General features: G+C 48.9%; 1 protein-coding gene across 1 annotated transcript; it reads right to left on the bottom strand.

The window, feature by feature from the left end:
- Positions 1-75,096: 75,096 nt before the first annotated feature.
- On the bottom strand, positions 75,097-143,107 carry LOC146772125 (uncharacterized). The gene is made up of 4 exons (XM_085638280.1): positions 142,325-143,107; positions 116,784-117,642; positions 97,414-97,627; positions 75,097-76,038 (listed from the first exon to the last, which is right to left on the bottom strand). Exons 2-4 carry the CDS (start codon positions 117,619-117,621, stop codon positions 75,819-75,821), a joined length of 1,272 nt encoding a protein of 423 aa, XP_085494406.1. The 5' UTR covers positions 117,622-117,642; positions 142,325-143,107; the 3' UTR covers positions 75,097-75,818.
- Positions 143,108-144,179: the final 1,072 nt, after the last annotated feature.

The following is a 144,179-nucleotide window of genomic DNA, read 5'->3' as shown; positions in this document are numbered from 1 at the left end:
TACGGGAGACTGGAGGGAGAGGGGGACATGGGAGACTCTGAAGGGAGACGGGACAAAGGAGACTCTGGAGGGAGAGAGTACAAGAGACTGGCTGGAGAGGGGACACAGGAGACTGGAGGGAGAGGGAGACACAGGAGACTCTGGAGGGAGAGAGGCGACAGGAGGGAGCGAGGGGGACACAGGAGACAGGAGGGGGAGTGGCCACAGGATACTGGAGGGAGAGGGAACACGTAAGACTCTGGAGGGAGAGGGGACACAGGAGACTCTGCAGGGAGAGGGGACACAGGAGACTGGAGGGAGAAGGGACACAGGAGACTGGAGGGAGAGGGGAACATGGGAGACTGGAGGGAGAGGGGGACACTGGAGACTGAAGGGAGAAGGGGACACAGTAGACTATGGAGGGAGAAGGGACATGGGAGACTCTGGAGGGAGAGGGAATACGGGATACTGGAGTGAGAAGGGTCACGGGAGACTCTGGAGGTAGAGGGGACACGGGAGACTGGAGAGAGAGGGGGACATGGGAGACTCTTTAGGGAGAGGGTACAAGGGAGACTGGAGGTAGAGGGACACAGGAGACTCTGGAGGGAGGAGAGGGGACACAGGAGACTTTGTAGGGAGAGGGACACAGGAGACTGGAGGGAGAGGGTGACAAAGGAGACTTTGAAGAGCGAGGAGACACCAGACTGGAGGGAGAGGGACACAGGAGACTGGAGGGAGAGGGGGACACAGGAAACTCTGGAGGGAGAGAGGAGACTGGAGGGAGCAAGGGGGACACAGGAGACAGGAGGGAGAGTGGCCACAGGAGACTGGAGGGAGAAGGGACACCAAAGACTCTGGATGGAGAGGGACACAGGAGACTCTGGAGGGAGAGGGGACACAGGAGACTGGAGGGAGAAGGGACACAGGAGACTCTGGAGGGAGAGGGGACATGGGAGACTCTGGAGGGAGAGGGAATACGGGAGACTGGAGAGAGAGGGGACACAGAAGACTGCAGGGAGAGGGGACACGAGAGACTGGAGGGAGAGGGGACACGGTAGACTCTGGAGGGAGAGGGGAGACTGGAGGGAGAGGGGGACATGGGAGACTTTGAAGGGAGACGGGACACAGGAGACTGGAGGGAGAGGGGACAAGGAGACTGGCTGGAGAGGGGAAACATGAGACTGGACGGAGAGGGGACACGGAAGACTCTGGAGGGAGAGGGGACACGGGAGACTGGAGGGAGAGGGGATAGGGAGACTCTGGAAGGAGAGCGGGATACGGGAGACCGGAGGGAGAGGGGACACAGGAGACTGAAGGTAGAGGGACCACAGGAGACTGGACACAGGATACTCTGGAGGGATAGTGGACATGGGAGACTGGAGGGAGAGGAGGGACACAGGAGACTGGAGGGAGAGGGGGACACAGGAGACTCAGGAGGGAGAGGAGATGAGAGACTGGAGGGAGAGAGGACACAGGAGACTGAAGGGAGAGGGGACATAGGAGACTGGAGGGAGAGGGGGACACAGGAGACTGGAGGGAGAGGGGTCACAAGAGACTGGAGGGAGAGGGGACGCAGGAGACTCTTGAGAGGGAGAGGGGACACGTGAGACTCTGGAGAGAGAGTGGGACACAGGAGACTCTGGAGGGAGAAGGGGCACGGGAGACTCTGGAGGGAGAGGGGACACAGGGGTCTCTGCAAGGAGAGGGACACAGGAGCCTCAGCAGGGAGAGGGGACACAGGAGACTGGAAAGAGAGGGGACACAGGAGACTCTGGAGGTAGAGGGGACACGGGAGACTGGAGAGAGAGGGGGACATGGGAGACTGTATGGAGAGGGGACAAGGGAGACTGGAAGGAGAGGGACACAGGAGACTCTGGAGGGAGAGGGGGACACAGGAGACTTTGGAGAGGGAGGGACACAGGAGACTGGAGGGGGCCACAGGAGATTTTGGAGAGGGCGGGGACACACAAGACTTTGGAGAGGGAGGTGACACTCGGGACTGGAGGGAGGGGGACACAGGAGACTGGAGGGAGAGGGGCACAGGAGACTTGAGGGAGAGGGACACAGGAGACTGGAGGGAGAGGGGACACAGGAGACTCTTGAGAGGCAGAGGGGACACGTAAGACTCTGGAGAGAGAGGGGGGACACAGGAGACTCTGGAGGGAGAAGGGGCACGGGAGACTCTGGGGGGAGAGGGGACACAGGAGTCTCTGCAGGGAGAGGGACACAGGAGCCTCTGCAGGGAGAGGGGACACAGGAGACAGGAAAGAGAGGGGACACAGGAGACTCTGGAGGTAGAGGGGACACAGGAGACTGGAGAGAGAGGGAGGCATGAGAGACTGTAGGGAGAGGGGACAAGGGAGACTGGAGGGAGAGGGACACAGGAGACTCTGGAGGGAGAGGGGGACACAGGATACTTTGGAGAGGGAGGGGACACGCAAGACTTTGGAGAGGGAGGTGACACTCGAGACTGGAAGGAGAGGGACACAGGAGACTGGAGGGAGAGGGGGACACAGGAGACTCTGGAGAGAGAGAGGAGACTGGAGGGAGCAAGGGGGACACAGGAGATAGGAGGGAGAGTGGCCACAGGAGACTGGAGGGAGAGGGGACATGGAAAACACTGGATGGAGAGGGGACACAGGAGACTGGAGGGAAAGGGGACACAGGAGACTGGAGGGAGAAGGGACACAGGAGACCCTGGAGGGAGAGGGGAACATGGGAGACTGGAGGGAGAGGGGGACACGGGAGACTGGAGGGAGAAGGGGACATAGGAGCCTCTGGAGGGAGAGGGGACATGGGAGAATCTGGGGGAGAGGGAATACGGGACACTGGAGAGAGAGGGGACTCTGAAGACTGCCGGAAGAGGGGACACGAGAGACTGGAGGGAGAGGGGACACAGAAGACCCTCGAGGGAGAGGGGAGACTCTGGAGGGAGAGGGGAGACACGGGAGACTGGAGGGAGAGGGGAGATACGGGAGACTGGAGGGAGAGGGGGACATGGGAGACTCTGAAGGGAGACGGGACAAAGGAGACTCTGGAGGGAGAGAGTACAAGAGACTGGCTGGAGAGGGGACACAGGAGACTGGAGGGAGAGGGAGACACAGGAGACTCTGGAGGGAGAGAGGCGACAGGAGGGAGCGAGGGGGACACAGGAGACAGGAGGGGGAGTGGCCACAGGATACTGGAGGGAGAGGGAACACGTAAGACTCTGGAGGGAGAGGGGACACAGGAGACTCTGCAGGGAGAGGGGAGACTGGAGGGAGAAGGGACACAGGAGACTGGAGGGAGAGGGGAACATGGGAGACTGGAGGGAGAGGGGGACACTGGAGACTGAAGGGAGAGGGGGACACAGTAGACTATGGAGGGAGAAGGGACATGGGAGACTCTGGAGGGAGAGGGAATACGGGATACTGGAGTGAGAAGGGTCACGGGAGACTCTGGAGGTAGAGGGGACACGGGAGACTGGAGAGAGAGGGGGACATGGGAGACTCTTTAGGGAGAGGGTACAAGGGAGACTGGAGGTAGAGGGACACAGGAGACTCTGGAGGGAGGAGAGGGGACACAGGAGACTTTGTAGGGAGAGGGACACAGGAGACTGGAGGGAGAGGGTGACAAAGGAGACTTTGAAGAGCGAGGAGACACCAGACTGGAGGGAGAGGGACACAGGAGACTGGAGGGAGAGGGGGACACAGGAAACTCTGGAGGGAGAGAGGAGACTGGAGGGAGCAAGGGGGACACAGGAGACAGGAGGGAGAGTGGCCACAGGAGACTGGAGGGAGAAGGGACACCAAAGACTCTGGATGGAGAGGGACACAGGAGACTCTGGAGGGAGAGGGGACACAGGAGACTGGAGGGAGAAGGGACACAGGAGACTCTGGAGGGAGAGGGGACATGGGAGACTCTGGAGGGAGAGGGAATACGGGAGACTGGAGAGAGAGGGGACACAGAAGACTGCAGGGAGAGGGGACACGAGAGACTGGAGGGAGAGGGGACACGGTAGACTCTGGAGGGAGAGGGGAGACTGGAGGGAGAGGGGGACATGGGAGACTTTGAAGGGAGACGGGACACAGGAGACTGGAGGGAGAGGGGACAAGGAGACTGGCTGGAGAGGGGAAACATGAGACTGGACGGAGAGGGGACACGGAAGACTCTGGAGGGAGAGGGGACACGGGAGACTGGAGGGAGAGGGGAAACAGAAGACTGGATGGAGAGGGAATACGGAAGAGTCTGGAGGGAGAGGGGGACAAGGGAGACTCTGGAGGGAGAGGGGACACGGGAGACTGGAGAGAGAGGGGGCACGGAAGACATTGGAGAGAGAGGGGGCATGGGAGTCCTGAGGGAGAGAGGGACTTGGAAGACTGGAGAGAGAGGGGTCACAGGAGACTCTGTAGGGAGAGGTGACACAGAAGGCTCTGGAGGGGAAGACGGAGACTGGAGGGAGAGGGGGACAAGGGAGACTCAAGAGGAAGAGGGAACACAGGAGACTCTGGAGAGAGAGGGGACACATAGTGCTTAGAAGGGAGAGGGGACCCGGGAGACTCTGAAGGGAGAGACAGGGGGACACAGAAGACTCTGGAGGGATAGGGGACCCAGAAGACTCTGGAGGGAGAGGGGGACAAGGGAGACTGGAGAGACAGGGGACACGGGAGACTGGAGGGAGAGGGGACACAGAAGACTGGTGGGAGAGGGGACACAGAATACTGGAGTGAGAGGGGGACACGGGAGATTGGAGGGAGAGGGGACAAGGAAGAGTGGAGGGAGAGGGGAACACAAGAGACTGGAGGGAGAGGAGACACGGAAGACTCTGGAGGGAGAGGGGACACAGGAGACTCTGCAGGGAGAGGGGACACAGGAGACTGGAGGGGGAAGGGACACAGGAGTCTGGAGGGAGAAGGGGACATGGGAGACTGGAGGGAGAGGGGGCCACTGGAGAGTGGAGGGAGAGGGGGACACAGGAGACTATGGAGGTAGAGGGGACATGGGAGACTCTGGAGGGAGAGGGAATACGGGAGACTGGAGAGAGAGGGGACACAAGAGACTGGAGAGACAGGGGAACATGGGAAACTCTTTAGGGAGAGGGTACAAGGGAGACTGGAGGGAGAGGGACACAGGAGACTCTGGAGGGAGGAGAGGGGACACAGGAGACTTTGGAGGGAGAGGGACACAGGAGACTGGAGGGAGAGGGTGACAAAGGAGACTTTGGAGACGGAGGGGACACACAAGACTGGAGGGAGAGGGACACAGGAGACTGGAGGGCGAGGGGGACACAGGAGACTCTGGAGGGAGAGAGGAGACTGGAGGGGGCGAGTGGGACACAGGAGACAGGAGGGAGAGTGGCCACAGGAGACTGGAGGGAGAGGGGACACCGAAGACTCTGGATGGAGAGGGGACACAGGAGACTCTGGTGGGAAAGGGGACACAGGAGACTGGAGGGAGAAGGGACACAGGAGACTCTGGAGGGAGAGGGGAACAAGGGAAACTGGAGGGAGAGGGGGACACAGGAGACTGGAGGGAGAGGGGGACACAGGAGACTCTGGAGGGAGAGGGGACATGGGAGACTCTGGAGGGAGAGGGAATACGGGAGAGTGTAGAGAGAGGGGGCATGGAAGACTGCAGGGAGAGGGGACACAAGAGACTGGAGGGAGAGGGGACACAGAAGACCCTGGAGGGAGAGGGGAGACTCTGGAGGGAGAGGGGAGACACGGGAGACTGGAGGGAGAGGGGACACAGAAGACCCTGGAGGGAGAGGGGAGACTCTGGAGGGAGAGGGGAGACACAGGAGACTGGAGGGAGAGGGGGACATGAGAGATTTTGAAGGGAGACGGGACACAGGAGACTCTGGAGGGAGAGGGGACAAGAGACTGGCTGGAGAGGGGACACGAGAGACTGGAGGGAGAGGGGGTTACAGGAGACTGGAGGGAGAGGGAGACACATGAGACTGGACGGAGAGGGGACATGGAAGACTCTGGAGGGAGAGGGGACACGGGAGACTGGAGGTAGAGGGGGAACAGAAGACTGGAGGGAGAGGGAATACGGAAGACTTTGGAGGGAGAGGGGGACAAGGGAGACTCTGGAGGGAGAGTGGACACAGGAGACTGGAGAGAGAGGGGGCACGGAAGACACTGGAGAGAGAGGGGGCACGGGAGTCCTGAGGGAGAGAAGGACTTGGAAGACTGGAGAGAGAGGGGACACAGGAGACTCTGTAGGGAGAGGGGACACAGTAGGAAGGGAGAGGGGACACGGGAGACTCTGAAGGGAAAGAGAGGGGGACACAGAAGACTCTGGAGGGAGAGGGAACCCAGTAGACTCTATAGGGAGAGGGTGACAAGGGAGACTGTAAGGAGAGAGGGACACGGGAGACTGGAGAGACAGGGGACACGGGAGACTGGAGGGAGAGGGGACACAGAAGACTGGTGGGAGAGGGGGACACGGGAGACTGGAGGGTGAGGGGACACAGGAGACTGGAGGGAGGGGGGACACGGGAGACTGAATGGAGAGGAGACATGGGAGACTGGAGGGAGAGGGGATAGGGAGACTCAGGAAGGAGAGCGGGATGTGGGAGACCGAAGGGAAAGGGGACACAGGAGACTGAAGGTAGAGGGACCACAGGAGACTGGAGGAAGAGGTGGACACAGAAGACTGAAGGGAGAGGCGACACAGGAGACACTGGAGGGAGAGAGGACTTGGGAGACTGGAGGGAGAGGGCAGACTGGAGGGAGAGGGGACACGGGAGACTCTGGAGGGAGAGGGGACACAGGAGACTGGAGGGAGAAGGGACACAGGAGACTGGAGGGAGGGGGGACACGGGAGACTGAATGGAGAGGAGACATGGGAGACTGGAGGCAGAGGGGATAGGGAGACTCTGGAAGGAGAGCGGGATAAGGGAGACCGGAGGGAGAGGGGACACAGGAGACTGAAGGTAGAGGGACCACAGGAGACTGGACACAGGATACTCTGGAGGGATAGTGGACATGGGAGACTGGAGGGAGAGGAGGGACACAGGAGACTGGAGGGAGAGGGGGACACAGGAGACTCAGGAGGGAGAGGAGATGAGAGACTGGAGGGAGAGAGGACACAGGAGACTGGAGGGAGAGGGGACATAGGAGACTGGAGGGAGAGGGGGACACAGGAGACTGGAGGGAGAGGGGTCACGAGAGACTGGAGGGAGAGGGGACGCAGGAGACTCTAGAGAGGGAGAGGGGACACGTGAGACTCTGGAGAGAGAGTGGGACACAGGAGACTCTGGAGGGAGAAGGGGCACGGGAGACTCTGGAGGGAGAGGGGACACAGGAGTCCCTGCAAGGAGAGGGACACAGGAGCCTCAGCAGGGAGAGGGGACACAGGAGACTGGAAAGAGAGGGGACACAGGAGACTCTGGAGGTAGAGGGGACACGGGAGACTGGAGAGAGAGGGGGACATGGGAGACTGTATGGAGAGGGGACAAGGGAGACTGGAGGGAGAGGGACACAGGAGACTCTGGAGGGAGAGGGGGACACAGGAGACTTTGGAGAGGGAGGGACACAGGAGACTGGAGGGGGCCACAGGAGACTTTGGAGAGGGCGGGGACACGCAAGACTTTGGAGAGGGAGGTGACACTCGGGACTGGAGGGAGAGGGACACAGGAGACTGGAGGGAGAGGGACACAGGAGACTTGAGGGAGAGGGACACAGGAGACTGGAGGGAGAGGGGACACAGGAGACTCTTGAGAGGCAGAGGGGACACGTAAGACTCTGGAGAGAGAGGGGGGACACAGGAGTCTCTGCAGGGAGAGGGACACAGGAGCCTCTGCAGGGAGAGGGGACACAGGAGACAGGAAAGAGAGGGGACACAGGAGACTCTGGAGGTAGAGGGGAGACTGGAGAGAGAGGGGGGCATGAGAGACTGTAGGGAGAGGGGACAAGGGAGACTGGAGGGAGAGGGACACAGGAGACTCTGGAGGGAGAGGGGGACACAGGATACTTTGGAGAGGTAGGGACATAAGAGACTGGAGGGGGACAAAGGAGACCTTGAAGAGGGAGGGGACACGCAAGACTTTGGAGAGGGAGGTGACACTCAAGACTGGAAGGAGAGGGACACAGGAGACTGGAGGGAGAGGGGACACAGGAGACTGGAGGGAGAGGGGACATGGAAAACACTGGATGGAGAGGGGACACAGGAGACTGGAGGGAAAGGGGACACAGGAGACTGGAGGGAGAAGGGACACAGGAGACTCTGGAGGGAGAGGGGAAGATGGGAGACTGGAGGGAGAGGGGGACACGGGAGACTGGAGGGAGAAGGGGACATAGGAGCCTCTGGAGGGAGAGGGGACATGGGAGAATGTGGGGGGAGAGGGAATACGGGAGACTGGAGAGAGAGGGGACTCTGAAGACTGCCAGAAGAGGGGACACGAGAGACTGGAGGGAGAGGGGACACAGAAGACCCTCGAGGGAGAGGGGAGACTCTGGAGGGAGAGGGGAGACACGGGAGACTGGAGGGAGAGGGGAGATACGGGAGACTGGAGGGAGAGGGGGACATGGGAGACTCTGAAGGGAGACAGGACAAAGGAGACTCTGGAGGGAGAGAGTACAAGAGACTGGCTGGAGAGGGGACACAGGAGACTGGAGGGAGAGGGAGACACAGGAGACTCTGGAGGGAGAGAGGCGACAGGAGGGAGCGAGGGGGACACAGGAGACAGGAGGGGGAGTGGCCACAGGATACTGGAGGGAGAGGGAACACGTAAGACTCTGGAGGGAGAGGGGACACAGGAGACTCTGCAGGGAGAGGGGACACAGGAGACTGGAGGGAGAAGGGACACAGGAGACTCTGGAGGGAGAGGGGAACATGGGAGACTGGAGTTAGAGGGGGACACGGGAGAGGGGGACACAGTAGACTATGGAGGGAGAAGGGACATGGGAGACTCTGGAGGGAGAGGGAATACGGGATACTGGAGTGAGAAGGGACACGGGAGACTCTGGAGGTAGAGGGGACACGGGAGACTGGAGAGAGAGGGGGACATGGGAGACTTTAGGGAGAGGGTACAAGAGAGACTGGAGGTAGAGGGACACAGGAGACTCTGGAGGGAGGAGAGGGGACACAGGAGACTCTGCAGGGAGAGGGGACACAGGAGACTGGAGGGAGAAGGGACACAGGAGACTCTGGAGGGAGAGGGGAACATGGGAGACTGGAGGGAGAGGGGGACACAGTAGACTATGGAGGGAGAAGGGACATGGGAGACTGGAGGGAGAGGGAATATGGGATACTGGAGTGAGAAGGGACACGGGAGATTCTGGAGGTAGAGGGGACACGGGAGACTGGAGAGAGAGGGGGACATGGGAGACTCTTTAGGGAGAGGGTACAAGGGAGACTGGAGGTAGAGGGACACAGGAGACTCTGGAGGGAGGAGAGGGGACACAGGAGACTTTGTAGGGAGAGGGACACAGGAGACTGGAGGGAGAGGGTGACAAAGGAGACTTTGGAGAGGGAGGAGACACCAGACTGGAGGGAGAGGGACACAGGGGACTGGAGGGAGAGGGGGACACAGGAAACTCTGGAGGGAGAGAGGAGACTGGAGGGAGCGAGGGGGACACAGGAGACAGGAGGGAGAGTGGCCACAGGAGACTGGAGGGAGAAGGGACACCAAAGACTCTGGATGGAGAGGGACACAGGAGACTCTGGAGGGAGAGGGGACACAGGAGACTGGAGGGAGAAGGGACACAGGAGACTCTGGAGGGAGAGGGGACATGGGAGACTCTGGAGGGAGAGGGAATACGGGAGACTGGAGAGAGAGGGGACACAGAAGACTGCAGGGAGAGGGGACACAAGAGACTGGAGGGAGAGGGGACACGGTGGACCCTGGAGGGAGAGGGGAGACTGGAGGGAGAGGGGGACATGGGAGACTTTGAAGGGAGACGGGACACAGGAGACTGGAGGGAGAGGGGACAAGGAGACTGGCTGGAGAGGGGACACGAGAGACGAGGGAGAGGGGGTTACAGGAGACTGGAGGGAGAGGGAGACACATGAGACTGGACGGAGAGGGGACACGGAAGACTCTGGAGGGAGAGGGGACACGGGAGACTGGAGGGAGAGGGGAAACAGAAGACTGGATGGAGAGGGAATACGGAAGAGTCTGGAGGGAGAGGGGGACAAGGGAGACTCTGGAGGGAGAGGGGACACGGGAGACTGGAGAGAGAGGGGGCACCGAAGACATTGGAGAGAGAGGGGGCACGGGAGTCCTGAGGGAGAGAGGGCCTTGGAAGACTGGAGAGAGAGGGGTCACAGGAGACTCTGTAGGGAGAGGTGACACAGAAGGCTCTGGAGGGGAAGACCGAGACTGGAGGGAGAGGGGGACAAGGGAGACTCAAGAGGGAGAGGGAACACAGGAGACTCTGGAGAGAGAGGGGACACATAGTGCTTAGAAGGGAGAGGGGACACGGGAGACTCTGAAGGGAGAGAGAGGGGGACCCAGAAGACTCTGGAGGGAGAGGGGGACAAGGGAGACTGGAGCGACAGGGGACACGGGAGACTGGAGGGAGAGGGGACACAGAAGACTGGTGGGAGAGGGGACACTGAATACTGGAGTGAGAGGGGGACACGGGAGACTGGAGGGAGAGGGGACAAGGAAGAGTGGAGGGAGAGGGAAACACAAGAGACTGGAGGGAGAGGAGACACGGAAGACTCTGGAGGGAGAGGGGACACAGGAGACTCTGCAGGGAGAGGGGACACAGGAGACTGGAGGGTGAAGGGACACAGGAGTCTGGAGGGAGAAGGGGACATGGGAGACTGGAGGGAGAGGGGGCCACTGGAGAGTGGAGGGAGAGGGGGACACAGGAGACTATGGAGGTAGAGGGGACATGGGAGACTCTGGAGGGAGAGGGAATACGGGAGACTGGAGAGAGAGGGGACACGGGAGACTCTGGAGGTAGAGGGGACACAGTAGACTGGAGAGACAGGGGGACATGGGAAACTCTTTAGGGAGAGGGTACAAGGGAGACTGGAGGGAGTGGGACACAGGAGACTCTGGAGGGAGGAGAGGGGACACAGGAGACTTTGGAGGGAGAGGGACACAGAAGACTGGAGGGAGAGGGTGACAAAGGAGACTTTGGAGAAGCAGGGGACACACAAGACTGGAGGGAGAGGGACACAGGAGACTGGAGGGCGAGGGGGACATAGGAGACTCTGGAGGGAGAGAGGAGACTGGAGGGGGCGAGTTGGACACAGGAGACAGGAGGGAGAGTGGCCACAGGAGACTGGAGGGAGAGGGGACACCGAAGACTCTGGATGGAGAGGGGACACAGGAGACTCTGGAGGGAAAGGGGACACAGGAGACTGGAGGGAGAAGGGACACAGGAGACTCTGGAGGGAGAGCGGAACAAGGGAGACTGGAGGGAGAGGGGGACACAGGAGACTGGAGGGAGAGGGGGACACAGGAGACTCTGGAGGGAGAGGTGACATGGGAGACTCTGGAGGAAGAGGGAATACGGGAGAGTGTAGAGAGAGGGGGCACGGAAGACTGCAGAGAGAGGGGACACGAGAGACTGGAGGGAGAGGGGACACAGAAGACCCTGGAGGGAGAGGGGAGACACGGGAGACTGGAGGGAGAGGGGACACAGAAGACCCTGGAGGGAGAGGGGAGACTCTGGAGGGAGAGGGGAGACACAGGAGACTGGAGGGAGAGGGGGACATGAGAGATTTTGAAGGGAGACGGGACACAGGAGACTCTGGAGGGAGAGGGGACAAGAGACTGGCTGGAGAGGGGACATGAGAGACTGGAGGGAGAGGGGGTTACAGGAGACTGGAGGGAGAGGGAGACACATGAGACTGGACGGAGAGGGGACATGGAAGACTCTGGAGGGAGAGGGGACACGGGAGACTGGAGGTAGAGGGGGAACAGAAGACTGGAGGGAGAGGGAATACGGAAGACTCTGGAGGGAGAGGGGGACAAGGGAGACTCTGGAGGGAGAGTGGACACAGGAGACTGGAGAGAGAGGGGGCACGGAAGACACTGGAGAGAGAGGGGGCACGGGAGTCCTGAGGGAGAGAAGGACTTGGAAGACTGGAGAGAGAGGAGACTCAGGAGACTCTGTAGGGAGAGGGGACACAGTAGGAAGGAAGAGGGGACACGGGAGACTCTGAAGGGAGAGAGAGGGGGACACAGAAGACTCTGGAGGGAGAGGGAACCCAGTAGACTCTGGAGGGAGAGGGGGACAAGGGAGACTGTAAGGAGAGAGGGACACGGGAGACTGGAGAGACAGGGGACACGGGAGACTGGAGGGAGAGGGGACACAGAAGACTGGTGGGAGAGGGGGACACGGGAGACTGGAGGGTGAGGGGACAAGGAAGAGTGGAGGGAGAGGGCGACACAAGAGACTGGAGGGAGAGGGGACACAGGAGACTGCAGGGAGAGAAGACACAGGAGACTGGAGGGAGAAGGGACACAGGAGACTCTGGAGGGAGAGGGGGACACTGGAGACTGGAGGGAGAGGGGGACACTGAAGACTGGAGGGAGAGGGGGACACAGGAGACAATGGAGGGAGAGGGGACATGGGAGACTCTGAAGGGAGAGGGAATACGGGAGACTGGAGAGAGAGGGGACACGGGAGACTCTGGAGTTAGAGAGGACACGGGAGACTGGAGAGACAGGGGGACGTGGGAGACTTTAGGGAGAGGGTACAAGGGAGACTGGAGGGAGAGGGACACAGGAGACTGGAGGGAGGAGAGGGGACACAGAAGACTTTGGAGGGAGAGGGACACAGGAGACTGGAGGGAGAGGGTGACAAAGGAGACTTTGGAGAGGGAGGGGACACACAAGACTGGAGGGAGAGGGACACAGGAGACTGGAGGGAGAGGGGGACACAGGAGACTCTGGAGGGAGAGAGGAGACTGGAGGGAGCTAGGGGGACATAGTAGACAGGAGGGAGAGTGGCCACAGGAGACTGGAGGGAGAGGGGACACCGAAGACTCTGGATGGAGAGGGGACACAGGAGACTCTGGAGGGAGAGGGGACACAGGAGACTGGAGGGAGAAGGGACACAGGAGAATCTGGAGGGAGAGGCGAACACAGGAGATTGGAGGGAGAGGGGGACACAGGAGACTGGAGGGAGAGGGGGACACAGGAGACTCTGGAGGGAGAGGGGACATAGGAAACTCTGGAGGGAGAAGGGACACAGAAGGCTCTGGAGGGGAAGACGGAGACTGGAGGGAGAGGGGGACAAGGGAGACTCGAGGGAGAGGGAACACAGGAGACTCTGGAGAGAGAGTGGACACAGAGTGCTTAGAAGGGAGAGGGGACACGGGAGACTCTGAAGGGAGAGAGAGGGGGACACAGAAGACTCTGGAGGGAGAGGGGACCCAGTAGACTCTGGAGGGAGAGGGGACCCAGTAGACTGGAGGGAGAGGGGGACAAGGGAGACTGTAAGGAGAGAGGGACACGGGAGACTGGAGAGACAGGGGACACGGGAGACTGGAGGGAGAGGGGACACAGAAGACTGGTGGGAGAGGGGACACGGGAGACTGGAGTGAGAGGGGGACACGGGAGACTGGAGGGAGAGGGTATACGGGAGACTCTGGAGAGAGAGGGGACACGGAAGACCCTGGAGGGAGAGGGGAGACACAGGAGACTCTGGAGAGAGAGAGGACGAGAGACTGGAGGGAGAGGGGACACGAGAGACTGGAGGGAAAGGGAACATGGAAGACTCTGGAGGAATAGGGGGACACAGGAGACTGGAGGGAGAGGGAGACACATGAGACTGGAGGGAGAGGGGACACGGAAGACTCTGGAAGGAGAGGGGGACACAGGAGACTCTGGAGGGAGAGGGGAAACGGATGACTGGAGGGAGAGGGGACACGGAAGACTCTGGAGGGAGAGGGGGACAAGGGAGACTATGGAGAGAGAGGGACTTGGAAGACTGGAGAGAGTGGGGACACAGGAGTCTCTGTAGGTAGAGGGGACACAGAAGACTCTGGAGGGAAAGATGAAGGCTGGAGGGGCACAAGGGAGACTTAAGAGGGAAAGGGGACTCAGGAGACTCTAGAGAGAGAGAGGGGGACACGGGGTGCTTAGAAGGGAGATGGGACACGGGAGATTCTGAAGGGAGAGAGAGGGGGACACAACAGACTCTGGAGGGAGATGGGACCCAGGAGACTCTGGAGGGAGAGGGGGGACACTGGAGACTGGAATGAGAGGGGACACAGAACACTGGAGGTTAGAGGGGACACAGAAGACTCTGGAGGGAGACGGGACACAGAAGATTGGAGTGAGGGGTACACGGAAGACTGGAGGGAGAGGGGACACGAGAGACTGGAGGGAAAGGGAACACGGAAGACTCTGGAGGAATGGGGGACACAGGAGACTGGAGGGAGAGGGAGACACATGAGACTGGAGGGAGAGGGGACACGGAAGACTCTGGAAGGAGAGGGGGACACGGGAGACTGGAGGGAGAGGGGAAATGGAAGACTGGAGGGAGAGGGGACACCGAAGACTCTGGAGGGAGGGGGACAAGGGAGACTGGAGGGAGAGGGGACACGCGAGACTGGAGAGAGGGGGCACGGAAGACTCTGGAGAGAGAGGGGGCATGGGAGACCTGAGGGAGAGTGGGACTTGGAAGACTGGAGAGAGAGGGGACACAGGAGTCTCTGTAGGTAGAGGGGACACAGAAGACTGGAGGGAAAGACAGAGACTGGAGGGGGACAAGGGAGACTTAAGAGGGAAAGTGGACTCAGGCGACTCTAGAGAGAGAGGGGGGGACACAAGGTGCTTAGAAGGGAGAGGGGACACAGGAGATTTTGAAGGGAGAGAGGGGGGGACACAGGAGACTCTGGAGGGAGATGGGACCCAGGAGACTCTGGAGGGAGAGGGGGGACACTGGAGATTGGAGGGAGAGGGGACACAGTGGAGGGAGAGGGGACACGGAAGACTAGAGTGAGAGGGGTACACGGAAGACTGGAGGGAGAGGAGGACACGGAAGACTGGAGGGAGGGGGGGACATGGGAGACTCTGGAGGGAGAGGGGACGCAGAAGACTCTGGAGGAAGAGTGGACACGGGAGAGAGAGGGGATACGGGATACTGCAGGGAGAGGGGACACAGGAGACTGGAGGGAGAGGGGACACGGGAGACTGGAGGGAGAGGGGACACTGGAGACTGGAGGGAGATGAGACACAGCAGACTGGAGGAACAGGGGACACTGGAGACTCTGGAGGGAGAGGGGACACAGGACACTGAAGGGAGAGGGGACAGAGGAGACGGGAGGGAGAGGGAACACAGGAGACTCTTGAGGGAGAAGGGACACTGAAGACTCTGGAGGGAGAGGGGACACAGGAGACTGGAGGTAGAGGAGGACACAGGAGACTCTGGAGGGGAGACTGGAGACTCTGGAGGGAGAGGGGATACGGGAGACTCTGGAATGAAGAAGAGGGGACATGGGAGACTGGAGGGAGAGGGGACACAAAAGACTGGAGGGAGAGGAGACACGGAAGACTCTGGAGGGAGAGGGGACACGGGAGACTGGAGGGAGTGGGCACACGGAAGACTCTGGAGGAAGAGGGGACACGGGAGACTGGAGGAAGAGGGGACACAAAAGACTCTGGAGGGAGAGGGGACACGGAAGACTGGAGGGAGAGGGGACACAGGAGACTGGAGGGAGTGGGCACATGGGAGACTGGAGGGAGAGGGGACATGGAAGACTGGAGGGAGAGAGGACATGGGATACTCTGGCGGGAGAGGGGGCACCGGATACTCTGGAGGGAGAGGGGACACGGGAGACTCTGGAGGAAGAGGACACGGGAGACCGGAGGGAGAGGGGACTCAGAAGACTCTGGAGGGAGAGGGGACACGGGAGACTAGAGGGAGAGGGGACTCGGAAGACTGGATTGAGAAGGGACATGGAAGACAGACTGGAGAGGGGACACAGGAGACTCTGGAGGGAGAGGGAACACTGGAGACTGGAGGAAGAGAGGACACAGAAGACTGGAGTGAGAGGGGGAGACAGGGTACTAGAGGAAGAGGGGGACAAGGGAGACTGGAGGGAGAGGGGACATGGAAGACTGGAGTCAGAGGGGACACAGGAGACTCTGGAGTGAGAGTGAACACAGAAGACTGGTGTGAAAGGGGACACAGAAGACTGGAGGGAGAGGGGAACACGGAGAACTCTGCAGGCAGAGGGGACACAGGAGACTCCGGAGAGAGAGGGGGACACAGAAGACTTTAGGTAGAGGGGACACATGAGACTCTGGACGGAGAGGGGACACAGGAGACTGCAGGTACAGGGGACACAGCAGACTCTGGAGAGAGACGGGGACACGGAAGAATTTAGGGTGAGGGGACACAGGAGACTCTGGAGGGAGAGGGAACAGGGAAGACTCTGGAGGGAGAGGCGGACATGGGAGACTCTGGAGGGAGTATGATTTGGTCAGGGGCCACAAGATCCTCTGTCACCATAGTGACAGTTGCACCTGTGTCCCTGTATGCCATGGCCTCCTTAGAGGACACGGGTGTTGGGAGAGGGGACACAGAAGACTGGAGGTAGAGGGGACACAGAAGACTCTGAAGAGAGAGGGGCACAGGAGACTCTGTAGGGCGAGGGGGCATGGAAGACTCGAGGGAGAGGGGACTAGAGAGACAGGATGGAGCGGGGACACGAGCGACTGGAGGAAGAGGGGGACACGGAAGACTGAAGGGCGAGGGGACACAGGAGTCTCTGGAGGGAGAGGGGACATGGGAGACTGGAGGGAGAGGGGACACGGGAGACTGGAGGGAGAGGGGAAACGGGAAACTGGGGGGAGAGGGGACACTGAAGACTCTGGAGGAAGAAGGAACAGGGAAGACTCTGGAGGAGTATGATTTGGTCAGGGACCACAAGATCCTCTGTCACCATAGTGACACTTGCACCTGTGTCCCTGTATGCCATGGGCTCCTTACCATTTATCAAAGGCTGCTGCAGGAGTTCTGACTAGGCCAGAACCAATCTCAGAGCCCAAGGTTAACCCTACTAATTCCTTGTTTCCTGTACCACCACTTGTACTTGTGCTAGGCGGCGCAGTTGCCTTAGGGGCAGTGGTGGTAGGAGGATTTTCCTTGGCTTTTTGACAATCAGCATCTTTTGTCCAATGGGTCCTTACCTCACAAAAGTAACACCAAGGTTTCTTTGTGCCCTTATCTTTATTGGATTTTGACTACCCCCCACATACAGGGTTTGGGGGCCCTGATGAAGACTGTTTTTGATCTTTACCCTTGTGCCCACCCTTATCTGGAGTTTTAGAATCTTGCTTCTTCTGGTCACTACCAGAGTTCTGGGTTTTCTGCTTCACCCTGGTTCTGACCCACTTCTCTGTCTTCACAACATATGTGTCAAGGGCCGTGCACAACATGTGTGTCAAGGGCAAATGCACAACGTGTGTCTAGGGCCGATCACAACATGTGTGTCAAGAGCAAGCGCACAACATGTGTGTCAAGGGCCCGTGTACAACATGCGTGTCAAGAGTAAGTGCACAACATGCGTGTCAGGGGCCAGTGCACAACATGTATGTCAAGGGCTGTCCAAAACGTGTGTCAAGGACAAGGGCAAAACATCGGTGTCAAGGCCCGTGCACAACATGTGTGTGAAGGGCCGTGTACAAAATGTATGTCAAGGGTAGGTGCACAACATGTTTCTTTTGGGCCAGTGCACAACATGTCTGTCAAGGGCCAGTGCACAACATGTATGTCAAGGGCAGGTGCACAACATCTGTGTCAAATGCCAGTGCACAACGTGTGTTAGTGGCCAGCGATTAAGTGCAAAGTCCTAAGGCAACTCAAATAACACTCGAAAGAACATCAATATTCAATTAACTTGAAGGAACCCATTTTTACCAAAGTACAAAATATACTTATTATTTTGAACAAATACAAAAAAGATGACAAATAAATTACTCCACATGCTTAGTCCAATCATGTCCACATGCACCCAAACATCCAGAAATATAAACCCTCAATTAGAAAAAAGCACACAAAAATGTATTCAATGCATTTGATAAACTCTGCAATAGCTAGTCAGTCTCCTTCATACAAATATAGGTGGTTAAAAAGATAAATTTAGCTCTCTAACAATGGATAAGACATGATTGATACCCAAATGGAGTCTGGTTAAGACTACAACTGTAAAAACGTGGCTCAAAACCAGGTGGCATCTACCCGTGTTTCGGCACCCAAAGTGCCTTCATCAGGAGAAGTCAAAAGCTTAAAGTCTTGATATCCTGAATAATGCAGGAATCTACGAAATGGGATTCAGGAATTGTTCCTTGCCAATGGAGTTTTAAATTAAAAGACAGAAGGTATCTGAGGGAATGGCCGAGAGTGCAGCATATAAGTCACTCGCCGACTGCTAATCCCAGCTTGATTGATTGACACTAGCGCTTTGTGTCAAGCTATTATCTATAAGGGGGGACACACAGGAAGATTTTGACATCTAAGTCATTTTCAGACTGTTGAGTCCCAAAAAAGGGGGGGGTGGACGCCACAATAGATATGGAATTCTAGGAGGTGAGGCGTGTTGGTGGACCCATATGAACCTTCGCGTTTGTTGCTGTAATTATAATTTCTGTGGATCGATATTTACTTTACAGGATAGATTGATGTGCAATTTCTTCTGCTGCCGAACGCCATCCTCGTGTACGACATTGGTGTCAAGGCCAGTGCACATGTGTGCCATGGGTCCGTGCACAACATGTGTGCCAAGGGTCCGTGCACAACATGTGTGTTAAGGGCCTTGCTGAACATGTGTCACAGGCTAGAGCACAACATGTGTGTCACGGGCCAGTGCGCAACATTTATGTCAAGGGTAGGTGCACAACATTTGTGTCAAGGGCCAGTGCTCAACACGTGTCAAGGGCCACTGCACAACATGTGTTTCAAACTCTCCCGGCCTGTCATACCACTTTCCCAGCGCTCCCTGACAGGTAAGGAAAGAACGTATGTTTGAATTTCTGATATTTGACCTTGCAGCAGCGCACGTGCAAGTCCCATACGTACCAGTGTACCTGATTCAGGCCTCAACAGGAGCCAATGGAAGAAACACATTCTCCTGATTATTTTAGTTTTTACAATCGACCATTTTCTTCTTCTATAAAGTTGGCATGTATGCAAGTGAAGTGTGGAAGCAGAAGGGGGTCGCTGACGGTGTGGGAGCAGAGGGGGTCACTGAGGATGTGGGAGCACAGGGTTCACAGACAGGTGTGGGAGCAGAGTGGGTCACTGAGGGTGTGGAAGCAGACATGGTCACTGAAAGGTATGGGAGCTGAAGTGGGTCACTGACAGGTGTGGGAGCAGTGGGGGGCACTGACAGGTATGGGAGCAGAGGGGTTCACTGACAGATTTGAGAGCAGAGGGGTTCACTGATGGTGTAGGAGCAGAGGGGGTCACTGACAGGTATGGGAGCAGAGGGGGCACTGACAGGTTTGGGAGCAGAAAGAGTCACTGACAGGTGTGTGAGCAGAGGGGGGTCATTGAGGGTGTGGGAGCAAAGGGGGTTTACTGAAATTTGTGGGAGCAGAGGGGGTCTCGGAGTGTGTGGCAGCAGAAGGGACCATTGACAAGTGTGGGAGTTAAGGGGGGTCACTGACCGGTTTGGGAGCAGAGGGAGTCACTGGCAGGTGTGGGAGCAGAGGGGGTCACTGACAGGTGTGGGCGCAGAGGGGTTTCACTGATAGGTTTGGGAGCTGAGGGGGTCACTGACAGGTGTGGGAGCTGAGGGGGTCACTGACAGGTGTGGGAGCTGAGAGGGTCACTGATGGTCTGGGAGAAGAGGGGTCACTGACAGGTTTGGGAGCAGAGGGAGTCACTGACAGGTGTTTGAGCAGAGGGGGGTCATTGAGGGTGTGGGAGCAATGGGGTCACTGATGCATGTGGGAGCAGAGGAGGTCACTGACTGCTGTGGGAGTTAAGGGGTCACTGACAGGTGTGGGAGCAGAGGGGTTCACTGAAATGTGTGCAGGCAGAGGAGGTCACTAACAGCTCTGGGAGCAGAGGGGGTCACTGACAGGTGTGGGAACTGAGGGGGTCACTGGCAGGTGTGGGATCAGAGGGGGTCACTGACATATTTGGGAGCAGAGGAAGTCACTGACAGGTGTGGGAGCAGAGGGGTTCACTGAAATGTGTGCAGGCAGAGGAGGTCACTAACAGCTGTGGGAGCAGGGGGGGGTCACTGGCAGGTGTGGGAACTGAGGGTGTGGGAGCAGAGGGGATCACTTGCTGGTGTGGGAGCAGAGGAGGTCACTGAGGGTGTGGGAACAGAAGATGTCACTGACAGGTGTGGGAGCATTGGGGGTCACTGACAGGTGTGGGAGCAGAGGGGGTTCACTGACAGGTATGGGAGCAGAGGGGTTCACTGAAATGTGTGCAGGCAGAGGAGGTCACTAACAGCTCTGGGAGCAGAGGGGGCACTGACAGGTGTGGGAGTGGAGGGAGTCACTGACAGATTTGAGAGCAGAGGGGGTCATTGAGGGTGTGGGAGCAGAGGGGCTCACTGAAAAGTGTAGGAGCAGAGGGGGTCACTGACAGGGAGCAGAGGGGGCTCACTGAGGGAGTGATAGCTTAGGGAGTCACTGAGGGTGTAGGAGCAAAGGGGACCATTGACGATGTGGAGCAGAGGTAGTCACTGAACTAGGGGAGTAGAGGCGGTCACTGACAGGTGTGGGAGCAGAAGCGGGTCACTGACGTGGGAGCAGAGGGGCCATTGGCAGGTGTGAGAGCAGAGGCAGGCGGGTCACTAACGGTGTGGGAGCAAAGAGGGGTCACTGACAGCTATGAGAGCAGAGGAGGTCACTGACAGGTGTGGGAGCAGAGGCGGTCACTGACAGCTATGGGAGCAGAGGGGGCACTGACAGGTGTGGGAGCAGAAGGGATCACTGACAGGTGTGGGAGCAGAAGGAGGTCACTCACAGGTGTGGGAGCAGAGGGGGTCACTGACAGGTGTGGAAGCAGAGGGGGTTCACTGACAGGTATGGGAGCAGAGGGGGGTCACTGACAGGTGTATGAGCAGAGGGAGTAACTGTGGTTTGGGAATAGAGGGGTTAACTGACAAATTTGAGAGCAGAGGGGTTCACTGATGGTGCAAGAGCAGAGGGGGTCACTGACAGGTGTGGGAGCAGAGGGGGCACTGACAGGTGTGGGAGTGGAGGGAGTCACTGACAGATGTGTGAGCAGAGGGGGGTCATTGAGGGTGTGGGAGCAAAGGGGGTTTACTGAAATGTGTGGGAGCAGAGGGGGTCAATGACTGGTGTGTGAGCAGAGGGGTCACTGACAGGTGGAGCAGACGGGTTTACTGACATTTGTGCGAGCAGAGGAGGTCTCTTAGGGTGTGGCAGCAGAAGGGATCATTGACAGATGTGGGAGTTAAGGGGATCACTGACCGGTTTGGTAGCAGAGGGAGTCACTGCCAGGTGTGTGAGCATAGGGGGGTCACTGACAGGTGTGGGAGCAGAGGGGGGTCACTGACTGGGGTGGGAGCAAAGTGAGGTCACTGAGAGGGAACAGAGAGGGGGCACTGTGGGTGTGGGAGCAGGGGGAGTCACTGACAGGTGTGAAAGCAGAGGGAGGTCACTGACAGGTCTGGGAGCAGAGGGAGGTCACTGACAGGTGTGAATACAGAGGGAGGTCACTGACAGGTGTGGGAGCAGAGGGGATCACGACGATGTGGGATCAGAGGGGGTCACTGACAGGGAGCAGAGGGGGTCAATGAGAGTGTGAGAGCAGAGGTTATCACTGACAGCTGTGGCAGCAGAGGAGGTCACTCAGCCGCCGTGGCTGCAGGTAAGAGCAGTGGGGACAGGTGAGGGGAGATTTCGAGAGACGACCACAAGGGAAAATGGAAGAAATCATTAATGTCTCCTCATGGTTGTCTCTCGAAATCCCCCCTAATCTTACCCTACCGCCCCACCGCTCTTACCTGCAGCAGCCACGGCTGAGGTCACAGACAGATGTGGGAGCAGAAGGAAGGGTGCCACTGACAGTGTGGGAGCAGAGGGGGATTACTGACAGTGTGGGAGCAGAGGTTGTGGCTGACTGGTGCAGGAGCAGTGGGGATCACTCCAAGGTGTGGGAGCAGAGGGAGTCACTGACAGGTTTGGGAGCAGAGGGGTCACTGACAGGTGTGGGAGCAGATTTGGTCACTGACAAGTGTGGGAGCAGAGAAGGTCACTGATGTGAGAGCAGAAGGAGTCACTGAAAGGTGTGGGAGCTCAGGGGGTCACTGGTAGGTGTGGGAGCTCAGGGGGTCACTGATAGGTGTGGGAGCAGAGGGGTTCACTGATGTGAGAGCAGAGGTGGGTCACTGTTATGTGTGGGAGCAGAGGTGGGTCAGTTATGTGTGGGAGCAGAGGGGATCACTGAGAGGTGTGAGAGCAGAGAGGGTCACTGACAGGGAGCAGAGAGGGTCACTGACGGTGTGGGAGCAGAGGGGGTCACTGAGGGTGTGGGAGCAGAGGGAGTCACTGACAGGTGTGGGAGCAGAGGGGGTCACTGACAGCTGTGAAAGTAGAGGGTGGCCACTGACTGGTGTGGGAGATGAGAGGGTCACTGATGGTGTGGAAGCAGAGGAGGTCACTGAAAGGTGTGGGAGTAGAGGGTCACTGACAGATGTGGGAGCAGAGGGGGTCAATGACAGGTGTGGCAGCAGAGGGGGTCACTAACGTGTGGGAGCAGAGGGGTTCACTGATGGTGGGGGAGCAGAAGGGTATCACTGACAGATGTAGGAGCAGAAGGAGGTCACTTATTGTATGGCAACAGATGGGGTCACTGGCAGGTGTGAGAGTAGAGGGAGTCACGTGTGAGAGCAGAGGGGTTAACTGACAGGTGTGAGAGCAGAGGGGTTCACTGACGGTGTGGGAGCAGAGGGGGTCACTGAGGGTGTGGAGGCAGAGGGGATCATTGACAAATGTGGAGCAGAGGGAGTCACTGACAGGTGTGGGAGATGAGAGGGTCACTGACGGTTTGGGAGCAGAGGGGTTCACTGAAATGTATGCAGGCAAAAGAGGTCACTGACAGCTGTGGGAGCAGAGAGGGGTCACTGACAGGTGTGGGAACTGAGGGGGTCACTGAGGGTGTGGGAGCTGAGGGGGTCACTGATAGGTGTGGGAGCATGGTGGGTTACTAACAGGTGTGGAGCAGAGGTGGTCACTGACAGACGTGGGAGCTGAGAGGATCACTGACGGTATGGGATCAGAGGGGGAAATAAAAAAAACATACCTGATCGTCACCACTGTCACCAGCCGCCGCAAGAACAGGAAGCACCCAGGCTTCCAGACGGCCCCAGCCAATCACGACACTGCTGATAGCAGTGTCATGATTGGTCTGAGCTCTGATAAAATAAAGTACTGGACAATAAACCATAATGAATTATTGTTCCAACTCCAAAACAAACTGAACTAAAAACAAAATGCTGGATAATAAACTCGCAAAAAATTACTATTCCTAACTCCAAAACAAAACAAACATTGGCATAGCCAATAGGTCTCGCCTTTGGGACCTTATAAGTGTTTAGTTATCCAGCACAATATTCTTGGTGCAGCAACATCAAGTGCTGCATGGCTAAACACTTATAAGGTCCCAAAGGCGAGACCTACTGGCTACGCCAATGCTTGTTTTTCCAGCTTTCAGCTGTTAAGGCAAACATCCATTGGGAAGATGCGGTCGAATTTCCCAAGATGAATAAAAAATATTAACATAATTTAGCACCCGTGATGAGGAAGGCGTTGTAGTTCCTCAGGCTTGGGCTGCTCAATTGCGGCCATTGCCAGCCACATACGCGTCGTCCTGACGTAGGGGGAGGGGCTTTAGTTGCTCCCAAGCAAGGAGGACAGCATTTAGTAACCAGCGGGCAGGAGTTACAATCCTACTGGAGAAAACAATCCCTTGCCTAGTCTTAGAAATAGCCTGATGGCTGCAAGCCAGCATGCTTTCTAAAAAGTAAACTGGACCAGATTGTGAAACAGGAGAAGAAATCACAGAAATTTAAAGATGATGGTCTCCATAGATTTTCCAGAGAACCCCAAACTAATCAATCGCTTAAAGACCCTTCTTTAATGTACAGAGTTTTGTGAGAAAAAAAGGAAGCTTAACATATCCTTTGGTCCCTTCAATTGAAATCTGTTTGTTTCGTCTGTTGCCAATAGGTGTGCTTAATCAGAGTGAATGCTCTTTGCAATTTTTATTCTCTGATGCTAGTTTGTTTGCTTAGGCCCAGTTTGCGTTGTCAGTGTGCTGCTGCAGCTGCCTTTTTCGTACTGTACATGCATAAACTGGTTTGCATGATGCTCAGTTCCTAATCATTTGTGCCTCTGGTGATAACCTGTTTAGAGATAGCCTATAAGCAAAAAGGACGTTTAACATATAGTGCAGTAACTGTGTATTTGCAGCGATTGTTACATGCGCTCTCTGCCCCCACACAGTTGGGGCTTCGTCACTTCTATGTGCCATTGACATTTATTGCATTTTTATGCTGGAAAAAAATCTAAACTCTTCTTGTCAGTTGCTCGAAGGGCACTTGAAGTCTTCAGAGAAAAGTCACTGGTGCTGATGTGTTGGGCTGTATCGCGTAACTGAGCAATGATCGTGATCATTTAAGGCGTAGTTTTGGGCTCATAGGCGTCCTAAGTAGTTAAAGAGCTGGAGCAGTGATATAACAAACACAATAACATAAATAAAAACAAAATAACATCAATAAAAACAAAATACCACATCCTAACAGGACACAATGCAAAAAACAATCACAAAATAACGCATACTTTCAAGTACAGTACAACATAGCAATAATACAGCACAAATAAACTAAATTAAAACTACAGAACACATCAAAACCAAAAGAACAAATAAGCAGAGGTAGTCTTGCCACATATTACCACCTACACAAACCTGCTTTCATGATGTGGTGGTAAAAGACACTTGCACCTAGCAGCAGGGTCTTACCAACAAGGCCATGAAATAGCGTGAGTCGAAATGTTTGGTGATGCGGTTGGTTGTCGGAGAAAAGCAAGCCGTGAAGCCAGCAGCAGCAAGTGACTGAAACGAAACACTATCTTAATGTACACATTTTGCATCCCAAAAGAACCGTGGACTTTCTGCTGCGCCTGAACAGTCAGATCAGCGGGAGCCAGACACAGGCGGGCCTCTGATCAGCAATATTAACCTTATTCAGAAAGTACCGGCGTTTTTCCCGAGTTTTCAGTGTGCTGCAAAAGGCATTCTGTATAATGAGGAACGGATTGCTTAATGACTTGGTACATCCCACAACACGTACACGTGGAAAGGCAGACATTTGTTTGACTTTTGGGCCAGGGCTAAGCACAGCGATTGCCTCTAATTGACAAGCATTGAGCAATGATGGCTTAATGAGATAAGAAAGGCAGATGGCGCGCGTGCACGCAAGCTTTAGGCCAGGAAAAGCTTGTGGGTAGTACTTTTAAAACCCCCTTACTAAAGTCGAGCAAGCAGCAGCGCATGCGCTGCTCTAGGCTCGACCTAAAAAGTAAAGGAAAATACAACATTTTGTAAAAATGACAAATATGTAAAAATGACAAATATTTCAAAACTATAAACAAAAAAAATTACTTTTTTAAATAAAAATTAATAATTTAACTCAATTTTTCTTACATTTGCTCAAAACAATGTTAATAAAAAATTGAAAAAAGAATTATTAAAAAATACAATTAATAAATAATGTATTATTTAAAAAATTGAGACACTCCTCAAAAAATTTTTACATTTAAAAGCTAAAATTATCCAAATTTTAATGAAATTAAAAAATCTAAAAAACTAAAACGATAAAATAATATGTCAACATTTTTCAAATGATAAACCAATCATATATATATATATTCACTGAAAAAACCATAGGTTTCAGGGGCGTTATGGTTAGCTGGACATTTCACTCGTACAAAACCATAGAAATTCCCCCGTTGTAGTTAGTTCAGCTAACTATAACTCACGCGCCCGCAATGCACTGCACTGCTGATGACGTCACATATTACATCACTCATGACATGGTCAGTGACATAACTCATGACATCACTGATGACATCTCAAATGACATCACTCATGACATCACTGATGACATCATCCAGTGAATGTGTGTTTTTTTTTAATTAAATATGTTTTATATATGTATATCTCAAGGTTGATGGAAGAATATATGGGTATACAAGTGTCTAAATGGATGATTTTGTTTTTGTAAAATTGATTGTATAACTGACTGATTAAGTGTATCTTAGTGAATACATGGGTTAGTGAGTAATGTTTAAATATGTAAATATCTGTATCAATCTCACTTTGTGAATAAGTGACTGCATGGGTTGGTAAGTAGCTACATGAGTGTCTAGTTGGTTTTTTGAGTATCAGTATGAGTGTCTGTATGGTTCAGTGGGGGGTATTACTTAGTGCATAGATGCATGAATGAGTGACTCACTGTTTGTATGTGTCGAACATATTATGTGTGCAGGACTGTATAGGTGGATGAGTGTGTGTTAGTGAGTGAATGACTGTCTCAATAGTGTCTTTATAAGTAACTACATATATTTTAAACTAGTATATGTGAGTATTGGTGTATATAAGTGAGTATATGAGAGATTGGAAGAGTTATCCAGTATTGGGGTATCTTTCATAGATTCACATGCCTGAATCATTCCCTGTCGCCGAGGCGGGAGTCCCACGGTAAATACAAAAGTAGTGCCAAATGTAAATAATAGTAGTAGGCCCAAAGAAAAAGGCCTGAGGCCTAAATCTTAGCAGCCTATCTACCTCATTATGGTAAAAGAACCAAAAGTTAGCTGCAACCAATCAGCTATCAGCACCCTCTAGAATACTCTTTGCAGAGCCATTTCTCCTCAGATTTTCACCGCACGTCATATGGAAGGGAGTCTCCCTGAGTGCCACTCAGTTTTCTTCATTTCAATCCATGATGTCTGACAAGAAAGCTTTATTCAAGCCCTGCAGAACCTGCGAGAAGAAGAGAGTCCATGTTGATGATCAACATAAGGACTGCATCTACTGCCTCTACCATAATCATGAGGCAAAAGATTGCAAAATCTGCCGTACCTTCCCTACTTCGACTCTTAGGGATAGGGAGGCAAGAGTGCTGTTGTGGCTCAAATCCTCTTCGGCTGAGGAGGATGACAGAGCCTCAACTTCTAGCAAGAGAGCTAGATCCCAGGACAGCTCTTCGAGTGAGGGACGTAAACACCATAAATCTTCTCCCTCTACTTCTGACCCTTCACAGAGGTCTCCTTTCATCTCCTCTGGGTCAGCGCTGTATCCTCCGTCCTCTGCTCTCAAAGAGTCTAAGAAGGCATCTACAAAAACTGTGAGTAAAAGCCTTTCAAAATCTCTGGTTTTGGCTCCTTCGTCGATGATTTCTGTTACTTCTTCTGCTCCATCGTTGACGGAGACTGTCTCGACGACGGCTATAACCTCTCCTTTACTGTCGACGAGGATTACTATCCTGTCTAAGAAGACCGTCGTCAAAGAATCGTCTACGAAGACCTCATCGATGAAGTCAGCATCGAAGTCCACGTCGACGACAGTACCGTCGACGAAGGCTCCACCGTCGACGAGGGTATTATCGTCGACGAACCCTCAGTTGTCAACTGCCCCGTCGACGACACCATCGACGACCGTTCCGTCGACGACCGACCCATTGACGTTGACGATACCGTTGACGACATTGACGAAAAGCCAGTTGACGAAAAGTCCATTGACGGAGGGCCTGACGACGACGACTCTGTCGATGGTGAACTTACCTGTTCAGTCTACGGCACTAGCTTTGATTGTCGCTCAGTCAATGCCTGTCTCATCTAGGTGTTTTCAGCTCAAAACGTTTCAAAGACAAGAGTATAGCAATATTTCACCGCTTACTCCTTCACATCTCCTTGAAACATATGGGCAGGAAGAGGATGATGATTATGAGGACGAAGAGGATGAAGGACCGTTTGGGATAGCTCACCATCCTTCTGAGCTCCACATCAAATGTCAAGATCATGATGATGAGGAGGAAGATTACCATGAGCAATATTATCAAGAGGACATTGTCGTTCCACACCATAGAGTTTATCATAGACAGTCTCGCCAGAGTGAGATGAGCCATCTGCCTCCTACTCTTATACAGGATCTGCAAGCCATGCTAGCAGATTACTGACAGCGGTTTCCCCCACAGCAGGTTATTCCACAAATTCCACCTGTGGCGGTTCAGGATCCTTTGCCTCAACCTGACGCTCCTGCTTCAACGCCTCGGCTTCCAGACCCTCCTCAAGAACAACAGCGTCCAGACCCTCATCAAAGGCAAGACACTACATCCTCTGAGGAGGAAGTTGAAGAGGACGAGCTACCAGATGCCCATAATGCAGATCCTTGGGATTCATAAATTATTCCAATGCCTTCACCACCGTTTCCTCTACCATCTAATTCACCCCCAGAGGATATAGGGGGATTTCACAATCTAATGCAGCGAGCGGCTGCTAGATTTCAATTGCCTGTCACGGTTGAACAGACACAATGCTTCTTACATGACTTTAAGGAGGAATCCAGAAAGATTACAAGATCTGTCCCGATAATTGATTACATCTGGAACGAAGGGATCAAAATAATGAAGACTCCTGCATCTGTTCCAGCAGTGCTTGCACGTATAGAAAAGAAATATCGTGCTCCTGCTAATAGTCTATCCTGTCTCATTGGCCACCCCCGGCCTGATTCGGTCATTTCTCAGGCTGCCCAACAAAGATCAAAAAACACGGCAACACCCATTACTACACCGCCTGACAAAGAAGGGCGTCGTCTTGATCTTATAGGCAAAAACTTCTCGACAATGGTGTAGGAGAGTAGGGTCTGCTTTCTATGTTCACCCCCACTTTTTGCTTTTTGCTTTACTGGTTTTCGACTTAGATGTGGCTGTGGGCCTGCTAATCAGACCCACAGCCCTGCTGTTCTCTCTCTAAATTCATACTATGTACTTTAGGTGCATAACCCATTTGGATAGGATCACCTTATTGGCCCCTGTACAGTGTACCTTAGGTACCCAGGACATAGGTGTACCCTAGGCCTACCAGGGGCTGCAGCATGTATTATGCCACCCCTGGCCTGGCCTTCCATTATGACACAACTGGCTGATCACTCAGCTGGGGCAAGGTCGTGTAATCACCCCTTGCTTAGGTGTAGTATTCCTATACCTACCTTATATATAGACACATGTGTACCTATCAGCCACTCCTATGGCAGGACTTAACAATCCTGGAGGCAGAGTGCTTGGTAACATGTGAGATGGTGCTCTAGCATGAGCTGAGCCTGTCTGCAGCTTTCGGAACCATGCACCCTATGCAAGTCCTTCCGTTTCTTGGAGAGCTACTGGACACGGTCCAGTGCAAGGCATTCTTATCTCACGAGAGGCAAGTACGTCTTCAATACTAGCAACTCTAATTTCAAGAAAAGGGTCAGTTTCTGTCCGCATGTTTGCTTCCTTCCTGGGGATGTGCTCTTCGGCAATAAATCTCATCCCTTCAGCAAGACTCAGAATGAGACCTCTACAAGAGGAGCTGCACCTTCAATGGCAACAGGCAGGGGTTTCCTTCGACGACACCCTCAGAGTCACACCACGCATAAAAAGCACTCTCCATTGGTGGTCACAGTTGACAAACCTGGCAGAAGGACTCGCGTTCATTCAGGATGTCCCAGATTTTGTCTTAATGCCAGATGCCTCCATGGAGGAATGGGGAGGTCATCTCCCAGATTTGCAAATACAAGGAAAATGGTCTCAAGCATACAAAAAGCAGCATATCAACAGGCTGGAGTTACGAGCAATTTTTCTATCCCTACAAGCTTTCCTTCCAAGGGTTGTAGGTTCATCAGTTCTGGTTCGCACCGACAATACCACCAGCATGTTTTACGTAAACAAGCAAGGAGGGACGAGATCAGCAACTTTGTCATGAGAAGCTCAAGAATTGTGGGAATGGGTCACACTCCACAACATAAACCTGAGAGCCGAGCATGTCAGGGGCCTCCACAATACCCTGGTGGACACGCTCAGCAGGTCCCAATCGAACTGCCACGAGTGGGAGCTAGAGCAAGACCAAGTGAACAGAGTATTCCGAACCTGGGGCAAACCAGCACTGGATTTATTTGCAACGAGGGAGAACATAAAATGCCGATATTACGCCAGCAGATACCCTCAACAGGGATCAAGGGGGAATGCCCTGTCCATGCGATGGTCAGGGATTTGTGCTAACACTTTTCCCCCAATACTGCTAATCCCGAAAGTGATATTCAAAATGAAGCTGGAGGGTTGCCGTCTCATCCCGATTGCACCCGGGTGGCCACGGCAGTACTGGTTCCAAGAACTTCTGTTGTTATCTCAGGAAGAGCCGATTCGCCTTCTTCCAATGCCCACGATGCTTTTGAGGGACAACGGTCAGGTGGGTCACCTGGACCCTCAGTCTACATTTACACGCATGGCTCCTGACTTCTTAGAATTCAAGGATCTTAACATTATACAGGACTGTCGTGAGATCCTGACACAGTCTCGAGCTCAGAGCACGATCAAGACTTATCGTCTAAAATGGAAGCGTTTTTGCTGTAGCTGCGAGGCTAATAATATTCACCCGGTTCAAGCTCCTGCGGAACAGATCCTCCCTTATTTGCTTCATCTAGCGAGGTCTGGTCTGACCTTTTCATCGGTCAAGGTCCATCTAGCTGCGCTCTCCAGATTCAGAAAAGGTGCTAAGCTTCCGTCTCTCTGTTCATCCTCTTTGATCAAACAATTCATGATGGGGCTCTTCCGAGCATTCCCTCCAGTACGGCCTCCTCCGCCGGAGTGGGAACTCAACACTGTCCTAATGCAGCTAATGAAACACCCATTTTAACCGATGCACAAGGCTGAACTAAAATTTCTCACGTGGAAAGTCTCCTTGCTTCTGGCTCTAACATCCGCTAGAAGGGTGAGTGAAATTCAAGCCTTCACTATAAAGGAACCATTTCTACATTTCACTCAGGATTACGTAACCCTACGGACTACTCCTAGATTCATCCCCAAAGTACCGTCACAGTTTCATCTAAATGAGCCAGTAAGATTAAGAACTTTCTTTCTGAATCCATCTACGCCAGCGGAAAGAGCTTTACATTGTCTCGATGTTAAACGCTGTTTAAAATTCTACCTACAAAAAACTAAAGACATCAGAAAATCTGACCAATTGTTTGTGGCTTACGGGCAAGCTACACAAGGAACTGCAGTCACAAAGGCCACAATTGCCAGATGGCTGGCTTCTACAATTCATTTCTGCCATGACAAGGCCAACAAGCCGTTGCTGAGAAAAGTCAAGGCCCACTCTACAAGAACTGTGGCAGCGTCTACAGCTTTGTTTGCTGGAGTGACTCTAGAAAATATCTGTCGTGCTGCGACATGGAAGAATGTCCGACCGTTTATGAGGCATTACTGTCTTCAGTCTGCACATCAGGATGATGCAGCAGTTGGACAGGCTGTCCTACGCCATCTTTTTCTTTCAGGTCAGCTTCAGGTACCAATTTGTCTTTCAAATACTATGTTATGAATGTCATATCTAATGTTACAGTCAATTTATGCGTTTACAGAGATGTTTCTAATATATTTATTTACATAGTTTTAAATAGATATCCATATATTGATATAAATAGATGAATATATGCCTGTATCATTTCATAATTTATCTGACATTTTTTTAAATTCTTACAACTTTTTTTTTTTTAAACATTCTTAACAGTTATGGATGCAGTGTGGGAGTTTACGAACACTTGTCTCTCACCATCCGCCACCGACTGTATACTAGTATACTGCTAGCTATTCTGATTCAGGCATGTGAATCTATGAAAGATATCCCAATACTGGATAAGAAAACAAGTTACTTACCTGTAACTACAGTTATCCAGTATTGGTATCTTTCATAGATTCACATGCACCCACCCTCCTCCCCGGAGAGTCAGTTCTTTATTATTTGGGACACTTGCTTCCCACTTGTGCTAAGGAGAACTGGCTCTGCAGAGAGTGCTTGGTTCTTTTACCATAATGAGGTGGATAGGCTGCTAAGATTTAGGCCTCAGGCCTTTTTCTTTGAGCCTACTACTATTATTTACCTTTGGCACTACTTTTGCATTTACCATGGGACTCCCGCCTCGGCGACGGGGAATGATTCAGGCATGTGAATCTATGAAAGATACCAATACTGGATAACTGTAGTTACAGGTAAGTAACTTGTTTTCTTCCTGTACAAATAAATAGGTGTTTCTATAAGTGATTGTTTAAGAGAGTAAGTTTGTGTAAGTGTCTGTAGATGTAAGTGTGGTAGTGTGTGTATAACTGTATATGCAAGTAAATGGATGTTTGATACTTTGTTTGCATGTGTGACTATATGAGTAACTCTATGGATGAGTGGTGGTGTGTAACAGGATGTATAGGTGTATGAGTATATATGATGAGTGAGTACATGTATGAGTGACTGTATAGGACTGTTGGTGAATGAGTGGATGTGTGTAGATCTTAGAATTGCTGAATAGGTGTGTTGTAACTGGTATTGGTATGTCCATTGTTTTGAAAATGTTAGTTTGTATTTTTGAGTGTGTGTATCAAAGGTTATATTAGGGTGAGAGGAGGTCTGCCACTCTATCACAAGGATGATGTCATCAGTGATGTCATTTGAGATGTCATCAGTAATGTCATGAGTGATGTCACTGACCATGTCATGAGTGATGTAATATGTGACGTCATCAGCAGTGCATTGCGGGCGCGCGAGTTATAGTTAGCTGAACTAACTATAATGGGGGAATTTCTATGGTTTTGTACGAGTGAAATGTCCAGCTAACTATAACGCCCCTGAAACCTATGTTTTTTTCAGTGAATTTCAAAGGTTTTTTGAATGCTAATTCCTAACTATAACGCCCCTGAAACCTATGTTTTTTTTCAGTGAATTTCAAAGGAGTTTTAAATGCTAATTTGTAACTATAATGTCTCTGAAAGCTATGTTTTTTTAGTGAATTTCAAAAGTTTTTAAATGATAATTTTTAAGTGTAATAATAGTTATATCTATTTTTTGGTACTGATTTTCTTCAGCTTTTTAAATATTTATTTTTAACTATTTTATTCAATAAATAACATTATATATTATTTATGAAAATTGCAAAAAAAATGTTTTAAAAAAATTCAAACAGAATTTTTTTATTTAATATATTTTAATTGTTTTCTTTTTTTTCACGTTTTTTTGGGAGTCGCGCACCCAAAGTGTATCCATCGCGATGGGTGCGTGGATTCTAGCCGCCATTTTAGAAAAGTCATGAAGGATCCGCGTACGTTAAGCGACGGCTTCGTGTTTTTTTCAGTTACGTTATTTACATTTAACATTGCGTGATGTGCGCGATTGTAATGCGACCGATCCGTGACTCCTAGTCCCGCGCATTCACGACACATGCGCATTATGGTACGCCACGCTTGCGCAATGGCGGGTCCCGCGTGACGTCTTATACGTGCTGGTGCACGCTGGGTACGCGACTCCCGCAAAATTGTTTTATGTCTAAAATGATATATATGTATCTCTAATATACATATTATAGCAAGACATTATCTAAGATACTTATAAAAATAATATATTTGTACTTAAAATAAACATATTACTTTTAAATGTACTTTCGCGAAGTCGCGTTGGGTGTGTGCTTCGTAAGCGCAGGGTGCGCGGATCCCATGTGACCTGAAAAAAAAAGATTTGATTGGTTAAAACATTTCCCATTGAAACTATTGAAGGACCCCACCCTTTCAATCATTCTTGTAGGAGCATCTTTAGAGAGATATCTCTTGTCCCACAAGAACCCTTTTTTGTCCATTTTTTTGGGTGTTTATAAAAAAAAAACATGGCTTCTGGACAGCAGCAGCAAGAGGAAGAAGGATCTTCAGAAGAAGAATTTTTGCAGGAGGCACCAAGTCCTCACAGGCCTGAATCCATCGTGTGGAAATTCTTCACCTTTCCACCCGGGCAGAAGAAGGTGAAGACTACAAAGCTGACCTGTCGGATTTGTCAAAGAGTGCTCTCAAGAGGTAGTGAGAAGAAATATTCTTGTGGCACTGTCTCGATGTACAAACATCTAAAAACTATACATCCTGTTAATCTGGCTCGGGGGGGAATGTAGGAGAGCTGCAATGAGCCCTTCAACTGCAGTGCGAAGCACATCCGGAACATCATCAGGCACACCAGCACTGGACATTAGGCCAGAGTTTGCCTTCTTAGAACAGCACTGTGTGAAGTGCAAAAAACAGATATGTTTTGGAGAGCAGTCAGTGGAAGCAGTTTGTGCTGCGCAACGGAACCATCGTTGCTAATTTTTTGTTTGCTTTGTTTTATGGAATGGTAAATAATTCCAGAAGTTTCCTGGTTTTTTTCCTTCTTTTTTTGTTTTTAAAAAACACCAAAAAAATACTAAATTGTTCAGAAAAATAAAAAAAAATATATAAAAGCAAAAAAGAAGAAAAAAAGTTCTTATCAGAACTACCTTATCTGGTTAAAGAAAGAACTATAATTGCATGGTAATGTGTGAAAGTTTGTTTGAATATATGTGTAGAGCATGAATGAGCGAAAGAATGTATTAGTAGTGTATGGTGAATTTATAGGTGAAGATTTATGAGGAAGTACTGCAGCCTTACAGTGCAAGCTCTTTAGCTGCATTGCGCTGTGGCACTTACGAAACACAGAGATGTGACATTTGTACATAAATATGTTGCAACTCTATGCTTCCCTCTTGACTACTGCACAAAGTGCAGCCATGTGGTGACACAAGCATCCTTGCACCATGGTGCAAGGATGTCTGTGTTGTGGGGAGATTGTTTTTTGTGCAGGAAGGGACACTCTCCTGCACAAAAACCATCAGCAAAGGCATTTTCCTCCAATGTATGCTGTGTAATGTATCATGCATTGAAAGAGAAAAAAATGAGGAGAAATGAAAACAATTCTCCTCGTTGTGCCTTGCTACACTAACTCTAGCATGCCACAGCATTCACACACATCTCCAGATGAATGATTTCTCATAAATCTGGAGATGTGTCTTCTTCTATGAGTGTTGTGTGGAAACACCCACAACAACACTTATGGAACGCCCCTTCAACGCAAAGTGCTGTGTATGAAGGAGTTGTATTTACAAGGAGAAGAAAAGTTATGCAAGGTGGCTTTTCCTCTCCTTGTAAATATGTAGGAGTGTCTGGCGCCATTTCTTAAGTATATGACTTGTAACTGGAGTAATTTCAGTGCTGCAAAGAGAGTGTATGCTGAAATGATAAGTGCTTAGGTTTTGGTGAAGTGATAGAATATGTAGATAGTGCTAGATGGGTGATTGAAGAAGTGCATAATATAGACAGGAGGATTCCTAGATTGCATAGGTACTACTTTACTTAGTAGTTGGTTAGAAATTTATGTATATAGTGCACAGCTGAATGTAGTAGTGCATTGATAGTGTTTGCATTACTTAATCTTACATTGACAGTAGTACATATCAAAAAATGCTTAACACATTTTTTGTTGTTTTTTACAATTTCAATTTCTTAACATTTCGTAGTTTAGAATTAGGATCTGTGAAAGAGAAGAAAAAATACAGTTATAATATATAATATTATATTTTTTACAACACAACATAGTTTTAACATTATATGAATTATTTTGTTTGCCTTTTTTGCTGTTCTCAGAATATATTGAATTTCACTACAAACAGTGATTTCAATTTTACTCATCACATAACAGCGGGCAAAAAAAACCAATCAATAAGATTGTTTCAAAAAACCCAAATCTGTGTGAAAAATATTTTCAATATAGTCAACTATCTTTCAACGTTCCAAAAATAACATCCTCAATAGCATACCATATAATACAAATCACACATATATACAATGTTTCTTTCTAAGAGAATCTTCTTACTTCAATATGAAAGAACTGACATAATAATTCAATGAACAATTCTTTATAATTTCCATATACATATAAAATATATGCTGTGAGAATGTCCAAGAAATTGAAATTAATACCTTTCCTATAGGCCAAATGGTATACCTGAAATCCTTTATACTGAAATTGTCCAATAGTAATCGTATTAATACATTTTAACATATTCCTAATAGGCCAAATTATGTTCTTAAATCTTTGGCTTTATATATATTAGGTAGGAATTTGGTAATTCATAAGGCAAACGATGTTTATGTGCATCATTACAATATGTCCATTCTTTATTGCATTTTAAATAGACAGTGTAATGTCCAGATGTTGCAGAAGGACCACCGTGAAAAATAATTGCTACTGCTACAAAAGTTCTTCCTGATATTGATAGTTGACTTGCTACAAAATGTTTAATTATAGTTTCCAATTTTCTTCCATCAGCTGTACAACATTGTATCATAAAAATTATATATTGTCCAAATATGTATAAATAATGTTGATAACATTTCTGATTTGCATTGGATACACTCCATGTTTTGATTTGCTGCTTTAACTAGTTTGTTGAAAGTTACTGTTTTACAGTCTAGTAATGTCAAATATATAAATCTTTCAGTGTCTATGTTAGTGCTAGATGTAAACATACAATTTTCACATTCATGTTCCCATTTATAACGAAGGCCAAAAAGATTTTCAATTTCTGTTCCTTCATTTTCCAATACTGCAAGCATATACATTAGAATTTCCTGAGCATCTTGTTGAATATTCTGCGTAAATTGTGTAGAACCAGAACATATATCCAAAAGATTACGAATATCAGAAACACTTTGTATTTTCCTTTTATCAGTTCTCAATCTTTCATAAATACAATGCAACAAGGAGCAAAATCTTTTTTCACGATTCTCCATAATTTGCTGTTGCAAACTTTCTAGAAAAATAACAACATTGACCACTACATTAGCATAGCAGTTGATACCTGAACTATTTTGTAACTGATACCCGATAATCTCTTCAATAGTGTCCTTTTTCTTTTTGCTTGCAATCTCAACATTATCTTGATTATTTTCCTTCTCTATAGCTTCACTACAGATATTCTCATATATTCTTTTTCGACCTACTACACGCTTTTCATATACAGGATATTCACCTAAATTGGGAGCATACACTCTTCTTAACCGATTATACTCTTTTACACAGTTTGCATCTGCACTAATCTTTCCCTCATCAAAATCAATCAAATACAATCCACATAATGTTCTGACTCGGGACAAAGCAACATATGCCATACCCTCTTTAAAAACGGTATTTCCAATATTTACCAAAGCATTATCTACACTTAAACCGTGAGATTTATGAATAGTCACTGCATATGCCAGAGAAAGAGGAAACTGTTTTCTACGAACATATAAATCTTTAACGAGCATAAAACAAACTGAACAATGACCAATTTGTTTTACTTCTTCAATCTGATCAAATTTGATTTTCAAAAATTCAATTCCATCTCTATTTTGATAATTAACAAAATCATCAACTTTGCCCATTGCTCCATTTACTAAACCTTTTTCCACATCTAAATTACGCCGTAAAATTACTCGACAGTTTACACATACATATACATTCTTTTCTAAACCTGCAGTTTTAGATATAGATTTTTCTAAAGAATCCAATTTTGTTTTCAATTTTTCCGTCAAAATAATAGTGATTCCTTCATGCTCTATTTTATCCATGGCTTCAATTTTGTTTAATTGTTGATTTCATTTTCTAGCTCCAAAAGTTCTTCATTGAATATAGAACTCTCGTGCAGTGTTGGCATTAAGCAGATTATAGATTTATTTTCTGCAATTTTTTTATATATTTTTTCAGGAACTAAATTTTCATTTGGAAACACGTTTGTAAGTAGTCGACTTTGTAAAGCTTGTTTGCCATGTTCTGTTAGTACTACAATTCATATATCTTGAAGAACAGTTCCGTAATCAACATCATTTGCCTGTCGCATATTTTTAATGATTTCTTTGTATTCAAAATATGACCAAATGTTAACGTTTCCAACACTTCCCAAAGACTTTTTAGTGTCTTCATGTGCAAGTGGTTTAAATACTGGTTGTCCTTTTACGGGAGTAAGTTGCAGTAGATCTCCAAAAACTATCACGTTTTCTTCCAAATAAGACATCGTACTCGGTTTTAAGAATTTGCTGCATTCCCAAATGCACAAAAGCAAGCATTAAGTTTGAAACCATGCTTACCTCATCAATAATCAGAAGTTTCATTTTCCTTAGCACTCTTGAAACTTCATAGCAAGCTTCTCCAGATAGTTTGTTATATTGCAATTTATTGTCATGCTCTACAGGTAGCATAAGTAAACGATGTAATGTAATTCCTTTGATGTTGTGTGCTGCCAACCCAGTTGGAGCAGTTACAACACAAGACAAATGTGAGTCAGTTGTTTTCTGTAGATAACTGGTCAAAACTTTAATTAAGAAACGTTTTCCTGTTCCAGCTTGGCCACTGACATACATTCGGATAGGTTGAAATTATGTGCATGTGCATTCTTTCTTTTCATGAAGAAATCCATGGTCAATCTGTTGTCTCACTTGCTGATATATTTCTTTCTGTTCAACATTTAGTTGTTCTTCCAAGTTTCCTAAGTCCATAATATCTTCTTGAGCTTGATGCATTGCTGTTTCCACTTCATTCATGGCGATTGCCGCTTCATTTTCAAGAATTGGTTGTCCTAGTGGATCTTGACTCAGTGGAGCAGAACTTTGACTGTCTTGAGAACTGTCTCTAGCAATCTCAGCTGCAATAGTAGCTTCTTGATCAATTTCATCGTTCAACATTTTCAGATAATTTGCAACAACTGTACATTCTATGGTATCTTTACAAGCATTGAAGGAATCTTCATAGCTCTGAAAATCTCCAAGTAATTCCAATTCTGTACGCTACGGTTTGAAGAGTTGCAAAAGTACTAAATAGTAAAATTCCCTTTTATCTGGAGTATCACAACTCAGTTTTCTGTGATTAATCAAATGTCCTTTACTTTGTTTCACCAAACATCCTTCGGAACCAATCACTGCATATTTTCCTTCATTTATGTTTTCTGTAGTATTCCTTTTAAAAGTGTAATATTGCAGCACTTCATAAAGACATTTGTCCTCAAGACGATGACTTCTATTTGGATAATATGTGTCCAACATGTTTGTTTGGACAATATCTGTACTTTCCGGTTCTTTTTCTGCTAAATATTCGATTTCTTGTACAGATTTAAGTACTCGATTTCGCGTTGCAGCTAGACCTAGACTCACCCAAATGATTCTTCTAGATTTTGAGTATAAACTTGCAGATGATAACAGATCTGAGCATCCATATGCTCCAATTTCTCGATGAGATAACATCTTCAAACTGAAACTGTACAATTTCTTACTAAGACTCTGCTCGTGAGAAATTTCTTCCCACATTTCTTTCAACTCAGTCTTTTCTGATTTTATTATGTAAGATGTCACATACCGGGCAACAGCAATGGAATATTCCGCAACATACTGGATATCCATATTAGCATTCCACATTGAGAGAATAACAGGATTATAATCATTGATATACTTTGATTCTTCACTTCTTCTCAAATTGTATGTATTTTTAGGAGATTTTCTAGTGATGGTATGTCTCACAGCTGACATGAAACTGTTTACTCTTCCTTTGGATATTACTGGACGTGGAAATCCAAAACGACATTTGGGTGCCAATCACGATCCGGTAAAAAAATTCCCCGTACGACTCGTATCCGGTCTTTTTACCGTACGAATCGCACAAGTGCCGTACAAACTGCCAATTACGATTCGCATGGTAAAAAGTCCATACGAATCGCATTGGGAAGTATTCCCCACACGTCCTCGGGTCGGAAAATGTGTCAGACACGTCCAAGGACGATTTACCGTACAAATGTGAAAAGTGAAGTCCGACCGAGGAATTACGATCCATCCCGTGCGTCCGATGTTACAACCGTATGGAAAAAACACCGTCCGCACCGAACTCCCATAGCAACCATGGAGACATGTGCCCGCATACGCGCCGCCCCCCCCAGCCCCCGTACGTACGCGCCGACCCCCCCAGCCCCCGTACGTACGCGCCGACCCCCCCAGCCCCCGTACGTTCGAGTCGTACTCCCCCCCAGCCCCCGTACGTTCGAGTCGTACCCCCCCCGTGTATGTACACCCGTGTACGTGTTGAACCCCCCGTGTATGTACACCCTTGTACGTGTCGAACCCCCCGTGTATGTACACCCGTGTACGTGTCGAACCCCCCGTGTATGTACACCCGTGTACGTGTCGAACCCCCCCGTGTATGTACACCCGTGTACGTTCGAGTCGTACCCCCACCCGTGTATGTACGGTGCGTACCCCCAGCGCTACGCGGGTACATACACGGGTGGGGGTACATACACGGGTGGGGGTACGACTTGAATGTACACGGGTGTACATACACGGGGGGGTTCGACACGTACACAGGTGTACATACACGGGGGGTTCGACACGTACACGGGTGTACATACACGGGGGGGTACGACTCGTACACGGGTGTACATACACGGGGGGGGGTACGACTCGAACGTACGGGGGCTGGGGGGGTACGACTTGAACGTACGGGGGCTGCTGGGGTCGGCGCGTACGTACGGGGGCTGGGGGGGGTCGGCGCATACGTACGGGGGCTGGGGGGGTACGGCGCGTACCGGGCCACCTACTCTGGTCGTTTCGCGACGTACTTCGCTTTTCCGGCACTTTTTTGGTGCCGTGAAAATATTGCCGTCCGGACTGCTGTCGGTTCGAATCGTGGTTCCTGGGTCGTGAAACGCTGCCTGACAGCGTCCCGACGTCACGTCGCAGCATTCCCGGAGCACATTCGTATGTATATTTTCGTCGGTCGGTGTTTTTTTACGATTCGTACGGAAATGGTGTTTCCGTGCGAATCGTAATTCCATGTTTGTGAAGTTTTACGACCGGGTACGAGTCGGACGGAGAAAACGCTCCGACCGACGGTTCGTACCCGGTTTTTGCCGGATCGTAATCGGCACCCTAGTATAAAACTTTTCCTTAGACTTGTACTTTCGTCGACAGTATTTGCCACATCGATGACTTTGGAATCGTAAGACTTGTTGCCTTAAGGTGTTTTCTTCTGTTCTTTTTGGTATAGCACATGTAACATTCTTCAATAAAAGACAAAACAGTGTCATCCGAATCAGTTCCGAATTTGGGTGCATCCTTGATCCATAACAGCATATGTATATGAGGAGCACCTCTAGCTTGATGCTCCTTTCTCCAAAAGAAATCCACAACTTCTCCATGAGCAGGATTCTTTTTATTGCAGATAAAAGACATCATAGCTTCAAACCTATGATTGAAATATCTGCATACATTAACAGGATCTAAAGAGCACAATTCTCCAGGTGTCTTGTATTCAATATTTTTTATATTCGAATTTGCTTCTCGAAGAAATTCAAGTAAATCATCCCAAGCGTATTCAGCACAGCTTAGGGTAACAAACCACGTAGGAGTTCCTAAGTTCCTTAGCATACATTTAAGTTCTCATGACGACGGTACCAATACTCATTAGTACCACGCTGACATGCCATCAGATTAATCAACTGAGATTCTAAATGATCATCTCTCTGATGCACTTTATCCATAAATTCCAATGCAGAAACATTTTGAAGATTTACTCCTGTTTTTAATATGTGGTTAACTGCATATGAAAGTCCAGACAAGTCACTCTCAAACAAAAGATGAAATATATATGGGATACATTGTCGAAATCTTGGATCTTCTGCATACAATCTTGTTGTCCGATATTCAGATGCAGGAATCTGGACTGATCGTTCGTCATATCGTCCAACTTTTCCAGTTGGGAACAGCTGCGGAAAACAACAAGCTTCCAAACCTTTTTCCCATACACTCATGGGAGTCCCCTTTGCTTTCTTCATTTAGAATAATTCAATAGTATTCCCCATCACTTCTTTCGAATGAAGTGGATGTACACTATAATGTTCATCGATTTCTTCACTTTTGGACATGTCCACTTTTTCAATTTGACCACTTGCCGTTTCACTATCATCTGCTAAAAGTATTTCTTCTTCCACATACACATTTTTGCAGTAATCATTGTTTTTTATCAGCTATAATGTTGCCTTTTGCACTTTCCTAGCATCCACTAATTCTTGCCAGATTTTCTTACTCTTAGTAGGAACACCATTAACTAGAATAAATAGTGGTTCACTTTCTACATTCTCTACACAAATAGTTTCAATATTTTTCTTTAAATCTAGAGGTAAATATACAACTCTTCCTTTTAATCCTATCTGTAAATCTGTAGGAGGCAATTTACCTGTTTTAGGCTCCATACGAACAATAGCTTGAAATGGGTGCACACATTGAATCAGAATAGACTCATACGTATTTAAATCGATCAGTTCTGGATGAATAGTTACCAGCTCTAGATTATTATGGACAGCACTAGCAGGCATTTTATACTCGTCTAATTTGTTATAACAATATTTACAAATACGCTGATCAGAACCCATATCAAAGCAATTCTCTACCAACAAATAAGTTGAAAATTCCTTCCACTTATCATTATTGTCGCTTTCACTTTTTAAATATAGATCAGTCCTAGTCTGATTTTTATATTGAGTTTGTCGACAACAAATACAAGAATAATTTGGCCTTTGACATGAAATCACCTTAAACTTTGTCATTTGTTCTTCAAAGTTTTTTGTAGTAGTATGTTCCACATTCTCTTCAACATCTTCTTCTATTAATGTGTCAGTTTCTGCACTCTCTTGTTCAGGACCAAAGTAACGAAACTCGATTTCATCACAAACCTTCTTTACTTCTTATACTGACCCACGCAAAAGAGCACTGTTCAACTCTTTTAACATTATTGCTGGACTTTTTGCGTAATACAATCTTCTGACTAGCTTCTGCATTTGCGAATGATGTACTGCTAACATTCTGAAATGATGAAAAACACTTTGACATACTTTCCTAGAAAGACAAGCCAGAGAATGACCTTGCAAACCAGTATTTGTTCTCACTCTGCAAGGATCTAGTCCTTGCAACATTTTCATCTTTTGTTTAACACTTTTTTTACTATACTGTTGTAAGAATTTGCGTAAAATATAAATAGATTCCGGTCGTATACTACTGCAATCCCAAGTGTACACTGGGGCTTTAGGACGTCTCCCTAGAACTTCATCAGCTATTAGTTCTTCTACATTTCCAGAAACCATCTTCTCTTTCTCAATAGGACAACCATTTCTAACCTCATAAGCTCGACCACTGGTATTAACTGCAAGTAATAAAGTATTGGTCTGAAAATAACTCTCTTCATTAAAGAAAGGCTCTGAACTTGAACTGTGTTTCCATTCACCCAAAAAAAATCACAAACATTAGTTCTGTTAATTACTCTTTTCTGCTTACTTTTGGCCTTCATAAAATGGATTGGTTTATCTTGTGATCGAATTCTGTTTAAAACTAAAATTAATAATTTCCTTTTTAATTCAAAAGCCTTGTCAACAATAATTTCAATTTCTTTTTTCTTTTTATAAAATGGTGCTCTTCTTTTGTATTTCTTCACATCTTTTAACAAATTAAAGACAACTCTATTGTAAAACATCTTCTTTCTTATTTCTTGATACTGACTCTGCCGCCTTTTACCATACATTGTGTCTTTTGAATGTAATTTCCAGTTTTTAATTTTTCTTAATATTCTTTTTTGTTGTTGAGGCATTCTTTATACTTTCCACAATCTGCACACTGTTTCTAGGCTTTGAAAGTTTTTTTTATAAATTCTTTTGTTCTCTAACCGCAAGACTAAAATTTGCTGTTGAGTTTTCTTCAAATAATAGTCCTTTTTGTGTTGTTTTCTCTTTTCTGTTTTTCTACCCATAAGTTTCTTTTAATGATGATGAACAATATCTGAAAAAAATATAGGATATTATTTAAAAAAAATCTATAACATATACTATTCTATTTCTAAACAAACACATTCTACATAAAAAACATTTAAACTCTCCCTTTACAAATCACAATTAATATAATAAAGTACACATCTACTAATTAAATAATTATTAAAATGAATAAGTGCAATACAAATGCATAGACTATGAATGAGTACCTAGAGTGCTAGTAGTTCACAGCAAAGTAACTTTATAAGTACTTATTTTTCAGCAGAGTGATTTTATAATGACATACTTCTGTCAAGATGATCGTAGGAGTGCACACAGACTCACAGTGTGATTCCAGATAAGCATGACTATTCCCTGCACTTTTTATAAGACAGACTCACTAGTCTGCAAGAAGTTAGGGGACCACATACATTGTGCACATTTGACTGTACCACTGCTTATCTGAATGCCTGACTCATTCTGAAAGTGCATAGACAGTGACTGGGTTCTCAGACTACTAGCAGTTGACAGCAGTATAAGTTTATAAGCACGTATGTGTCAGCAGAGAGATTAAATAAGGACATGCTTCTATCAGGATGATTGTAAGAGTGGACACAGACTCAAATTCTGATTCCAGACAGCCATGACTATTCCCTGCACTTTTTGTAGGAGAGACTCAGTAGTCTGTAAGGGGTTAGGGGACCGCATACATTGTGCACATTTGATTGTACCAGTGCTTGTCTGAATCCCTGACTCATTCTCCAAGTGCATAAACTGTGACTGGGTTCTGATACTACTAGTAGTTGACATCAGGATAAGTTTATAAGCAGTTATGTGTCAGCAGAGAGATTGAATAAGCACATGCTTCTGTCAGAATGGTTGTAGAAGTGGACACAGACTCACAGTGTGATTCCAGACAGGCAACACTATTCCCTGGACTTTAGCAGGTGAGACTCAATAGTCTGGAAAGGGTTAGGTGACCGCATACATTCTACACATTTGACTATACCAGTGCTTGTCTGAATGCCTGACTCATTCTCCAAGTGCATAAACAGTGACTGAGTTCTGATACTGCTAGTAGTTGACATCAGGATAAGTTTATAAGCACTTATGTGTCAGCAGAGAGATTAAATAAGCACATGCTTCTGTCAGAATAGTTGTAGAAGTGGACACAGACTCACAGTGTGATTCCAATACTATTCCCTGGAAAATGGTGTCACTTTTTCAAACTATACCTCTGTAGACACTTATAAAAACTACTCTCATCACTAATACCTTAACTCAACATATACATTTCCAATTTCAAATCAACACCTAAAATTATGCACTATAAAACCAATGTACCTATGCACACATTAAAACAATCAGTCCTAACCAGCAATCCCTATTGCAAAAGACAAATAATAATATACAAACTTTATATTAAAGAAAATGTAAACACATTACAAAAAACTAAACAATATTTCTTCATTAGAAAATATATCACTAACTCCAAGTTTTAAGAATTATATTTTATGATTAAAAACAAAGGCACCACATACAACACCTCACAAATTAATAACTCACCTTTCAAATTGATTTATAGATTATGAAGTATCTGAATCACACACCAGATTTTCTTATGCACACAATGAATGTAGTGCACTGCTTTTAGGAAAACCAAAAAATGCCAAACTTTCCCTCTCATTCTGCACACATATACATGTGAATATCAAATCACATTGCTTCCCAGATTAATTCAAACTCTAACATACATTTCTATTGGTTACACATATCAACCCTTGCCAACTGACCTCTAACTGAACCAAAATTGCTTCTGGAATTTTCTGGAGTTGCGCCTGGTCTGTGCACCGTAAGCGACGGAACCGCTGATCCAGACGAGGCTTCAAAAGTATATTACAAATAGTTTTACCCTTTTTTTTTCATAACACACTACTTTTAACTATACCAGTGACTTGGAAAATCTCACTGCTATTACATATTACTGTAATATTAATAAGAAATACACATTTTAATCCCACACATAACTTCCAACCCTACCCACATTCTGCTTAATGCCTGTTACCATAGTAACAGTTCATGGAACACTCAACTAAACACACAGGTCACAAGTTCAGCACACAATGTTACAAATTTAAACAGCAAGTGTGCTTGACTTTCCAAAGTAAAACCTTATCTTATCTAATGTACCTTTCAAACAGTTTGTACTAACCAATAAGAAACATGCTTTTTAAACACTGAAACATGCACCCTATTTTTTAGTGTATAATGTTCTCAATCAGCCAATCATTTCTCTTCTTTTTTTTTTAAACTGCATCTTGTCCACCATTTAAAAACTTACACCCTTATGCATCAAGCCAAAATCCAGTCGGTAAAATACCGATTCGGTAATAGCTCCCGGTATTGTGTGAAAAATACCCAATCCCAATGCATCAACCCAAAACCCGAGCAAATAACGAATCGCTAAATAAATAACCTCGAACATACCGAATCGCTAATACCCAAAATGCTAATTTACCGAATCGCTAAATACCGAATTCGCAATTACCGAAATCACTATTAGCTCCCGGAAATTGCCAATAGCAAATAACGATTCGCACCCCAATGCAACAAAACTCGCTAATAACGAAAATCCCAAAAATCGCTATTTTGCCAGAGCTAAATAAGGGGAATCAAAACCTGGAGGTAAAGTCACAAAAAAAAAAGAAAGAAAAAATCCCTACATGTGCAAATGATTGAGGCAATCACTAAACCCTTAAATTTGGCCCAGGAGACCCTGTTGGCTCCCACAAAATGGCTGCCCTCTACGTGCTTGCAAGGAGGATGCGGATCAATGCAGCAGGACAGCGCAGGAGAAGGGTCCAGGAGCGAGTGTTCAGACTGCGCATAACCCTGCTCGGCCAGAATGAGGACGAGGTGTACCAGAAATATCGCCTCAATCGCGCTATGATCATGCGCCTGATTGCAGACCTGGAACCATTACTGCAGCACCAGACCCACCGGACAAATGCAATCCCTGCGCACGTTCAGGTACTATGCAGCCTGCACCTACTGGCCTCAGGGAGTTTCCAGGGGGTAATTGCGGTTGCCGGAGGTGTTTCGCAAAGCGCACTGTCACGCTTCTTCCAAAAATTCCTAGATGCCATGCTGACAATGCTCCACAGACACATCAGCTTCCCCACAACCCCACAGCAGTTGGACCGCACCAAACAGGCATTCTACCAGGTGGCACAATTTCCACATGTGATTGGATGCATCGACTGCACGCATATCCCCATATGCCCTCCGTCAGCAAATGAGTACCTTTTCAGGAACCGCAAGTCATACCACTCGATCAACGTGCAGGTTGTGTGCGATGCCAACAACATCATAACGGACCTAGTGGCACAATTCCCAGGGAGCACACACGACTCATACATCTTCCGCAACAGTGGAATGCACAGGCGACTACTCAATGGCGAATTTGGAGAGGGACTCCTGTTAGGTAAGTAGAACTACGCTTCCCCACACCAACACCACACATGTATGTACATCACCAATGCTAAGTCTATGCTTCTATCTTCTAGGTGACAGTGCTTACGCCCTGCGGGAATACATACTAACCCCATACCTAAATCCAGCAACCCCGCAGGAACATCGCTACAACGCTGCACACATCAGCACGAGGAATGTGATAGAGTGGACTTTTGGGATTCTCAAGAGCCGCTTCCGTATCCTCCACAAGACTGGCGGCGCAATGCTATACCAACCAGACACATGCTGTCGAATAATTGCTGTATGTGCAATGCTGCACAACATTGCCACCAGAAGGGGGATACCCATGGAGGTGGACAGGGATGACGACCCCCAGGCTGACCAACCACCCGCCCAACGACGACCGGCACACATCCCAAACACAGCAGAGGGCCATAGGAGGCGGACAGACATAACGCAAAATCATTTTTGACCCTGGGTAAAATGAGACATTACAAGTTGGTGTTGGGTGCAACTGTTTAATGCACAGTAGCACTGAGGATTGTGCAACAGAACTAGCATTGTGAATCATGCTCCGATTGCATAAATGTAAATAAAAGGTTCCTTAAAGTCAGGCCTGTGCAAACAGAATAATTGGATGGCCATGGTTGCTCCACCATGGACCTGCAGCATGTCCAAATTTCTAGTGGCGCTTGCCACGTACACCAAGCCTCCGCTCAGGTGCATCCAAACCCTCACCACGGCCTGTCCCCGTGGAGGCACGCGAACTTCGGCGCCTGGTGCTGGCCTCTGCCAGTGACACGCTGCTGACACTGGAGGCAGCCTCACTGGTGTCATCCCCTCCCAATGCTGCAGCACTGCATGTGCTGCTCTGAAGTTGTTCCACAGCAGTGGTGATGTGTCCCAGTGACTTGGCAACATCACCGCAGAAGTGCCCAAGGTCCACCTGCAGGGAGACTGTGCGGCGTGCCAACACAGCGGTGCAGTTGCTGTGCCGTTGTATGGCCTTGGTAGCGGCGGCAGAACGCAACATTAGCTGCCGGTTACTCCTCCTCTGGGACTCATGGCCCTCCCTGATGGCACGGGTGAGCTCACGTACCTCCTCCCTGAGCTGAGCATTGCCATCAGCAACCGCAGTGGTCTGGTCCCTGACCGCCGTGCCCATGTCCCTGACCGCGGAGCCCATGTCGGTGACTGCTGCAGTCATGGCGCGCATCTCCCTCGCTAGGCGCACGATGTTGCAGCTGATGCTAGCCACATGTCTTCCCTGCAGGTTCTGTGTGCGCAGCATCCTCTCCTCAATTGCAGAGGTTGTTGGGACATCCTGGTCAGCTGAGGAGACGGAACTGCGACGGGCCCTGTGACGCCGTGCATGTCTTGAGCCTCCATGTGGTGCAGCAGGTGGTGTGGATGTGCGCTGCGTGGGTGCCAATTGCGGGGGGGGGGTTGCCATCTCCTGCAAGGGCGCAACTTGGTGCCTGTGCCTCTGCGGTATTGTGGCTGTACTGGCTGCAGGCTGGCTTGCTGGTGCCGTTGCTTGTGGCGCAGGTGGTGGTGCCTTGGCTTGTGGCGCAGGTGCCTTGGCTTGTGGCACTGGTGCTGGTGCCGATGATTGTGGCGCTGGTGGAGGTGGTGCTGGTGGGGTGGCAGGTGTTGGCGGTGCGTGCGCATCCTGCACAGTCTCCTGGTCTGACTCCACGGGTGTCTCAGATATGATCAGCTGGTCGCTGTCGTCAGAGTCCCCAGGTGATGCATCTGTGTGTGAAACAGTGCATGATTAGTGGGATGATTACACCTACATAGTGTTGTACCCATCAATGTCCCTCTGTGGTCCAACAAATGAACAGTCTACAGCCATGTACAAAATATGTGTTGTGTGAGGATTTACGCCTGTACCTGCACTCTGGGCTGACTAGACTACAACTCCCAAGATGCAGTAGTGTCATGTGTGGAACTGTCTGTGCCAGAGCTGCAGACACAGTGAGATTGGGCTGGGGGCATGGGTATGGATTTACGCTATGCTGGGTGTGGCACAGGCATGCATCTTACCTTGGGCACTTGTGGCTGCGCCGGACGTGTCCATCTGGATCACCCCCACGACGGCTTCCCGCTCTATCGTCCCTTCCACAAGGTCCTCCAGGGCTGTGTTGGATGGTGCAGTGCTTGTTCCGCCTCCAGTCCTTCTTGCCTCCCGGAGCCTCTCAGCAATCCTCTCTTTTGCGCGCTTCCGGAGGTCATACCACCGTTTTTTAAGGTCGTCGATGCTGCGGCTAGTGACGCCAACCGCATTGACCCTCTCACGGATGCGCTGCCAGATGCGCCGCTTCTCGGTCTCAGGCACCTTGAGGGACAGCTTGCCAAAGAGGCGGTCGTGTTTGCTGGACACTCCCTCGATGAGGTACTCCAGCTCCCTGTCTGAAAACTTCTTCTTGCGCTTGCGTGCAGATTCAGCGCTGGATGGCACTTCCTGCGACATGATGGATGTGTGCTGTGAATGGCAGAATCTGTGTGGCCTCACTCTGCACAGCCTGTCCTTCTTTCCAGCTCCTGTCTGCTCCTCTGTCGAGGCTATGTGGGTGGGGCAGCAGTATTTCCTGGTTGGTGATGTCATCAGCCTGTTCCCGGAGCGACGCGGCAATTTGCGATTTCGCTATTACCGATTCGGTAATTGCTAATTCGGTATTACCGAACTCGCTATTAGCCAAATCGGTATTACCGAACTCGCTATTTGCTAGTGGGGCCGTTTGCGTGCCCCGCTATTAAGGAATCGGTAAATTTAGCGATTTTTAAGGAATCGCTAAATTTAACCGAATCTGTTGATGCATGCCAATTACCGATTCCTTAATGGCGATTCCTTATTTTTCGCTATTAAGGAATCGGTATTAGTTTGGTTGATGCATATGCCCCATATTATTTTACAAACTGCCTACAGACATCTTCTGAGTGCATCCAGACTTCCCTTCAAGATACTTAGAGTGTGGATTGTGGGACACAGCTATATTTTCTGGTGCAAAAGGTATGCTGAAAGCAGAGGTATTGACAAAGACCTAGCTTTGCAAAATGTAGACATTAAGGTGCCGATTCCGATCCTGGAAAAATTTTCCCCGTACGACTCGTATCCGGTCTTTTTACCGTACGAATCGTACAAGTAGCGTACAAACTGCCAAGTACGATTCGTATGGGAAAAAGTCCATACGAATCACATTTGGAAAATTTCCCCACACGTCCTCGGGTTGGGAAAAGTGTCCGACACATCCCCGGACGATTTTACGTACAAATGTGAAAAGTGAAGTTCGAGCGCGCAAGTACGATCCGTCCCGTGCGTCCGATGTTACAACCGTATGGAAAATGCACCGTACGGACCGAACTCCCATAGCAACCATGGAGACATGTGCCCGCAGACGCGCCGACCCCCCCCGCCCCCGTGAGTATGCGCCGAACCCCCACCGTGTATGTACACCCGTGTACGTACGAGTCGTACCCCCGTGTATGTACACCCGTGTACGTACGAGTCATACCCCCCCTGTATGTACACCCGTGTACGTACGAGTCGTACCCCCACCCGTGTATGTACACCCGTGTACGTACGAGTCGTACCCCCGTGTATGTACACTCGTGTTCGTACGAGTCGTACCCCCCCTGTATGTACACCCGTGTACGTACGAGTCGTACCCCCCCGTGTATGTACACTCGTGTACGTACGAGTCGTACCCCTACCCTTGTATGTACACCCGTGTACGTACGAGTCGTACCCCCCGTGTATGGGTACGTACGAGTCGTACCCCCACCCGTGTCTGTACACCCGTGTACGTACGAGTCGTACCCCCGTGTATGTACACCCGTGTACGTACGAGTCGTACCCGTGTACGTACGAGTCATACCCCCCGTGTATGTACACCCGTGTACTTACGAGTCGTACCCCCACCCGTGTATATACGGTGCGTACCCCCAGCGCGTACGCACCGTACATACACGGGTGGGGGTACGACTCGTACGTACACGGGTGTACATACAGGGGGGGTACGACTCGTACGTACACGGGTGTACATACACGGGGGTACGAGTCGTACGTACACGGGGGGTACGACTCGTATGTACACGGGTGTACATACACGGGTGGTTCGGCGCGTACTCACGGGGGCTGGGGGGGGGGTACGGCGCGTACCGGGCCCCCTAATCTGGTCGTTTCGCGGCGTACTTCGCTTTTCCGGCACTTTTTGGGTGCCGTAAAAATATTCCTGTCCGGACTGCTGTCGGTTCCAATTGTACTTCCTGGTTCGTGAAACGCTGCCTGAAAGCGTCCCGACGTCACGTCGGCGCTTTCCCGGATCACATTTGTATGTATATTTTCGTCGGTCGGTGTTTTTTACGATTCGTACGGAAATGGTGTTTCCGTGCGAATCGTACTTGCATGTTTGTAATGTTTTTTTCCCGGGTACACACCAGGGGGCCCCGCTGAGCGTCGCGCTGGAGTCGCGCCTCCAAATTTTTCTACAAAAAGAAAATTGGCTCCTAACACTAATTTCTATTTGCCCTGGGGACCCCATCACCCGGGGCCTATACACAATGATGGGGACCGTGGGGGGAGCCACAATGCCCCCACGGTCCCGCCATCTCCCCGCGTCCTTCGGGAGCCGGCATTACTTTTCCACACGGGGAGCTGCTAACATGCAGCTCCCCGTGTGGAAAAGCAATCGGCTTTGGTTTTTGGAAGAGAGAGCAGGTTTCCTGCTCTCTCTTCCAAAAACCAAACCCCAGTTTGTATGACAGGGAAGGAGCCGCAGGGCTCCCGCCCTGCCATAGCAAACAGCAGTGTCCTGGGAGCGGGCACCTCGGGACACTGCAGGAGCCAGCCCTGGTCGGTGGCGGAACCAAGGGCCATCAAGGGCTCAAGGAGGTGGTCCCTGGGACTTGGGGTCCGTCACGGACCCCCCATTTTTAATAATTAGAGCCCCGGGGAGGTGGCGGTCCCCGGGGCATGTGGGGGGGCTCCAGCCCCTCCACACAGGAATTATTTTTTAAATAAAAACCCCGGGGGTGGTGGTCCCCGGGGGAGTGGGGGGGCCGTGTGCCCCCCGCAAATATACTAATAAAAGCCCTGGGGGTGGCGGTCCCCGGGGCTTGGGGGGGGCTTGAATGCCCCCCACCCACCTTGAAAATCAAAGCCCCGGGGGTAGCGGTCCCCGGGGCTGCGAGGGATAGCTGTGTGCCCCCCCCACAAATCATTGGGGGGGCACCCGGGGCAGTGTGAGGGGGATTGCCCCCCACCACACTTTTGTTTTTCTGCCCCGGGACCTGGCCCACCCGGGGGCTTTATTTAAACAAAGCGCGGGAGCCCGCACTTCGTTTTTTTCATTTTCGTGGCTGAATCCGCGCACCCAGCGCGCATCACGGTGTTTCTTTAAAAAAATGCTTTTTTGGCCCTGGAGGTCCTTGTGGGACCCCATAAGCAAGCCTAGGGGGTCAGGGTGTTTCAACCCTACCCCTATTCTTGTTTTGTACCTTCATTTTACTATTTTCTTGCACCTCGCTTCTACCGAGGCACAAGATGGCGGCCAACAGTTCCTGCTTTGGACTGTTGACAGCCAATTAGAATGCAGTTCGTGATCGGCAGGATGTGCGGATCCTAATCTGTAGGGTGCGCGGATCCTGCGCGCCTCTAGATATCGATATTTTTTAATTTTGATTTTCTCAACAACTACTGAACGGATTTACACCATTTGTCAAAAAGAGTTCTTTCTGAACCAAGGGCTACCTTTTTGCCAAATTTAGTGTAATTCTGTTCAGCAGTTCGGGCTGTAGCCGCGGCTAAAGTTTCCTATGGAAAATTGCATTGGGGAAAACACGTTTTGGGGCCCCACCCTTTTTTCTCGGCCCCCCACTTGCCGAATCACCCCGAAAATTTCGCGAACATTCGTCAATCGGTGCCAAAGTTATTGGGAATAGAATGTTGCGATTTTCCTATGGTAACTAGGTCCTAACTATAACTACCTACTGGCGACTGCCAGTAGGTTATATATATATATATATATATATATATATATATATATATATATATATATATATATATATTATCTACTGGCGGACGCCAGTAGATAGTTATAGTTAGGACCGTGTTTCCATAGGAAATCCGCAACATTCTATTTGGAATAACTTTGGCGCCGGTTGACGAATCCTCGCGTAATTTTCAAAATAGGTGGGGCGCTCCGCTCCGCTCCTACCCTGAAAGTCTCGGGGGGATTCGTCAATCGAAGGCTGAGAAAAAATGGGGGTCCCAAAACGCGTTTTCCCCATGCAATTTTCCATAGGGACCTTTAGTCCAAGGTACAGCCCGAACGGCTGAACAGAATTACTTGAAATTTGGCAGAGAGGTAGTCCTCAGCTCAGGGAAGTGCCTTTTGCAGGTCTGGTGTCAATCTGTTCAGTAGTTCCTGAGAAAATCAAAAGTAAAATCATATATATATGTGGGCGGAGCCTAACCACACATCTCCTCCTGAGATCTGATTGGCTGTCAGCACTTCATCCAAGAAGTGTTGGCAGCCATCTTGGGACCAATATACATAATAGCACCTCATTAAAAAGCATTGCAGTTAATAGAAGGTTTTAAGACTTTAGTTACATTATAAATCATTTGTTGATGGTACCATACTCATTTTAGGAATTGTGGTATGTTCTAAGATGATTTCACCATGTGAAAAAGCCTTCTGCTGGGATATCATGATTGAGAGAAAAATATTTTCTCATGCTTTTCCCACAGAGGTTTGGAAGGTGATCTATAAGCTAAACTGAGAGCTTATTTTCTGTAAATTCACATTATCTTTCTCAGTCATGTGAGAATGAAGTCTGACATTCTCAGTAAAACATGTACATCCAACAAGGGCAGAGACTGTCAGTTGATTCCTTTGTGTTCTACTGCAGCTTCCCAGAGTGTTCCAAAGAACAACTAGAGCGCTAACAGTCCTACTTATGATAAACGTATGGCACACCTGAAGCCATCTTGCTTGGATTAAAGTGGTAACTCTTAAAACATTTAATTTAAAAAGGAACAAAATGAGGGGGTTCATTTGTCCATAAAAAGTATGATTAGTGCTGCAGAAAGAAAAATTAGGGCACATCTTGAGAGACTTCTCAAATCCTCTTCTATTTCATTAAAAAATTCTGACATGCAGACTGAAACATGCACTTTTAGTACCAGGAGCAGACTTCCATGGTGAACAGTAGTTTTACTACAGTGATCTAATGAGCAACTAGAGTGCTAACTTTCAGAATTTATGGCAAATGTGTGACATATCTGAATACCTTCATGATGGAATCAAAGTAAAAAACTGAAAGCATTTCCTACTGAGGAGACTGCAGTACATGAGGAAATTAGGAAACTTCATAACAAATAAATCTCCCAAGATGGCCACCGGAGACAAAAGAGCCCAAATGTAGCCCAAAATCACCCAGATGTAGCCCAAATATAGCCCAATGACAGAGGTGTGCAAAACACTTATTATTTTGTGTTTTTGCAGTGTTATATAGTGCAGACTTGTCAGGTATTGGAGTGCTTTACATGAGCATTGGTTACATCACACAAGAACAAATTAATTTTGGTTGTAGACATGGGGAGACTAAGTGATTTGACCAGAATCACAGAATGTCGAGCTGAAGCAGAAACTCCAACCTGGTTCCCCAGTTGCAAAGTCTGCAGTTCTGGAAGTAACACCACATCCTCTCCCCTAAGTGCAACATTTAATCAAGTGGTCAACTGGATAAAAAAACATAAAGATAACAAATAATTTAAAAGTGCTTTGTCGCTATTTGAAACCTCAGAAAATATGTCCTTATCTTAGTCTTTTAGAGCACTAACCATAATTTTGATGCCAATAAGACCCTCTCATATATGTAATTTCTAAAGGAAATGCTCTAGGTATTACAGTTTTGATTACATCAAGATGACGTCAGGCGTTCCACACTTTTGTAATAAATATAGAATGTTTGCAATCTAGTTGTTCATTAGGATACTGTTGAGAGGCAGAGGCCAGGGGCACGGACTCTGAAAATTGAAGGCAGGTAGGAGGGTGCAAAGGCAACAATTTAACCACACTGAGCAGGCAGGAAGGGCCGTGGCAGCACAACAGACTATGGAGGGCAATGGAAAGGGGGGCAGGGGCAACAAACCAACAATACAGGACTTGCAAGAGAGGCTGTGGCAATGTAATAGACCATTGTGGGCAGAAGGAAGAGGCAATGGTAGTACAACCATACATGCCAACAGACCCGATTCAGCCAGGAAACGTCCAATGTTTGTAAGCTCAAATGGGCTTTATTTGATCTGTCTCCTGTCTACAATCTCCTCTTTTTCAATGTATCTCAAAGGGGAAAATCAATACCCCAGTTTTTTTTCAAAATCTCCCTCTTACCAAGTTCAAAATGTTCGCAAGTATGGTACATTGGATCATGGAAGGAAATGGGGTAGGGACATGGACTTGGATAACAGAGGACAGGAGGGACATGGAGAGGTGCACCAAACTGACCCTGCAGGGCAGGCATCAGGGTTTGCAGCAGCACAATACACCACACAGGGCATGCGGGACGGGAGTGCAGCACAACAATCCATAGAAAGCAAGAGGGAGGGGACAGGACCATGCACATGGACAACAGAGAATAGAGGGGCAAGAGGCAATGGTAGCTAGCTGACCATAATGGACAGACAGGAGAGAAAGCTGTAGCATAACAGACCATAAAGGGCAGGAGGGACGGATCAGGGGAATTACAATGGAACAGACAAGCCAGGAGGGAGGGAGTAGGGGTCTGCACATATAAACAGAGGGCTGAGGGCAAGGGGGCAGGGCAGGAGCAGCAAGATAGCCATGGAGGTCAGGCAGGATGGGCACTAGAAGCAAGACACACCATGAAGAGCAACAGTGAGACTGTTATGGCATACACACAGACCATGGAGGGAAGGTGGGAGGGGGTCAGGGGCAGCTAACGGACCACACAGGGAAGGTGGGAGGGGCCATGGCAGCACAGAAGACCATGCATGGCAAGTGGGAGGGTTAGTGGCAGCACAATGGCTATGATGGGCAAGAAGGAGGGTGCAGGGGCATGCACAAAGGACGATGGAGGATAGAAGGGAGGGTCAGGACCTGTGCACAGACAAGAAAGTTCAGGGGAAGGGGCCTCACAACAGACCGCACGGGGCAGGCAGGAGGAGCAGTTGCAGCACAACAGACCAGGGAGGGCAGAAGGGTGTGGCAGTACAATGGACCATGCAGGACAGGAGGAAGAGGATAGGGGCATGGCATGTGGACAGGCAGGGTGGAGGTGGCAGGGACAGGTTACAGTCATCTGACAATGCTAGGCAGGTGGGCCACGCCCCCTCCTTGCAGCACTCTGCAAACGCGCCCCCTGGCGAGTTGTAACTTGGGGAATTAATTTCTCTTCAATACTGAGGGTCCCTGAGGGCCAACTAGCCCAACAGGCATCTCCAGTATGCGCCAGGGAGCTGCGCTGCAGACAGGTGTTCTGAGGCCAAGCCCCTTTTTACACCTCTCTGCAACGCAGCTCTATGGCGCTTACTGGAGGTACCTAGTGGTCTAGTTTGACCCTAGGGACCCTTAGGATTCAAGGGGACTTAATCTCTCAACTTAGAACAGCCACAGGGCCCGTTTACACAGTGGTGAAGGGAGGGGACGGGGCCTGAGGTGACGTGTGCAAACACGCACTATGGCACGTTTTAAATTGGGGATATAATTTCCCTTCAATACTGAGGGCCCCTGGGGGCTAACTAGCCCACCAAGTGCTTCCAGTAAGCGCCACTGAGCTGCATTGCAGAGAGGTGGTCCAGGCCGTGCCACTTTTTACACCTCTCTGCAACGCAGCTCTGTGGCACTTACTGGAGGTACCTAGTGGGCTAGTTGGACCCTAGGGACCCTCAGGATTCAAATGAACTTAATCTCCCAACTAAAAACGGACACAGGGCGTGTTTACACAGTGGTGAAGGGAGGGGACGGGGCCTGAGTTAATGTGTGCAAAAACGCCCTGTGGCCTGTTTTAATTTTAATGGTTTTGTACAAGTGAAAAGTCCAGCTAACTATAACACCCCTGAAACCTATGGTTTTTTCAGTGAATTTCTGAGGTTTTTTAAATGCTAATTCCTAACTATAACATGCCTGAAACCTATGTTTTTTTCTGTGAATATGTGTGTGTGTGTGTGTGTGTGTGTGTGTGTGTGTGTGTGTGTGTGTGTGTGTGTGTGTGTGTGTGTGTGTGTGTGTGTGTGTGTGTGTGTGTGTGTGTGTGTGTGTGTGTGTGTGTGTGTGTGTGTGTGTGTGTGTGTGTGTGTGTGTGTGTTACAGTCAAAGTGTGAAATCCCGGTATTTTATAGAATGCCTAGGTAATGTATAGAATGCCTGATGGTTTTCGGCAAACTATGAAATATACGATTTTTGTGGAAATGTTACATACTTTTCCAAGGCATTCTATACAATTCCTAGGCATTATACAGAATGACCAGTACCATTTACGCAAAGTGTTAAAAGGCCACAAGATGAGATTCCTAGGCATTCGGTAAAGTGTGAAATCCCGGTATTGTATAGAATGCCTAGGTAATGTATAGAATGCCTGATGGTTTAGAGGCAAACTAGGAAATATAAGTTTTTGGTGAAAATGTTACATACTTTTCCTAGGCATTCTATACAATTCCTAGGCATTATACAGAATGACCAGTACCGTTTACGCAAAGTGTTAAAAGGGCACAAGATGAGATTCCTAGGCATTAGACAGAATGACCAGTACCATTTACGCAAAGTGTTAAAAGGGCACAAGATGAGAAGCCTTTATTAATTAATACGCATTTGAAGCTGAAAGAACAAACCTACGAAATAAAGCACAGGATATTCTTACCGGAAAACAATGAAAGCAGAACTGAGATTGAAGTACTTGTTACACTAAGAAAGGCCGGAGTAGCACGTGGAATTGTACTCACTTTTATTCTTCACACAAAAACACCTTATATTTTGGCACTTTGATCTTGTACATACATTTCACGACTTAAAGAAGAATGCGAACAGAATATTGTTACCGGTAAAACACAAAGCAGAACTGGCATGACCTACTTGTTGCAGCACAAAAACACCTTATATTTTGGCACATTAATCTTGTACATACATTTCACGACTTAAAGAAGAATGCGAGCAGAATATTGTTACCGGTGAAACACAAAGCAGAACTGGCATGACCTACAGAATGCGAACAGAATATTCTTACCGGTAAAACACAAAGCAGAACTGGCATGACCTACTTGTTGCAGCACAAAAACACCTTCTATTTTGGCACTTTGATCTTGTACATACATTTCACGACTTAAAGAAGAATGCGAACAGAATATTGTTACCGGTGAAACACAAAGCAGAACTGGCATGACCTACTTGTTGCAGCAGGGAAGGGTAGAGTGACATTTTGAATTGCACTTAATTTTCTTTTTCACACAAAGGCACCTCATATTTTGGCATTTCGTCTTGCACATTCACCTGACGAATCCTTGGCCGCTTCCGGTGTACTGAGAAGTAGCTGCAGATCGGAGAGGTATTTCGTGGTCAGGAACGTCTTCATTTCTCATTAAGTTCTTTGGACATACGATGAATTGTGATCTGGCGTAGAGTTGCTTCAAGATTCCTTGTGCAATTCCAAGTCGGTAAAAGCAATCTTCCGTCACGTTCATAACAACTGCCAAGAGATTGCGTGAGTTACCCCGCCCTTTGTCGACGTCGGGAATCGGAACTCGCACAGTGGCACCCAAAGGCACAGGAGGAATTTTTTTGTCAGAATCCCTTTTCATTTTTTGGGCCTGAATCTCAAGGTTCGATTTCGATTCCATTTTACTTTGGATAGCTTTCTCAATATTGAAGCAAATATTGCACAAAATGCTAACCCCATAACCTTCTACTTCGTCGCCGTCATCGTCTTTAGGAGAATGTCCACAGATGGCATGAACGTTTCGGCCACACTTTCGACATGGATGAGCACCGCTGGTTTCTTTTAAGCAGACGCAACAGATAGCAGAAGAAGAAGGATTTTCGGTAACCACGGAAATGGAAGGCTCTTCGATAACCATGGCTTCATCACTGTTTTGGTTTCCTCCATCATGGATTGCATTCTCAGCTATGTCTTCTGCAGGGAGCTGTGCCTCTTGCATTGATTCATCTCGGCTTTCTTCCTGCTGTTGTGTTGTTTGTACGCTCTCTATTATTTTTTCGAGCTCTTCCTCAGTCTCTACGTCTTGTAAAACGTCGTCAGGCAGGGACAACGTCGAGAGACCTACTCTAGCTTTGCAGCCGAACAGAGCGTATGGTGACCTCTTAATCCCAGAATGAAAAGCTCTGTTCTTCATAAGTTGGACGAACCGCAATCCCTCACTCCAGCAGCTAGTTTTTTCATCTTGCATCCAAGCACATAGCATATTTTCAATGTCCTGATTAGCTCTTTCGACGCTCCCCTGACTTTGTGAGTGGCGCGGCTTACTATAGACGATTTTCAAGGTGGGCCAATACTCCTTTAGGCTGCTTACCACATTGTTTGCAAATTCCCTGCCGTTATCGGACTGTAGAATCGTTGGGAGCACCAAGCAATGTAAATATGTCAACGAGCTTGTAGGCTACTTCTTCCGCTATCTTTGATTTCAGAGCCCTGAGAACTACAAACTTAGTGAGATGATCTTGGTACACCATTATAAACTTGTACTCTCTGTCAGGATGGGACTGAAAATCGATGAGATCGACCTGACAACGGGAGTTGAATTCAGAAAAAACCATTGGCTTGACCACAACACCTTTTTTAACACCTTTTTGCTTCTTCTGGCAAGGCTCACAAAGGTAAATGTACAGCTCAATATCATGACGGGTAATGTTCTTATACTTGGGTGAAAGTTCTTTCAACATCCTGTCCCGTCCTCCATGACCAATAGCCAAATGGGCCTTATGGAGTACGTCAAATAACTCGGAGTCCGCGACGTAAAACTGAATAGCACTCGTACCTTCTTTAACAGGATAGATCAACTTAGTCATATTCTCGACCATCATTACGTCATAGTGTTTCACTAGCCAATAGTCCCGTGGTTCCTTCTTAATGGTCGCCTTAGCCTTTTTCACATCGTCCACTAACTTTTGGTAACTGATTTTGGTTAGGAAAACACCATTTTTAGCAGCATTGGCTCTTACTTGAGATAATTCATCGCAGAACCGTTGTTGCATGTCAGCATGGCGTGATTCCTGTCTTGGCACTACACTCCCTTCCGACATGGTGATACAAGAACCACGGGAAAGGATGACGGCAGAGCATCTGTGGAACCTCAGCCGGATGCTATACACGACCTCTGACCCTGCTTGCAGGCAGGTCGCTCCCCACACCACCGCACGGCTGCCACCTGCTCTTTGCCTGGTTACTTGTGCTGTCTCTGCCCCTCGCTTGCTGGCAACTTGTGCTGTCTCTGCCCCTCGCTTGCTGGCAACTTGTGCTGTCTCTGCCCCTCGCTTGCTGATAACTTATGCTGTCTCTGCCCTTCGCTTGCTGATAACTTGTGCTGTCTCTGGGATTAGGTCTATTATATACTTTGCCGGCAGACAATCCGGCAAAGTATACAATGCCTAGGCAATGTATAAAATATCAATCATTTCATACTTTGACGTTCGATTTTCAGGCATTCTATACATTACCAAGCCATTCTATAGAATGCCGGATTTCACACATTGCCGGGCGGGAATAAAATGGCGGGATTAGGCGTATTATATACTTTGCCGGCAGACAATCCGGCAAAGTATACAATGCCTAGGCAATGTATAAAATATCATTCATTTCATACTTTGACGTTCGATTTTCAGGCATTCTATACATTACCTAGGCAGTCTATAGAATGCGGGATTTCACACTTTGACTGTAACATATATATATAGTTACCTTGCATGGAAACGCCAGCACAGTTGCTATTAACACCTCTGTTTATTGTGGGCAGAAGAAGCACCGTGTAAACCCCACCAACAAAGCTGCCAAACATGTTTTGGGCTCCTGCCCTTGATCACTGGCAGTAAACACTGAGTCACGACAGCTGTGCCGACTACTTCACATTAGCCCCGCCCAAATGGGACTTCTCCTCGCACATTGCATTCTGGGGTAAGTAGTCATTGCATGAACCCAAGTAGGTGCTGTACAATGTCTCATGTTTTAAAAATTGCTTCCCAAGTGGTTCTGGTGGCAGGGAACACAACGCTGTCCGCTGGTGTCTAAACCCACAAAACTGGCATTAACAACGCCTCGCGGCACCACACTTCCAGGCGCTGTAGGGCCACCTCCGTTTATTGTGTGCGGGGAGGGGAACAACCTTTACAACGCAACTTTTACAACGCACTACCTTTACAACGCATTTTTTACAACGCATAATCCATTACAACGCATGACATTACAACGCATGACACTACAACGCATTTTTAAAAACTACCTTTACAACGCATTCCATTACAACGCATACTACCATTACAACGCATACCATTACAACGCATAATATTACACTACACTATCCAACACTTACCCTACTGTTGCACTCCCTGGAGTTAGAATAGTAATTTTTACCCCTATACTATCCAACAATTACCCTACTGTTGCACCCCCTGGAGTTAGAATAGTAATTTTTACCCCTATTCTATCCAACACTTACCCTACTGTTGCACCCCCTGGAGTTAGAATAGTAATTTTTACCCCTATACTATCCAACACTTACCCTACTGTTGCACCCCCTGGAGTTAGAAAAGTAATTTTTACCCCTATACTATCCAACACTTACCCTACTGTTGCACCCCCTGGAGTTAGAATAGTTATTTTTACCCCTATACTATCCAACACTTACCCTACTGTTGCACCCCCTGGAGTTAGAATAGTAATTTTTACCCCTATACTATCCAACACTTACCCTACTGATGCACCCCCTGGAGTTAGAATAGTAATTTTTACCCCTATACTATCCAACACTTACCCTACTGTTGCACCCCCTGGAGTTAGAATAGTAATTTTTACCCCTATACTATCCAACACTTACCCTACTGTTGCACCCCCTGGAGTTAGAATAGTAATTTTTACCCCTATACTATCCAACACTTACCCTACTGTTGCACCCCCTGGAGTTAGAAAAGTAACTTTTACCCCTATACTATCTAATACTTACCTTAAATGCAATTTAATATTATGCGTTGTAATGGTATGCGTTGTAAAGGTAGTATGCGTTGTAATGGAAATGCGTTGTAAAGGTAGTTTTTACAAATGCGTTGTAGTGTCATGCGTTGTAATGTCATGCGTTGTAATGGATTATGCGTTGTAAAAAATGCGTTGTAAGTGCATGCGTTGTAAAAGTGTGCGTTGTAACGTCATACATCCGTGCGGGGATAATGTGAAGTAGTCGGCACAGCTGTTGTGACTCAGTGTTTACCGCCAGTCTTCCAGGGCAGGAGCCCGAAACATGTTTGGCAATTTTGTTGGTGGGGTTTACACGGTGCTTCTTCTGCCCACAATAAACGGAGGTGTTATTAGCAACTGTGCTGGCGTTTCCATGCAAGGCAACTTGACTCTGTTTGGTACAAATTTGCAGCGGGCCTCGACGCGGAGACGCCCCGCCACTCACACAGTGGCCCTGCAGCGCCTGGAAGTGAGGAGTTGTTAATGCCAGTTTTGTGGGTTTAGGCACCAGCGGACAGCACAGGCTTTGAGTGTGTGCTGGGAACATGGTCGGGAGTGTGTGCACGATGCATGGGCTGTGAGTGTGTGCTGGATACATGGGCTGTGAGTGTGTGCTGGACGCACAGGCTTTGAGTGTGTGCTGGACGCACAGGCTATGAGTGTGTACTGGAAGCACAGGCTTTGAGTATGTGCTGGACGCACAGGCTTTGAGTGTGTGCTGGAAGCACTTACTGTTGGTGACATTCCACACATCAGAAGTGCCACCTCACACCTGCGTGCTGGACTTTCTAGATAGTGGTGGCCATTGGGAAAACAATAGCACAGAGGGTTTAGACTCAGATTAGTGTATGAGGGTACAGTGTACCACCTGCCAAAGGGTTTAGACTTGGATTAGTGTAAGTACATACAGTATGCCACCTGCATGAGGGTTTATACTCGCATTAGTGTATGTAGATATAGTGTGCCCACTGCCTAAGAGTTCAGACTTGGATTAGTGTAAGTACGTACAGTGTGCCACCTGCATGAGGGTTTAGACTCAGAATACTGTATGTAGGTACAGTGTGCCCCTTACCTGACTGTTTAGACTCGGATTAGTGTATGAGGGTACAGTGTACCACCTGCCTAAGAGTTCAGACTTGGATTAGTGTAAGTATGTACAGTATGCCACCTGCATGAGGGTTTATACTCACGTTAGTGTATGTAGATATAGTGTGCCCAATGCCTAAGAGTTTAGACTTGGATTAGTGTAAGTACGTACAGTGTGCCATCTGCTTGAGGGTTTATACTCACATTAGTGTTAAGTACGTACAGTGTGCCACCTGTTTGAGGGTTTATACTCACATTAGTGTAAGTACGTACAGTGTGCCACCTGCATGAGGGATCTGTTAGAGACTACTAGCCGCAGATTCCTTCACGTAGAATTATCCCCAGGCGTGAGACTGGATCCGGAAACTTTTGCCACAGCATCCCTGCGCGCCGGGGGCGGGGCGACATCACGTGACTCCGCCCAGGCGTCGTCCACATACGTGACGTCAGCGAGGTCACATAAGACCCGCCCCGGCGCGCCTACGTCAGTTTTTTCCTTTCTGCGGGCCTGTTTAAAGCCCCCTTTCTTCCATTCTTTTTGGTGGAACAGTGTGCGAATGCCTTTGGGCTTTAAAACTTGCACATTTTGTGGGCGTCTTATATCGGCGACGGACCCTCACCTCATTTGCATGTGGTGTTTGGGGGAGGATCACGGCACCACAGATTGTGCGGCGTGCCAAAAGTTGAAGCTGAAGTCGCGGCGGGAGCGCCGAATGAAACTTCTCTCGGCACGTCTCTCCAGGGCGACGTCCTCCCCTTGGTCTGCTTCGGCGGACGGCTTCAGGTCCGGCCGTGGTCGTCGTCATCGCCTTTCTCTGATGTTACGTGAGCGCCGCTCCTCGGTGGGTCAGTGTCGCAGGTCGCGGGTGATGAGGCCCGCGTGTCGTACTATCCACTGTTTCCTGGTGTTGGGATATCGAGGGTCCAGAGGGAGACTTATGCGGCGGCTTTGCAGGCCTCGCTGTCGTCTCCTCCTCCTTCCCCTCCTGGGGCGTCGGCGGATCCCTCGTCTCGTGCAGGGCCCTCTGCGGCGCCACCGGTGGCTCCGGCCCCGGCGCCGACTGGGTCGGATCCAGGCTTGGAGGATGTGGTGCAGTTGGGGTGCGGCTCCTCTGGGGCACCTCCTTCAGGCCACAGCGTCTCTGCCTCGCCGCAGACCCCCGCTGGGGTCCCTGTGGTGTCACGGGAGGTCGCCAGGGCTCGGGTCGCATCCCGAGCCCCTCTCGGTCCCTTGGCAGGGTGGTCCTGTCTAAGGCCGAGGTGACACTGCTACGGCGCCGGCAGCAGCTGGACCGTGCGGAGCCACAGGGGTCAGTGGCCCCACCTCGTCCCGCCCCGGGTCAAGGGCAGACCCCTCGTCCTTCTCTGGGCCCCTCTCGTACCTCCTCACAGGCGGCTACCTCGTTGGAGGACGAGTCGGAGGTTGTATCGTCCCTGGCGCCGCCACAGGGGTTGCCGGGCGACCTTTGCCTCCTTCTGGGCCGTGGCCGGCGGAGGGCTTCGGGCCACTTCCCCGGCCCATCCCGTTCCCCCACGCAGGTGGTTTCCTCGGCGGGGTTTAGACTCAGATTAATTCATGTATGTAGGCTCAGTGTGCCCCTACCTTAGGGTTTAGACTCAGATTAGTGTATGTAGGCTTAGTGTGCCCCCTACCTCAGGGTTAAGACTCTGGTTAATGTATGTAGGTACAGTGTGCCCCCTATCTGACGGTTTAGACTCAGAATAGTGTATGTAGGTATAGTGTGCCCCCTGTCTAAAGGTTTAGACCTGGATTAGTGTATGTACCTCCAGGGCACCTCCTGCTTAAGTGTTTAGACTCAGATTAATGTATGTAGGTACAGTGTGCCCCATGCCTGAGTGTTTAGACTTGGATTACTGTATTTAGGTACAGTGTGCTCCCTACCTTAGGGTTTAGACTCAGATTAGTGAGTAGAGGCTCAGTGTGCCCCCTGTCTGAGGGTTTAAACTCAGAATAGTGTATGTGGGTATAGTATGCCCACTGTCTAAAGGTTTAGACCTGGATTAGTGTATGTACCTCCAGGGCATCTCCTGCCTATGTGTTTAGACTCAGATTAATGTATTTAGGTACAGTGTGCCCCATGACTGAGGGTTTAGACTCAGATTAATGTATGTAGGTACAGTGCACTCCATAGAAGAGGGTTTAGTCTTGGATTACTGTATTTAGGTACAGTGTGCTCCCTACCTTAGGGTTTAGACTCAGATTAGTGAATAGAGGCTCATTGTGCCCCCTACCTGAGGGTTTAGACTTTGAATAGTGTATGTAGGTACAGAGCTCCCTGCCTGGCATTTAGACTCAGGTTAGTGTATGTAGGTACAGTGCACTCCATAGAAGAGGGTTTAGATTCGGATTACTGTATTTAGGTACAGTGCGCTTCCTACCTTAGGGTTTAGACTCAGATTAGTGTATGTGGATACAGTGTGCCTCCTACCTGAGGGTTTAGACTCGGACTAGTGTATGTAGGTACAGTGTGCCCCCTCCACGAGGGTTTGAACTCAGGTTAATGTATGTAGGTACAGTGTGCCCCATAGAAGAGGGTTTAGACTCAGATTAGTGTATGTAGGAACAATGTACCTCCTGCCTAGCATTTTAGACTCAGGTTAGTGTTTGTAGGTACAGTGTCCCCCCTCCACGAGGGTTTAGACTCAGGTTAATGTATGTAGGTACAGTGTGCCCCATAGAAGAGGGTTTAGACTTGGATTAGTGTATGTAGGCTCAATGTGTTCCTGGTTCATGCCGGCCCGGATATTGGGAGCTCTGGAGGGCATTTGTTTTAATCACTCACGGTTTGTCACTCACTTATCCAGTATTAGGGTATCTTTCATAGATTCACATGCCTGAATCATTCCCCGTCGCCGAGGCAGGAGTCCCACGGTAAATACAAAAGTAGTGCCAAATAATAATAGCAGTAGTAGTAGGCCCCAAAGAAAAGGCCTGAGGCCTAGATCTTAGCAGCCTATCTATAACATTATGCTAAAAGAACCAAAAAATTGGTCCCAGCCAATCAGCTATCAGCACCCTCTAGAATACTCTCAGCAGAGCTAGTTCTCCTCAGATTTTCACCGCACGTCGTGTGGAAGGGAGTCTCCCTGAGTGCCACTCAGTTTTCTTCTTTATTCCATGATGTCTGACAAGAAAGCCTTGTTCAAGCCCTGCAGAACCTGCCCCAAGAAGAGAGTCCATGTTGATGACCAGCATATGGACTGCATCTACTGCCTGTACCCTAAACATGAGGCAAAAGATTGCAAAATTTGCCGTACCTTCCCTACTAAAACTCTTAGGGATAGGGAGGCGAGAGTGCTGTTATGGCTTAAATCCTCTTTGGCTGAAGAGGATGATAGAGCCTCAACTTCCAGCAAAAGAGCTAGGTCTCAGGACAGCTCTTCAAGCGAGGGGAAAAAGCACCATAAATCTACCCATGCTACTTCTGGCCCTTTTCAGAGGACTCCTCTCATCTCCTCTGGGTCAGCGCAGTCTCCACAGGACTCTGCTCTCAAGGACTCTTAAGACGTCTACAAAGACTGTGAGTAAAAGCCTTTCAAAATCTCCAGCTTTCCCTCCTTCGTCGACGATTTCTGTCACTTCTTCTGCTCCTTCGTCGACGGAGACTGTCTCGACGACGTCTTTCACCTCTCCTGTACTGTCGACGAGGATTACTATCCTGTCAAAGAAAACCGTCGTCGAAGAATCGTCGACGAAGTTAGCGTCGAAGTCCACATCGACGACATTACCGTCAACGAAGCCTCCGCCGTTGAGGAGAGTAGTATCGTCGACGAAGACGCAGCTGGTGACTGCCCCGTCGACGACCGTTCCGTCGATGAAAGTCCCGTCGATGAAGATCCTGTTGACGTTGAGCCCGTCGACGAATGTCCCGTCGACGTCGAGCCCGTCGACGATGATCCCGTCGACGTCGAGCCCGTCGATGCCGATCCCGTCGACGACGTTCCCGTCGACGACAATCCCGTCGACTACATTGACAAAGAGCCCGTCGACAACTAATCCATCGGCGGAGAGCCTTTTGACGGCAATTCCATCGACTGGGGCCTTACCTGTTCCGTCTGCGGCACCTGCATTGCCTATGGCTCCTACTCATTCAACACCTGTTTCATCTATGAGTTTTCAGCTCAAAATGTTTCAAAGACATGAATATAGCAGTATTTCACCGCTTACTCCCTCACATCTACTGGAGACATATGTGCAGGAAGAGGATGATGATTACGAACCAATTGAAGCTCTCTGTTCACCAAATGGCTTTTGCTGCATTCTGCAAGCTAAATTACGTTGATGTCCAAGGAAAACTCGCTTTAAGGTGATCCCAAAGGACGATTCCTCACTGGTTTTCAGAGGACATCTCTCCCCAATTGATCCGATTGTTTATGCTCTTTTGTGTAGCTCCACCAAGAGAGCATCTGTTCAGGACACTAAAAGATGGTTGAGAGTCAATAAACCTCCAATTTCTGAATAAGTGCTAAATCTGAAAGAGACGCCAGCAGTGCAGTTTTCATAGTATGATGGAATATATTACGGAGGCAGACTAAAATGGGAAGATTATCCACGTATTTCCTTACCTGTACAACTGGCCTATCAAAGTCAGCACTCTCCATCAGTGCCCTCAACACACTCAGATGACAATAGATCTTCTCCACAGTTTTGGGTTTACTATCAACAGCCCCAACTCACCTACAACTGTTAAAAATGCAACCATAATTAGGAGCAATTCCAAACACAAACAGGATTAGCCTACCCCAATCCCGTAAGAATTCAAAACCTTCAGACAGTCCTGCCCCAGTTTCAAACCAACCAACAACTCACAGTGAGGATGGCATGTGTCTACTAGAGATGATGGCTTCTTGCACTGCAATGCAAGATTTCATATGCGTTCACTTCAGAAATGTTTAGCTTCTCAGTGGTCTCAGTCACAGAGTGAGTTAACAGATCTAGTGTTGATAGACCGGCACATTCACTGTTCTCTGCAATGGTGGAACACCACCAATCTCTTGAAGGGCCAGTCTTTTCTCAACTCTGTCCTTACCTCACTTTCTCGACAGATGCATCAAAGGCGGGATGTGGTACTTTCCTACGAGACCTTACAGTTCAGGGTCTATGGGATGCCAATCACCAGTCTCTCTACATCAGCTTCCTAGAGCTTCAAGCTGTTCACTTAGCATTGAAAGCAATCCTACCTCACCTGACACACAAGGTTGTTTTAGTCTGGAACGGGGGGGGGGGCACGGTCTACATAACTCTCCCACCTGTCTCAGACCATCTGGAAATGGTTGGCAGAATACCTTCCAGGAACAGACAAAAACTTTGTACACCTGCCTAAGCCAGATGCAACACGTTCCCTCAAATAGACCTTTTTGTCAATGCAGAAAACACAAAATGCCCAAACTTTGCCTCCAGGTTCCCACACCCACTATACATGGGCAGTGCACTAAGGATGAGTTGGTCAACGATGTTTGCCTACGCTTTTCCACCTCTCCCTCTCCTTCCATTTCTGGTTCGGAAGCTCAGGCAAACTTCTCTATCAATTATCCTAGTAGCTCCCACTTGGGCTTGTCAGCCTCGGTTCACAACATTGCTAGACCTTTCAGCAGTTCTACACGAGAAGCTCCCCAACAGGTCGGACCTTCTCACTCAAAATCACAGACATATCAGACACCCAGATCCCCGAGCTGACATGTAAAGCAGAGACATGGTCCACACCACACACTTTCACCAAACATTATTGTGTGGATGTTCTAGCATGCCAACAAGCGAACGTAGGACAGGCGTGCTACTTACTCTTTTTGTAACTGCAACACCCACAGGTTAGCCATCGCTTACTTTCTCTTTATTTTCTTCGTTTAAAAAATAAAATAAACCATTGTTGTAAATACTTGTATTTTTGCTTAAAGGGAGCCTTCCAGTGGCCTTCTCAAATCTTCATTCTCTTTTGTATATTTTATGCCAATAAAGCCTATTCCAAAGATTCACCCCAACTCCAAATTTCACCAACATTCTCCAAGCTGGGCTCCCTTCCATAGGGATGAGTAGTGGAGCAACTCGTCCAAAAATAGGCTTCCAAAACAACAACGAGAATTGCATTTCCTTAGTTTACTCATTGTCCCCTATAATTGGAGACCCTCAATAATGATCTCATTCTCCCAAAACATAATTTGTCTCTTCAATTCAATCAATTTGCAAAAACATGCATTCAGAACAACCTCACCAAATCAATGTGGGGGCATCCGTCTCTCCGCACTTGAACAAATGTGTCAGTCTGCAATCAACCTGTTCGGGACCTCTGCCGGGGAATTGTTTTTGCTGAGGGACAATGATTTGAAACGTCAGATGGGAGCTGCGAGAAACTTGTCTCTCTTTTGCAGAGGCCCCCACAATCAGTCAGTCTCGGGTCGGTCACCTCAGCCACAGACTCAAGAGCTGTTGGATGTTACACTTAGAGCTCCCACTAGAGTCACTATCTGTGGAAGTGTACCCCTACACTCTGGATAATATCACTCTGTCCACCTGCAATTAAAGTGCGAGGAGTCGGAGGCAAGCTTTAACAAAAGCCATTTATTACGCTTAGCGCGTGCAATGTACAACATGGCACTTAAGATGTCCTGTGTAGACTGGATCAAGACCAACACCTAACCTGGCATATTTATATGAAACTCAAAGCAGGGCTACGTGACTTCATAAAAATGTGCTTAACAGTGGAAATCCCCTGTGCCAGCCCGTGGCTGTAAGAAAGGTAGCACCTTACAAGATAAGCATTTAGCATCAGTGATAAGACCTTCTCCTAGTTATGTGGTTATCAGTTACATGTCACCAACAGACAAGCAAATTGAGGCACAACGGTCATTTTTTTCATCATGTCAGCGAATTGCAAAATGAACAAAGCACTTTGCTGAGAAAAACAGACTTAAGGACAAAACCATTTCTTGTGAATTGGAAAATTTCAAGTTGCTTTGATTTAAATAAATGTCGGCCCAAAGACAAATTGGATGCTACTTATGATCACTTTATAGTCCATTTCTTAAAGTGAATTTCTCAGTTCAAGCAACCATCCTATGAAATTCATTACCCCAAACATATGATCCACTGATACCTATCTTATTTTCAGAAGACTACTCAAGAGTTGGCTCTTTCCTACATAACCATCATACTCAAACACAAATGGACAGCAGATCACTGTGTATTTAAACATTTAATTTGATTATTTGTATGTATCTAGATGTGTATTTCTTGATATAAATATGTATCTATGTATTCATTACTTCACTTCTACTGTAAACAAAGAAAACGTTCTCCGATGCACTACCCTATATTCCACCTTATACTTCTCTCAATATGTCCTGTACCTCCACTCTCTGACTCATCTCAAACCTCATTCTTCTACTATGATCTCCAAAATAATCCTTTCTTGGCTGTTCCTTTCTCTATCCTTCTTGGATAAGCCCAAACCTAATTTTAATACTATGATCTCCCAAACAACCCTTCTAATTTCTTCCCTCATCTATCCTCCCTTCGACTCATCCCTTCGACTCATTTTGCTACTATGATCTCCCTAATCCTTTTCTAGAGATTGATCCCTCCAGCTCTTCTTATACTCATCCCATACCTCATCTTACTACTATGATCTCCCAATAAACACTTTCTAGACTCTTCCCTCTTCTATACACGCCATTCCTGCATTATCCTTTTCAATCCAACTAACAGAGTCACATGTCTACCACCAAAATTAACTCCCATTTCACAAAATGAATCGACTGCTAATCCTTTTTGGGTTCCGGAGTAGCGTGCTACTCGCCGAAAAGTGCTTCAACACCTCTTCAGGGGTAGTAAGCGCTATATAAATACAGTACATGCCATCAAACGGACTGTGTTTCTTACCCTGTAAGCATCTTATTGTGGCATGTAGAGCTGTAGATTCACATGCGCCCACCCTCCTCCCTGGACACCCGTGGCCATTGCAGTTCCTCACATTCACTAGTTTCCAATATTTATACATTCAGCATGGTCGTCTCTTTACTTACACATACTTTACACTCCTTTCTCAACCGCCTGCGGGGAAACAATATAACAATGGAGTCGTTGCCCATGCGCATTACCACCGAGAGGAGGCGTCACTCGACCTCATGACTCGAAAGACTTCTTCGAAGAAAAACAACTTGCACAACTCTGGACCCAACACTAGATGGCAGGAGTATGCAGAGCACGTGAATCTACAGCACTGCATGCCATGAACAAACGATTACAGGGTAAGTAACATATTCCTTTTTGTGCACAGAGCCTTCATTCGATGACAATGACACTTGGGCCAAAAGAGGCACCTTTGTGGAATGGTAACTCGCATCCAGTGGATATGCAGATGATGCTTTCGAGCGCTACTACTGCTGTGAGTCAGTGCTGAAAATGTTTCTCCGGTTCCAGCCTGACGCGTTGAAAGAAGACTGAAAACTGAGGAAAGAGCGCACCCACCTGGAAGAGCATTCCTGAAGGTAAATCATTTGTCCAATAACAAGCCAATAATGTTTGCTTTCAAAGGTCTTAGAGGAAAAATCTTATTACAAAATGTTTTTATTAATATAATACTTAACAACTGGCAATCACACAAACTGGAAATGATACCCGTGTACGAAGACGGCCTATGTCGTGGACTTCATGAGCCAGTCAGGATGCTCCTGGATGCTCAGAGGTATAATGCTGCTTTAAATGTATGACGCATTTGATAGCATGACAAGAAAGTATGCAGGCTCATGATTTAATTGTGACGTCTGATAGATGTGACGCTGGCCCGATCAAGAAACTAAGCAGGCTCATGGTTTAATTGTGACGTCTGATGGACGTGATACTGTCCCGATCAAGAAAGTAAGCAGGCTCATGGTTTAATTGTGACGTTTGATGGACGCGACACTGGCCCGATCAAGAAAGTATGCAGGCTCATGGTTGAATTGTAACGTCTGATGGACGTGATACTGGCACGAAAAAGAAAGTATGCAGGCTCATGGTTTAATTGTGACGTCTGATGGACATGATACGGGCCCGATCAAGAAAGTATGCAGGCTCATGGTTTAATTGTGACGTCTGATGGACGTGATACTGGCCCGATCAAGAAAGTATGCAGGCTCATGGTTTAATTGTGACGTCTGATGGACGTGATACTGGCACGAGTAAGAAAGTATGCAGGCTCATGGTTTAATTGTGACGTCTGATGGACGTGATACTGGCCCGATCAAGAAAGTATGCAGGCTTATGGCTTAATTGTAACATTTGATGGACGTGATACGGGCCCAATCAAGAAAGTATGCAGGCTCATGGTTTAATTGTGACGTTTGATGGACGTGATACTGGCACGATCAAGAAAGTATGCAGGCTCATGGTTTAATTGTGACGTCTGATGGACGTGACACTGGCCCGATCAAGAAAATATGCAGACTCATGGTTTAATTGTGACGTCTGATGGACGTGATATGGGCCCAATCAAGAAACTAAGGAGGCTCATGGTTTAATTGTGACGTCTGATGGACGTGATACTGGCCTGATCAAGAAAGTAAGCAAGGCTCATGGTTTAATTGTGACGTTTGATGGACGTGATACTGGCCCGATCAAGAAAGTATACAGGCTCATGGTTTAATTGTGATGTCTGATGGACGTGACACTGGCCCGATCAAGAAAGTATGCAGGCTCATGGTTTAATTGTGATGTCTGATGGACGTGATACTAGCACGATCAAGAAAGTATGCAGGCTCATGGTTTAATTATGACGTTTTATGGGCGTGATACGGGCCCGATCACGAAAATATGCAGGCTCATGGTTTAATTGTGACGTTTGATGGACGTGATACAGGCCCGATCAAGAAAGTATGCAGGTTCATGGTTTAATTGTGACGTCTGATGGACGTGATACTGGCCCGATCAAGAAAGTATGCAGGTTCATGGTTTAATTGTGACGTTTGATGGACGTGACACTGGCCCGATCAAGAAAGTATGCAGGCTCATGGTTTAATTGTGGCGTTTGATACAGGCCCGATCAAAGAAAGTATGCAGGCTCATGGTTTAATTGTGACGTCTGATGGACGTGACACTGGGCCGATCAAGAAAGTATGCAGGCTCATGGTTTAATTGTGACGTTTGATGGACGTGTAACCGTAGGGGAACAGACCCAATATACCCTTGAGGGCTTGGGCAGGTTTAAACAAAAAGGTAATGTGCCAACAAGGGATTTCGTTTGAATAAATTATATCTTTTTTGATTTTAGAAAATTCATTTGGAAATGAGTTCAAAACAGATACTCAACAATATGTTAATTAGCTGAATTAATCAAATATGAAAAACACACACACGGGGTAGCTATTTCGTGAAAAAATCACAGATCTTTTTATATATTCAATCAATAAAAAGGAGTACAAGTAGACAATTAAATGTGCAGTGTAACATGAAAAGAGACAGAAGTGAATGTTATCCACATTTCATGACACAAAACATCCAATCCAAAAGAGAATACAGAGATCTATCTCGTATTAAGAGAGCAGTCAACTGTACATAAATGTTATGGATATAGATGATAAAGTCGACGTTTCGGTCTGTGGTGGTGTCAATCCGTCAGACCATCTTCAGGACAATAGAGATTTCTAAAAAAGACTCTTAAGACTTATTGAACTCAGTCAAAGAAGAAGCAATTTCTTCTCCTTGTCGAATGGTTTATGCTGGTTCCGATCCTAGTTGGATGAAGATAATCCTTCCTAGTGTCTATGGAGGGATATAGCAACACTGCGGGGCAGCACCATGAGTGAAGTACTCTTGTGTGTTGAAAGGAGGACACTATCCTTCCTGATTTGCGGGTCTTTTCGGGTTCCTGCCTGCGGACGGTTGCTGAATTCCCTTACTCTTGGACAGAAATTGTCACTGCAGAGTTCCAAATAAAGACCCGCAAATCAGGAAGGATAGTGTCCTCCTTTCAACACACAAGAGTACTTCACTCATGGTGCTGCCCCGCAGTGTTGCTATATCCCTCCATAGACACTAGGAAGGATTATCTTCATCCAACTAGGATCGGAACCAGCATAAACCATTCGACAAGGAGAAGAAATTGCTTCTTCTTTGACTGAGTTCAATAAGTCTTAAGAGTCTTTTTTAGCAATCTCTATTGTCCTGAAGATGGTCTGACGGATTGACACCACCACAGACCGAAACGTCGACTTTATCATCTATATCCATAACATTTATGTACAGTTGACTGCTCTCTTAATACGAGATAGATCTCTGTATTCTCTTTTGGATTGGATGTTTTGTGTCATGAAATGTGGATAACATTCACTTCTGTCTCTTTTCATGTTACACTGCACATTTAATTGTCTACTTGTACTCCTTTTTATGGATTGAATATATAAAAAGATCTGTGATTTTTTCACGAAATAGCTACCCCGTGTGTGTGTTTTTCATATTTGATTAATTCAGCTAATTAACATATTGTTGAGTATCTGTTTTGAACTCATTTCCAAATGAATTTTCTAAAATCAAAAAAGATATAATATATTCAAACGAAATCCCTTGTTGGCACATTACCTTTTTGTTTGATGGACGTGACACTGGCCCGATCAAGAAAGTATGAAGGCTCATGGTTTTATCGTGACGTCTGGTGGACGTGACACTGGCCCGATCAAGAAAGTATGCAGGCTCGTGGTTTAATTGTGATGTCTGATGGACGTGACACTGGCCCGATCAAGAAAGTATGCAGGCTTGTGGTTTAATTGTGATGTCTGATGGACGTGATACTGGCACGGTCAAGAAAGTATGAAGGCTCATGGTGTAATTGTGACATTTGATGGATGTGATACTGGCCCGATCAAGAAAGTATGCAGGCTCATGGTTTAAACGTGCTACTGGCCCGATCAAGAAAGTATGCAGGCTCATGGTTTAAATGTGACATCTGATGGACGTGATACTGGCCCGATCAAGAAAGTATGCAGGCTCATGGTTTAAACGTGCTACTGGCCCGATCAAGAAAGTATTCAGGCTCATGGTTTAAATGTGACATCTGATGAACGTGATACTGGCCCGATCAAGAAAGTATACAGGCTATTGGTTTAATTGTGACGTCTGATGAACGTGATACTGGCACGATCAAGAAAGTATGCAGGCTCTTGGTTTAATTGTGACGTCTGATGAACGTGATACTGGCCCAATTGTGGTCCCATTGTCTCAGAGAGTTGTGGTTACCCTTTTCAGGTCCTTACTTGGCTGAGGCTGCCGAGCTCTGGCCAGCGGGTGGTCCCTCTATGGCCAGTGCTTTCTCCTTGATACTCCCTGAAGTTGAAGTCAAACCCCAACTTGTAGAAGCAGTAAAGGTTGTAGCCAGTCATTGCAAGAGCTGGGAAGAAGGTCAGGCCAAATCCGAAACCACTGTAGGAGCGTCCAACCCTCAGAGCGATCCAGTAGCAACACCTGTGGAGAGAGAGTTGAAGATGAGTGAACTCAGCACTTGCGGGAGAGAGAAAGCGAAGTGAGCATCAAAAGTAACAATGGGGAGAGACCTAATAATGAACATAACAGAACCTAGAACAGAGAGACAACAGCACCTGTGGGAGGCAGTGTGAGAGAAAACAGCATCATTGGGACAGAACACATAGGGGACAGAGAGAGCGGAGTGAGCATTAATATAACTGGTGTAGTGGGGAGAGACCTTATAGTGAACGTATCAGAATCTGGAAAAGAAAGACAGCTGCACCTGTGGGAGGCAGAGAAGGAGTGAAAACAGCTCCCGGGTACAGAACACCCAGGGGACATAAAGTGGAGTGAGCATTAATAGCACCCCTATAGTGGGAAAAGACCTTATAGTGAAGGCAAAACAGATCCTGGGGAAAGAGAGGTGTGGGAGAGAGCAGCCTGCTGGAGGCAGTGAAGAAGGAGCAGAGAATGAGTGAAAACAGCACAAAGGCAAAGAGTGCTGAGAGAAAGCAACAACAGCACCTGCAGAAAGCAGAGAGTGAGTGATAATAGCACCCAGGTAAGGAGAGTGCTGAGAACAAGCACAGCTGCATCTGCAGAGTAGAGAGGTGATAGTGAAGAACAACAGCACTTAAGGGTAACAATGAAAAGAAAGAGGGCACAAATGCACTTGGGGTGAGGGGAAGGAGGAGGTGCTAAGGAATAGAGGTAAAACAGGAGGGCGGAGAGAGAACAGAGTGAGGGGAAGTAGACCCCAGGGTACGGGCACCGGCTCCTGAGGGAAAGAAGGTGGTAGAAACTGTGAAAACATGACCTACACAGTGAGGAGACCCTACAAGGAAAGAAGATCCAACAAGAAGAGGAGATCCAACAAGGAAATGAGATCCAACAAGAAGAGATCTAAGAAGAAGACAAGGAGAGGAGATCCATTAAGGAAAGGGTGTCCAACCAGGAAAGGACATCCAAGAGAACCAGGAGATCCTACAGCGATAGGATATCCTACAAGGAAAGGAGATCTGATAAACAAAGAAGATCAAAAAAGGAAAGACAATCCAACAAGGAAAGGAGATCTAGCACGTAGAGGAGATCTGACAAGAAGGGGAGATCCAACAAGGGGAGGAAAACTAACCAGGAAAGGTGATTCAACTAGAAGTGGGGATCCAACAAGAAAAGGCGATCCTACAAGAAAAGGAGCTCCAACAAGGAGAGGAAATCCAACAATAAGAGGAGATCCTGCAAGGAAAGGAGATCCAATAAGGAAAGGAGATCCTACAATGAGAGGATATCCAACAAGGAGAGGAGATCAAACAAGGAAAGGAGATCCAACAAGGAGAGATCAAACAAGGAAAGGAGATCCAACCAAGAAAGGAGATTCAACAAGGAAAGGAGATCTAACAAGAAGAGGAGATCCGACAAGGAAAGGAAATCCAACAAGTGGAGATCCTACAACGAGAGAATATCCAAAAAGTAAAGGAGATCCAACAAGGAGATCCGACAACGAGAGAATATCCAAAAAGTAAAGGAGATCCAACAAGGAGAGGAGAGATAACCATGAAAGGAGACCAATCAAGGAAAGGAGATCCATTAAGGAAAGGAGATCCAACAAGGGGAGGATATCCATTAAAAAAAATTAAGGAAAGGAGATCCAACAAGGAGAGGAGATCCATTAAGGAAATGGTGTCCTGCCAGGAAAGGAGATCCAACAAGGAGAGGAGATCCATTAAGGAAAGGGGGTCGAACAAGGAAATGAGATCTATTAAGGAAAGGGCATCCAACAGGGAAAGGATATCCAAAAAGGAAAAGGGGTGTTGTACTTGCCGTTGCCCTTGTGTGCCCTGATCCTACCTGCTGGCCCTGACCTTCTGCATCTCTCCAGCCTCTGCACAGTCCCCCCCCCCCCCTCCCGCCGCCGCGTTTTGGATCTCGCGGCCGCAGCGCGGAGGGAGGGTGAGTGCGGACTGCATTTCCCAGACTCCTCGGGGGCCTTCACCGGACACAGCGTCATCCACCTGGCGCCCGGAGGCGCATTAAAGCCAGCGTCACTCCCGGTGGAGCGGGTGTTGTACTTGCCGTTGCCCTTGTGTGCCCTGATCCTACCTGCTGGCCCTGACCTTCTGCATCTCTCCAGCCTCTGCACAGTCCCCCCCCCCCCTCCCGCCGCCGCGTTTTGGATCTCGCGGCCGCAGCGCGGAGGGAGGGTGAGTGCGGACTGCATTTCCCAGACTCCTCGGGGGCCTTCACCGGACACAGCGTCATCCACCTGGCGCCCGGAGGCGCATTAAAGCCAGCGTCACTCCCCGCGTCGCGGGACGCGAGCGGGACGCCGGGCGAAGCCCGGGCCAAGGGCGGGCCCGTTTAAGCCCGTTAAAGACCGGGCAAGACTGGACTGGGCCCCCCCTCTTACATTTCAGATAGGTGTTTTTGCTCTGCCATCTTTAATATACACACTAAGTACCATACTAGCGATTTCTGCTTAGTTGACTAGCTCTAGTTTGTATTGTGTATATATCTAGTAGTTGTGATAGGATGCCGAGGGCTTCTAGGAGTAAAACTGCACATGGGGATGTACTGACATCTGGCCCAATTGACCAGTACATCACCAGGGCAAATGAAGCCATCAACCAAGGCATATCGCTCTTGGAGCGGAGGGTATCTCAGGATTTGGCCTTAGCAAGGCGTTCCTCTATAGGCCCTTTGGCCTTAGCCAAGACACCCACTAGCCCTAGGGACCTTAGACCCCTTATTGAAATCCAGGCTGAAACCCATGGCGTGCCAAATACGGTCGATCTCTCGGCCTCATTGGCTCTTTCGGACATGCACTCAAGCGACGCTCTTGAGAAGACGCCCGATCTTTTTACTAGTCCAAGGCAGGAGCTTCCCACTGTTAATCACTCAAGGGGGAAGAGGGAGGGCGCCATTCCAAAACGGAAGAAGCCTAGGGAGGTGGAAAAATGCAAGGGTAAACCTAAGAAAAAAATTCCGCCTATTCGGGTACAAAGCAAAAGCATACCTAACCAGAGTAACCTACCTAATTCAGCCACTGATATAACTTCTCCGCCCACAAACATAACAACTCTTGGTGACCTTGGTAGTTTGGGCGAGGGTTGCAAAGTCTGCGAGGCCAAAAACTTATTTTTATCTAGATTAGAAGAGCTTATCAAAGACTTTATGCAACCCATTGCACTATCCCTTTCTAACATTGAAAAACAGTTATCCTCAATGTATGTTTCCCCTAGGGTCCAGTTGGGTGTTGGGCTGGCTACTCATGAGGAACCGCAACCAACCCCCACAACCTTGAGAACGGAGCGGCCAGTGGCAAATGCACCCTCCCATGTATTAAATACAAGATCAAAGCCACTGCCAGCTCAACTAAAGAAAGTTGTGGAGCCCCCTAAACCCCCCGGCCCTGCCAAAATCTCGGAAAACACACTACTTAAATCCTCAGGGCCAACACACCCTAATGATAATATCAGGGGGGAGCACGGGCACCACATACATTTACCAGCAGACGCAGATCCATATGTTGTGATCTTGACCGGTGTCCCCGAGTTAAGGCCAAAAGCTGAGGAACCAACGTGGGCCTTAAAAAACAAGGTCCAGCATTGGCTCAATACCAACAGACCGCTCCCACCCTCCTGTGGTAGTAGGATCCTAATGGTGCGTAGGGTCCCTTGGGTGGGAAGCGAGAAGAAAACAAGCCAAGGGGACTGCATTATAGTTAATTTTGACAATCCACGTACGGCGGATTATATTTGCCGTCGTGGCATGTGGCCTAAGTACGATGGAATAAAGGTGAGAAGGCTCTCTTCCTTTTATCCTCCCACAAACTATTGGGCCGACATCCCCGATAGGAACATGCCACAAATAAACAACTGGAATATAAGAAGGGAGTGGAGCGATTGGCCGGATTACGAGGGCAGAGACGCAGCTCTCTCTGTTGGCTGGAGAGGTTTACCACTCGCTAACAGATTTAGCTGTTTAGAGGAAGTGGATTGACCATCACCGGGTCCAGTAAATCGCCCTGAGGTCACCGAACATGATAGTCCCAAATTATCCCAGCCCCTAGATAGTTTTTTCCTTGAAAACAGTATTGATTCCACCAAGACTGCCTCATCCCCGAAATTAATTGCTCAAGAAACCCCGCAGGCCTCCGCTCTAAGCCCATGCTCCATTGTGACCACAGGGCATGGGAGCATACCGCCTCAGCTCTCCACTGAGCTTGTGCCCCCCGTTTTATTCACGCCCTCTATTGTCCACCAAAGTGCCCAAAAAAATGTCGTCCACGATCCTCTTGGTACTCTAAAAATTCTAAGTTGGAATCTTGCTGGCATCCACAGGAAATTATGCCTTCCGGAGTGGAATGCCTTAGTAGAGGCACACACGATCTGTTTATTCCAAGAGACCTGGAGTTTAGAACCTTTACACCGGGTAGGTTATGTCACCTATTTTGTCCCTGCAGTTCTTGCTAGAAATGGGATAGGCCGTCCCTCTGGAGGCCTACTCATTTGGATAAGCATTGCTCTAAATCTTCGTATAGATGCAAAACAAATCAATTGTCCTGATATCCTAGGAATCTCCCTGAGAGGTCCCCAAAGGGGATTTATTCTTGACGTACTTAATGTATATGCCAGAGGTGCTAAGTGTGGCTCTACGTCTCCGACAGTCTCCATTCTTGACACGATATTGAGAGAAAATACAGTTCGAGCTAAAGTTCTGGTCGCGGGCGACTTTAATTGCACCTACGAGCCCCTGATACAGGATGACGCTTCTGACCCGGCTGAGGATGACGAAAGATGGGGCATCCCGTCTTTGGCCATCCCCCCGGTTAAAAAATGGTCTGCAACTGCGATCCAGTTGAATGCTCTAACGCTGGAGTTCGACTTGAGAGCTGCCAATGTCCGCACACGCTCAGATCCTATGGGCGCGGCCACATTTAACAGACCTAACTGCACCTCAAGGATCGACTATATCATGCTAGATTTCTTTCTCTGGGGTTTTGTCCAGGATATGGTTGTTTTGTCTACAGTCGAAAGCGACCATAATTCGCTTTCCTTGTCCCTTAGGAATCCCTGGCCCAACGATAGGATTAAAACATCTCCTAAGGTAGCTAACAAAATCTCTGTCTCCTCTTGTGGGAGACGTTTGAAGTGGAGTTTGGTCTCCAAGGATGAAACCAAACTCAACACTATACACACACTGCTTATTGCCTCACAAATGGAGTTGGACAAGAGTGACCCGGCCTTCTCGACCCCTGGCCGGGTCACTTCCATCTTTGAGGAAACCCTTAGGTCTATTGGGAATGTGTTTTCTAAAGAGGAGCATCTGGCCAAGAACAAGGTAACTAGGAACCCTAGGGGGAAACATGACTGGTATACATCTGCCTGTAGACATGCAAAATCACTCTTGATTAAGGCCATCAAAAGTAAAAATCAAGGAACAATTCAGGGAGCTAGGACATTATATAAGAAAACCCTCGCAAGCGCTAGAAAGGAGTGGGAGCTTGAATACTGGTGCTCCTTAAAAGAGGCCAGCTTGGGGAAAGATCCAAGGCGTTTTTGGGATGCAATTAGAGCTAAAACAAGACCCGACAGCGAACTCATCACATGCAATATCACAAGTCAAGCATGGGTCGATCATTTTACTAAATTGTATGCTAGTTACACTGGGGATATTCTTGAAACTTCCCCCATAGCCACCTCTAATGATGACCTGGTGCGGGGGGTGGCGTTAGCAACTCCCGACCTCCCAATAAGAAGCGTAGACTATGAAATCGACACGTTAGGCACAATCACGACACTCAATGACTGGGGGGTAGGTTTGGCAGATTCTGCTTTTTCGATCAAAGAAGTCGAGTATGCAATTGGTAACATTAGGCCCCAAAAAGCAGCCGGCTTAGATGGTATCCCCGGGGATCTGCTACGTTCGGATATTCCGAATTGGGGCAAATTCATTTGCTGCTTGATCAATGCCATTAGTAGGGGAGCTCCTATTCCGGCATCGTGGAAAGGGGCGGAGGTCGTCCCTATTTTCAAAAAGGGGGCCAGGGACGACCCGTCTAACTATAGACCTATAAGCCTGCTGGATATAACCCAAAAGGTAGTCGGGAAGGTGTTGTTGGTCAGATTATCACAATGGATCGACGAAACCAATATCCTTTCCGACTACCAGGCAGGATTTAGAACAGGCACTGGTACCATTGAACAGACATTTAGATTGTTACTAGTGTATTGGAAGGTGGTGGTCCTAGGCAAGGGCAGTCTTTATCTCGCATTTATCGATTTAAAGACTGCCTTTGATTTGGTACCCAGGGAGACCCTCTGGAGAGTCCTTGCTGACATGGGGGTACCCCACTACTTACTTTTGTTAATTGCAAGGCTGCATGAAAACAACTTTGCCCAGATTAGATGGGGCAGGGATGGAGAGAGAACTAGTAGAATCCCGGTAGAGAGAGGGGTCCGCCAGGGATGTGTTCTAGCCCCCACCCTTTTTTCCTTATATGTGAACGGTGTGGTTGAGCATCTGCTGAACGATCCTTCAGATGAACCATCCCTGGCAGGGGAACGTATCCCTACCCTCCTCTTCGCGGACGACACCCTTTTACTCTCCAAATCCCCTATGGGCCTCCAAAAATTATTAAATAACTTCCAACTCTTTTGCGCTAAACGGGGCCTGGTAATCAACACTGACAAAACGAAATATCTTGTGATGAACCCCCCCAAAAAACTTGTGCGCCCTTTGAAATTAAATGCCGTACCTTTGGGGAGGGTGGATGTGTTTTATTACCTAGGGATCCGCTTATCTCATAATATGCAATGGGCCCCCCACTTATGCAAGATGTTGCTAGCCCACAAGAGAGTAACAGGGGCCCTACTGAAGGAACAGCGCTCCTGTGCTATTAGACCTATAGCCCCTGTTATGGAAATTTATGCAGCAAGGGCAGTCAGCTCTGCTCTTTACGGGGCTGAGCTGTGGGGTTCATGCAATATTAGTGAGTTGTCAAGAGCTGAGAGAAAGTTTTGTAGGGCCATCATGTCACTCCCTCAAGGTACTCCAACGACCCCACTGATGCTCGATCTAGGTTGTCGTCCTATTGATGACCTGGCGAAACTTCGCCCTCTACTGCTATGGGCCCGACTATGGCGTGTCCCGGAACTAGCTAAATATGCCAAAGGCCTCTCCGAAGTTATGTCACTCCCGGGATGGCACAAGATAAAGTGGCTGAGCGACATGAAAATCCTCTTGTGCAATCTGGGGCTAAGCGCAGCATGGGAAAACAGGTCTTCCCCACCGAAAGCTACGCTTAAGTCTCTATACTGGAATTGGATTGCGACCCAAAGAAAATTGAACTGTACATTGGGTAGACTCACGGAGGACTTTCTGGAATTCAAGGATCAGCCGATCCGGGAATTGTATCTCGACATTATTGAGAGACCTTTTGATAGATCTCTTTATTTCAAATTTAGGACCGGGACTCTCCCACTTTATGTTTTTACTTCCCGGTGGAATCCCCCTGCCCAGACCACTGAATTTTGTCCTTTTTGTCTATCTAGACAAGAGTCTGTGGCTCATTTTTTATTTGAATGCCCACAGTATGCATACCCAAGAAGAAGATGGCTTAAGCAATTGTGCCGTTCCTTAGGCACTAGGCACTACATTGAGGCGTTACGTATTTTAATGTCTGACTCCCGCCCTCTGTATGCTTGCGCCCTATCAAAATTTCTATCTTGGGCATGGCGCATCAGAAGCAAAAGGCTTAAAGAAATTGTTTAATACGTTCTTAACATCTATTTATGATATGTCTTTCTCTTAATGTGATATTTGGATTTTAACTTAAATGAATTTAAACTCTTTTTTAATTGTAAAGCTTTTATGATATGTTTTTATCGAAATAAAGCCTTTGACTTGACTTGACTTGAAAAAGGAAAAGAGATCTAACAAGGAAAAGGATCTATCAAGTAAAGGAGATTGTGAAAGAAGAGGAGAGATTACAAAAAGAAGAGATCCTGCAAGGAGAGGAGATCCTACAGGGAAAGGAGATCCTATGATGAGAGTAAACAGATTCCGGAAGTGAGAAGACCCCCAAATGAGTGAAAGCACCATGAGATGACAGCGACAGTGTAAAGGAGACAATGCTGCACAGCATTTGATAGCAAGATCACACACTGCACTTTAAAGACGGGTAGGATGTTTTTAAATTATAAGGCTGTGATTTTTTAATTGCAGTCTTTTCTCCAAATCAGTGGTTTAACCAGTTGAACTTCTTTTTAGCATCAGTCTTAGACATGTTGCCTTACTGGATTGACAGTGCATTTTAAAACTCAAAGCCAGTGACAAAAGGCCTTGTTCTAGAGCCTGATTATTCCTGCACATACACTAATTAAACTCAGTCCCTTTTGTTTCTGATCCACTCGAGCTCCACCATAAAGAGGCTACCGAAAATCACCCAATATCTGGTTCCAGCTCCCCATCCCAGCACCCTTTAATACCCTTCTGAGCACTGTTGTTTACAGAAATAATCCTTGCTATTTACAGCGCATGGAAGTAGCAGAAGTGTAGCTTTGGGTTCTGAGGCGTGGAGTCCAGTTGGCTGTTGAGCATGTGCTCAGCCTTCCTAATGTATAGGCCGACAGTCTCGGCAGGAAGCTGAAATACATTCCACTCAGCTGCGTCTGATGTTGAAGATGGGGTGAAATCTATTCTGGGATCTCCTTGTAATCCCGCAGAATCAGAGATGCCAACTCTTCGCAGTCAGAGCGGTGTCCAAGTTATCACTAGGAAGTTCTTTCGATGTCGTGGTCTGGATCGTTTGCCTATGTCTTTCAGCTGATCTTATTGATCCCCACGACTTCTTATCTTTGTAGTTCCGGCAAGGGCCAGGCATTTCTGGTACATGGATCTGCATATCTATCTGTGTTCAGGCCAGTTCAGTTCAAGGCCAGTCTGATTCTCCTGAGAAAGACCATGGGCAAGTGTTGCATCACTACGCAACTTACCTCCACTTGAACTCTTTGGGTATGTCTTTGAGTCCTGAAAGGTGTTAAAGCGACTTCAAATAAAGCCAAAAGATTTCCTACATTTGCTTCATTTCACCCAGTTGCACCTCACATATTCTTCATTATTTGTGCGCTTAACTGCCATGTCCAGATTTTTACCATTCCCCTTCTAAACCTTTGCTGTTGTACTCTCTAGAATCATTAAATAATTTATAAAGTTTCATTCAGACTTAATCTTCCGCGAACTAAACAACTGCCTGCTTGGAGTTGAGCTCCATTTAAGGGGCCCTCATGAGAGACCTGTTTGAGCCTATTCACAAGTCGTCCTTGCAGGATGATTGCCTTCCTTTTCTTGATAACCTCCGCCAGATAAGTCTGGGAAATGCAGACATTGTTTAAGTTTTCCAAAATCAATGTGGGCACAAATCCACACTTTGTTCCAACATTCTTTGCCCTGCTGTCAATCCAGGCAGTAAGAGCATTCCACACATGGATGTTAAGCGATGCTCAAAATTCCATGTAAACATAAGTGCTCTATGGAAGACTGACAAGCGTTATGTCTTGTTCTACAATAAATCTCAGGGTGAACCTGATTTAAAACAAAATATCTCCACATGGATTTTTTCATGTATTACTTTCTGCCATTCCAAGACTGGCAGACCACTTCATTGCACGGTGAGAGCATATGGCAGCTCGAGTGATGTGGTTTGCAGGCGTGCTGCATCAATGTTAGTTGCTGTGTTCATATACTCCTGTGTTACATGGACGACAGAGAGTTCCCAGTCTGATTTTGGGGAATAATTTGAGCATATTACCACCAACTTTGCCTACACTGAAGAACTGTAGTTAAAGGTAAGTAGATTATCTCTTATGTTGCACCCTACCTTTATGAAGACACCAGGTGTGAAAGATGAATACCAAGTCAGAAATGCCGATCCTGCATTCAACATACCCTGATGTTGCTGCACAAGCTGGGATTCTCAATCAAATTTCGTGTGCAGCCAAAACAAATACAGAGTTTCTTCCGTTTAACGCAAAATTCGATGCTAGAAAAACCTAAGCCCACAGCAGAAAGAGTAGTGACATTTCATACAGCAGTACTTCAACAGACATCATAGTCTCTGACAATGCAAAAGTGATGATCTTCATTGGAAAGATGACTTATTGCATTGTGTTATCCAGTATTGTGGCATCTTTCATAGATTCACATGCCTGAATCATTCCCCGTCGTCGAGATGGGAGTCCCACGGTAAAATATACAAGCTGTGCCATAAATAATAAATAGGCTAAAATGTCCCAAGGCCATCTAATAGTAGCCTATCTATGTACTTTTTAAACAAGCATTTACAATGCAATGGTCTCGGCATTGTTAAAGTTAGAGCTATTAGCATTGCTCATGACATTATTTATGTTTATGTTTTTGTTTTTAAAACATTTAAAGAAACGTCATTGTTATTTACAATGTCAATAGCTTAATCACTCAAATGCGAGACCTATTGCATTTGCACCCACACACAGAGCCACACACACAAAGCCACCCACACACACAGAGCCACCCACACACACAGAGCCACTCACATAGAGCAACCCACACACAAATAGAGCCACCCACAGAGCCACCTACACACAAAGTTACCCACACACAGACAGAGCCACCACGCATAGAGCCACCTACAAAAAAAGCCACCCACACAGAGCCGCACACACAGAGCCACACACACAGAGCCTCCCACACACACACAGAGCCACTCACACACACACAGAGCCACCCACACACACACAGAGCCACACATACATACACACACACAGAGCCACACACCCACATACAGAACCACACACACACATAGAGAGCCACACACACACACATAGATCATACTACATCCATCTTCCTACAACACAATCCTACAATTTCGCCAGTCTCGACAGAAGGACAATGATCTGGCGTCCTTAAGTACACCTGACAAGTCCAACCACATTATTTCCTTGGACCACATAGAAGTTTTCACTGGCAACAAAAATCCACGACCATTGGGGTCTCAACTTAAACATCTATTAACCACTAACCCAACCGAAAGCGATCCCCTCACCTGTCTTTACCAAGCGATTTCAGCCGCCAACGCTCCATACAGCTGTCACACCTCAACCCTACCTCAGCTTCAGGCCCATCGGCCTGTTTACTTCCAGAGCCCGGTCTCCATGGAGTCCCGCGGGTCATTGGTACGTCACAGAGGCAGACGAGCGATAAGCCACCCCACCCAACCCCCCTGCCGGTCCACGGACGCGTCTCCAACGCGCCTCAGGCACCTCCATAAAGCAGCCACATCGGAGTGAGTGCCTCGCTCTCTCAACGTACCGGGGCAATCAAATTCCTTCCTCCGAAGAAATGATCAGTCACCTTCAACATCTCACCTGACCAGCCACACCTAAAGTTTTTCTACCGGGTACTTCGGTCGCCAATTTATCTCTTCGGCCGCCATCTTCCGTGCGTTGCCCGGGCCCCTGACGCCCTCTCCCGGTCAACCTGTCACACCGCCGAGGTCACATAGCTGCCCCCCCCCCCCCCCCCCCGAGTTCTTACCTACTCAGTGTCCAGCTCGGACATGTCTGAAATCGCGCAGAGATCAACGGGCCGTTGGCAGAATTTCAGAAGGGCAGCGGCTCCGTAGAGCACCCCTCTTTCTCCGAGGTCAAGCAGAAATGCCTCGGAGAAACGCAGCGTTGTTTTCGGATTCGGGGGCGTGTTTTTCTTTCTCTCCTCTTCCCATTGGCTGGAATGTTTACATTCCAGAGGAGAGAAAGAAACTAAAAAACACGCCCCTCTCCTCCAATGGCTGGCCTCCGTTTAGGAAGCCAGCCAATGGAGAAGAGGGCGGGTTCAAGCCCCACTACTGAAAAACATTAAATCTCGCCAAGCGAGACTGCGCAAGCGCAGCCTTCGCTAGCCGAGACCTAAAAAGGACAAAATGTTAGCTTCAGCCAATCAGCTGTTAGCGTCCTCTAGAACACTCCCAGCAGAGGCAAGTTCTCTTCAGATGTTCACCGCACGTCGTGTGGAAGGGAGTCTCCCTGAGTGCTACCCAGTTTCTTCTCTTCAACAAATCTGGACGTCTTGTCAGACAAAAAAGGCCTTTTCCGCCCTTGTAATACCTGTGGGAAGAAAAGGGTCAATGGGGATGATCCACACAAGGAATGTATTTATTGTCTATATCCTAGGCATGAGGTGAGAGATGGTAAAATCTGTCGCACCTTCTCAAATAAGACCCTCAAGGAAAGAGAGAGAAGACTGTTAATGTGGCTCCAGACCACAAAACAGCAATATCATTCCTCGGATGAAGAAGGGGGCAGAGCTTCATCATCCCAGAAGAGGGCTAGATCCAAGGACAGTTCCTCAGGGAGGGGAGAAAACACATTAAAACTTCCCAGGAAAGGGCTTCAAGTAAGGAGAAGGAGGCTAAATATGCCTCTGAACCGGCATTGTCTGTGGCCTCTACTCCCGTCAGGATAGAAAGAGATCGCCCTAGAACCTCCTCTTTTGATCCTGTGAGTAAGAAAACTTTTTTAAAAAGCCGTTGCTGATGACAATCTCTGTCTCTTCGACGACAATCTGTGTAACATCGGCAACAGTAACGACGACGGCGATCCAGTCTCCTATTCAATCTGTCAAAGTTTCCACACCGACAACGAAGGCTTCATCGTCATCGAAGAACGCCGACGTCTCTCCGTCGGCTGCGACGCCGTCAACGAAGATCTCTGTGGCGAAAGATTCATCCCCGGTTTGTCCGTCGAAGAAGATACCATCGACGACAGAGACATAGTTGACGAAGGTACTGTTGATGAAGACATCGTTGACGAAGACACCGTCGACAATGGAGACACCATCGGCGAAGATATTGTTGATACCAGCTCCGTCGACGACTGCACCGTCGATGAAGGAAATACCTTTTCCAGTGATTTCTGCACTGTCGATGCCTCCGTCGACGAGGATCACTCAGGTCACTAGAGTGACAAAGATATTCTTATGCCCTTCTATGCAGGACTATAGCAAAGTATCGCCTTTACTTCCATCATAACTATTGGAAGGGTATGTAGAGGAAGATGATAATGATGGCCTATATGGTGTAGCTCAAAGCCCATCTGAGATTCATGTAAAGTGCCAGGAGGATGACCAGGAGGATGAAGATTTTCAAGAAGAGATGCATTATGACCAACAAGGGTATATGCCACGTCATAGTTACCAATTTAATTTCCGACCGGAACCACGTCCCAGGGACACAGCCCATTTACCGCCATCATTAATTGAGGACCTTCAAGCCAGGCTGGTGGACTATAAACTAAGATTACCTCCCACGCAACATCAGTCAGGGAATCAGGTTCCTCAAGTGGAAGAACTTACAGGAACACCAGGTCCTCAACTGCCTAGCACACCTGTGAATTTACCGGGCTCGGGGCAGTCTACCCAGGAGCACATGGCACTTCCTCCTCTGAAGAAGAGGTAGAAGAAGGTGAACCAGATCCAATATCTGCTCCTGATCCTTGGGATGACTATGTGATTCCTACACCATCCCCTGCTCCACACCTTTCGTAAGACTCTCCTCCAGAGGATATCGAGGGGTTTCACAATTTAATGCAGAGGGCAGCCAACAGGTTTCATCTGCCCATGACTGTAAATCAAACTGAGTGCTTTCTATACAATTTCAAGGAGGATACAAGGAAAGTGGTACGCTCCATACCCATCATTGAACATATATGGCAAGAGGGCATAAGAATTATGAAGACACCTGCTTCCATTCCAGCAGTACTACCTTGTGTGGAAAAGAAGTATAGAGCTCCGGATGATTCTCCATCGTTTCTTATTGGACATCCTAAGGCAGACTCGGTCATCTCTCAGGCTGCACAAAGACTATCTAAAAACCCGGCTATCCCGGTTAATACCCCTCCTGATAAGGACAGCTGTAAAACAGATATTCTTGGCAGCTGTAACCATCAGAGCAGCAAATGCTCTAGCTATTATTGGCTGCTATGACCGCCAGATGGGGTCCGACATGGCAGGGCTAATAGACCTCATCCCGGAGGAAAGCAGACAAGATGCACGCATGATACTGCTGGAGGGTGAGAAACAATTGACTGTGCCCTTGATGTGGCTTATACTGGTTTTAGACAGCTAGCTGGAGCGGCTGTACTCGATGTCAGGGGTGGCTAAGAGCGACCACCTTTAGACCTGAAGTACAAGCAAAAGTTCTAGATATGGCTTTTGAAGGAGAGTCACTCTTCGGAAAGCACATTGATGACGCTCTTTTGGCAATAAAAAAATTATACTGATACTGCAAGTCATTGAGCGCTCTGCAGTACAAAAGAACACCATTCAGAGGTGCTAGAGGGTGAGAATTTGCCAGTTACAAAGGAGGATACCAGACGGCTCAACAATATCAGCCGTATCAAACCCAATATCGGCATTCTTATAACACCTCATCTTATCGTCAACCATCTACAGCTGGTTTCTTTCGCCAAGGAGGCCGCGAGTGAGCATCCCAACAAGGCCACGGCTCAGGCAAAAAGCAATGAGCGTGGCAGGGTACCAGGCTATCTTCCCACCCTACCAGTGGGTGCGAAAATTTCCAGTCAGATGCAATGGTGGCATGAAATAACATCAGATCGCTGGGTGTTGGACCTAGTCACCAATCGTCACACTTTGGAGTTCCTCCAGCGACCACCAACCACTCCACCCAGGGGTCCCCCTCCCCCTCGTCTTCACTTATTACGAAAAGAGGTCTTGCCATGTTTCTCCAAGAGGCAATAGAGGAAGTGCCGTTCACTCAGAAGGGGAAAGGTTTAGGTTCTTGTTTTTTCCTAATAAAAAAGAAATCGGGAGAATGGAGATCAATTCTGGACCTAAGGAATCTCACCAAGTTTCTCAAGAAGCAGACGTTCAGGATGGTAACACACTCAGGTATCCTGGGCTGCTGAAAGAGAGGAGAGTTCATGACTTCACTTGACATGGAAGACGCATATTTCCATATCCCAATCCATCCGTAACATCGTAAATTCCAAAGATTCACAGTGGTTGGTACCCACTATCAATTCAAAGGCCTCCCGTTTGGCTTCAAATCGGCACCACGGATTTTCACCAAATGCCTGGCGCCATTAACGGTGACCCTGCGGTCCCAGTGGTTTCAAATATTTCCATACCTCGACGATTGGCTGCTCAAAGCAGCAACTGCACAGGAGGTCAACAGAGCAATGAATGCCTGCCTTCTTTTGTTCAATACGTTGGGACTAACCCTAAACAGGGAAAAATCAGTCTTATATCCAACTCAAGTAATAGCTTTCCTGGGAGCATCCTTAGACACTATTCAATGCAAAGTGTTCTTGTCTCAGGAAAGACAGATAAGTCTACTAAGGCTTGCAAAGATAATTTCAAGAAAAGAGTAAATTTCTGTAGGGAGGTACAAATCGCTCCTGGGAATGTGCTCGTCAGCGATAAATCTGGTACCTCTAGCCAGACTGAAAATGAGGCCTCTTCATGACGAATTGCAAAAACAGTGGCAACAAGCCATGGGGTCCTTCGAAGATGTAATTCAAATAACTGCACGGATGGTGAAAGCTCTACTGTGGTGGTGTCAGGCAACAAATCTTGTTCAGGGCCTGACTTTCTTACAGAGCACCCCAGATTTTATTCTAACAGCGGACGCATCCATGAAAGGCTGGGGAGGTCATCAACAGGATTTACAGATCCAGGGCAAATGGTCTTCAGTGCAAAAGAAGCAGCACATCAACAGCTTGGAGCTCAAAGCCACATTCCTACAAAGGATAGCAGGCTCCTCCGTGTTGGTTCGTACGGACAATGCGATGAGCATGTACTATGTCAACAAACAGGGAGAAACAAGATCCATTACACTCTCCCAGGAAGCACAAGAATTATGAGAGTGGACAACACACCATGGAATCTCGTTAAAGGCGCAGCATGTCAAAGGTCTGCACAATACCCTAGCAGACACATTAAGCAGGTCCCAACCCAGTTATCACGAGTGGGAACTCAAGCAAATTCAGCTAGACAAGATATTTCGAAAATGGGGAAAACCAGCATTGGACCTCTTTGCAACGCAGGATAATGCCAAATGCCAGTACTATGCCAGCAGATTCCCTCTACCAGGATCAAGGGGAAATGCCCTTTTAATGCAATGGTCAGGGATTTATACCTACGCTTTTCCCCCCATTCCATTAATTCCTAGGATACTAACCGAGGTGAAATCGGAAGGCTCTCGCCTGATCCTGATAGCACCACGTTGGCCCAGGCAATACTGGTTCCAGGACTACTTCTACTATCGGAATCGAAACCCATTCACCTGTTGCCATCCTCAACAATGTTATGGAGGGACAAGGGCCAAGTGAAAAATCCGGACTCTCACGCGCTTCATTTGAACGCATGGCTCCTGAATTCCTTGAATTTGAGGACTTAAATAAATCACAAGAATGCAGAGAGATTCTTGCCAAATCCTGTGCTGAAAGCACTATCAAAACATATTGTTTGAAATGGAGACGATTCTGTTTCTGGTGCAAAAGAAATAACGTTCACCCACTCCAAGCTCCTGCTGAACAGATTTTGCTGTATCTCCTTTCTCTGGCCAAATCAGGGGGCATATTATCAAGGACGGTGTTAAAAATTATCGCCTGTTTAGCAGCAGAAAACTGCTGCTAAAGCGGCGATAATGGGCTTGATGATATGCCCTTGAGAATTCCAATAGAAGTTCATGTTCTGGTGTGAACATGGGCTTCTATTGGAATTCTCCAGGGCATATTATCAAGCCCATTATCGCCGCTTTAGCGGCAGTTTTCTGCCGCTAAACCGGCGATAATTTTAATGCCGTCCTTGATAATATGCCCCCCGGTCTCACTTTCTCTTCAGTAAAGGTTCGCCTAGCTGCAATTTTCCAGTACAGGAAATCTTCTCAAATTCCTTCTCTCTGTGCATCTAATCTCATAAAGCAGTTCATGATAGGTCTTTTCCGCGCATTTCCCCTGGTGCGCGCACCTCCTCCGGAGTGGAAACTCAATGTGGTCCTGGCGCAGTTGATGAGACAACCGTTTGAACCGATTCACAAAGCGGAACTTAAATTTCTCTCATGGAAAGTATCCCTCTTAGTAGCTCTTACTTCTGCAAGAAGAGTGAGTGAGGTACAAGCCTTTACAGTCAAGGAACCTTTTCTACATTTCACTGAAAATTACGTAACTCTCCGGACGAACCCAATGTTCATTCCAAAAGTACTAACGCAATTTCACCTCAACGAGCCAGTGATATTACAATCTTTCTTTCCAAACACTTCTAGTCCAGCAGAACGGGCCTTGCATACGTTGGATATCAAAAGATTCTTGAAATTTTATCTTCACAAGACAAAGGAAATAAGGAAAACAGATCAGCTCCTAGTAGCTTACGGACAAGGAAGACATGGAACAGCAGTAACAAAGGCCACGATTGCCATATGGGTCGCATTTGTGATACAATTCTGCCACGTAAAGGCTAACAAACCTCTGAAAGTAAGGGCTAAAGCACACTCCACAAGAACAGTCTCTGCATCTGCACCCTTGTTTGCAGGAGTGACATTAGACAAGATATGCCGTGCTGCGACATGGAAGAATGTCCACACGTTTACGAGACACTACTGCCTGCAATCTGCACAACGAGAGGATGCAGCGGTTGGCCAAGCTGTACTACGTCATCTTTTTAATTTTTCATAAAAGAAATTATTTTCTTCTTTCTTTATTTTTAATTAAGATAAGTGGTCAAGTGTCTGTATTTGACAATGTGTACCATAATATGGTTTGTGATGTATCTTTGAATATTTACCTCAACATTACTGGTTTTAATATTTCAATATACTGTGACGTTTAGCACATGCATTGTGTAAAGGATAGTGCATAATTATTGGGAGTTTAAAGTTACATGTCTCCCACCTTTCGCTAAGGGCAGTACAGTTATGGTACTGCTTGCTATTCTGATTCAGGCATGTGAATCTATGGAAGATACCCCAATACTGGATAAGGAACGCGTTACTTACCTGTAACTACGGTTATCCAGTATTGGTATCTTTCATAGATTCACATGCAACCCACCCTCCTCCCCGTGGAGTCAGTTCTCATTGATTTTGGGATCCTTGCTTCCCACTTGTGCTTAGAAATTCTGAAGAGAACTTGCCTCTGCTGGGAGTGTTCTAGAGGGTGCTAAAAGTTGATTGGCTGAAGCCAACATTTGCTCCTTTTTTAAAAAGGACATAGATAGGCTACTATTAAATGGCCTTGGGCCATTTTAGCCGATGTATTATTTATGGCACTGCTTGTATATTTTACTGTGGGACTCCCATCTCGACGACGGGGAATGATTCAGACACGTGAATGTATGAAAGATACGAATACTGGATAACCGTAGTTACAGGTAAGTAACTTGTTTTCTTACTCCCCAATGCATAGCTGCAGATGTGTCCCCTTTAAGAATTTTTTGAGTGACAATGGTTTCGAGGGACTGGGTTCTAGGAAAGACTAGTATTGTCACTCAGGGTATATCATAGACTGATGTAGTGGAACAAGGAACATTTGTAGCTGGTTAGACCTTTTTCAGACCCACAGTCAAAAATCAGTGACCGCAGATGCATGGTAATCCATGCAGCCTCTAGCTATCCACGCACCTTCTCGGGGAGTTGCTCAGTGGATAGACTGCTTAAGTATATGCGCTTACATGTTCCCACTCCTTCCACTCAGGTGCAACGGTGGCACGAAATAACATCAGATCGCTGGGTGTTGGACCTAGTCACCAATCGTCACACTTTGGAGTTCCTCCAGCGACCACCAACCACTCCACCCAGGGGTCCCCCTCCCCCTCGTCTTCACTTATTACGAAAAGAGGTCTTGACCATGTTTCTCAAAAGAGGCAATAGAGGAAGTGCCGTTCACTCAGAAGGGGAAAGGTTTAGGTTCTTGTTTTTTCCTAATAAAAAAGAAATCGGGAGAATGGAGACCAATTCTGGACCTAAGGAATCTCAACAAGTTTCTCAAGAAGCAGACGTTCAGGATGATAACACACTCAGATATCCTGGGCTGCTGAAAGAGAGGAGATTTCATGACTTCGCTTGACATGGAAGACGCATATTTCCATATCCCAATTCATCCGTAACATCGTAAATTCCAAAGATTCACAGTGGCTGGTACCCACTATCAATTCAAAGGCCTCCAGTTTGGCCTCAAATCGGCACCACGGATTTCCACCAAATGCCTGGCGCCAATAGCGGCGACCCTGCGGTCCCAGTGGTTCCAAATATTTCCATACCTCGACGATTGGCTGCTCAAAGCAGCAATTGCACAGGAGGTCAACAGAGCAATGAATGCCTGCCTTCTTTTGTTCAATACGTTGGGACTAACCCTAAACAGGGAAAAATCAGTCTTACATCCAACTCAAGTAATAGCTTTCCTGGGAGCATCCTTAGACACTATTCAATGCAAAGTGTTCTTGTCTCAGGAAAGACAGAAAAGTCTACTAAGGCTTGCAAAGATCATTTCAAGAAAAGAGTAAATTTCTGTACGGAGGTACAAATCGCTCCTTCCACTCACTCACTATGCGGTATGCAAAGTGTGCGAGGTGCCAATGACATTGATTCTTCTTGGCCTCACGTTGACATGGAAATATGGTGCTCTAAACTTATGAAGATGTCCGTTCAGCCTTGTTACAAGCTACTGTGTCTTACTGACCTAATAAGCCAACAGGAGTTCAGATATTACACACAAACCCACAAGTACTCAAACTGGCACTTTGGCCTTTGATATCCTAGATGTTTGTTACTTGCAGTTACTTTACGAGTGTTTGGACATTCTAAAGGAAGATAGACACTCAACCACTCGAGTATGGTAGACTGCAAAAACTGAAATATTTAGCTAATTACTGTACATTTATACATGTAAACCATAACAAGTTTCTCTCCAAGATTACAACAATCTAGGTTAACTGACAAGTGCGTACAGAGGATTCACTTATTGGCAATTACTGCATATTAACAAAATAGACAGCTGGTTCCACCTTTAGACTACATATCTTTAAGGCATTCCTGGAGGGATTCAAAGTGTTACCACCGAGAACTCTACAGCCTTCTTTGTGGGACAATTCCTTACAAGGTTACATGTGTACATTTTGGCCCACCATATTTAGGGACTCCACAAGCTCCAACGTGGAAGATGGATATCTTGGCAGGCCCTAAATTACGCAGGGTCAGCGAACTACAATCTTGATCAGTGTGAGGAACCCTATTTTCAGGCACATAAGGACAGTGGTGTGACACACTCCTCCACATTGATGACATTAGTGTAGTTTATTCACATTAACCAAGCAATTGAATTGGCAGCATCGTTTGAAAATCCACAACGAGAAACAGTTGTGTGTAGCTTATTCGCGAACCAATAATAAGACGAAAGCTGCCTCAGAATCTGGAATTGTCTGATTTTTCTAGGTATGCTACACTAAAACTAAACAAATACTAGTTTGTAATCTGCAGGGTTGGTCTACACAAAGCTGCTACATGGAATGGAGTGCACACATTTTCTATGCACCACACTGTTTACGCGTCGGGTAGAAATGAAGTGCAGGTGGGTCAAATGAAGTTAAAGACTGTTACTACTTCTCCTACTTTCCGTCAGCCACAACATTAAGTGTTTGAGGTTATGCTCTACAGTCTGAATACCATATGATGTACAATACCACGTGTTGCAAACAGAAAATGTTACTTAGCTGCAACACCCAGTTTGCAGTTTACCGTTTTGGACATGCAACACTCCTGCCTCGCCACTGACCGGATTACTGCTCAATTGATGAATGCACAGCACTGTAGGATGCAAACCGAGGATTATAAGCAAGTCAAAGTTTCCTTAGATGTTTTCCAATAGCAATGCTTGCCACTTTGCTGATACTAAACGGAGAGCAGGGGTAATTTTGTGCTGCACCCTCCCTCTTGGTATGGGATTATTTTTCAGGTGGATTTACCTGGTTAACTGATCAACTGCAGGCTAGCTTTGGCCAACCATTCCTTACAAAGAACGTAGGCGCTATTCTCCCTCTTCCCAAAATCCCCCATGATCTCTCCCTCTCCATGATTGTATGGCACTCATTGTAGCTTCGCAGATAATATCACAGCTCTAATCCGTCCCCTTTGCTGGCACATCTACCAGATCTGCCAGTTTTTCCTCCCACTTCATGACCTCCATTTCAGGCTTGTTTTGTGATCCATCCCACGCAAAGAATTCCAGGCTCAACGCAGACATGGATGGCAATCCCTCAAGCACTCCAAGCCTTCACTTGTAAGACCTGTGCCCTCCTCTCTCAGCCTTCCCTTGTTTCTAAACTCACCTTCCCACAGAGAAGAGCCCAGCCAGTATCGGAATAAGGCGGAGATGCTCCTGCTCGAGGGACATCGCCAAGGCCAGCATGTTGACACTGTAGATGGTGAACTGCTCCACAGAGCTGGTGATGTAGCACTGGTGGAGAAGAACACTGCGTGAGCTCATGTCCAGTGGGTCCACGGTGGAAGAACAGAGGCGGGACAGGCCACTCCAAATGACACCTGATGGAGGGAAAAAGAGAAAGCAGAGTGAGCCACTGTGGAAACCTGATGCCGGGTATCAGAATGAACATTAGCTCAGTGAATCTTAGTCGAAGACGGATGCTAAGAAACCTTTAGACCTGTTGGAAGATCTGCTAACAGTCCTCGACTGAGAGGAAGGAAAAGGAGCCTGGACAGCCCCTGATCATCAGTTTCACAACCTTCACATACCACACAAAACTAAAAAATAACAAAAGCATAAGGGTAGTTGGAATTAGAGACACCATTTGAGAAGGTCCCACCAGATTGAAAAGGAATATAGAATCCAATTTTGTTTGTTGACTCTTCACCCCACCAACACCCAGGCACTTCACTCGGATGTTACGGCCTTCCTGCTTTAAGTGACACTCTCTGCTTTCAGGAAGACTCACAATCACTATTCTGATGATTCAGACCTTCAGTGTGTGGATTGTCCAGCTGCCAAACTTGTACATTGGACCAGATGCATGGCCCTTACAGAAATTGTGTAGCACAGAAAGCTGGCTTGACCCCCTCCTGTCTATGCCAACACGTGACCCAGCAAGCCTCCTTTCCCATACCTGTGTGTGAGATGTCCAGCCGATGAGGGTGACCTTGGTGTAGCTGAATTGGAAGTCCAACTAGCAACTGGCAGTAAATGTATTGGATGTCCATTGCCAACTTACACCTGGCAGCAGATGTGTGGGAAGTCCAGCTGTCTATTAGTACAGAGGAGCAAATGCATATGTCTGGTGCCAACTGGTAGCTAGGAGCAGATGCATGGGACGTCCAGCTGTAGCTTGTACCTAGAAGCAGATTCATGGAATGTTTCGCTTCTGACTGGTACCTCAAAAAAGATTCATTGTGCTATCGATTGTCACAGACACAGCCTCTCGAGGCATCAACACTAGCAGCCATCTCGACACCAGGTCCAGCAGCATCTACTCTACCTCCTCAATCTCCCAATGGGGAACACCTTTTTAGACCACAGGTTGATGATATGCAGAAAAAAATTCAAAAAGGACTCTAAAATTGCACAATCTATGATCCCTAGGTCTCAGCCTCTAGAGACCTAGGGAAGGAGCCAAGGCCACTTCGCCTGATAAGCCACAAGATGGCAGCAGTCCTTACACCAGCGGGTGGGAAAGAGTTACATCAGGGGCATCTGCAGGGGTAGCAACAACAAGGGCAGGGTTAGAGGCAGCTCCATAAAGGGGACTTCGCCTCCAAGCACTGATTTGCGCCGCCTCCCCCAATCACACATCACCTATTGGGGGGAGATTACATGATGTTCGAGGCATATGAGCTGCAGATTACACACTGTGCATAGATCGCCATCTGGTGTTGGGCGCAGATGTTTGCACTTGTTTTTGTCTTGGAAAGTCTTTGGAAGTCACGAGGTATGTGACTCCTCCTTTGGATCACAGTGCGCATGGGCATCGGCTCCATCCTCAGGTTGTTTTTTTCCGCCATCGGGCTCGGATGTGTTCTCGCGTTCCAGTTCGGAACCGCTAGCGGTTTTCTGTTTCGACACGCAATCCTTCCCATCTCAACGGTATTGTTTTCGATCGCGTTTCCAGCCACACGTGACCCTTTAACTTCGAAGTCTTCGATTCCAGTCGTCGACAAGGGCCTTCGGGCCTGCCCGGGCCTCATCTCCGGCTCATGGAAAGGACGCCATTTAAAAAGTGTCCTCGATGTGGGTCGAAGTTTCCTCACACCGACCTACATGAGGTATGCAACCTCTGCCTCTCACCGGAGCACGAGGCCAGAGATTGTCCAGCATGTGCCTCCTTCCGCTCCAAAAAGACGATCCGGGACCGACGAGCTCGAAGAACAATGGCGTGCTCGTCATCTTCAATCCCCGACGACATCTTTCAAGAGGGCGTCGATGTTCCGGAGCAGGGTCGTGTCGAGCAAGCCATCATCAGCGCCTCCGAAGCAGATGATTCCGAGGTCGAAGACATCACTCCAGCTCAAAGGGCCGTGAGTACAGATGTTGACCCCGACCCACCCACCCCCTCGACACCGTCAAAAAAGGCTTCAGTACCACCTCCACCTTCAGGCCCAGGTACAAGCCGAGACACTGCTTCTCATGCCCCGCCTTCGGGCCTGGTAAAGAAGCCTAGTAAGCCTTTAAGCGAGTCGCGCTTGAGTCAGCCTACCCTCGGTACCGAAAAGCAACATCCGGCACCGAAGAAAAAGGCGTCATCGACCTCATCCACGCCGACCGCTGCTCCCACATCGAAGCACTCGGCGTCGAAGGCTAGCACCAGTTCCTCGGCACCGACAACACCCTCGGAGCCGACTAAAAAAGTGCCCGCCTAAAGGCCCCGATACTTTTAAACCGAAGACCTCGGAACCGAACAAACAGCAAGCTGTTCCAACTGATGAAGACACTTCAAAACTACACGGTTCCAAGCCTAGAACCGCTACCGAGTCGACACCCAAAAAACTTACGGCACCGAAGCCCTCGGCTCCGAAGGATCTGTCTCCCACAGATGAACTGTTTCGACCAGATCCTACCCAAAAGACTCTAATGAAGGATCCTAAGATGGGTCATTTAATGCTCAGCATCAAGAAAAGACCACTAGACATGCCTGCGCCCGCACCGCCACCAAAGAAGAGAGACTTTGCTACCTCTCCATTGAGGATTCCTTCTCTTCCTCCTCCTCCTCCTCCCCCACCATCATTTGCTATTTACTGCATTTACAACGTTCAAATTTAGCGTGCACATCCATACGCTTACCTCTCGCTGCAATAGCTGCATACCTTCAAAATAGACAACATCAGTCTCTTTTAAGAGTGCCTGTTGTTAAGGCATTTATGGAACACTTCCACCTGCCCCAGTATGGAATCCTAATATTGTTTTCACCAGACTAATGGGTCCACCCTTTGAGCCATTGCATGAATGTGAAATGCAATTTCTCACTTGGAAAGTTGCTTTCCTCTCTGCTATTACATCACTGAGAAGAGTGGGTGAGCTTCAGGCACCAAACATAGAAGAACCATTTTTACAAGTACACCAAAACAATGTGGTTTTCCGGACTGATACTAAATTTCTACCCAAAGTAATTTCTGCCTTCCATATCAACCAATCTGTTGAGTTGCCTGTGTTCTTCCCACAACCAGATTCTGCGGCAGAACGTGCTCTACACACCTTAGACGTTAGTAGAGCATTACTCTATTACATAGAAAGGACAAAACCTCTCCGTAAGACTAAACAACTCTTTGTTGCTTTTGCCCCACCTCACAAAGGCAATCCCATTTCAAAATCAGGTATTGCGCAGTGGATACTCAAGTGCATTCAAACATGCTATGCAAAAGCAAAAAGAAACGTATCAATTCCCCCTAGAGCGCATTCCACTCGCAAACTAGGGGCTTATATGGCTTTCTAAGGAAACATCCCCATAGCTGGCATCTGCAAAGCTACAACATGGTCGACACCTCACACATTCACAAAACGTTATTGTGTAGATGTGTTAGCAAGATAACAAGCTAATGTAGGCCAGGCAGTACTTAAAACACTTTTTCAAACCACTATAACAGCTACATGTTAGCCACCGCTTTGGGAGATTACTGCTGTATAGTCTATGCAAAGCATGTGATCCACAGCTCACATGTCTAGAACAGAAAATGCTACTTACCCAGTATGCATCTGTTCTTGGCATGCAGAGCTGTAGATTCACATGAGCCCACCCGCCTTCCCAGGTAATTATACCTGTTGTAGTGACATCTTACTTAGATACATACACATGGACATCTCTATTCTTCTACTCTTACTAACTCCATTATCACCCTCTGCAGGAAAACAATCTAACAATGGAGTCGATGCCCATGCGCACTATCACCGAAAGGAGGAGTCACCTACCTCGTGACTGGAAAAGACTTCTTAGAAGAAAAACAAAGTGCAAACATCCGGGCACAACACTAGATGGCAGGCTTATGCAAAGCATGTGAATCTACAGCTCTTCATGCCAAGAGCAGATCTATACTGGGTAAGTAGCATTTTCCTTCTTGGGGAATGCCTGGACACAGTCGGTTGGGCCACCCAAAGCCATGGGGCGTCGGGTGCAGGGGTGTCTTTTGGTGTCAGGTCTTCTTACCAATTCTGGTCGCAGTTGGGGGGACCCTTCAGGTTTAGGTTGCAGGCGTCGTCTTGAAGCTTGAGGAAGGTTGGGGATCACCAGATCCCAGGTCAGGGTCGCTGGGGAGATCTACTTGTGGTGTTGGGCCACTCGAACTCGGGCCGTGGCTGTCAGGTACAGAGTGGTGCAGAACGGCAGAGACTCTTCTCTGCCCCCGGCTTCTGTTCGCCTCTTCTCTGCCCCCCCAGCTTCTGTCCGCCTCTTCTCTGCCCCCCCCCCAGCTTCTTTCCGACTCTGCTCTGCACCCCCAGCTTCTGTTTGCCTCTTCTCTGCCTCCCAGCTTCTGTTCGCCTCTTCTCTGCCCCCCGGCTTCTGTCAGCCTCTTCTCTGCCCCCCCCCTCCCCCCAGCTTCTGTTCGCCTCTTCTCTGCCCCCCAGCTTCTGTCCGCCTTTTCTCTGCCCCCGGCTTCTGTTCGCCTCTTCTCTGCCCCCCAGCTTCTGGCTGCCTCTTCTCTGCCCCCGGCTTCTGTTCGCCTCTTCTCTGCCCCCGGCTTCTGTCCGCCTCTTCTCTGCCCCCCAGCTTCTGTTCGCCTCTTCCCCCGGCTTCTGTCCGCCTCTTCTCTGTCCCCCCAGCTTCTGTTCGCCTCTTCTCTGCCCCCCCAGCTTCTGTTCGCCTCTTCTCTGACCCCAGTTTCTGTTCGCCTCAGCTCTGTCCCCAGCTTCTGTCCGCCTCTTATCTGCCTCCCAGCTTCTTTTCGCCTCTTCTCTGCCCCCCCAGTTTCTGTTCGCCTCTTCTCTGCCCCCCAGCTTATGTTCGCCTCTTCTCTGCCCCCAGCTTATGTTCGCCTTAGCTCTCCCCCCACAGCTTCTGTTCGCCACTTCTTTGCCTCCCAGCTTCTGTTCGCCTCTTCTCTGCCCCCCCCCCCCCCCCGGCTTCTGTTCGCCTCTTCTCTGCCTCCCAACTTCTGTTCGCCTCTTCTCTGCCCCCCAGCTTCTGTTCGCCTCTTCTCTGCCCCCGGCTTCTTTCTGCCTCTTCTCTGCCCCCCAGCAGTCCTCCTCTGCTCTGCCTCCAACTTGTGTCCGCCTCACGTCTACTCCTCACAACGTGTACGAGCTCTGCTGCGCACCCCAAGACTCAGCTCGACAGTCCCCAATCCCTGTGAGCTCCAGTCCAGCAGCCCGCATCTCCCCCAGGCCTACGCTCTCAAGACTCCGAGCCTCTGCTTTGCCAGGCTCCATCCCGCATGCCTCATGTGTGCCTCAGTTTCTGCTACCCCCACCCTCCTTCCACCGGCAGCTCTGCAGCCCCCGGGTCCTGTCTGCCTCCCTACACACCACCATACCTCATCTCTACAGCCTACAAGGGCCCTGCACTCCAGCCTCGGCTCTGCAGCCCCCGGGTCCTGTCTGCCTCCCCTCACCCTACACACCACCATACCTCATCTGTACAGCCTTCAAGGGCCCTGCACCCCATCCTCGGCTCTGCAGCCCCCGGGTCCTGTCTGCCTCCCCTCACCCTACACACCGCCATACCTCATCTCTACAGCCTTCAAGGGCCCTGCACCCCAGTCTCGGCTTTGCAGCCCCCCTCACTCCAAGTCTAATTTTTTACACCCTCCGGTCTGCAGCCCCCAACTCCTGTCAGCCCCTCAAACTCCGCTACGAAGCCCCCCAGGCCCCAGGCTGCCACATTCCCCAGATATGTACCTTTCACCCCACTTCAGGAACTAATAACTTCCTTCTATCCTAAACACTGAAAGAAGAAAGGTCAAAGGGTAGACCCCGGCTGCCTAGCAACAGGTCTAAAAAGAAACAACCCCGTCAGGCGTCCCTAGGGTGAGGAATGGGCTTTCATTTTCGCTGCAAGTCCTCATTAAAGTGTCAAGTTTGAGAAACATTGAACCAGTGAAGAAGTGCCCGGGGTGGGCTGCGGAGTGGGATTCGCTCGTGTTCGCCCCTTCTCTCATTTGACTCTTTTCAAAGACATTTTGTATGTAACAAAGTAACAAATTCAGTAAATAAATGAACTCAACTCCCAAATATTGAATTACTTAAAACCCCAAACGTAGTTTTACCTTCACGCGCTTTCCTTGAGTAAGTCCAACCTGCAGGACCACAGCCGGAAGTGTTGGGTGAAGGAAACAAGCATTTGCAATGCAATAGGTCTCGCATTACTGAAGGTTTGAGCTATTGGCGTTGCTAATAATAATGCAACAGCAATAGCTCAAACTTTCGGTAATGAGAGGCCTTTGCATTGCAAATCTTGTAGTTCTTTCTTTTTCACATAAAACTACGCACTGTTGGCTTACATGTGCAAGGAACTTCAGGACAATGGCAAAACAACCCTCTGCCGAATTCAAAATGCGACTTATGCCTGTCAGAGAGACGAGCTCTTTAACACATATGTTTTTGTGTTCCCTGCTGTCTGAGTAACACAAAACAGATATCTACACCAACTCTTTAAGCAGGCAGAAAATACGCACTAACTCCTTTATGTTACCCAGAATCCTTCCTGCGATGTTGCCTTCTTTTTTTTTTTACATTATTATATATTTTATGAAGGCATAAATGCTTTTATTTCTGTTAAGTGAATATTTTTAGCTTCTAAAGGCTTCTTAAGAAGCTATAGATAAAATAAACTTAAAACATATTGTACGGGCCCTCTAGGAAAAGTGTCCGCTACAATGTGTAAAATGTCCTGGCAGCGAACTGTTAGTGTGCAATGACTGCTAACACCCTTTGGGGTTGGCTAAAGTAATATCTGATAGAGACTACTAGCCCCAGATTCCTCAACGTAGAATAATCCCCAGGCGTGAGACTGGACCCGGAAAACTTTCTTGCCCAGCATCTCTGCGTGCCGGGGGTCGGCACCTCGTGACTCCGCCCCGACGTCCTCCGCGGGCGTGACGTCAGCGAGGTCACATAAGCCCCACCCCGGCGCGCTGACGTCAGTTTTCTTTTCCGCGTGCAACGCGGATCCGGATTGTGTTCCTGGCCTGTCCCAGGCCTTCTTTTTCCGCTTTGAGCGTTTTCTTGAGAACAGTCTGCGAATGCCTTTGGGCTTCAAGACGTGCTCGTCTTGCGCGCGCCAGATTTCGGCGACGGATCCTCACCCCATCTGCATGTGGTGTTTGGGGGAGCACCACGACTCCACGGATTGTGAGGCATGTCAGCAAATGAAGCCGAAGTCCCGGCGGGAGCGCCGGATGAAACTCCTTTCGGCACGCATGTCCAGGTCGGCGTCGTCGCCGCGTCCGTCCCCCGCGGACAGCTTCAAGACCTGCCGCTTCCGTCTCCGATATCGTCCTTCTCCCAGGCCGCAAGGGCGTCGCTCACCTGTTGGTAAGTGTCGCAGTTTGTCCCCGAGGCCCGGTCCCCGGCCTGTTGGGGGCGTGGGTTCTCCGCGGGTGGTGCGGCCCGCACATCGCCACCCTATCACCCGTTCCCGGCACGGGGGCGACCAGAGCCCAGATGGAGGCCTATGCGGCGGCTTTGCAGGCCTCGTTGGCTCTTCCTTCTCCTCCTCCTCTTCCTGGGACGTCTGCGGATCCCTTGCCGGTTCGGATCCAGGTTCAGAGGATGTGGTGCCATCGGGGTGCGGCCCTTTGGGAGTCCCTCCTTCAGACCACGGCGCCTCTGCCTCGCCGCAAGTCCCCACGGGGGTCCCTGTGGTGTCGCGGGAGGTTGCCGGGGCTCGGGCGTGTCCTCGAGTCACTGGCGGCTGCTGGCCCTGGCGGTGCCGCAGGGGCCGGCTAGGGCTCGGGACGTGTTCTTGAGTCCCCCTAGGTCCTCTGGGCAGGCGGCGGCCTTGTCCGAGGCCGAGGTGGCGCGGCTCAGGCGCCGGCGGCTGCTGGCCCTGGCGGCACCGCAGGGGCCGGCTATGGGTCGGGGCGTGTCCCCGGGCCCCTCTCGTCCCTCCACGCATGCGGCTGCCTCGTCAGAGGTCGAGTCGATGCCTTTTCGGCGCCGTTCTTTAGCTGCCCTGGCTCCGACCCTGCCTTGGTCTCCTGCGCCGCAGGTTGTGGCCGACGTTGTCCTGACGCCGGTGGCGGACTCTACGGCTCCGGGCCGGCGTCAGGTCGTTGATTCGTCGTCGGAGGCCCCCTCTTCTCCAGAGGTTCGGCAGTTGTTGGTTTAATCTTCTCCGGAGACGGGTCGCCGCGTCATGGCCTTTTCCCCGGCGTCGTCTAAGGACGGCTCTTCGCCGTCACCGCACCCGCAGTCTTCGCCGGAGGCGCCTCAGGCTCCCCATTCCCCAGTCCACCCTCCCCCTTTTCGAGCTTGGCCTTTCCTTCCTCCAGTTGGGCTGGGGGACGGCCGCCTTAGCTTGCAGCCGTCGCCCACGAGAAACTGCTTTCCCCGCCGCGGGGCCCTATGGAGGCGAGTGCTGCCTTCGTTCGGGCTGTTTTCACGGCTGCGGGAATCTTGCGCATGGGCAATCTAGCTGCCCATTTCCCCACAAATCATCTGCTGGAGGTTCGGCATCAGGGCTCTGGTGGATGGGAGCTGCTTCTTCCCTTCGAGGCTGTGCTCCACAATTCTCTTTCGGGGGCCTGGGGTCGTCTTGCCACGGGGGACCTGGTGCCCCAGCCTCTTCTGCACCGCCTCCGTCCTGCTCCGCATGATCCTGTCTGTATTTCCCTCCAACCCTCTACCAGGGGCCCTCTTTTACAGACTGCCTTTCCCTCCGTGCCATCGGTGTTGTCTCCCCCGTCACGGAAGGCCCGGTGGTTGGATTCCTGGGGGGGCAACATCTTCACCTCCTCCAGTGCTGCTTTGCGGGCCCTTAACACTTTTTGTGTGTTGGCCAGGGCCACTTCTTGCTTGTGGGATTCAGCGGAGTCCCTTCTGTCTTATGCTTCTCAGGAGGGTGCCTGTGTTGATCTGCGGCACCATGTGTTGGATGGCCGGGAGCTGGCGGCGTTTTTTCTTCGTTCGGCTCTGGACATTTCGGAGGTACTTGGTCGTACCATGGCTACTTCGGTGGCGCTTCGTCGCCATGCGTGGCTAAGGGATAGGGTTTTCCCTGAGAGCGTTAGGGAACAGCTGGTTGACCTTCCCTTTGATGGCACTCTGTTGTTCCATGCCCCTGCAGATTCTGCCATTCAGAGGTTTCTTGTGGGGCTTCGTCCTCCTCCTCCCCCTCAGTGGCCTGACTGTCGGTCTGTGTTTTGGGAGGTGTTCTCCATTGTTTTTCCTGGAGCCTTGTAACAGATAGCCAGGGTTGTGTGTTCTGTATGGTTCCTGTGCCCTTGGGGTCCTTTTGTTGGGCCCTTGGTGCTGTTGGCTGCTGGTCTGGCCCTTTGTTGACTTGTGGTTTTGGCTGTTGGTAAGCCTGGTAGGCCCTGAGATTAGGCCTTCTGTGTCTTCTTTATTCGCTGCTTGGTAAGTCGTCTGCGGGTTTTTTCTGCAGGTCTTTCTGTTTTGTCCTCTGCTGCGGAAATGTTTTCCTAAGAGGTGTTCCCATGGTTCTTGGGACGTTACCTACCCTATGTGGGGTACTTGTAGTTATTACATAGCTCTGTCCTGTGCTGGGGAGGGGTGGTTGCCCTTTCCGGGTTCCTTGCTCTCCGTGGCATAACGGTATGTCGCAGGTGCTATCTTCTTGCCATTTGTATTGGAGCAGCTTGCGCTAGATCCGTCCTTCCCCTTGTCACTACATCGCATGGCCGGTCTGGCCTGCTGTCTGCGGCATCGGGTTGTAGCGGTTCTGCATTTCTGTCTTGTGTTTTGGCTTGGTCCTCGGTCTGATGCTCCAGAGAGTTTGGGTTTCCTTGGCCTCTGTGTTCTGGTGACAGGCTTAGGCCGTCCTCCGCCTCTGTTTCTTTTCTGCCGGTTCCTCCACTTCTTCGTGGGTCAGTGTGTGTCCTGGCCCTCCCTGGCCTCTGTCTTCGGCTGGCGTCTGCCTTGTCTGGCTGTTCCGTGGTGTTGCCTGTTACTGGTGGCGCATGCCCGTGCGGGCCTGCTTGTTCTTCTCCTCCGTTGTGATCTTAATGTGTTTCCTTGCGCCCCTGCCTCTGGTTCCGCTGGGGCTTTGCGCAACGGTGCTTTTCTTCTTCCGCCTGTGCTGGCAGTGGCGCCGTTCCGGCCTTGCTCGCTGCTTGCGGCCGAGGTGTATTCAGCTCTTTTCTATCGCTATGCCTGTGTCTCTTCTGGTGGGCCCTGCCTTTGGTTCTACCTCTTCTCACTGGGTTCGAGGTGGCCCTTGCGTTCCTTGAGGCTTTTGGGGCACTGTCGGCCCCTGCGCTCTCTTTCTCTTGGTTGGGCTTGGATATCCTGGCCCTTTCCTTCTTGTTCTTGTGCCATGTCCCCTGCTGGGGCCCTAGTCTCTCCTGGTGGGGAGGCTCTCTCGCAGGCCCTCCTCCCGTCTGGGTATGGCTAGGGTATCTATTCTACGTTAAGGTATCTGCGGCCAGTAGTCTCTATCAGATGTACAAGTTACTTACCTTCGGTAACGATGTATCTGGTAGGGATGATTCTAGCGGCAGATTCCTTCACGACGCACCCTTCCTCCCCGTTCTGCGAGGACCCTCAGCTTGGTTTTCTGCACTAGCCTCCCTCTGGGTGGGTTGTCTTCTGCGGGGGTCCTTTTCGTTTTCTGCCAGTCGGACTTCCCTCCAGCTGGGTTCTCTCCAGTGTAGGGGACTGCTTTTGCTCTTTTCCCTTTTTTGTTACACTTTCTGATCCCCTTGCAGTCTTCTACGCTGGGGGTTCTTTTGCCTGTCCTTGGCCTCCTGCTCCTTTCAGAGGCTCTGGCCCTCCTTGACTGTGTAGTCAGGGGGTGTTGTGCAGTTGCCCCTCTGTTCCGGGTTTGTGGCCCTTTGCTGTGTGGTCTATGGTTGCAGTCTCTCTCTCTCTCTTTCTCTTACAGCGCTTTCCACTGCTTGTGCCTCCAGCCCGGCTCTCACCTTGGCTGGCACAGTGGTTCCGCGGAGGGGTGCTTTCCGCTCTCCCTACTGTGACTTTACTGATGTGGTCTTCTGGTTCTTTTGTGCTGCCTGGTGCTACCACCTGGCTTACACAGTTGTTCCTCAGAGGTGGTCTGCTCTCTTCCTGCTTTGGCTTTCCTGTTGTAGCCTCCTGGCGCCTCGGTGCCGTCTGTTGCTGTTCTTCACCTTTTGTCTCTCTCTTTGTTTTTGTTTTTTTCGCACACTGTTCCCATGCTCTCCTCAGTTTTGTTGTGATGGCTCCGCGTTATGGCGCGGAAAAGTTCTCCGAAGCAAACTGACGTCAGCGCGCCGGGGTGGGGCTTATGTGACCTCGCTGACGTCACGCCCGCGGAGGACATCGGGCGGAGTCACGAGGTGCCGCCCCCCGGCGCGCAGAGATGCTGAGCAAGAAAGTTTTCCAGGTCCAGTCTCACGCCTGGGGATAATTCTATGTTAAGGAATCTGCGGCTAGAATCGTCTCTATCAGATACATCGTTACCGAAGGTAAGTAACATGGACTTTGTGCTTTCAGGCATGGATTTGCATAAGCTAACCCTATATCCCTTACCTTCGCTGCTGCCACGTTTTGTTGTATAGTGCTTGAGTGGCATTAGGGCGCTTTACACAAGCACTAGGTTGTTACAGAAGGTCAGATTCATGTGCTCGAGGCATATGAGCTGTAGATCGCATACTTTTGCATAGATCGCCATCTGGTGTTGGGCTCGGATGTTTGCACTTTGTTATTGTAGAAGTCTTGTTATTATTGTAGAAGTCTTTGTAGTTACGAGATAGGTGACTCCTCCTTTGGTTAGTAGTGCGCATGGGCATCAACTCCATCCTTAGATTGTTTTTTTCCGCCACCAGGTTCAGATGTAATTTGCTGTGCTCCGGGTCAATGTCGTTTCGATTCCCCCCTGACGCGCAAAACTCTCTCCGATCGAGGGTATTGTTTCTATTGCAAGCTCTCTCGATGCCTATCCAGTTCCAAAGAACTTTTGAGTCTGGTCGTCAACGTGGGCCGTTGGGCCGATCGGCGCCATCAACCAGCATATGGAAAGGACTCCAATTAAAAAATGCAAGTGTTTAGCTGAATTCCCACACACAGATCTCCATGAGGTCTGCAACCTTTGTCTCTCGACAGAACATGAGAGTCAACACTGCCAGACCTGTGACTCTTTCAGGTCTAAGAAGACTATACGTGATCGCTGGGCTCGATGTCACGAAATGTCCAGATCAACAGTTTCCGCGCTGGAAGACATCTTCGAGGCAGGCCCCGACGATCCAGAACCAGAGGCAGGAGATGAACAGGCCAGCGTCTCTTAAGCCGACGTTTCGGACTCAGAAGACCAGACGATTACCCCAGGTCAACGGAGCGTGAGTACTGACGTCAACGGCCCTGCCCCAAAAACACAAAAGGCTCCGGTAACATCTTCGGGTCTGGGTCGACACTGAGATAAGACTTCAAAAGCTGGGCCTCCGGGCCTGGCTCCAAAGCCCACAAAGTCTTCAGGCAGCTCAGGATCGAGCCAGCCACACCACGGTGCCGAAAAACCATCTTGGGCACCGAAACATAAACCCAAGTTCCCGGCAACGCCAGAATCTTCGGCACCTAAACCAAAACCAAAAGTACCAAACTCTTCGGCACCAAAGCAAATTCAATCCAAGTCCTCGGAGCCGAAAAAACCACATAAATCTTCGGAGTTGAAAACGCCACCTAAGCAAAAGGAGACAAAAACCCCTCCTAAAGCTAAGGAAGACAGGCCAAAACAACCACTCGGAGCCGAAGTCCTCTGCTCTGAAAAAAGACAACGGATCCAAAGAACTTTTCCATTCAGATCCACCGGATCCTAAGCAAAGAACACTCCATATTGACCCCATTACTGACCAAGTCACCTCCATACCACCTAAGAGGAGAAAATTGGACACCTCAGAAACACCTGAGATACCCTCCAAGAAAAAAGACTCATCAACCTCACCTATGAAGCCTTTCTCTTCACCTCCACAACCCACACACATTATACCTTCTCCAGCACACTCTCCAGTGCCTCCTCTTTCACCTGCACCACAAGAGGATGATGAGGATGTAGGGGGTGAGGATGAGGCAATAGACCCACATCATACAGATACTGATGATGACACACACCGTACCCCACCCCATGACTCTTGGAACTATTACAATGTCCCAGATGTGCCTGAGCCAAATTTATATCCCTCCAGACCATCCCCCCAGATGATAATGTAGGGTTTGCGCAACTGATAAATAGAGCTGCACAAGAGAATGGGGTTCAACTCCATTCAGACCCTCTAGAGGAGGATTTTTTTCTTAGAGACATTCTCCCAGCCACAAAAAAACAACAAATACTCTCCCTATGCTCAGGGGAATGATTAAACATGCCCCTGGGTTTTTTTAAGAGCCTGTAAGGGCTAGGGTGCTTAATCCTAGGATTGAGAAAAAATACAAGCCAGCTCCAAGCGATCCAGCTTATGTTGAAAGGTCAACTTCCTCTGGACTCATTGGTAGTGGCAAACGCCCGCAAACAGGCACATTCATAAACCACAGGTGATGCCCCTCTGCCAGACAAAGAATCAAAGTTACTAGACGCATCAGGTAAAAGGGTTGCGTTCTAGGCAGCAAACCTCTGGCGCACTGCTAACTCACAAGCTTTACTTGCGAGGTACGACAGGGCTCACTATGATGAGCTTGAAAAACTCATGCAACATCTTCCAGATGAGTACAAGACCAAAGCAAATGATCTCATACAAGAGGGAAAGTTAATCACGAACACTTCAATAAAATGTGCCCTGGATGCTGCAGATACAGCATCCCGCGTAACTAATACAAGCGTGTTACTACGCAGACATGGGTGGCTGCGCATATAGGGTTTTAAGAAAGATGTGCAGTCTACCATCCTCAATCAACCCTTAGATCAGGAACACTTGTTTAGACCCACTGTGGACACATCTTTATAAAAGATGAAAAAGGACACAGAGACAGCCAAATCCATGGGGGCTCTACAAGCAACAACTAGTAAAGGTTCTTTTCGTCGCTCCTCTTATAGGTGCGCCTCCAAGACCACTGGTACAGAAACCCCCTCTTCCACTTATAAAAGCCCCACTCAAACTTCCCCTAACAAAGGTTACTTTAGAGGGAATTACAGAGGCAACAACAACAGAGGGAGAGGGCGTGGTTCCAATACCCGCAACTCCCCCACCACAAAACAGTGACTTCCCTCCACTCCCCCCAGACCATTCCACTCCAGTCGGGGGAAGACTATCACAGTTCCTACCTGTATGGAATTCCATCCCACAGACAGGTGGGTAAAACAAATTATCCAGTATGGTTACTGCCTGGAACTCAATTCTACTCCACCCCATAGACCTCCCAAACAAAGTCCAATGTCCGCAGAACATCTTACGCTTCTCAAGCTAGAAGTTTTCTCTCTCTCTTGCAAAAATAATTCAATAGAACCGGTTCCCATACATCATCAAAACCAAGGGATTTACTCCCTTTATTTCCTCATTCCAAAAAAGGACGGCACTCTCAGGCCAATATTAAACCTCAGACCGCTTAACTTGTACATACAATCTGACCACTTTCACATGGTCATGCAACAACAGGTCCTCCCACTGCTTCAACAAGGCGATTTCCTTGCCACTCTAGATCTCAAGGACGCCTACTTCCACATTCCTATTCACCCTGCTCACAGGAAATACCTGCGGTTTGTTGTGGAAGGACAACATTACCAGTTCAAAGTCCTACCATTTGCAGTCACAACAGCACCCAGAGTCTTTACAAAATGCCTCGCGGTGGTAGCAGCCCACTTAAGAAGGCAACACATTCATGTGTTTCCTTACCTAGAAGACTGGCTTATAAAAGCCAAGTCATGCAACCAGTGTGTACAAGACACACACAACACAATACAGCTGCTACACAACTTGGGATTTACAATAAACCTCGCCAAGTTGCATCTACACCCGTCCCACACACAACAGAATCTAGGTGCGACAATAGATACTTCCAAGGCCCTTGCATACCCCAACCCAACCAGGATATGCCAGTATGCAAGCCCTCATAACAACATTTCAGCCACAACACTCACTACCAGCTCGAGTGTTCATGCAGCTGATAGGGATGATGGCCTCTTGCATCTTAATCGTTCCTTATGCAAGACTTCAAATGCCTCCATTACAGGAATGCCTAGCACAACAATGGAACCAGGCTTAGGGTCAACTTTCAGTTCTGGTGTTGGTAGACAGCCGCACATATCGCTCTCTGCAATGGTGGAACACTCAAAATCTTTCCAAAGGGCGGCCGTTCTTAGACCTGGTTCCACAAATAGTGCTAACGGGACGCTTCGCTCACCGGCTGGGGAGCTCATCTTTTAAGCCACACCATCCAGGATATGTGGACCCCTCAACAAAAACTCCTCCACATCAATCACCTGGAGTTACTGGCCATATTTCTCGCCACAAAGTCATTTCAGAAACATCTCATAGGCAAAACTGTCCTCGTCCGAACGGGCAACATGACAGCAATGTACTATTTACAAAAACAGGGCGGAACACATTCTCTGCAGCTTTCACGCCTAGCACAAAGCATTTGGAAATGGGCCATCCCCCAAAAGATATACCTCTTAGCACAGCATCTACCTGGGATTCACAATCAAATTGAGGATCTGCTCAGTCATCAACAACAGATTCACGAATGAGAACTTCATTCGCAAGTTCTTCATCCATGTTTTCAAATGTGGGGCCACCCAGACATAGATCTGTTTGCCACACATCTAAACACAAAATGCCCAAACTTTGCCTCCAGGTATCCAAACTTAATGTCCAAAGGCAATGCGATATGGATGAATTGGTCAGGCAGATTTGCGTACGCTTTTCCGCCTCTCCCACTCATTCCATTACTGATGCACAAACTCAAACAACAGTTTCTCACAATGATCCTAGTCGCGCCAACATGGGCCCGACAACCATGGTTCACCACACTACTGGAACTCTCAGTAGTTCCACAACAAAAGTTGCACCATTCCCCAAAGCTTCTCATGCAGAACCATGGAGAGATAAGCCATCCAGAACCAGCGCAACTGATCCTAGCGATCTGGCTCCTGAAACCTTAGAGTTTGGTTACCTCAATCTCCCACCAGACTGCATGAACATTATTAGAGAAGCTAGACGAAGATTTGTTATTTACTGCAATAACACAATCAATCAACTAGATGCTTCAACTCAAAATATTATCTGTTATCTCCTGCATCTACAAAGATGTAATCTGGCCTACACATCCATACGATTATATCTTGCTGCTCTAGCAAGCTACTTACAGAACAGACACCACTTGTCGTTGTTTAGGGTACCTCCCATCAAAGCTTTCATGGAAGGCCTTAAAAGGATAATCCCTCCCAGAATTCCACCCTCTCCAGTATGGAATTTAAACATTGTCCTTACTAGGCTCATGGGTCCCCCATTTGAACTTTTACATAAATGTGAATTACAGTTCCTCACATGGAAAGTAGCTTTCCTTGTGGCCATCACATCTCTCAGAAGAGTGAGTGAACTCTAGGCATTAACCATACAAGAACCATTTTTGCAAATACATTAAAACAAAGTGGTTCTTAGGACAAACCCTAAATTCTTACCTAAAGTAATTTCAGCCTTTTACCTTAACCAGTCTGGGCTCCCAGTCTTCTTTCCTCAACCAGACTCAGTAGCAGAACGGTCTCTTCATACGCTTGATGTCAAAAGAGCTATTCTTCATTACATTGAAAGGACAAAAGATTTCAGGAAAACTAAACAACTTTTCGTAGCTTTCTCACCACCACATAAGGGCAATCCAATATCAAAAGCTGGAATTGCCAGGTGGATCGTTAAGTGCATTTAAATATACTACCAAAAAGCAAAGGTACATTATCCATTCCCCCTAGAGCGCATTCCACTCGTAAACTAGGGGCATCCATGGCATTCTTAGGAAACATCCCCATGGATGACATTTGCAAAGCCGCAACATGGTCTACACCGCACACTTTCACAAAACACTACTGTGTAGATGTGCAGGCAAAACAACAAGCTAGTGTGGGCCAGGCTGTACTAAGAACACTTTTTCAAACTACTGCAACGCATACAGGTAGCCACCACTAACAGGGAAACTGCTGTATAGTCTATGCAAAAGTATGCGATCTACAGCTCATATGCCTCAAACGGAAAATGCTACTTACCAGAATGCATTTGTTCTTGGCATGTAGAGCTGGAGATCCGCATATGCCCAACCGCCTCTCCGGACACCTATATGTGTTGCAGAACTATCTTACTTAGATACATTACACATGAACATCTTTTCTATTTCTAACTAACTCCATCATCACCCTTCATGGCAAAACAATCTAAGGATGGAGTTGATGCCCATGTGCTCTACTAACCAAAGGAGGAGTCACCTATCTTGTGACTACAAAGACTTCTACAATAACAAAGTGCAAACATCCGAGCCCAACACCAGATGGCGAACTATGCAAAAGTATGCGGATCTACAGCTCTACATGCCAAGAACAGATGCATACTGGTAAGTAGCATTTTCCTTATAGGCATGGGGAGATTGAGTGCTTTGCCCGGAATCACGTGTGGAACAGATGCCAGGACTCAAACCTGGTACACCAGCTTCAGAATTGGCAGGTCTGTCCATGAGGTTACATCCCCTTTGTGCTGAAAGAGGATGGAGAGGATGATAGAGCTGTTTACTCAGACTTTGTTATTTTCAAGCCGGCTTCAAAAGCAGAACGATTTTGTTAAGGGACACTTAAAACAGGCCAGACGTCTGTCGCAGCATAGTGCGCTTCACGCGAATACTATTAAAAACAAAATACTGATTCCCAGTTATATTAATAATAGCATTTAGCTGAAAAGCGAGCGCTGTGCTATAGCGCGGCACCCGTGCATACTTAAGTTATGTACATGGTGGCCGGTGAAGCCAAAGCCGAATAAACAACAAAAATGAATGCTTACCGACTAATGAAGGAGACAGTCTAACGCCGCAAGAAAAAGTTACAGTCCTGAAGGGCGGTCACAAAAGGAGACAGGGCGGTAACAAGGAGGAACTAATAAGCCTCATTATCAATTGGAAGCCAGCGTTTACCAAAGACAATGCCACTAGCCAATGAAAAGTATGGGCGGGGCTTCCACTCCACTTCTAAAACATACCCTACCACAATATGCCTCACAGAGCAAGCAGCGCATGTGCTGCAACACTAGGCTTGACCTAAAAAGTGAGACTTGGGTAACCCCTGGAAGGCACATCCGGAGAACACAGCAGACATACTACATGGTGGAATGTCACAGCACTCCCCACTCTTTGTGCTTTCAAGACACTCCACACACAAACCTGTTCCACATTGATCAAACATGCCATCTAGTTAGCAGCACCACGTGTAAACATCTCCAGCATGTCACCAAGCTAAGGTGTGCTGAAGCAATGGGTAGAGTTCATCAACACTGCACTCCAACCTACCTCTCACTGGGACATACCTTACCCCGAGACCCAGAGGTGAACCAGAACCCAATACCCCCTAGATGTCATGATGGAATGACTCAGAATCACAGGAGGAAATAACCAGACATCTGACATTGCTGTGAGGCGGCACAAATGGAAGACGGAGGTATACAGTTGCCTCTGATAGAACAATATCCAGCATCTCTGCGCTCCAGCGTACCTCTCACTGGGACATACCTTACCCGAGACCCAGAGGTGAAACAGAACCCAATACCACAAAGATGTCTTCATGAGATGACTCGAGACCTCAGAATCACTAGAAGAAACAACCAGACCCCTGACAGCACTCCACGAATGGAAGATAGAGGTATACAGCTGCCTCTGATATAACAATATTCAGCATCTCTGCGCTCCAGCGTACCACTCACTGGGACATACCTTACCCGAGACCCAGAGGTGAATCTGAATCCAATACCACAAAGATGTCTTCATAGGATGACTCGAGACCTCAGAATCACTGGAAGAAACAACCAGACCCCCGACAGCGCTGCATGAATGGAAGACTGGGAGGTATACAGCTGCCTCTAACATAACAAGATACAACATTTCTGCGTTCAAGGGAGACAGGCAGTTCCAGCTCTACAGTCAAAGACAGCTTACCCAGCATGACTGGCACCAGAGAGATGACGAGGCATCGGGTGGTAAAGGCGGCACGACTAGCGACATCTGGGCAGAATGGAGGCTCGAAGGGTAGGTAGACGTAGAGCCCGTACAACATCCAGGGAACCATCAGCAAGGACACAAAGACCGAGGCGATGGCTTTGAGGTGGGCACTGGTGCAGCCATGGCAGTGTTGGACACTCTGTGCTGGCACCTGCTGGCTGGAGGCAGGAAGGGACCTTTGGGAAACCAACTCCACAGTTTCTGCATCTGAAGAAGGTCCAAGAAAAGGGTGTTCCTCCCCAGACATGAGGGGGTCCGAGGAGAAGCAGTCCAGGTCCCTCTGGTCCATGAGGGAGTCCTCTCCACCAGGAGAGGAGGACACCGTCTCACTGGTCATCATCACCCCGGAGTCCTCTGCCCTGATGTCATCCAGAAAACAGCTTTCCTGCGGCATCAGGACCACCAGGCTCTCTCCTTTGCCCACATTGGTCCCTCTCTGACCCACAGCATCCTCCGAGGCCAGGTTGCCGCCAACTTCAGCACCTCGCGTGCCCCAGCGAACCTCCTCTGCCGACTGGCTCCTTAGGTGGAGTTCACCCACGGCCATGTCCAAGGACACCTCCTCAGATGTGGAGTGCAGCTCTTCGACCGAAGACTCAGGGCTGTCGGAGACTGGGGCCATGGAGATCTGGGTGTCAAGGTCAAGGAAGGGCGAGAAGGAGAGGCGGCTGGGGTCGATGTCCTGCAGCTGGTTGATAATGTCAGCGATGGACTCCTTCACGCTGTCAAACTCCTTCAGTTCATGGTGGTTGGCAGGAGCTTTGGGTGATGTCATTGCTGGAGCGGTCTACACCACCTACAAATGTGGAAAGAAGACAGTGAACAGGGTGGCAAAGGGTCAAGTTGCATAATGTTCCGCTTCTGGGTACCCACCTAGGATTATGGTCCTGGTGAGGTCAAACACTTCTGTCTAGGTCACCCTTCCCCACCCTGGTCGGCTCACCCACAACTTACCATTAATAATTAAGACATATGGCAGCACACCTGCTCTGCACCACGACTCACATGGGTAGTGTACAGCCTTAAGCTTCTGGCACTGTTCACTTGTTCTACCCTGCTCTCAATTTCAACATTCTTGCACCTTTAGTATGTTCACCTGCTCAGAACCACATGTGCCTTGCGTCCTCTGAGAGTGCTCCACATGTTTCTTTTGTGATTGCTGGACTTTTACTAGGACTGGCGGCCACCCATTGATCCAGGCTACAGTGAGGCTGGTGGTTGGTAGGGAGCCTGTACTGCCCTCCCCTTTAGGAATCCTTCCTAACTGGGTTTGTCACGCGGTGCATGTGTTGATGAGAGGATGAGTTTCTGCGTTGACAGCCTCTTTTAAGTGAGTTGCTAATGGCACCTTGTTGGTAGCCACTTAATCCCTCGCCCACTGAGTGTCACTGCTGTGCCCCTTCAACACCCTCACTGTGAAGACCAGTGTCTCCGCAGGGGTGGATCCACAAGAGAGCTGCGCAGAGACCGCGTGTTTCAGCGCTCAGCTTGGAGTCGGTCATTCCAATTACCTTCGAGATAGGTCAGCGGCGATCACTGATGATACCTGTGACAAGATCTGGTCTGTGCCAACGCCTGTACCTTGTGTCCAGCTCGTGTAAAACAGCTGCAGCCCCCTGCAGCCTCTGATTGACTGTAGCCCACCTGGGATGAGTCCTCAAGTGCTGTCTATCTTATGGGCAGGGCCACAGGAATTATGCGGCAGGGTTAAATCAATTATTCAGGAAGAAAAGGCAAATTATGCGGCAGATTTTGTGATACTATTACTTCATTGTTTTATCCTTTAAACACTTGTTAAGACTGTCTAGACTTTGATTGCACCTCATTAGTACCAGTTTAACACCCAAGTACAGTAATAAGCAACAAAAATGTGATCAGTCAACCTTTGCAAAAGACCTTCCACTGCACAGCAACACATCGTTGTTGTAGTAAAGTAGGCTCTGCTTTCATGGTCACGCCCACTTTTTGCTGGTGTAAGTATGATTTTTGAACTAGTCTGACTGTGACTGGGATCCTGCTAATCAGGACCCCAGTCATAGTGCTTTCTCCCTAAATTGACCATGGTAAGTACTTCTGTACCTCCACAATTGGCTACTGGTTTATCCTTATAGGTCCCTAGTATATGGCACTGAGATACCCAGGGCAGAAGTTAACCAGGGGTCTCCCATGGGCTGCAGCATGTAATGTGCCACCCATGAGAGACCACTCAAACTGTGTACAGGCCTGCCATTGCAGCCTGTGTAAGCTGGTGCTTGCATCACTTATGACACATATGCGTTTTCTTATATCTGAGGTAATAACACTTAAAACCTATAAGTCCCCCCTGAGGCAGGCCTTCCAATCCTGAAGGCAGGTTTCTAGGTTATACGTGTGAGGGTGCCCCTGCATTAGCAGGACACCCCTAGAAACCCCAGTTGATTCTCCAGGCTTTGTAAGTGCTGCAAGCCATTTTGATACATATACTGGCCATCAGTCATTACGTGATGGCTAACTATGAAGTAGCTGTACCGAACCTGGGCATGTTTGGTATCAAACATGTTGGAATCATACCCCAACACCATTACCGGTGTTGGAGGTATGATTCCATGCAATGGGGCCTTCTCTGGGAAGCCCCCAGAAATCTCACACTGACAGCCTTTCAGGGTCTGCCACCAAGTTAGTGCTGCTGCCGACCCCAGACACGATTCTGCCCTCCTGCTGCTGAGCTGAGCTCGAGTAGAGGATGGTAGAACAATAGGTTTCCTGTTATAGGGAGGTGTGACCACCTCCCAGACAGGACTTAATGTATTGGGCTGGGGTGGGGTGCTCACCAGCACCACCAGACTCCTTTGAAGGTTACATTTGGTGCGCTCCTTGCATACTCCAGTTTGAGCCAGTTTAAGAATACCTTGGTTCCCGCTTTGGCGCGAAACTGGACAAAGGACATGAGAGTATCCTCCCCTCTGTCCAACCACTCCTCTGGGAGGGACCCCTGAGTCATCACAACCCCCTCCCTAGGGTATTTAAGGGTTTACCTGTGGGTGGGTCCTCAGAGTTGTCGTAGGACAAGACTCGAGCCAAAAACCACATCAGTCTTCTACCGTCTGGACACTTGAACTTCATCTGGAACTGAAACTGCATCAAGAAAGACTCCTGCTGCTCCTGGTCTTGCTGTTCTGCAAGTCTTCTTCGTCCTCTGTGTCTAAGCTTCTTCCAGAATCTTTGACAGACCTGTGGACATCAAGGACACCCGAAGTAATCTCCCTTGGAGTGAAGGAGTCACTCCCCTGCATCTGCAGGCACTGCACCGAAGCTGACCGGTCTGCTACTCCTGATGTCACACAAACTTCAAAAGGCTCAGCAACACAGATGGTGGTTCTGCAACTCCCTCGGGCCTGACCTGTCCTCTTTGCAATTTTGAGACCTGTATCCCTCGTCCGAACCGCTGGGACCAAACCCCTGTGCACCGTGTCCACTTGCTGTTGCCAAGGCTTGTTAGCCCTGCCCTCAAGAGATCTTCGGGCTACAGGAAGCTCCAGCCTCCAGCATCTCTTCCTGCCAAGTGCAGCATCCTTACTGCATCCTCTGCACTGTGGGACTTACTTCTTGGCGAGCTGCTCAAGGTCCTCTTGCGACTCCTGTGCCTTCAGCCTGTGGGCCTCTCAAAGGTCTTATTCTGCTCCAGTGGGCTCCCCTGCTTGCTAGGGTCCTGCTCTGACTCTCCTGCTCGTGGTGAGTCACTTGGACTTTGCTGGTCCCAACGTTTCTCCTTTATCGCTTTCCACGACACTGACCCCCTGGTTCGACTTCCGACGTGTTAGAGTTCGCACACGACTCCTGGTCTTTCACAGCGTAGCCTGGTCCTCACAGCTGCAGCGACAAGGTCACTGTCAACTTTTTTGAACCAACTGTCATTGGTGGGCATTGCTGTTCCGTGCCTCCTTGTCACCTCCGAGTGGCATAGACTCTGTCCCCTCTGCTTACATGTTCTTCACTTCACAAATCCACCCTTGGATTCCACCGGACTCCTGCACGGTCATCGTCAGTGGCATCTTTCCGAAGTCCTCCATTTTGGTCTACAGAGGTTTCTGACTTCACTTCGCACCTATGCACCCTGCTTCCCTGATGTAGGTATCCTGGTTCCTGGGGTATCCACAGGTGAGGTGACTCTCCAATCTTCTGTCTTCCACAGGGTTTCTTCAGGGTTCGCTGGGAAGGGCCCTTTTTCTCCAAAACTGCAACAGCGACTTTCCCATTGACTTCTATTGGACACGCTGCTGTTTTCCACTCTGCACATAGCCTCCGTGGGGTTCCGGGGTACTTACCTTGGGTGGTTTCTTGTGTCCCCAGCTCCTCTGAGCCTCCTGGTCCAAGTCCCGACTTTGGTCGCAGTTCGCATTCCACTTTCTTAATATATGGTTTGGTCTCCCCCTGGAGACCACTGTACTTTGTGCTACTTGCCTTATTGCAATTGAAGTATTATTGTGTATTTGTGTTTATAGCTCCAGGTAGGAGATACACAATCTGTTGTGTAATAAATATACATATTTTTATATATATATATACTGTGTGGTTCTTTCCCGTTTCACCTACACTACTTGATTAACCTGGTAAAACAAGCGGCTTAACACTCCTTCTGGACTACTCCTGAAGGCTGCCCTCCACAGCTACCACTTAGAGAGCTTTCAAAGGTTATCAAAGACCACTAAAATCACCATAAGGGTTGCCTGGATTAGTTCAAGGTGCTTCACTTAAATAAGTGAGCACCATATACTAAGCCAGCGTCCTACAGGCATGATAACTGTAGTGAATGTGCCCCCCCCCCCCCCCAGTTGTTTATTAACTTTGGAACCGTTTGAGCGAGCAACACATCTTTTTTATTACAATCTGCAGATTATCCAGCACTTGATAAAATATGCGGAAAATCTACATGTATGCAAAAATCGCCACAGCTGCACAATCGCATAATTTAAGTGGCCCTGCTTATGGGTTACCTCAAGTGCAATCTGTGTTGTAGGATACCTCAAGTGCGGTCTGTGTCATAGGATACTTCAAGTGCAGTCTGTGTTATAGGATACCTCAAGTGCGGTCTGTGTTATGGGATACCTCAAATGCAATCTGTGTTATGGGGCACCTCAAGTGCAATCTGTGTTATGGGTTACCTCAAGTGCGGTCTGTTTTATGGGATACCTCAAGTGTAGTCTGTGCTGGGGCACCTCAAGTGTGGTCTGTGTTATAGAATACCTCAAATGCAACGTGTGTTATGGGTTACCTCAAGTGCAATCTGTGTTATGGGATACCTCAAATGCAATCTGTGTTATGGGTTACCTCAAGTGCAATCTGTGTTATGGGATACCTCAAGTGCAATCTGTGTTATGGGATACCTCAAATGCAATCTGTGTTATGGGATACCTCAAATGCAATCTGTGTTATGGGTTACCTCAAGTGCAATCTGTGTTATGGGATACCTCAAATGCAATCTGTGTTATGGGTTACCTCAAGTGCAATCTGTGTTATGGGATACCTCAAATGCAATCTGTGTTATGGCTTACCTCAAGTGTGGTCTGTGTTATGGGATACCTCAAGTGTAGTCTGTGCTGGGGCACATCAAGTGTGGTCTGTGTTATAGGATACCTCAAATGCAATCTGTGTTATGGGTTACCTCAAATGCATGTTATGGGATACCTCAAATGCAATATGTGTTATAGGTTACCTCAAGTGCAATCTGTGTTATGGGATACCTCAAATGCAATCTGTGTTATGGGTTACCTCAAGTGCAATCTGTGTTATGGGATACCTCAAATGCATTCTGTGTTATGGGTTACCTCAAGTGTGGTCTGTGTTATGGGATACCTCAAGTGTAGTCTGTGCTGGGGCACCTCAAGTGTGGTCTGTGTTATAGGATACCTCAAATGCAATCTGTGTTATGGGTTACCTAACGTGCAATCTGTGTTATGGGATGCCTCAAATGCAATCTGTGTAATGGGTTACCTCAAGTGCAATCTGTGTCGTAGGATACCTCAACTTCGGGCTGTGTTATGGGTTACCTCAAGTGCAATCTGTGTTATGGGTTACCTCAAGTGCAATCTGTGTTATGGGATACCTCAAATGCAATCTGTGTTATGGGTTACCTCAAGTGTGGTCTGTGTTATGGGATACCTCAAGTGTAGTCTGTGCTGGGGCACCTCAAGTGTGGTCTGTGTTATAGGATACCTCAAATGCAATCTGTGTTATGGGTTACCTAACGTGCAATCTGTGTTATGGGATGCCTCAAATGCAATCTGTGTAATGGGTTACCTCAAGTGCAATCTGTGTCGTAGGATACCTCAACTTCGGGCTGTGTTATGGGTTACCTCAAGTGCAATCTGTGTTATGGGTTACCTCAAGTGCAATCTGTGTTATGGGATACCTCAAATGCAATCTGTGTTATGGGTTACCTCAAGTGCAATCTGTGTTCTGGGAGACCTCAAGTGCAATCTGTGTTGTAGGATACCTCAACTGCGGGCTGTGTTATGGGATACTTCAAATGCAGTCTGCCTTATGGGATACCTCAAGTGTAGTCTTTTATGGGGCACCTCAAGTACGGCCTGTGTTATAGGATACCTCAAATTTAGTCTGCGTTATGGGATACCTCAAGCATATTCTGTTATTGGGCACCTCAACTGCAGTTTGTGTTATGGGATACCTCAAGTGCGGTCTGTATTATGGGATACCTCAAATGCAGTCAGCGTTATGGGATACCTCAAGTGTGGTCTGTTATGGGGCACCTCAAGTGCGGTCTGTGTTATGGGATACCTCAAGTGTAGTCTGCGTTGTGGGATACCTCAAATGCAGTCTGTGTTATGGGTTACCTCAAGTGCAATCTGTGTTATAGGATACCTCAAGTGCGGTCTGTGTTATGGGATACCTCAAATTCAGTCTGCGTTATGGGTTACCTCAAGTGCGGTCTGTGTTATGGGTTACCTCAAGTGCGGCCTGTGTTATGGGATTCCTCAAATGCAGTCTGCGTTATGGGATACCTCAAGTGTAGTCTGGTATGGGGCACCCCAAGTGCGGTCTGTATTCTAGGATACCTCAAGTGCATTCTGTGTTATGGGATACCTCAAATGTAGTCTGCGTTATGGAATACCACAAGTGTAGTCTGTTATGGGGCACCTCAACTGCAGTCTGTGTTATAGGGAACCTCAACTGCAGTGTGTGGTATGGGATACCTCAAGTGCGGTCTGTGTTATGGGATACCTCAAATGCAGTCTGCGTTATGGGATACCTCAAGTGTAGTCTGTTATGGGGCAGCTCAAGTGCGGTCTGTGTTATGGGATAGCTCAAATGCAGTCTGTGTTATGGGATACCTCAAGTGTAGTCTGTTATGGGATACCTCAAGTGCGGTCTGTGTTATGGGATACCTCAAATGCCGTCTGCGTTATGGGATACCTCAAGTGCAATCTGTGTTATGGGATACCTCAAGTGCAATCTGTGTTATGGGTTACCTCAAATGCAATCTGTGTTATGGGATACCTCAAATGCAATCTGTGTTATGGGTTACCTCAAGTGCAATCTGTGTTATGGGATACCTCAAATGCAATCTGTGTCATGGGTTACCTCAAATGCAATCTGTGTTATGGGTTACCTCAAGTGCAATCTGTGTTATGGGTTACCTCAATTGCAATCTGTGTTATGGGTTACCTCAAGTGCAGTCTGTGTTATGGGATACCTCAAGTGCAATCTGTGTTATGGGTTACCTCAAGTGCGGTCTGTGTTTTGGGATACCTCAAGTGCAATCTGTGTTATTGGTTACCTCAAGTGTGGTCTATGTTACGGGATACCTCAAATGCAGTCTGCGTTATGGGATACCTCAAGTGTAGTCTGGTACTGGGCACCTCAACTGCAGTCTGCGTTATGGGATACCTTAAGTGTGGTCTGTGTTATAGGATACCTCAAGTGCAGTCTGTGTTATGGGTTACCTCAAGTGCAATCTGTGTTATGGGTTACCTCAAGTGCAATCTGTGTTATGGGTGACCTCAAGTACAATCTGTGTCGTAGGATACCTCAACTGCGGTCTGTGTTATGGGTTACCTCAAGTGCAATCTGTGTTATGGGTTACCTCAAGTGCGGTCTGTGTTATGGGATACCTCAAGTGCAATCTGTGTTATGGGTTACCTCAAGTGCGGTCTGTGTTATGGGATACCTCAAGTGCAATCTGTGTTATGGGTTACCTCAAGTGCGGTCTGTGTTATGGGATACCTCAAGTGCAATCTGTGTTATGGGTTACCTCAAGTGCGGTCTGTGTTATGGGATACCTCAAATGCAGTCTGCGTTATGAGATACCTCAAGTGTAGTCTGGTATGGGGCACCTCAACTGCAGTCTGCGTTATGGGATACCTTAAGTGTGGTCTGTATTATAGGATACCTCAAGTGCAGTCTTTGTTATGGGTTACCTCAAGTGCAATCTGTGTTATGGGTTACCTCAAGTGCAATCTGTGTTGTGGGTTACCTCATGTGTAGTCTGCGTTATGGGTTACCTAAAGTGTAGTCTGTTATGGGGCACCTCAAGTGTGGTCTATGTTATGGGATACCTCAAGTGCGGTCTGTGTTATGGGATACCTCAAATGCAGTCTGTGTTATGGGATACCTCAAGTGCAATCTGTGTTATAGTATACCTCAAGTGCGGTCTGTGTTATGGGATACTTCAAGTGTAGTCTGCATTATGGGATACCTCAAGTGTATTCTCTTATGGGGCACCTCAAGTGCGGTCTGTGTTATGGGATACCTCAATGCAGTCTGTGTTATGGGGCACCTCAAATGCAGTCTGTGTTATGGGATACCTCAAGTGCAGTCTGTGTTATGGGATACCTCAAGTGCTGTCTGTGTTATGGGATACCTCAAGTGCGGTCTGCGTCATGGGATACCTCAAGTGCTGTCTGTGTTATGGGATACCTCAAGTGTGGTCTGTGTTATGGGATACCTCAAATGCAGTCTGCTGTCATGTTCACGGCGCCTGCCGTTTTCCCCGCTCCCCCGCTTCCCCGCTACCACACACAGAAACGGCCGAGAGACTCACTTCCGGCTGGGAGATGAGTCACGGTCTAGTCTTAGACAAGCATAGCAGTTCACGGAAGCACTTCCGGGGGAAACGCTTAAACACCGCGTTTCCCGCCGGCTCTGTGCTTCGGATTTCGCTAGATGTGCTGAACGACACGAGACGCTGTTTCTGCTGCACGGAAGACCTTGGAAGCGGGCTGTGCCTTCCTGACTGGAGCCCCGCTGTGGTCTTCGTAATCCCTCTGGGGAACAATAAGGTACTTTCGTTCCATTCTGGTGGAGTCACCGTAACGCGGCTGCGTTATGGGTGATCAGAAGTAGATCCGCGCAGGAGCGCTTAGAGTTATTGATTTTGACCGCGCAAGAGCGCCTTTTGATGATTTTGTTAGATCCGCGCAGGAGCGCTTAGAGTTATTGATTTTGACCGCGCAAGAGCGCCTTTTGATGATTTTGTTAGATCCGCGCAGGAGCGCTTAGAGTTATTGATTTTGACCGCGCAAGAGCGCCTTTTGATGATTTTGTTAGATCCGCGCTGGAGCGCTTAGGGTTATTTTGTTCTTGTTCGTTCTCCCTGGGTTTCCACTATTTGCTTTCCAGGGATGCCAGTAGTTTGTTAAGCCCAGACACGTGGAACTGACGCGCAGGAGCGCTATTCCTTTAGTTCTTGATAGCCTAATGCTGCCATCTCGTCACAACTGAACCTTCCTTGAAGCTGTATTTCAGGGTTCAATAGTTGCAGCCACTGTTGGCGCCGAGACACCCTTCACCTCAACCCCCTGCTTTCATTCTGGCTCCCTTCCCTGCGTCCATCTCATCCTTGCTGGGTTCTACTGTCCACACGGGTCAGGTGGGTACAGGGGTGGGCGCTCCTGTCGTCTCTGCGGACTTGCTCCACAGGCAGAGGTAAGCATTGTGGGGCACCTGACAGAATCCGAAGCCCACGTTTATCAGTCCACCTAGACGACATGGGCGACCCGGAGGTTACCTTACAAGACATCGCAGTCATGCTGGCTACCATGCAGGCAGAGAACCACAGTCTGCGCCATGACATAACCGCCCTACAGGGCCAGATGTCAGCTGGAGTCACCAGTCCTTGGGGAACCAACCCGAGCCCCAGGGTCAGTCAGGAGGGTCTTTTGAGACCACCTATTTTTACCTTTGGGGGGTCCTCCGCTGCCACCACTCCGAATACAGCCATCCAAGTCATCGCCCCTCATTCAGTCCAGTTGGCACCACCTGAACGCTTCTATGGGGACAGTACCAAGTATGGTATTTTCATGCACCAATGCCACCTGCATTTCATGGCCAGACACACGGCTTTTCCCGACGACGCAGCCAAGGTGGCTTACATCCTGTCCTACATGGGCGGAGACGCCGCCCAGTGGTCTATTGCGTTGGTAGAAAACGACGATCCCATGCTACACCACTTGCCCACCTTTCAGGAGTCCATGCGGCGTATGTTCGCTCGTCACACCTTTGTGCAAGCAGCGGACAACGAGCTGCTCAACCTCAAGCAAGGCAGCCAGGACCTCCTTCATTATATCACCACGTTCAGCAGGCTTGTTATCGAATCCCATTGGCCTGAAGACAAAAAGGTGTCTGTGTTCTATCGAGGATTGCGCGATGATCTGAAGGATCTCATAGCGCAATTACCCAACCCACCGGAGGAGATAGGTCCTTTCATCGATCTAGTGGTGAAAATGAATTTCCGATTACAGGAACGAAGGACCGAGAAAGGGAAAGGCAGTGAAAACCGTTTCTTATCCTTCGGGGACAAAAGTGTAGAAAAAGCCAGAGAGGACCCTGCTTCCGCTTCCCAAGGCGAGACAACCGAACCAATGCAGATCGGGGGCATCAGGGGGCCCTTAACAAGCCAAGAAAGGGAAAGGCGAAGGAGGCAGAATCAATGCCTGTACTGCGGGAAAAGCGGCCACTTCGTCAGAGAATGTCCGGTGAAGCCAACGAAACCCCGGGGCAGAAGACCTTTCGCAGTGCCCATCACCAAGACGGACAAGGCGGGAAACGAAAACACCCAGTAGACAAGGGGATCCGTCCTCTGGGTTCTTCGACTTGCACCTTAGCGATCCCTGCGGTATTTGACGGCAGTCACCGCGTAGGAATGGAAGTGTCCTTACGGAACCAGGCGGGCAGGACCTGGCAGGTGACAGCTATGTTAGACTCCGGTGCTACAGGCAGTTTTATCGATACTGCTTTTTCCTGTGCCCTGGGCATGGCTACAGTGCCAAAAGACCAACCTGAAACCGTCAAGGCTGTTGATGGTACGGATCTCACCTCCGGTCCTATCCGGCATCAAACAGAGAGCCTGATCATGTCTTTTGTTAATCACCACGCCGAATCAATCAGCTTTGATGTTATCGATGCCCCTCAATTCAAGGTGATATTGGGATTACCATGGTTGGTGAAACACAATCCCCACATCGATTGGGTGTCGAGAATAGTACACCTGAATTCGGAATACTGCAGTGAAACCTGTTATGCGAAGGACGATCTCCTGGGGAGTCATGCTATACAAGCACAATCGCTTCCTCTCCGAGGAATGGGGATAGTCTCCCAGGTAACTACACCAGCCATACCAGAGGAATACCAGGACCTAGCCGAGGTGTTCGACAAGAAGGGGGCTAACACCTTGCCACCGCATCGGTCGTTCGACTGCCGTATAGACCTCGTTCCAGGCTCCACCTTGCCTTGTAGCAGAATTTATTCGCTCACGGAAAAGGAGAACATCCACCTTCGCTCCTATTTGGATGAGTATCTGGACAACGGCTTTATACGTCATTCCAGGTCTCCGGTTTCCTCTCCTCTTTTCTTCGTATCTAAGAAGGAAGGTGATCTGAGGACCTGCATAGACTTTCGAGCTATGAATGCCATCACCGTAAAAAACCGTTACCCCCTGCCGTTAATCACCAACCTTCTGGATCAGGTAAAGAACGCCTCCGTATACACCAAGCTCGACCTCCGTGGGGCTTACCATCTCGTCAGAGTCCGAAAGGGTGACGAATGGAAGACCGCCTTTCGGACGAAATTCGGTCTGTTCGAATACCAGGTCATGCCTTTCGGACTCTGTAACGCCCCCGCGGCGTTTCAGTTCTTTATAGACGAGGTGTTACGGGACTACCTAGACGTCTTCTGTATCGTCTACATAGACGACATCTTGATATATTCGCAATCCATCACCGAACACGTGCAGCATGTGCGTTCCATCCTACGACAGCTGAGTAAACATCGCTTGTACGTGAAACTGGAAAAGAGCGTTTTTCACGTTACCTCGGTGGAGTTTCTGGGTCACATCATCACTCCGGCAGGCATACAAATGGACAGCAAGAAGGTGGACGCCATTCTGTCCTGGCCTCCTCCGGAGTCCGTAAAAGGGGTTCAACGGTTCCTGGGGTTTGCCAACTACTACCGGAGATTCATCACCGGATTCTCCGGGATGGTAGCTCCTATCACCCGCTTGTTGCGGAAAGGAGTACGGTTTGAGTGGAATCAGACAGCAGACGACGCTTTTCAGGAACTAAAGAGGCGTTTTACCATAGCCCCGGTCCTGGTGCACCCAGACACAGAACAGCCCTTCATTGTAGAGGCAGACGCATCTGAACACGCCATTGGAGGGGTGTTATCTCAAAGGAGTACTAGCACAGGACAGCTGCATCCGGTGGCTTTCTACTCCAAGAAACTGCAACCAGCCGAACGCAACTACACCGTGTCTGACAGAGAACTTCTCGCTATCAAGACCGCATTCGAGGAATGGCGCCACTTTCTGAAAGACGCTAAGCACACGGTTACCATCTACACGGACCACAGGAATCTCCAATTCCTGAGGTCAGCCCGTGCCCTTACCGCCAGACAGCTTCGATGGACTCTATTCTTTAATGAATACAATTTCGTGATCACATTTCGACCTGGGAAGGACAACGCCAAGGCCGATGCCCTATCACGGCTAGGAGAATCCGACGAGGAGGCAGAAAACACCGAGCCTGTCCCCATCATCGCTGAGACACGCTTCCAGGGCGTTGTAGCATCCTCAGACTTCATGCTTCAGGTACAAAAAGACACAAAGCAGTCCGACCTGGAGGTTCTGGCGGACGGACAAGGAGGGGTAACGTGCGTAGATGGGTTGCTGTTCCATGGACAACAATTGTATTTACCGGGGTTGACCAGTCAGCAAAAGGCAGTCTGCCTGTGCCATGATCATGTTCTATCCGGCCATCCGGGGTACCACAAGACGCTTGAGCTCGTACAACGACAGTTTTGGTGGCCATCGCTGGTGACGGATACCAAGAACTATGTGGCGAGCTGCACCATCTGTCTCTTAGGGAAGAACAAATCCGAGTCTCCTAGGGGTCTTCTACGTCCCATCCCGGTGCCACCGTATCCGTGGCACACCATTTCCATGGACTTCGTGGTGGAACTCCCTCTCACCAAGACGGGGCACACCACCATTCTCACCATAGTGGATCATCTCTCCAAGATGGCTCATTTCGTGCCTCTGGTGAAACTACCCACGGCTGCGGAACTGGCTTTGATCTTTGTACACGAGGTGGTTCGCCTCCATGGAATTCCATCGGTGGTGATCACGGACCGGGGATCGCAATTCATCTCCCGCTTCTGGAAGGAAGTATGCAGGATCCTCGAACTGGACGTGCGCCTGTCCTCGGCGTACCATCCTCAGACCGACGGTCAGGCCGAAAGAACCAACCACACCATGGAGCAGTACCTCCGTTGTTTACTGCTTATGGTTGAAAAGGAATGGTCCGAGGTGTTATGGATGGCGGAGTACGCCTATAACAACAGTAAACATTCGGCCATTGGAATGTCTCCTTTCTTTTGTCTTCATGGCCGTCATCCCCGCACCTCCGCATGGGAGGGTCCCCCCGACAGCAGGTTACCCACAGTCCGGTCATATCACGAATCCTTGCGCCGCATCTGGCAACAAGCCCGTTTTGAGTTGGCCAAGGCTAAGGACACCTACAAAGCACAGGCCGATGCACACAGACAGAAGGAGCCCAAGTACGGTGTGGGTGATCGGGTGTGGCTGTCCATTCGGCACCTCAATGTGCACGGTCCCAAGAAACTGTTGCCCCGTTTTGTGGGTCCGTTTGAGGTCGAGCGGGTGGTTAATCCCGTGGCTATGAGACTCTCACTCCCTCCACACATGAAGATTCACCCGGTCTTCCATGTCTCGCTGCTGCAACCGGTCCGTTCTGGTGACTCTCTTCCCTCTCCTCCTTCTCCGGTGGTGGTGGAGGACCATGTCGAGTATGAGGTCAAGGCCATTCTGGGTTCTCGTCGTACTAAGGGTAAGCTCTTCTACCTGGTTGACTGGAAGGGGTACGGGCCGGACGAGCGTTCTTGGGAGCCATTGTCCCATGTTCGCCATGCTCCCATTCCGATTCGTGCCTTTCATCTGAGCCATCCGCTCAGTCCTCGTCCTGTATCCCCCATTTAAGGTTCTGGCGGGGTTGAGGGGGGACCTGTTTTGGGGGGGGGGTACTGTCATGTTCACGGCGCCTGCCGTTTTCCCCGCTCCCCCGCTTCCCCGCTACCACACACAGAAACGGCCGAGAGACTCACTTCCGGCTGGGAGATGAGTCACGGTCTAGTCTTAGACAAGCATAGCAGTTCACGGAAGCACTTCCGGGGGAAACGCTTAAACACCGCGTTTCCCGCCGGCTCTGTGCTTCGGATTTCGCTAGATGTGCTGAACGACACGAGACGCTGTTTCTGCTGCACGGAAGACCTTGGAAGCGGGCTGTGCCTTCCTGACTGGAGCCCCGCTGTGGTCTTCGTAATCCCTCTGGGGAACAATAAGGTACTTTCGTTCCATTCTGGTGGAGTCACCGTAACGCGGCTGCGTTATGGGTGATCAGAAGTAGATCCGCGCAGGAGCGCTTAGAGTTATTGATTTTGACCGCGCAAGAGCGCCTTTTGATGATTTTGTTAGATCCGCGCAGGAGCGCTTAGAGTTATTGATTTTGACCGCGCAAGAGCGCCTTTTGATGATTTTGTTAGATCCGCGCAGGAGCGCTTAGAGTTATTGATTTTGACCGCGCAAGAGCGCCTTTTGATGATTTTGTTAGATCCGCGCTGGAGCGCTTAGGGTTATTTTGTTCTTGTTCGTTCTCCCTGGGTTTCCACTATTTGCTTTCCAGGGATGCCAGTAGTTTGTTAAGCCCAGACACGTGGAACTGACGCGCAGGAGCGCTATTCCTTTAGTTCTTGATAGCCTAATGCTGCCATCTCGTCACAACTGAACCTTCCTTGAAGCTGTATTTCAGGGTTCAATAGTTGCAGCCACTGTTGGCGCCGAGACACCCTTCACCTCAACCCCCTGCTTTCATTCTGGCTCCCTTCCCTGCGTCCATCTCATCCTTGCTGGGTTCTACTGTCCACACGGGTCAGGTGGGTACAGGGGTGGGCGCTCCTGTCGTCTCTGCGGACTTGCTCCACAGGCAGAGGTAAGCATTGTGGGGCACCTGACATCTGCGTTATGGGATACCTCAAGTGTAGTCTGGTACGGGGCACCTCAACTGCAGTCTGCGTTATGGGATACCTTAAGTGTGGTATGTGTTATAGGATACCTCAAGTGCAGTCTGTGTTATGGGTAACCTCAAGTGCAATCTGTGTTATGGGTGACCTCAAGTACAATCTGTGTCGTTGGATACCTCAACTGCGGTCTGTGTTATGGGTTACCTCAAGTGCAATCTGTGTTATGGGTTACCTCAAGTGCGGTCTGTGTTATGGGATACCTCAAGTGCAATCTGTGTTATGGGTTACCGCAAGTGCGGTCTGTGTTATGGGATACCTCAAGTGCAATCTGTGTTATGGGTTACCTCAAGTGCGGTCTGTGTTATGGGATACCTCAAGTGCAATCTGTGTTATGGGTTACCTCAAGTGCGGTCTGTGTTATGGGATACCTCAAATGCAGTCTGCGTTATGGGATACCTCAAGTGTAGTCTGGTATGGGGCACCTCAACTGCAGTCTGCGTTATGGGATACCTTAAGTGTGGTCTGTGTTATAGGATACCTCAAGTGCAGTCTTTGTTATGGGTTACCTCAAGTGCAATCTGTGTTGTGGGTTACCTCAAGTGCAATCTGTGTTGTGGGTTACCTCAAGTGTAGTCTGCGTTATGGGTTACCTCAAGTGTAGTCTGTTATGGGGCACCTCAAGTGTGGTCTATGTTATGGGATACCTCAAGTGCGGTCTGTGTTATGGGATACCTCAAATGCAGTCTGTGTTATGGGATACCTCAAGTGCAATCTGTGTTATGGGATACCTCAAGTGCAATCTGTGTTATAGTATACCTCAAGTGCGGTCTGCGTTATGGGATACCTCAAGTGTAGTCTGTTAGCGGGCACCTAAACTGCAGTCTGTATCATGGGATACCTCAAGTGCGGTCTGTGTTATGAGATACCTCAAGTGTAGTCTGCGTTATGGAATACTTCAAGTGTAGTCTGCGTTATGGGATACCTCAAGTATATTTTCTTATGGGGCACCTCAAGTGCGGTCTGTGTTATGGGATACCTCAAATGCAGTCTGTGTTATGGGATACCTCAAATGCAGTCTGCGTTATGGGATACCTCAAGTGTAGTCTGTTAAGGGGCACCTCAAGTACGGTCTGTGTTATGGAATACCTCAATGCAGTCTGTGTTATGGGGCACCTCAAATGCAGTCTGTGTTATGGGATACCTCAAGTGCTGTCTGTGTTATGGGATACCTCAAGTGCGGTCTGTGTCATGGGATACCTCAAGTGCTGTCTGTGTTATGGGATACCTCAAGTGCAGTCTCTGTTATGGGATACCACAAGTGCGGTCTGTGTCATGGGATACCTCAAGTGCGGTCTGTGTTATGGGATACCTCAAGTGTGGTCTGTGTTATTGGATACCTCAAGTGCAGTCTGCGTTATGGGTGACCTCAAGGGCAATATGTGTTATGGGATACCTCAAGTGCGGTCTGTGTTAGGGGATACCTCAAATGCAGTCTGCGTTATGGGATACCTCAAGTGTAGTCTGTTATGGGGGACCTCAAATGCAGTCTGTGTTATGGGACACCTCAAGTGCAGTCTATTTTATAGGATACCTCAAGTGCAGTCTGTTTTATAGGACACCTCAAGTGTAGTCTATTTTATAGGATACCTCAAATGCAGTCTATGTTATGGGACACCTCGAGTGCTGTCTATTTTATAGGACACCTCAAGTGCAGTCTGCCTTATGGGATACCTCAAGTGCAGTCTGTGTTATAGGATACCTCAAGGCAAGTCTGTGTTATGGAACACCTCAAGTGCAGTCTGTCAAGAGATATCTGAAGTTATGTCTGTGTTATGGGATACTTCAAGTGCAGTCTGTGTCTGGAGATACCTCAAGTGCAGTCTGTGTTATGGGATACCTCAAGTGCAGTCTGTGTCTGGAGATACCTCAAGTGCAGTCTGTATTATGGGGCACCTCAAGTGCAGTCTCTGTTATAAGATACCTCAAGTGCAGTCTGTTTTAGGAGAGACCTCCTTACACACAAGTATAGTTTTATAATTATTGGGCTACCTACAGATTTCAGGTCTGCCTCTGCACCCGAGTGGCCTGTTGCCCGGTCACCAAATGCCACCTCTTTTGAGTATAGGTTGGTGCCTGAGACCGATATCGTTCCACATTCTACTTTATTGTAGTTCTTTGCACCGTAAAATAGAAAGGAGTGACCCAGAGTATGACCCCATTCTGATGAATCCCCACCCCTTTGAGAGCCAGGGTGGTCTGTAGGAGTAGAACCCATGTTGCTGCCCCCCTCTAAGAGGTAGGGTGGCCTCTAGCCCCGAGACAGTGTGGGCCCTAGGAGGAAGAACCCAGAGCAACTACGGACTCTAGAACACATGTTGCTGCCCCCCCCCCCCTTTTGAGAACCGGGGTGGACTCTGGAGTGGGGCCCCATGTTGCTGCTCCCGCCTAGGAGGGATCTGGCTAGTTCTAGGATGAGACCCCAGAGCCAAGGGTGGGCTCTAGTAGTAGCACCCCATGTTGATGCCCCTCTTTGAGAGCCAGGGTGGGCTGTGGTGTTGTCAGGCTGTTACTAAACACCCTTACTGTGCGGGCCAGACGCACGTGGTGAAATGAAGACTCGGGACACGTGTGGTGGTGTTGTCTCCGTCTCCGCTGCCGTGGCGCTTCTGCCGACGTGCAGGCGTGACGTCATATTTATTGGGGGTAGACTCTACGTGACCTGACGCGCACGCCATCGCGTGTCACGTCAGGGATGCTATCGCGACACTACAGTGGGCTGTGGATTACGCAAGACCCTATTTTGCTGTACTACTTTGAGAGCCACAGTGGGCTCTGGAGTAGGAAAGGATACCATGTTGCTGCCCATCTTTAAGATCCAGGATGGATTCTGTAGTAGGGCAGGACCCCATATTGCTGCTCCTCTTTGAGAGACAGGGTGGGCTCTGGAGTATGGCAGGACCCAATGTTGCTGCCCTACTTTGAGAGCCAGGGTGGACTGTGGAGTAGGACAGGACCCCATGTTTCTGCACCGCTGTGAGAGCCAGGGTGGGCTCTGGAGTAGGACAGGACCCCATGTTGCTGCCCTAGTTTGAGAGACAGGTAGGCTCTGGAGTAAGACCTCTTGTTACTGCACCCTTGAACCGGTCTGGGCTTTAGAAGAAGGACCTCTTGTTACTGCGCCCTTGAGCCAGTGCGGGCTCTAGTAGAAGGACTTCTTGTTACTGCCCCCTTGAGCCAGTGTGGGCTCTAGGAGAAGGACCTCTTGTTACTGCCCCCTTGAACCAGTGTGGGCTCTAGGAGAAGAACCTCTTGTTACTGCGCTGTTGAGCCAGTGTGGGCTCTAGGAGAAGGACCTCTTGTTACTGCCCCCATGAGCCAGTGTGGGCTCTAGGAGAAGGACCTCTTGTTACTGCGCCCATGAGCCTTTGAGGGCTCTAGGAGAAGGGTCGCTTGTTGCTGCCCCAATCAGCCAGTGTGGGCTCCAGGAGAAGGACCTCTTGTTGCTGCCCCCTTGAGCCAGTGCGGGCTCTAGGAGAAGGACCTCTTGTTATTGCCCCCTTGTGCCAGTGTGAGCTCCAGGAGAAGGACCTCTTGTTACTGCGCCCTTGAGCCAGTGTGGCCTCTAGGAGAAGGACCTCCTGTTACTGCCCCCTTGAGCCAGTGCGGGTTCTAGGAGAAGGACCTCTTGTTACTGCCCCCTTGAGCCAGTGCGGGCCCTAGGAGAAGGACCTCTTGTTACTGCTCCCTTGAGCCTGTGCGGGCTCTAGTAGAAGGAGCTCTTGTTAATGCCCCCTCAATCCAGTGTGGGCTCTAGGAGAAGGACCTCTTGTTACTGCCCTCTTGAGCCAGTGTGGGCTCTAGGAGAAGGATCTCTTGTTACTGCCCCCTTGAGCTAGAGCGGGCTCTAGGAGAAGGACCTCTTGTTACTGCCCCCTTGAGCCAGTGTGGGCTCCAGGAGAAGGGCCTCTTGTTACTGCTCCCTTGAGCCAGTGCGGGCTCTAAGAGAAGGACCTCTTGTTACTGCGCCCACGAGCCAATGGGGCCTGGGATGAAGACGGATATCCTGGGGGCCTGGGATGAAGACGGATATCCTGGGGGCCTTGGATGAAGACGGATATCCTGGGCACCGGGGATAAAGATGGACATCCTGGGGGCCTGGGATGAAGACGGATATCCTGGGGGCCTGGGATGAAGACGGATATCTTTGGGGGGCCTGGGATGAAGACGGATATCCTTGGGGGGCCTGGGATAAGACGGATATCCTGGGGGGCCTGGGATGGAGACATAGTCTGTGGATCTGGGATGAAGACGAATATCCTGGGCACCTGGAATAAAGACGGATATCCTTGGGGGGCCTGGGAGGAAGACGGATATCCAGGGGGCCTGGGATGAAGACGGATATCCTGGGGGCCTCGGGTGAAGACGGATATCCTGGGGGCCTGGGATGAAGACGGATATCCTTGGGGGGCCTAGGATGGAGACATAGTCTGTGCATCTGGGATGAATACAGATATCCTGGGGACCTGAGACACATGGTGGAATATTTAAAAGCCACATAGAACTGACTCAGTGAAATTTATACATTTTCACTGTGTCACTCTATGACTTGACTGCGTCAAGATCCATACGCCTTCTCAAACCAGGCATAAGGACTGACGTAGGCCTTTTAACATGGGACTCACCTCTATGTTCTGATGCTTTGCTGGAGTTGTGGTAGTCTTACGACCAACTCCATCAACGCATCACTTTAGCACCGAAAGATGCAGCAGAATTTCTGACTCATCTGTGAATCTGCTCCGTGGAGCACTGTATTGTAAATACAGCGCAGCCATGGTGTTGTTAGAGCACCATGCTAGAGCAAAAGCTAAAAGCTTGCCTCAACGCAGCAGCTAGACTCCTATCTGACTCAAAACAAATTGACCACATTTAATCACATCTGAAGGCCTTGAACTGGCTCCTCTTGAAGGCAGAATCCAGCTCAAGCTGGCCTGCATCCCTCACAAAGCATTGTACACGAACACCCCGAAGTATCTCGCCCAGAAAAGGGTGATATCTGGGAGAACCAGAAACTCCCGGTCCGCCAGAGACCGTGTGCTCCAGCCACCTCGCTTCCGCAATGTAAAAATATTTAACCAAGCGTTCTCTGGGGCCGCACCAAGAATCTGGAACTCGCTACCTCCCTCCATCAGAAGAATTCCTACTTTGTCAAGTTTCAAAAAGGAAGCGAAAACCTTCCTAATGAGCAAATTCCTCCAATAACTCTCCTGTATTGCACATTCCGCCTTTTCATGACCTATGTTTCTGTGCACAATCTCCTGTATTGCTTGGTCCTCTTTTTGTATCAATTGTTCCCCTTGTTTTACTGCTGACATGTCGCTCGCTGATTTTGGTACTGTGCTGTTTATTATATATAGCTCTGACTTTTGTCCTACTGTAGTCAATTCCCTAACCCCATCCTTGTGTGTTGCCTGTGCCTATACTGTACGCAACGTGTTTACCCCTGTAAAGCGCTTTCATACCCTAACGGGTCATGCTCGCGCTATATAAAACCTCAAATAAAAATAAAATAAAATTAATTTGCGCAGGCGCAAGAAAACTGACGCACCGATGCATCAGTTCTTGTAAATACACCCCATAGTCTGGGGGCCTGGAATGAAGACTACACATAGTCAGGGAGACTGGGATGGGGACACAAAGTCTGAGGGCCTGAGACAGACATATTCTGTAGATTGAGACACACAGCCTCAGGACCATGGATGGAGACAGACGGCCTCCAGGGATGGAGACACATAACCTCAGGGCTCACAGTCTGTGATGGACGCACACAGCCTCCAGGACGGGGATGGAGACACACTGCCTCCAGGCCAGGAATGGAGACACAGCTTTAATGTCAGTGATGGAGACACATAGCCTCAGGGCTCACAGCCTGTGATGGACGCACACAGCCTCAGGGCCAAGGATGGAGACACAGAGCCTCAGGGCCAAGGATGGAGACACAGAGCCTCAGGGCCAAGGATGGAGACACAGAGCCTCAGGGCCAAGGATGAAGACACAGAGCCTCAGGGCCAAGGATGGAGACACAGAGCCTCAGGGCCAAGGATGAAGACACAGAGCCTCAGGGCCAAGGATGGAGACACAGAGCCTCAGGGCCAAGGATGAAGACACAGAGCCTCAGGGCCAAGGATGAAGACACAGAGCCTCAGGGCCAAGGATGGAGACACAGAGCCTCAGGGCCAAGGATGAAGACACAGAGCCTCAGGGCCAAGGATGAAGACACAGAGCCTCAGGGGCATGGATGGAGATGCTAAGCCGCATGCGTAGGGATGGAAACACAGAGCCTCAGGGGCAAAGTTGGAGACACATAGGGACCTATTCACAAACGGCATTTTGTACTATGTGAACTAATACTAAATTAGTAATACTCAAGTACTACAGCATGCTGCTCACTAACATGCAGGGGAGACCACCTCTCCTATCCATGCCGAGATCCCCATCCCCAGCGGAAATCTTTGCACCTGTAAGCCAATGTTTTAATAGTGAATGTGGGAGGGACAAGGGTGAGTGGTTGGAAAATGTTGAATACTTATTAGAATATGGGAGAGATTTAGGGAAAAAGAAGGAGGGGTTTAGGGAGGGACAGACTACAACAAACACCTATCCATGAAGCAGTTAGCTCAGTGCTATTCACAAACTACAATTCTAAAGTTAGCACAGCCCTGAATATGACTAAACAAAAGTACATGTACTCCCGCCCCGCTTCGGAGTAAGTCAAATACCATGCATGGCCACTCAGCCGCGGGAGCGCACTCCCATGGGAAAAAGAGCGACAGCGCTAAAAATAAACCATTTATTGGTATTAAATACATTATTTAATTGCTTTAAAATTAAGGGGCCGATTATGTTGGGAGGCGGATCGCGATCCTCCCGCCAAAATTCACCGCCAGCCTACCTTTTCCCCCCCCGCCCTATTACGATGGTGGGGGGGACCCCGGCGGACGGGAAGACCGTCTGCCGTTTTTCCGCCGGTCGACGAGTTGACCGGGCGGAAAATGGGCTTAACATGGTGGCGGTGTCTGCAAGACACCGCCATCCATATTAAGTTGCAGGCGGTCACTTGCCTTTCCACTGCGGCATTGCTGCCATGGAAAGGCTCGCAGAATTTGCTGTTGGGGACCTGTAGCGGGCCCCCAGGGTGTTGGGAGGGTGGGGGGTACCTATGGCATTTGCATGCACAAGGTGGCAGGCACCGCACGGTGCCTGTCACGTTGTGCTTTCAAATGCACAACATGCATTTTTAGGTTTCGCCTGACTCAGCGCATGCGCTGGTCTGGCGAGACTTATTGAGAGGGCTCCAAAAAGTGCTACCAGGCCAGCCTGGAGCTACAGTGCATGTGTGCGGGCGCCGCGCTTTATTGCGATTACTTTCACTATCGCGGCCGCACGGCCCGCTTTGAAGTTTGATCGCGATCCCTTTCGCTTTGCATAGCCAATAGGTCTCGCTTTTGGGACCTTATAAGTATTTAGTTATGCAACTGTTGCATAGCTAAATACTTATAAGGTCCCAAAGGCGAGACCTATTGGCTATGCCAATGCTTGTTTACCTTGCGGCGGGTGCGGCTTGCAGCACCACCCGCCGCAATGTAAAAATGCGGGCTGCACCCGCCAGTGTGGCGGGCGCATCCTAATGCCAACTGCGGGACCGCCGCACCTATGGCGGGCCATCGCATTAGACCCCTAAATTACTATTTTAAATGTGTTAAAATGTATAAATAATTTGAATTAATTCTACAAATAGACTTAACAAAATACACACAATTTAATGAGTTATTGTACTGGATCGTTTTAATAATTTAAGGTTTATAATAATATATTTCAATTATTTTACTAATATATTTCATATTAAAATATTATTTTATAATTTTTTTAACTGTAATAAACTTTAATCATTTTCCCCAGACTTTTTCCCAGGGAGATCTCCGCCGAGGTGGCAGAGATGTCAGTGCATGAATGAAAGTTACTAGTTGTAACTTCACACCCGTAAATTCTGTTGTAGGAAGCTGCACCCGGGGTTGGAGACATGAAGTCTACTTTTGGGGATAAATCTACACTCGTGCAGTAGTAGATTTACACATGAGTAAATCTACATGTGTTAATTTACCTGTGTGAAACAGACCCATATTTTGAGGACCTGAGATACAGATTTATAGCCGAAGACGTATAGTCTGAGGACCCAGCATTGAGATGTATTCTGAGCACCCTCAGAATATAGAAACATGTAGCCAGAAGGCCCAGGATTGAGGCGGAGTCGGGGGATCCAGGATGGATGCATGGAGTCTGAGGGCCCAGGTTGGAGACATGGAGTCTGAGGGCCTAGGATGGAGATGTGTAGTCTGAGGGCCCAGTATGGAGACATGGAGTCTGAGGGCCCAGGATGGAGACCTGGAGTCTGAGGGCCCAGGATAGAGACCTGGAGTCTGAGGGCCCAGGATAGAGACCTGGAGTCTGAGGGCCCAGGATAGAGACCTGGAGTCTGAGGGCCCAGGATAGAGACATGGAGTCTGAGGGCCCAGGATGGAGACCTGGAGTCTGAGGGCCCAGGATAGAGACCTGGAGTCTGAGGGCCCAGGATAGAGACCTGGAGTCTGAGGGCCCAGGATAGAGACCTGGAGTCTGAGGGCCCAGGATAGAGACCTGGAGTCTGAGGGCCCAGGATAGAGACATGGAGTCTGAGGGCCCAGGATGGAGACCTGGAGTCTGAGGGCCCTTGGTGGAGACCTGGAGTCTAAGGGCCCAGGATGGAGACGTGTAGTCAGAGGGACCAGGATGGAGACCTGGAGTCTGAGGGCCCAGGATGAGACATGGAGTCTGAGGTCCAAGGATGGAGACATGTAGTCTGAGGGCCCAGGATGGAGACCTGAAGTCTGTGGGCCCTTGGTGGAGACCTGGAGTCTGTGGGCCCAGGATGGTGACCTGGAGTCTGAGGGACCTTGGTGGAAACCTGGAGTCTGAGGGCCCAGGATAAAGACCTGGAGTCTGAGGGCCCAGGATGGAGACATGGTCTGAGGGCCCTTGGTGGAGACCTGGAGTCTGAGGGCCCAGGATGGAGATGTGGAGTCCGAGGGCCCAGGATGGAGACATGGAGTCTGAGGGCCCACAATGGAGACATGGAGTCTGAGGGCCAAGGATGGAGACATGGAGTCTGAGGGCCCATGATGAGAGATGGAATCTGAGGGCCCAGGATGGAGACCTGGAGTCTGAGGGCCCAGGATGGAGACCTGGAGTCTGAGGGCCCAGGATGGAGACCTGGAGTCTGAGGGCCAAGGATGGAGACATGGAGTCTGAGGGCCCATGATGGAGAGATAGTCTGAGGGCCCTTGGTGGAGACTTGTAGTCTGAGGGCCACGGATTGAAAAGGGCCTGTAACAAGGACAGAGCCTTGGGCCCCATGATGGGGCCCCAGTTGTCTGCTGGCGTAGAGGCCCAGGGATGTGGGCTTAGAGTCTGATCTCCGAGATCCCTGGTAGAGAAGCTCATGGAGACTCTGCGGTTGAGCAGGTCCAGATACCCAAGTGGGGGTGGGGTGGTAAGGGTGGAACTGGTGAGGGAGACTCAATGGGGCAAGTGAGGAGGTCAAGAGAGAATGGGGAAAGATGGAGAGGGAGGCATGGTGGGACGCAGGAGTGTGAAGGCGGCTGAGGAGATCCAGAGGCGAGGTGAGTGAGAGAGGAGGGCTGGGGGAGAAGGCAAGAGAGGTGAGGAGCTGAAGACGGGGTGGAAGGAAGAGGGACCGAAGGGAAGGGTTGAAAGCAGCAAGACTGAAATAAAAAGTGTGGGAGAGGGGGGAGAACCAGGAAGGGGCTGCGGAAGAAGGAACGAGGGTGTCTCGGGTGTGGAGAGAAGGGTGTGGGGTGCCCTCTTGAACCTCTGAAGAGGCAGGTGCAGTCCTCGCCTACCTGTCGTGGTTCTGGAGAACCTCCTGCTGCCTCTGGAGCCTGCTTGAAGCAGCCTGGGCTGACTTTGTTCTGACGCCCTCTGGTGCGTTCTGTGGGTGGTGTGTGCACTCCGTTGTGCTTGTAAAGCGGTCTGTGCACTCCACTGTGGTTCTAGAGCAGTCTGTGCACTCCACTGTGGTTCTAGAGCAGTCTGTGCTATCTGCTGTGCTTCTAGAGTGGTCTGTGCACTCCGCTGTGCTTCTAGAGCAGTATGTGCGTTGCAACTCTTGACATGGAGCACTCTGTGGGGGAATCGGGGCGCCCGGTACTGGTTCTGGAGCGCTTCGATGTAATGTAAACTCTGTGCTTGCTCTGGAGCACTCTGTGCTGGCCCAAGTGATCTGTGTAGTGGCTCTGGAGCACTTTGCTGGTTCTGGAGCTCTGTGCTGGCTCTGGTGCTCTCTGTGCTGGTTCTGGTGCCCTCTGTGCTCGTTCTGGTGCCCTCTGTGCTGGTTCTGGTGCTTCTGTTGTGGTTCTGGAGCCCTGTTCTGGCCCTGGCGCACTCTAGGTCCTGGCACAGTGGCGTGCGTTTAATTGAAGCAGTGAGTGCGGTTCTGCAGCAGGCGCTTAGTGCTGGGGGAGGGGGGGGGGAGGAGTGGCGTCTTAGTTCGGGTGGGAGCGGGACGTCCTGTTCTGGAGCCGTCTCAGCCCTGGGCCGGTTCTGGAGCAGTCTCAGCCCTGGGCCGGTTCTGGACCGGTCCAAGCTCCTCCCGTTGCCGCAGCTCTGCCCCCTGCTCCCTCGCTCTTCCCTCCTTCTTGCTTAAGTTTGAATGTTTTTTTTTGTTTCGAGATTCCCCCTCCCGCCTCCGGCCCCTCCCCCACTGAGGCCATTGGACCCCTCGGCAGCCTGGCAGCCCCTTCACTGCACACCTCGCCAGAGATGAGGGTCCCTGCCCCCGCCGGACCTGGGAGGAGGCGCCCAGACTCTCACAAGCCGCAGTTTTCAGTCTCTTTCCATCGAGCCAGCTCAGCATCTTATCTCGGTGCTTCAGTCTCAGCATCTCACCTCCCACGCTCATTAAGAGCTGTACTGGGTCGCTCGCTGCCTTCTGTGTGGAGGGGAGGCCCGCATTTCATCCTTACAAGGTCGATAGTTTTGTGTACCATAAAGCTGGAAATAGTAACAGCTGTTATTTTTATCAGGATATTAGGAAGCGCTAAACAGATGGACGGACCTTACGTTTTAATAGTTTGAACTGGGGTCACCTGGGACTTAAAGAGCGCCAGGATATACCGAAGTGGTAAACTATGCTCTACCTCATGCTGTACGTGGAGGGGGGTCTCAGCCTGTACTGATTTAAGGGCGACCCAAATCTGTACTGTTAAGACAGTCTCCCTTCTTAACCCGTACTGGTGTAAGACAGCCCCCTCAGCCTGCAGCGGTGTAAGAGAGGCTCCCTCGGCCTGCACTGGTGCAAGAGAGGCCCCCTCAGTCTGTATGGTGTTATAGAGGCCCCCTCAGCCTGTAGGGGTGTAAGACAGTCCCTCTCAGCCTGTACTGGTGTGAGAGAGGCCCCCTCAGCCTGAACTGGTGTAAGAGAGACTCCCTCAGCCTGTACTGTTGGAAGAGAGGCCCTTTCAGCCTGTACTGGTGGAAGACAGTCCCCCTCAGCCTGTACTGGTGTAAGAGAGGCCCCCTCAGCCTCTACTGGTGTAAGAGAGACCCCCTCAGCCTGTACTGGTGTAAGAGAGGCTCCCTCAGCCTGCACTGGTGTAAGAGAGGCCTCCCTCAGTCTGTATTGATGTAAGACAGGCTCCCTCAGCCTGTACTGGTGTAAGACAGGCTTCCCCAGCCTGTACTGGTGTGAGAAAGACT

The sequence above is a fragment of the Triturus cristatus genome, chromosome 12 (assembly GCF_964204655.1).
Source record: "Triturus cristatus chromosome 12, aTriCri1.1, whole genome shotgun sequence".
Taxonomy (NCBI): Eukaryota; Metazoa; Chordata; class Amphibia; order Caudata; family Salamandridae; genus Triturus; species Triturus cristatus.
Note: the sequence above shows the minus strand (reverse complement) of the source record. Positions and strands in the feature narration are given on the sequence as shown.

Coding starts and splice junctions, on each gene's coding strand:
- LOC146772125 (XM_085638280.1), bottom strand. CDS start 117,621: ATGACATCACCCAAAGCTCCTGCCAACCACCATGAACTGAAGGAGTTT. Junction 97,628..116,783: donor TCTGGTGCCAGTCATGCTGG/GTAAGCTGTCTT, acceptor TCCCTCCATCAG/GTGTCATTTGGAGTGGCCTG. Junction 76,039..97,413: donor GGGCTCTTCTCTGTGGGAAG/GTGAGTTTAGAA, acceptor CTCTCTCCACAG/GTGTTGCTACTGGATCGCTC.